The sequence below is a fragment of the Achroia grisella genome, unplaced genomic scaffold (genome assembly GCF_030625045.1).
Source record: "Achroia grisella isolate CSIRO2021 unplaced genomic scaffold, CSIRO_AGI_Agris_v1 utg1062, whole genome shotgun sequence".
NCBI classification, from domain to species: Eukaryota; Metazoa; Arthropoda; class Insecta; order Lepidoptera; family Pyralidae; genus Achroia; species Achroia grisella.
In genome coordinates this window covers 61117-189783 of record NW_026712566.1, presented here as the reverse complement: position 1 = coordinate 189783, position 128667 = coordinate 61117, and the positions used below count along the sequence as shown (strand labels likewise).

General features: G+C 30.6%; 9 protein-coding genes across 9 annotated transcripts; 6 read left to right on the top strand and 3 right to left on the bottom strand.

The window, feature by feature from the left end:
• The first annotated feature begins 4233 nt into the window (after nucleotides 1-4233).
• Nucleotides 4234-8992, top strand: LOC131855048 (zinc finger protein 883-like). Its single transcript, XM_059206264.1, has 5 exons — nucleotides 4234-4492; nucleotides 4570-5611; nucleotides 6176-6329; nucleotides 6534-6680; nucleotides 8113-8992. Exons 1-5 carry the CDS (start codon nucleotides 4349-4351, stop codon nucleotides 8357-8359), a joined length of 1734 nt encoding a protein of 577 aa, XP_059062247.1. The 5' UTR covers nucleotides 4234-4348; the 3' UTR covers nucleotides 8360-8992.
• Nucleotides 8993-42718: 33726 nt separating this feature from the next.
• Nucleotides 42719-46250, top strand: LOC131854816 (2-hydroxyacylsphingosine 1-beta-galactosyltransferase). The gene is made up of 5 exons (XM_059205986.1): nucleotides 42719-42804; nucleotides 43311-43494; nucleotides 44265-44762; nucleotides 45108-45336; nucleotides 45670-46250. The coding sequence occupies exons 1-5, from the start codon at nucleotides 42734-42736 to the stop codon at nucleotides 46248-46250; spliced, it is 1563 nt and encodes a 520-aa protein (XP_059061969.1). The 5' UTR covers nucleotides 42719-42733.
• A 1571-nt stretch (nucleotides 46251-47821) lies between these two features.
• Nucleotides 47822-74804, bottom strand: LOC131855138 (uncharacterized). Its single transcript, XM_059206386.1, is given in 25 exon segments — nucleotides 47822-47946; nucleotides 48504-48645; nucleotides 49336-49461; nucleotides 49841-50126; nucleotides 50398-50609; nucleotides 51102-51359; nucleotides 51910-52060; nucleotides 54136-54293; nucleotides 55684-55859; nucleotides 63606-63677; nucleotides 64491-64601; nucleotides 65039-65231; nucleotides 65509-66275; nucleotides 66348-66543; nucleotides 66957-67140; nucleotides 67260-67762; nucleotides 67996-68283; nucleotides 68968-69258; nucleotides 69791-69918; nucleotides 70133-70235; nucleotides 70552-70775; nucleotides 72284-72687; nucleotides 73222-73382; nucleotides 74111-74271; nucleotides 74762-74804. Coding segments are annotated over 25 exon segments (5463 nt in total).
• A 9406-nt stretch (nucleotides 74805-84210) lies between these two features.
• Nucleotides 84211-87248, top strand: LOC131855619 (phospholipase A1 VesT1.02-like). The gene is made up of 5 exons (XM_059206912.1): nucleotides 84211-84289; nucleotides 84764-85138; nucleotides 85562-85804; nucleotides 86400-86522; nucleotides 87088-87248. Exons 1-5 carry the CDS (start codon nucleotides 84226-84228, stop codon nucleotides 87246-87248), a joined length of 966 nt encoding a protein of 321 aa, XP_059062895.1. The 5' UTR covers nucleotides 84211-84225.
• A 1729-nt stretch (nucleotides 87249-88977) lies between these two features.
• Nucleotides 88978-96687, bottom strand: LOC131854449 (uncharacterized). The gene is made up of 7 exons (XM_059205568.1): nucleotides 96545-96687; nucleotides 94319-94468; nucleotides 92256-92356; nucleotides 91417-91622; nucleotides 90121-90262; nucleotides 89674-89785; nucleotides 88978-89203 (listed from the first exon to the last, which is right to left on the bottom strand). The coding sequence occupies exons 1-7, from the start codon at nucleotides 96685-96687 to the stop codon at nucleotides 88978-88980; spliced, it is 1080 nt and encodes a 359-aa protein (XP_059061551.1).
• Nucleotides 96688-97578: 891 nt separating this feature from the next.
• LOC131855528 (uncharacterized) lies at nucleotides 97579-100490 on the top strand. Its single transcript, XM_059206806.1, has 4 exons — nucleotides 97579-97718; nucleotides 98336-98509; nucleotides 99304-99457; nucleotides 100041-100490. Exons 1-4 carry the CDS (start codon nucleotides 97632-97634, stop codon nucleotides 100130-100132), a joined length of 507 nt encoding a protein of 168 aa, XP_059062789.1. The 5' UTR covers nucleotides 97579-97631; the 3' UTR covers nucleotides 100133-100490.
• A 36-nt stretch (nucleotides 100491-100526) lies between these two features.
• LOC131855520 (uncharacterized) lies at nucleotides 100527-102950 on the bottom strand. The gene is made up of 4 exons (XM_059206796.1): nucleotides 102861-102950; nucleotides 102658-102780; nucleotides 102057-102210; nucleotides 100527-100603 (listed from the first exon to the last, which is right to left on the bottom strand). Exons 1-4 carry the CDS (start codon nucleotides 102948-102950, stop codon nucleotides 100527-100529), a joined length of 444 nt encoding a protein of 147 aa, XP_059062779.1.
• A 5197-nt stretch (nucleotides 102951-108147) lies between these two features.
• Nucleotides 108148-109200, top strand: LOC131854440 (uncharacterized). Its single transcript, XM_059205556.1, has one exon. The coding sequence runs from the start codon at nucleotides 108148-108150 to the stop codon at nucleotides 109198-109200; it is 1053 nt and encodes a 350-aa protein (XP_059061539.1).
• Nucleotides 109201-118700: 9500 nt separating this feature from the next.
• Nucleotides 118701-126060, top strand: LOC131855326 (parapinopsin-like). The gene is made up of 7 exons (XM_059206583.1): nucleotides 118701-118877; nucleotides 120603-120762; nucleotides 122431-122626; nucleotides 122867-122999; nucleotides 124272-124412; nucleotides 124773-124862; nucleotides 125042-126060. The coding sequence occupies exons 1-7, from the start codon at nucleotides 118701-118703 to the stop codon at nucleotides 125873-125875; spliced, it is 1731 nt and encodes a 576-aa protein (XP_059062566.1). The 3' UTR covers nucleotides 125876-126060.
• Nucleotides 126061-128667: the final 2607 nt, after the last annotated feature.

The window sequence follows — 128667 nt, the reverse complement described above, 5'->3', positions numbered from 1 at the left end:
AAAATCGTATGTAATGTACAATATACAAGGTGGACTATATATTATGATATTGCTCAAACTGTGATATTAAATTATTATTATTATATAATGGATACATTTAATATGTTCAGCCAGTAGATTGGACTGTGCGTTGATCTGTCAGTTACTCCTTTTATATTTAAAGATTATGAATGGACAAAGCAGTGCCAAGAACGTATGATATAAAGTAGCTAATAATAGTAAAACTAAGAATGGCGCACGTGATACGAATCTTTCCGATTTGAATGAAGTCTGACAGCGAACGAAGGTTAACAAACTAATGTAATCAATTAGGTAAGGGAAATCATGCTTCAAGTTGCTCAGCGAGTCATCGAGAGGGCTATGCTCACTTTCACCATAAAGAATTACATGTAATATTTATACTACACTATGAGTCCGTAAACGTTGTTTTGCCATATTAATGAAAATCGCTATTTAAAAAAAAGGATTCATGCTAGAAGGGTTAAAATTTAGGGTTGTATGTATTTTTCAATGCTAAATGATATAATAAAATACAAATAAAATATTATGTCAAAAAAATATTTACGGGTTGACAACTCTTATCACTTAGGGGTATAAAAAATAGATATTAGCCGACTCCCAGACCTACTAAATGCATATTCGTATAAAATCGGTCAAGCCGTTTCGGAGGAGTATGGTAACTAACAATGTGACACAGGAATTTTATATATAAGATATATACAGAGTAGAAGCTTACAGGTAATGCTCATTCCAGAATTGCAATCATTACATATTAACACAACTCTGAACAATACTGATGGTATCACCATATTCAGTTCAATACGCTACCTCACTTATCATGGCCGCGATTTCGATACCCGCACAATTAAAAAATTGTGTTTATGACTATTCCTTCGTCGTATTGTTTTTCTATCTATATAATGTAATATATCATTTAAAAAAATATGTACATAAAATTGTCTCTCAGTAGTTTAGTAACCGGAGTTAAAGAGCAATATTTTTTTGGGAGTAAATTACACTGTGATTATAAATAAATAATCCTGGATATACCATCTAGAATTATTTATTTATTTATCCTGTAATTTTAATCTTAAATTGATGGGACCGTAACTATTACTTACACAACAATTCAACAAGGATTTTAATTATAGGAATATAGGATACCTTATTATCCTTACCATTCATTTATTCCCCAATATAGAAACTAAGGGCTCCCATGAAAACAACTTAAGGAAAATAAATTAGAGATTGCACTCGATAGTTTCTTTTCAAATCTTCTCAACTGAGTAGCTAGCCGAACTGAACAGAATGAGTAGTGATAAAAAAAGATTACAAACAGAAGCAACAAAAATAGGATATTTGAATACATTATTATAATCAAAATACATTAAAGTGTTAAAAATGTCATATAAAGTGGGATATATGTGCCAAAATAAAAACTCTGTTCATTAGATAGTGATAATGCACCTTATTATTCATTACCAGCTCATTTATTCACTGCATCAACTATAATACACAGCACAAAGAATCATATATTATTTATAATGAAATAATACATATCACAACTGATATATTGTACCCTTAAGGTATGAGTAACTACACCAGCTATGAGAGAAACTTGGAAACCTTGATCTACTTAATATACATTGCACAACATTGTAATTAATAAACACATCTAAATAATAAATATGTACTTATTTATCCACACATACAAACTAGGGAAGAAGCATTATTCAATAATAATAAGTATCTATTCCACATAGAGAACATAAACATAGTGTATGTTAGAAAGTGGATCACAAATTGTTGTTGCAACTACTGTTAATGGTACATTCTCATATTGTATAAGTAGATATATTATAGTAGTATGTGTAGGGTGTAACCTATCACTTGTAGAGTACCTTAGAACTAACTGTAATTATGTAACACCATAATTACATAATATTGTTAACAATTTTCATTTGAAACAGATTAAAATATACACTTAGATCATTTGTATGTATATAACTTGAAATTACAACTAACAAATTGTTAATATAAAATAAAAAACGAATAAAAAGTAATTTGTTGCAATCGAGAATTTTAATCAAATGTATGTATGTATGTATGTGTATGTCTGATGTCTTTTCCAAAATCATAATGACATCTTTCTGTGCCATGATTAACCTGTCCTTACTTATTAAGCATGAGGTTTTCATATGAATTACCAGTTGTAAATCTTGCATACTTTATTGCTTTAATTAAAATAAAGAAAATATTACAAAGATATTATTAAATTGTATTTTTATACAATTTAAACTCTTTGTAATATTACACAATATATTTAATAAGCAGGAAATATGATGACTATATAGAGTATATATAATTATTATATGTACCTTCTTATTAAATATATTGTTTGACAAAATTGTATATTATTTAATACAAAAACAGGAGTAGGTACTGACTATACTTTACTTTGCTTTCTGACCAAATTCAAAACTGATTAAATTTTGGTCTATTGATGATTTAGACTGTAATGCTATTTTGTATTTGTTAGTGTAGTTTTTTTTACCAGGAATTATTAATTAGATAAAACGTAATTTTGAGACTTTGAATAAAATAATTAATATCTACTTCAATAATGGCATATTAAAAAAATTACAGAAGGTGTAACATTTATTTCATTATATTAATTCACTTAAATACTGACTATTTAGAAATATAACTACTCACTGTAATATTAAAAAAAATTTTTTTGTTAAAATTTAATTTCAATGTGAGACTGAAAGTCATTGAATGAAATTAAATACACGTCTGAAAAAGAAAAAATAAGATCTACTTAAGACTACAATACAGAAAATACTCTTTTTAACAGTTTAGTTTTTTATTACAGTTTATTAAAGTAAAATTTATACCTACAGAAATTTAAAATTAATTTCGTACAAATGTAATAGCTTACCGGCTACACCAGCTTCTACAGGATTTTCAAAAAACAATATAAAATATATATTTGAAAGAAAATACTTGTAGTCTAAGATGTGGTTGGTTGTTTTGAATATGATTGATTGATTACACAATTTATACAAGAAATGTTTCTGACTTTGATTTGAGTTTTGACTTTTTGAGTAGAGACCATTTTCGTTTTATTTAATCATGTTGCTGAAAAATCTGAATTGAAACAATTTTTTTTTATTACTTTAATACATAGTTTAGTACTTGTAATAAATAGAAATAAAGATTGTATAAGGTGTAATTTTATTGCAGGTACATGCTTGGTTTTCGAATTTCATTTACTATTCTAAGCGTAAACGTTTTGTTAGTCATTAAACAAAACGTAACATCAGGATCAGGTGTCAGATGTCTCACACATATGTATGTCAGTCATTATCAGTTGAGCTTATCACCGTCCGTCAGTATTGCATATCTGTTTTGATACTATTTCTGAAGCAATGTTTTACAATACGCGCCATCTATGTTTAGACACCGAAATTTGTAAGAGTAAAAAACCATACAGATTTCATTTTGGTCTCTATCATATAAAGATGGTGCCAATAATTAAAAACCTTATTGTTCTGTTATAGAAACAAAGAAAACTTATAACTACAGCTATTTACATAATAGCTGTAGCTGTAGTTATAAGTTTTCGTCGTGTAATCTGGGTTATAAATTTTGCTGCTTCCAGGAAGTAATGTCCTACAGATCTGAATTTATCTGACAAAACCATGTGAGGACAGTGTATATTTATTTCTTAGATACGTTTGTTAGAATATACAAAAATGTAGGTAACTATGTTGATAGTTTCATAATATAATTTGAACCATTGAATATTATACAAAATAAATCAGATCCGTTGTATGGACTGAATAAGATTTGAATAATATGTTGTAGCATTTACGTTTGTATTTATTTAAAATGTTGTCAAGAATTACTCGTAAATTAATATTGATACAAGGGTTTTACTATTCGGAAAAATATTTAATAGGATGCAATAACAATTCAGTTCCAAGTAAACCAGTGTTACTGTGTTTGTATTTATTTTTCTTTGGCAAGTGTTGCCTATTATGCCATTAGAAACAGGAAACGAGACGTGTATTTGTAATTGAGAATGCATATTTAGTTTGAGGGTTCTAAATTCAGAGGCCGCTCTATCTATTTTCTTTATACCTATTCCAATAAGTTAAGGTTAATTGACTGATGATTGCTGTCAGTCTGTCATCAATCGACCTGTTTACTATGTGTATATAATATTACATTTTTATACAATTATTACTTCATTTCAACGTAAAATATATATATTTTTATTTATTAGCTTATATTGTAATTAATATTACTGTATAATTTTACAAATACTTTATAACAAACGGTCATGGATACATTGTATATTGGAGATTTAGAAAATCGTTGTCGAACTTGTTTAAACAATACAACGAATAAAATGCACGATATTTTCGCTGAAAAAAGTGATGCTACTAATGCTGCTGAAATGTTGACGTCATGCACATCAATAATGGTAATTTGTACAGCTGTTATATTTCAATATGTATTTAATATACATGTATTATTTGATTATATTGAGTATAATTTTAGGTGAACCAGGACGATCCTTTACCAAAGAGGCTGTGTGGGAGTTGTTATAACTGTCTCGTAAGCTTCTATGACTTTAGAAAACTAGCTGAAAAGGTAGACACACAACTGAGGCAACAATTGAGTAGTATTACATCTCTGGGCGGTGAGGATGCAATGTTAGACATTAAAGTTGAAAATGATCTCGCTGACACGAGCGCCGATTACGATTTGCTGGATGACGATGATACTGGACTAGTGAAACAGGAGTTTGAAAATCATAATTCAGATGAAATGTCTAAACCGTTTTTGTGTGATATATGTTATCAATCTTTTGATAGCTCCATTCTATTGGAGACACACAGTCAGACACATATAAACGATACGAAACTAAAGTGTGACATATGCAACATGAGTTTCGTCAAACAATCTAAGTTAGAACAACACAGACTTAAGCATAACAAAAGCAAGTTGTACACTTGTAATTTCTGCTCCGAAACATTTAAGCATCACTATAAGTATGTAAAACATTTGATCACTCATGGTGAAGATGTGAAAAGTAGATCGTTTATGACAGAAATTAACCAGAATGCAAACCAAAGTTTCCAATGTGGTGTATGTTCCACTAGCTTTAAGTCAACACATTCCCTCGCAGCACACATGCGAAAGCACACAAAAAAAGATAGGGTGTTGTCTTGTTCTATATGTAGTAAAGTGTTTAAAAAAACTAGTCATTTGAAGAGACATGAACTATCACATGAAAATAATAGACCGTTCAAATGTACTCAATGTTCCAAATCATTTATATCAGATAGCCATCTGGCCGAACATATGAATAAACACAATGGTGTGAAGCCACATGCCTGTCCAATCTGCAGGAAATCTTTTTCCCATTTGTCAACATTGACTTCACATATAAAAATACACACAAGGGAGAAACCACATTTATGTCCAACATGTGGGAAAAGATTTGATTCTACCACAAACCTAAATCAGCATATAAAGAGGCATATTGGACTTAAGACATTTGCTTGTAACTTGTGTCCTAGGACATTTGTAAGTAAAGGTAAATAAAAGTTATTTGAAGTTTTTGTTTATTTTAAAATAATTGTAAACAACAACATACTATCATGAGTATCCCTAGGTTAGTCAGAGGTTGTTGGCTATTGATGATGCCAATAGCCAACAACCTCTGACTAACCTTATTAGGGCACACATCACTTATCATGCTTATGACAATTATCAACTGGTAGACCTGAAGACAAATGCAGTAATAGTTATAAAAGCTAAACATCAGGTAGAAACTTAATAAAGTTAAATCTCTTTCAACAAGAAAGTGGATTTCTGTTACCATACTAAAATACCCATTTTGCACTAAAAACCAACTGTAATAACTAATAATAACTATTTTTATCCCCCTCAAAATTTTTATGCAACTAGGATCACACTTAATTGAGTTGTTTTGGTCAGTCAATTAGACTCTAGACACTTAATTTTGGATCAAAAATTGACATGTAGGGATAGGCCACTAAATCAGTCAATCATATCTGTCAGATATCAGTATCTACTACTCTATATACTGAACAATATTTAATGAACAAATTTAAAATGTACTCTATTAACTTTGCAGGAGAGCTGAAGTCTCATGGGATAACACATACTGGGATACGTTCCTACACATGTGACCAGTGTGGTTCATCATTCACTAAAAGCAGTTCACTTTGCAAACACAAGTTGAACCATTTGGGTGTAAAACCATATCAGTGTGATGTTTGTCCTATGAAGTAAGTTTATCTATACAAATAAATAAAATTGAAGTGTCTCTTTGTAATTTCACTATATGCATTTATACACAGTACTTCAATAAAAAAAAAATAAAGAAAATGTTTGTCTGTCTGTTTGCTAATCTCTGAAGCGGCTGGATCTATTTCCACGGACTTGCTAATAGGTAAATTTGCTAATTTAAAATTTATAAAAACTATTTACAGGTTCGTTGGTAAAGAGCATCTGAAACGGCACTATCGTATACACACCGGCGAGAAACCATACGGATGTGATATGTGCGACCGTGCATTTACACAGAGCAATGATTTAGTCAAACATCGCCGGGCACATTTAGGTGACAAATTGTATAGGTAAGTTTATATTCCGTTTATACGGGGCTTCGGTGGTGCAGCGGTTTAAGACCATGCCTTCCGATGGTCACGAGTTTGATCATAGAGAACAAATATTTGTATTCATAAGTTATGATTTTCTAGGTGTTTGTATGCCTATGTGTTTATTTAAGGAAACCTGTATTCAAGTATTTTTATTAGTTGTTTAGTACCAACAACGGTCGTAGCATTAATTATTCTTTATTAAAAATAAAAATTTGTAGTAGGCCGCTGCTGGAGATTTTAATTTACATAAATATAAAAAACAATTTACTGACTCAAAACGTTTTTTAATTAATGTTAATTATAATCTGGATATAAAGTGTACTGAGTTACATCACTATGTATCGATTATGTATATCTGTATATCAATATTCTACTTCCGTTTTCATCGATACATATTAATGTAACAGTAATTTTTAATAAAGCCGATATTTATACATAGACTAATTAAAAATATATTATACATAAATATACCATCATATCTTTTATCAGAATGGTGGTCCATGACATTATCGAATATCGATGTCAATGTCATGGTGAAAGCAACACGGAAGTATAAATTGGCATTTCAATATTTTTTGGTGTCGGCCCGATCCGAATTCATGACATGGGTTTTGCTAAGACAAAAGTAGTATCCATACGTAAAATTAGAATAATCACGCTTTATTTATTATTAATTATTAAGCTCAAAAGCAGCGAGTAAAGGATAAATACAATTATGGGCAGACATATTCAATCTACCTTCACACGTCTTCGTTTCTTGCTACTATTGAAATGTTCTTTAACATCTACCCGCTGTTCTTCGGGTTACCCGTGATCATAGTGGTTGTAAAACTGCCGAATTATCGGAAGCCCAACAATAATATACAAAACGTGGGAAGATCCCGTCTTCGTTTGTTGCTACTATTGAAATTTTTTTTATCACGCTGCTCTTTAGTTTATGCGTAATCATGGCGGTTGTAACATTGTCGAAATATCAACTGTCGAGAACTCAGAATACTGAGTTATTAATAAATAAATATGAGGTGGTTATATACAATGATTTTCTTAATCGTCGTATCTGTCTGGTTGGAGTTTATCTTCAGCCGCTCTACAAGTCATTCCGCGGGTTTGGAGTGCCTTCTGCACTGCCTCCATATTTCGGTAAAGATGTAAAGGCCAACTGCAGCCAACAACGTATAACAACAGCAATTCGAAGAGCTTTTGGTTGTAAACCGGTATTAATAATCCATTGGTCCACGACGCTCTCAATGTATCATATCTTCTAGATTATCTGTAAGAAATTGCTTATAGCGATAAGACCTCCTTTTGTTATTACTTTTCTATTGACTGTTTTTTCTTATTATGTTTCTTCTGTGTACACAATAAAGAGTTTATTATTATTATTAAATAATATATTTTTCGTTTACAGATGTGCAGAATGTTCAGAATCTTTTCGTCTCAAAAGCGAGTTGCGACAACACGTATCTGAACATTTCATCTCTCGCCGGCTACAAGCATTAAATGTGAAGTCATCCGAAGTTAGCGATGCGTCTACTAATAACGAAACAGAACTTAATAGTACAAACATAGCTATTGGTGATGATGTGACCACTGAAAGTGAGAACATGGCGATTATACAGAACGGAGCACTATTAGCCGATAGAAATGAGAAGTAATTTGAATATGGAAATCTATTTTATTTACAAATTTAATTTAAGTATCACAATATTATATGTAATGTATTTTATATAATTTTAATGTAAATATCCAATTTGTTTTGTATAAATGGTTAGTAATTTATATTGTTTGGTCAAATATAACTTATGGCTATGGTATTTTGTTCATTTTATTATTTGATCTATTCTGGTCTACTTTGGAAACTAGTTCTGATCCAGTGATATTGGCTTTTCATCCTTCTATACTGTTATTATTATAACGTATCCATCTTCTTGAATAATTATTGCAACGTAATAACACTATAATCCTTATTTTGGGAAGGAACTGACTCCTGATATCCAGCTCACGCTAGTTTGGGAGTCAGGACTCCATCAAAATAAATAAAAAAAAAAATTCCATATATTGAGTAATGAAAAAACGAATTAACATTGTTATCGGATTTTTAAGTTTAATCTTTATTGCGTTTCTGTGTAACAATACATAACTGTATTAGATTGAAGACACTTCAGTTAGAGTCCAGAGTAGATGTGCTGATAGAATTACTTTTAATACAATAAAAAAAGTAATTATATAATGAACTCCTAATAGTTAATTAAGAACACAATTTTGATCAAATGTTTGTCTCCAATATTGTGAACATTGAATTATTCTATTTTTAAATTGTTAAATAAATAAATGTGTAAAGTTTAAGAGTTTTATTATATAATGTGACACAGGGCTGTCTCGTATATGATGCCAACCCTCCCACATTAGGGTTGGCATCATATCTCATGGCAAGGTATAATCAATGGTTTAGGAAGAATAATCAGTCTCCACTTATATTTCATACTAGTTGTACCCGCAGTTTCACCCGCGTTATATGTTTTATCAAAGTTCAATAGTTTTTGCATGAAATCCATGATCACAAACTTTCGTGTTTATAATAATAACATTAAAATTTACAATAGGTTGAAAACCAGATTGTAGTACGTATTTTTGTGACTAACCATTTAAATGATGCATTGACTATATCAAAGAAAAATTAGATATACACTGATATAAATATCAGAAGGACATTACTCATTGGCAAGCCGTGAAGACCACTTTCGTAGAAACGAACAACAATAGGTGCATGACTGTACTTATGTGTATTTACGTGTGGTTTGCGGTAGTAATCGGTAATCTTTCCATATAATAAAATCGTAGAATCATGACAAAGCTTCTACTGTCTGTATGTCTGTGTCGAATTAAATATTGACAGGATATGTTGTTAAATAGGGATCAACACAGAGAAAGCTTATGAAATACCCCCTAAATAAAAATATCCTACTTAATTTTATGAATATTTGAAGATCGTCTACCATTTTTAATAAAATAATGAAAATCTTAATAAACTAGCTGTGCCCTTGGTTTAACCCGCGTGAAGTTTATAGCCTATGTGTTATTCTGATGTATAAGCTACATTACTGTAAAGTTTCATCAGAATCCGTTTAGTAGTTTTTGCTTCAAATTAACAAACATCCATCTATACATCCATACTCACAAACTTTCAAGTAATAACATTAGTAAGAAATTAAATGGCGCCATATTGGTTTTTTAATGTGAATGTTTAATTATAATAAATAGATGGGATTTAAAAATGTACACGAATTCGCGTGACAACTAGTTTTGAATAATTCTAACTCACAAGTGGTATTGACGACCTTAGTCTGAGGCGAGTCTGCTTGTTTTGTGCGTTCTATAACTATACAATATATTGTGTTTCGAGGAATTTTTCATACATTGATGTCTGAAACTGATACACTTTTTTTAAATACATAGGTACCTAGTATAATGCTTTGAAAATAGCCAGATCAAATCAAACTATTTTTCTCATAAATACAAATGTTTGCAGAATCGAATCCGCAACCAGATGATGTGAGTTGGTCTACTATATCACTATAACACCGAGGTCGTCAATAATATTATGCTCTCGCCCACAGATCAAAGATACTTCTTTTTCTGTGCTTTCGTCTAATATTTATTTGTGAAGTGCGTACCTACTGTGTACGTCTCGAAATATTTTTCTTCACGAATTGGTTGCTCAGCTAAGGACAGTATATTTGTATGGATAAAGCATAAAGTATTTAGTACAAGACAAAGGTGGGTAATAAATAATAAATGTAAAGGCACATGCAGGCAGTGGGTGTTTGGTCACGTTTGAAAGGGAAACTTCATGCCATAGAGGTTAATCAAATTTCTATGGAAATGTGCTACGTGTTCACTTAGTACCACTGCCATTCATATTCACACTACTTAGATACATATCATTTCACTTTATCCGAGCTTCATTTAAGTATTTAGATTAAATAAAAATTTAATACTAAACACTAATTGGTAGGTAGGTATAGGTACTTAAAAATGGTACATTTCCTTATTTAGTCTTGGTCTTTATTTTCAAATAGACTATATATTTTTTTTTAAGGATGATAATGGAATGGTACACTCGCCTGCGCTAACGGTTTACGCTGGCGTGGCACCAGTGGAGGATGATAGGATGAACATGAAGTCAGATCAGTTAGCCCAACGTGACAAATTCGCCGGGAATGTATCACGATGGTTTCCAGGGGAACCGCGTGGAGGTCGATCTGACATGGTACATTGCTAGCAATGGGATCATTAGTCCACATTACTAACAATCCCCTTCCCCCAATAGACAATATTATATAGTCTATATTGTAGGAAAGAAACTGTTTAAGGATTTACAGTTATGTATTGTTACATTGTGTGTTGCTTACGTGAATGACAAAAATTAAATTACGTATGGGTCACATGTGATTTAAATTTCGTCCTTCAGATTGCTTTATTGTTACGTGCTGTTGCTATATTTTTTTGTGTGAATTAATATGGTCCACTCTGATGCGCTAACGTTTTAGTTGGCGCAACACTAGTGGAAGATAATAGGATGCATATAGCTGAAATAGTGACGATATTACCAGGAAATAGGCTACGGTAACCGTACCATTAGATGCGCTGTAAGCTTGTTTGCCACCTTCGTAGTGTAAGAAAAATAGGTAGGTAGGTACCATAATGGTTTCCATAGACAATCAGTCTTTATGCCTTATTTGTTGAAATTATTGAATAGTCTGCAGTAATACTCCAAAGTTGGTGGTATGTATAAATATGTAAGTATTTTGTGTTTATTTAAATATGTACTTGTAGGTATTAGTCTATTATTGTGAAAACTTATGTTTTAGAAGAAAAAGTTTGTACATAGCCACTTTCACTATTCTAGCGTGCAATTGTATTCGATTTTCGTGTTCTTTGCATTCAAACGGACCTAATTATCTATTTTTTTATGTTCATGCCTTCTTTTTAATGAGTTACGTAAACAGAAACTGTGATACCTGGTATATTATGTTATCTGTGGTAATAGTATGTTCACAGCACACTCCACATAACTTAAAAAGGTTAATTTTATTTTAATTGGTCTGGCATGCCAGACATTTTTTGTTTTTTCTGTTTTAGATAATCTTTGAATACCTGTCGGATGCGGATGTTAATAAATTTATTAGTAGGTAACACAGGCAGGTAACTCAGAATGCGATTTCCTTCTATCCTGATATACTTTCTACAGTCGGCAACGTTTTACAGGCATATAGCTTGCGCAGGGTGGATACTACGACTTATATGACACGTGGTGTGTTCGTTCATGCTATTCGCGACAATTATCTCTATCCATTAGGTGAACTGTCAGCTTGTTTGCCATTCTAATCGACTAATCATGATGGAGATCATGATAGGAGTTTGCCATGAAAGTTTGTCATTTGGCATGGTGGGCAGCATATTAAGTATACTTAATATGCTGCCTCCATGACAAATCACCCTCTAATCAACCGTTTTAAATAGTGAAGATGGCACGCCTAATTACCATGCCCATAACTTAAAAAATCATACTTATGTATGTATAATATAATAATTACAATCATATTAGTTTGCATTTCAAATTATGGTATAAGTACCAGAATATGTTGATCTATAAATAAATAATGCCCACAAGGCATTGAGGTGACACATCTTATTATATAAGAAGTGTTAAGTTAAACTATGAGATGACAAAAAACCGGTTTCATAGCTTTCAAAATATAGGCAGCCGGAATAAAAGCGTATGTTTATTAATTGCATATTGTTGACAAACCTAATTACCTGATTCCGAGTGACTATGATAGGCTCGTCTGCTACACGTTGCTTTTCAATAATGATATGCTTGATGAAATGTAGGAGCATGTCGAGTTACTTTCACTATGGTATAACAATAGCATAATGCCTTTTTAGTGAACGGAGCACTGGACTTGATGATACACCAGTGCATACTGCAAAGTAGTAAGGTGCTTAGACCATATTTAAAATAGCAAGACGCAAGTTTCTTGCTAGTTCCTCTGCGATCCGAATGAATGGTAGAATAAAAAAATATGACTATTTAAAAGTGCTTATATTATTTTTATTTTATAAATTTAAAATTCTATTCTATATAGGTATGAATATATAGTAAATTATAAGTAATTACGTCATTAGCAAGGTTGTATTCTACACGAGCAGTAACTCAAGTAGAGCTAGAGCTATATTTCAATTCTTACGATGTTGTGTTTTTTATTATGAAAAGAGCATTTTTCGACATTATTGGCTATCTTTTCAAATAAATTTGCATTGCTAAGATGGCAATATGGTTATAAAGCAATGCCAGAGAAATGAATTGCTTATATTCGGTATATTTAAATAAAGGCTATATCTATTATATAATAATACTATAACTTTTTAGTTAAGAATTTCCGAAACAACAACCACATGACCTGAGGCATGAGTATTTTGGAAGTTATATAATTGAAGTAACAAATGTAAGCAGATAGGTAAGTATGTATAGGTACCTACGAGTATATGTGAATAGAGGTCTTACGCACTTGGTTCTTGCCGCCTACGCGTTAAAATAAACATATTTAGAGTTTCTAAAAACACATTTAGTAATTTCTTGTCATAGATTGATATGCTCGATTGGATCTCTGGACCACATCTCACTTATCCTATTGTTATTCTTTGTCAATGAAGGTAGATAGATGCCACTTTCTCCAGTGAGTATAATATTACTTTTCAAGGCAATAAATGTATTTTGTTATTTAAAAAAATGCTGTTAGTTTATTTAAATACCGATTTATTATTATGAGAAAAATGTTTGATTAATGACCATGAAGATCACGAAGATCAAGAACTCTAAATACAAGTAGAATTTAATGTGATAGAATATTAAAAAAATTCAAAATACTAAAATCATTAATTAATGTAGAACTTTTAGCCGCTTATGTACGTATTATTTTTATAGTATATTTTTTTCCCTACCGTCCAGTTCAGTATACAGATTCAATTTAGAATAACTGGCAAGAAACTCAATTAATTTTTTTTTAAGCCAGTTTATTTGCAATGTATTTTTATATAAGTCTTGTCTATGTATAACATTAAATAAAAATCCTGTGCATTAATAACTATTGCCATGCCACATAAATATTCTTTTGAACGTAACGTAATCACTATTACAAATGATAACTCATGATGACTGAGGTCTTAATTATTAAGTCAAGGTGCGACAATATTTTTTTTATAAAAAATGATTAATAAATAAATGTGAGTTTTCTTCAAGCATGTGCACCAAAGTAAAATTTGGCAACCTAGATCTTATCATAAGAGTGATAAGTACCAGTATGTTACCTCATAGTTGGTGGAATGCTGCAGTGCTGTGGTGAGAGAAGGAAGTGGTAGGGTCACTGTTTGCTGCGGCTTTGCGCGTACAACGCACGCGTACGGATTTCCTTTGCGTTCATTCGGATTTCTAGCTGTAGATTTTAAGCGACCGTATTTTGGAAACCGGGGATTTTACTATACAAAAAGAATACAATTAAAAAAAAAAGTGTTCAATGAAGTTCATATTTGAATGGCGTAATCGAGGTTTGTATATGAATCTTTTATAAATTTCTTCTACATTACTATGTTGAACTATTACTTAGTAGTTATCTAACTTGACAGTTTGCGTACTTTGTGCGAATTTTAAAGTAAATAGAAACCTTTATGGGCTTACCTCAATCACATTATATGTTATCTTATTAATCATATAATTGTAATTAATTTTTATCATAAAATGCACGTGGAAATTTGACGAATGTAATAGTTTAAAATAATTTTATCGACAGAATTAATAATTCTAAACTCGACTTATATAAGATATTTAGAAATCGCTGACAGTAATAATTAAACTGATATATTTAAATTAGTGTATTTAAATTAATTCTAAATATTTCTGAATGGTAACACGCAGAAATATTTATAATTAGCAAAAATCGGAATTTTTAACCGACATTAAAATAAAGTTCTCAATTGGATTTTTATGTTAATTTTATATATGTTGTTACTTCAGAATTGTTTTCTATGTGAACTGATTTCGATAATTATTTATTTTATTAGCATCATGACTTGTCTCCCGTATAAATATAACTAAAATTGACTTGAGTTATTCTTAATATTGCGATTGAAGCCAGTTTTATTACAAACCTGGACCAGGTATTATGGTACTTTGTCATCTTTATACAATGTATAATCTGTCCCCAATTATTATTATTTAACTTACCTAATACACAAGTACCAAGCGAATCGAAAGGCATTGGCTTGTGAAATAGTGATAACCATAAAACTGTGGTATTTTAAGTAGAAATGAAGTAATAACCAGTATCCATAAGGTGTTATTAAAGCCTTAAATATGAGTAACGGAAGTACATAAATATTGTACGGGTTTAATAAAAATAAATAATAATCATTGCTAATCGCTAAATAGTTAATCCATTATATTGTTATTCCTTTGAATTCACAAGGAACCTTGTCATTATTTATTAAAATTTATTTCAATTTTATAACATTTATGACAATTTGAAATATACGCAGCGATATGGGCATGTCAAGTGTTGCGTTCGGCACAACACCGACGTCTGACTGTCTCATTTGGGATAGTAGTCGTGATCATATGTTTTATTGCAATTGTTGATTTCAAGTCAGTGTAAAGAAGGAGGTATGCTTATTAAATATACTTCAATTAATTGACATATATTATTTATAGTGTTCACAAAAGTACATAAATAAGTAATATTATACCTATATTATCATATTCTACTACTAACAATCTCGACAACCACAGAGATTTCGTTTTAGCTTCTTAGATTAAAACAATAAAAACAGTTAATAAAATTTCCATAAAAAATGTGTCAGTGAAACTGTATCCAGGTCACGGAAACTTGAAATTGTATAACGGAATAAAATACGTACAGTGTAAAAATCATAAATATGTAATAGCCATAACACTCGATTTTCGAATATTGTAATCGACTCAGGGTCAATATGCATGTTAATATTATAGCCCAGCTGTCTAATTCTCGATTAGAAACTCTCTACGTCGCTTTCAAATTATCGCAAGACAAGAATACTACCGTAGGAATTGTTCGTGGCGTGGAATGTACACTATTATGTTTAATAGATACCTACTCACTATATATTTATTCGTGCATACATTCGTGAAAACATTAATATAATTCAAGTATATAGAATTTAATTACGCATATATATTCATTATATATGTTATCGCGTTATTTTGCTCCTTCCTTTCCGTTTCCAAATGCCTTCCCTTAATAAAAACATCTTAAATGGCCGGCAACTCACCTGCGATTTCTATAGTGCTCATGATCGGCCCTAAAAATTTACTATCAGGTAAATAAATCAAACTCCCTATGCTATAAAAACAATATACGTATATAACTAAAAATATAATAATTATAACTTTAATAAATTTTAATAAACAATATCTAAGTAGTATAAAGCAAAGTCGCTGTTTTCCTATGTCCTTTGTTTATTTCTTTTGAACAACTCAACTGTACGTAATGTACTTTTCAATTCAATTCAATCTTTCAGAGAATGTCTTCAGGGAGTTTATTTCTGTACATAAAATATCATTTTTTTATTCAAATGAACTTACATTCAAACACTTTTAGATAGTCATTAGATACTTATTTTTCTAATCTACCGCTAATTTGGATGTACCATCCAAGAAGAACGAGTAAGAAACTTACGTGTTGCTCTTTTAAATAATTGCTGTAATTATAACTTTACCTTATTAAATTGAAATGTATTAATACAAACTACCAACTAGCACTAATTCAATAGAGTCAAAAGACACAATCTTAGGTGAGTAACTAAGTAAGATTAAATCAGTTAATAAGACTAAAGTAGGATCCGTCAGGCGGGAGTCGGTCTTCAGCCGCTCCATGGGTCTATCTGCGGGTTGTAGTGTCTTATCTTGTGTCTTGCGGGTTGTAGTGAGTTATCTGCCCTCGCCCCCTATAGTCCGGTGAAGCTGTAAAGACCAACAGCATTAGAATAGTTTGAAAAAAAAAGGCCGAAGGGTGAGATAAGGTAGCAAAATTATAGGATATGAACCATGACATCTCATTGCTCCGTAACGGCATGGGCATTATGTATACTTACTAATTGTCAATAGGTACTTGCTAATTTTAAAAACAAACATATATCAATTTTATAAAAAAATACTTGGATAAAACCTGTGGATATATAAACAAACACATTTCGACATTAAGTACAATTTATAATATGTATATAACCACTCATTATACACTGTAAATGAGCAATCATTGGAAATGTCAACAGTTCATAACCATTGGCTTTTAGTATGAAATATGTCAAAATAATATGTTGTTTGGTTACTTACGTGTTCTAGTTTACATACATTTTTGATGACAAGCAATAGTAATAATACTATCTGTGGTAATAGTATGCTAGCTAGGTAAAACGGTACTACCTACTCAGGTATTCAGACAGAAAGTGTATAACTGTATGTTCGTATAAATATGTTTTCTATTCAGATACATCGATATTATCACATTTTGTGTACATTTGTTTCAAAAAAATTGTTCCTAGGACATATAATCTATACAAATAAATAAAATTTAAGTGTCCGTTTATAATATCAAATTCACAACATTTCATTAAATGCATAGGAAAACATATATAAAACATTCTTTTAAATATTTTTGTATTAGTCTGTTTGTTCTTGCTAACCTCTGAAACGGCTAGACCGATTTTGATGAAACTTTCACTCGCAGATTGCTATTGTTTTAATAAAATGAACTTCATATTCAGAATGGCAAACGCATAGGGGTACTACTATGATATTACATATTATACTATGACATCCGCGCTCTTCATACCTATATAATTACCTATTGTTGCCAATCATCACCAAGTGGCCCATCAATTTGATTGCCATTCCAATTACATAAAAAATACAGCTTTTAATATGTAGTCTTTAACGACTTATAAGTTATAACATAAAACATAATATTCTTACTCGTAATAAATCCATTACCTACTTACGTATTTACCTAACCTCTCAGATATTTCATAAACAAACTTAATCCAGATGACTATGATTTTGCAATCTACAGTCTAGAAAACATTTAGCTAATAGGAAATTACACTTTTCCACGTTAATTAAGTTTATTAGTATGTTATTACGCAAATATTTTTATTAATTAACTTATTTCATTATACATATTAATTGCGTAACATTGCGTATACATCAAGTAAACGTTATGTATTATCCAAAACAAAGATTAACTCTAGACTAGAGCTAACCTTAGTTTAATCTAGGTTTTGACCTGTGTCAATCCTAATTTATATCCAAAAAGTTGTATGTAATTTGTACAGCAAACGAGCTAATGACCTACTTGATGGTAAGTGGTATCTATCATCCATCGTATCGTCTATATGAACAGCCCCATGAATCACATTATCATGTGACGCCTTAGATAGCGCTCATGCGTTTACTATTTTGATTAAGCTGTTGCTGCTATATGCTACCCTGCAATCAAAACACAGCTTACACAGCTACTTAAGCTAAAGTTGAAATAGGTGAGATTGAGAATGACTTTTTACAACATGTACTTCAGTGGTTTTTAACCTGTTCTTGGTGTAGATATTGTTCAAAGATATCAAAATATACCAATAATTTAAAACATAAAGATAAAATTTTCGTTATTTTTACAGAAAAGTAATTTCAGATAAATATATGTCTAACGGCAATGCTATATATTTTTTTGCTAGTTAATTGGTTTCTTGCCGAGAAGACATAATAAATATTATCTACATATTAAGTAAGTATATAAGACAAGTAATACTCATGCTTGCAATCTTTACAACTCTTCGGCGCGTTGCCTAAGCTGTATTTTTAGTTTTAAATAAATATTGACACATTATAAGTAAGAACTTACATAGTTCGTTAGATTCCCCGTTTATATTCTTAACTATGATTGTATCGGTCTACTTATATATATTATGTATTTCCAAAAAAATTAACATGGCATGATACTACTCAGAACTTTCAGAAGAATGATCAATAAATTTGTGTGCCGGCCTGTCTCTACAAGTGGCAAACCAGTCAGCCTATTAAACTTAACAATACAGATGCTAACGATACGAGGCTCCTTATAAATACGAGATTTTTGGCCTTTCTACGAGAATATTTTCATCCCTATATATATACAAGTTTGTAATAGATATGTTCGAAAATTGGTCAAAATACCTGATGTACGGAGGTTGGAGAGCCAAAATGTGGTAATTTAGAAGATATACTCACATTTTTGATTTCTTTGTATGATGCTATATGTTTTATTATGTTCTATTATGTTTTTAGTTTGGCAACCCTGCTTTATAGTGTGAAGTAAAGACGACTAGCCGGTTTTAGTGTTTTTCACGGCTCTGCTCTGTTAAGTATACGCATGCTCGTTAACCTCTTATATCGCTTGGAAAAGCATGAAAGTCATCACCTGATGTCAAAATAATTCTCTGCAGCAATTTCCACAGAATATAATGTCCTGTTTGTAATCATCGCATTTAATTTCAATGCTACCGTAGCTAAAAAGAAAAAAAATGGAAATAATTTTGTCGTATTTGTCTTTGTCCCGCTTGGTCTCATCTGTTGTTATGTTTCAAGTGAAATAATAAAAATATGGTATACTAGCTTATTGTTCGACTTCGTCTGTACAAATTTTAATTGCCTTTTACACTCCTTCGTGATTGTTATTTATTATAAAATAAATTATATACGTTTTTGAGATGAAATCTATCTTCATGTCAAATTTCATTTAGTTCCTTTCAGATGTTTTATTGTAAAAATGTAACAAATAAACAGACACCAACAAATAGATATCTCATTTATAATATTAGTATGGATAAAAGAATCACCAGAGAAACACGAATTCCAACATTTTGACCGTACTTGACCGAATTGATTAATTAATTTATTATCGCCAGTATACCTTGAAAGTTTGCTAAGATGTAAATATCTAATATAATATATAAAAATATATTATCATTACCTATGCAAATTTCTTATAATAAAATATTTATTAGAACGAATTTGCAAATTTATTTATCCGATAATAACTCCAAAATTTCGTAAGCATTGGGAAATTGTTCGTTTTTAATTATTACGACTATGATTATGTATTTAATAAAACATGATAAAGTCAAGGTGTACTGAAGATTAAGAATAGAATAAATAAATAAATAGAAATGAATGTAAGTTTTAAATTTTATGAAATGTTATAATCTACCGGAAAGTACATAGACAAAACGCTGATACAACTCTACCATTAATTCCTCCCCAGCAGAAAGTGGGATTACGATCGGCATAGCTATTAAAAGACATAGCTACGCAAAAGTCAATGTGAATATAATTTTGAAGCATTGCTAATGAATTAAAAGAAAAAAGTAAGTAAGTCAGAACTTGCTTAAATATAATCTAAAGTAGTTAAATGAAAAGTAAAATTTATTTATACTATATATATATACTAGCTGTACCGGCGATTTTAACCGCATGAAATTTATAGCATTATTTTATATATTATTTTGATGTATAAGCTATATTACTGTAAACTTTCATCAAAATCCATTCCGTAGTTTTGACGAAATTCCGCGTTCCGCGTGAAAGACTAACAACAAACATATGGATGTTTATTACTCCCTGTTACTCCGTACTTAGAAACTTTCGCGTTTATAATATTAATAAGTTAATAAGATATAATTGTTTCCTTAAGTGTTCTGTTCTAATTTCTGCTCGCAAAATCATATCCGCCGAGTAGAACGCTATTTGGCATTTCTGATGGTGATTGATTATTGTGAAATTTTATGATACAAGAATTGGGCGGAGTGACATGTCGGTTTCACTTTGAGATCATATTGTCCTGTACAACGGTTCTTGAGCAATGTTTGGCAAATATTTATGATTATGTTGAAAAACACCATTATCCTCACGTGACCTGAGAAGATATTATTGCAAAATATTATTATTATGAAAAAGATTAGAAAACGGTATGTTTTATTATCTCATATTAGTATGTTTAAATATGGAAACTTTTGTTATATTTATTAAATATGTGAACATTTAATAAATTGACATACATGCTTAATCAAATATTAAATCATTATATGTATAATTGAAGTAATAAAAATAAAATAAGAAAATAATTGGCTGTCTCCTTTCTCTATAGAAGATATAAAAGGTATTCATAACGTTAATAAACTTAAAAATTCAATATACCTTTTGAAAACACAAATTCAATTAAACAAGTAGGTGGCCACTTTCGTCTTGGTACCCATGGCTAGGAAAATGGAATTATTAAATATAATAATCATCAATACTTACTAAATATTATAGGGAACTTATTTACATTTAAAACGAAGACTCTAAATTATGTGCAAATTATTCGTTTCATAAAAAAATATTCAATGAAATCAGCAAATAACTTCCAGTTACGCAATTCTAAAGATTGAATATTATTGTTGATGGTCCTGTTTGGCTACACTTAATGGTATAAAATTAACTAACAAAATTAATATTTAGCGTTGATATGTCTATGGTAATTTAAAGTAATTAGAAAATATTAGATGAAAAAAAATTTAATTATATAGTACACTAAATTCTCTATCTATTGCGAAAAATGGTTATTATTGATAAATATTATATCAGAAGGGACTTATCACACCTTTCGGATCAAACATATAGTCTGTTAATGTTAGTCAGCTGCCATAAAAATAATCTTAAGCAATCCGCTAGGAGTGGGAATAGAAATACTACTATTATTACTACAACGCGCTTGAGACTCATTAGACTTTAGAAGTTCTCACTATACTATAAACATACCAAGCAGTGGTCATCAGATCGCTTATCATTTTCAAAACAGATACATGTAGGTACTGACAAAATTATTATTTTTTTCTATTAACCGCGTCGCCTGAAATAAGAGCCATTTTAATAGTTTTAATAGGTAAAGAATGTAGCTATAATAATGTGTATATAATAATATAATAATAATTATCCATAAATTGTATATATTAAAACATTAAAAAATCTTCAATTAAAGTATTATATTGTTTAAGTACATTAATCATTAAAAAATAATAATTGCTTTTCATTCATTGGTAATTTCTGCTTGAAATAATCAACGAACTGTGACATTGATAATTTACCAACCGCCAACAAGAGACTATTGAATAATGTTGCCGAAATCATCTCATAAAATAACGACAGCCACATTCACTTTCACTAAGTTTTTTATTTTTTTTACAGCAGCTTCGTGAGGCAAAGGAAGTGACGATTTGGCGGATTCAAAACGGCCACAGTGCTCTGTGAATAAAAGTGTTCTTTGTGATTGTTTAGTTCAGTGTAAAGTGATATATTATTTACATCAAGAAACTAATTTCACAAAATGGTAAGTTATAAAGTGTTCGAAAATTATAAGATATAGAATTAGCATAAATTCTTTTAAGGTTAAATTTTAAACTCTTCAGATGAATTACTTGAATTAAGAAAATACTAAAGTATATTGTCAAAAAATATTCACAGGGTAATTTTAGAGTATCACTTCTTTAAAGTTGCAGTTAAATTGAAATATTAATTTTTATTTCATTTAGATTTTTTATTTTATTGCTATCGGTATCAGTTTATCTAATACTTGTTCATATTCATGTCAAGAAATATTTATAGATATGTACACTTATTACTATTATATGAATATTACAGTCACTTTAAAATGCGTACACACGTACGCAAAACTTTTTTCACGTTTGAGATTTTCGCAAGATAATTGTTTATTTTAATTATTTACAACTCCAAGTTATTCTCTGTTGGAAGTTACTGAACATTGACCTCTTTTGGCTCAAATTATGTACAAACTTACTTATTTTTTTGTTTTGTAAACTCACACTTTTATGTGTTAATCAGTCGTTCCTAGGTACTGGCCATCTTTCTTATTTGTTGCTATAAGTAGTAAGTATTAGTCCTGAATTACAAATACAAACAACAGTTTGCCAGTTCTTTGTTATATTTATTTGTTTTTTTTTTGTACGGCATTAGCAGTGAAAATCTGTATTCATCTGATTGTCGAAAGGTTTACTGAAGCGTTTTGGTATAAACTCGACTCGATGCCAACTTTTGGAGCAATTTTTTATGGAATTGATTGAAGTGGGTTCAAGTAAATGACGGTTTACGGCATTATAAAAAAAATATTTCTTAAGTAGATATGTGTGTTATTGTATATGTGTGATTAGATTACTTTTGCGTAATATTTGAGTGTTAAGACACTGTTTTTTTAGATAACATATATATTTTAAATAGAATTCGAATACATCAATTAAAAAATATAAACCTTAATCATGAGACAGTTAGCAAGAGACGAGACCAGAAATATTAGACGAATATTTCCTGATTAGTATATAGCATACTATTTATTAATACTATGCGATTATTAAATATAAAGATCTTGTCAATCTTAGTTAGTAGTTATATTTGTTAGGAATAGACAGAGCTTTATTTAGATTTTACTGACTTTACATTATTTAAATGTTTTAATTTCTCTCCTTTACTCAGAGTGCAAACAATTTCAAAGTATTTATTTGTATTATTAGATGTTTGTATACAAATAGTATACAATCGTTTGAATTAACATGTCCCTGTAAAGGTTGTGTCCAAAACAATATTAAATATAATGGGTCGTTCTTATTAATATTAATTTAGCTAATAATAAACGTAATAATTGGCCGTTGTTTCATCAATACAATAGGTGCTTATATATTTACCTATATGGCCACCGTAGACATTTTCTTGTAACGGAAGATAACAAGGAAAAGTGCGTTTTATTGTGTAATTAAGAGTAATTAGGAGTAGAAACATGTGAAATATTGTAGATATACTGTAAGTTCAACTGTAAATTTATAAATAAAGGTACAATATCGACACCTATCAAGAGTCTATCTAATGACACGACTTACAGAAGTTCAAACAAATTGACGTGAAAGACGAAACATAGTAAGCTCATTAAAGTTATGTCTATAGTTATTAAAATATTAGTGATGGTTACACACAGCTTATTTAATATTATTAGTAGTTATAAATGTTACGTCGATTTTATTTATTTTATAATTTAGCAAAATAATGCCTTTAATATCTACCGATATAAAATAATTTTCTACTGGTATAACAACTGATAGTGATTATCGTTTTTAATAAATGTAAATAATTACTAGTCATGAACGAGTTTCGGTTACGGTCAATTTATTACTGAAACCGAAACAAAGCGAATCTCTCAATTTTATGCCGAAATTGATCCATATCGACAATGAAAGTTACATCGTCCGTCGTTACGTTTTCGAAATATTTTCCTGTAGGTACATTGCGTAATTAAAACAGTTTAGTAAAGTAATTTAATTTTAATTATGTATCAGCCCTTGACATGATTTGTTGAGTTCATTTAGAGAGACGTTACAATAGTGCTGACGCACGTTCAAAGTAAGTAATATATATGCAAATATTAAGAAAACGCAATCGTGAATGAGAAAATAATAGGTTTATTTTGTTAGTATATGACATTGAAATTATTTATTTATTTATATCAGAATATCAAGGCTAAATACATATATTTAAATACTATATTTAATACGTTAGTATGGGAATAGGCACTAAAATAACCAGAGGTTTTCGTATGTATAACATATAATTTAATAAAAATTGATACATTATATATCTGAATGATACACATTATACAAGAACGGATCTAGTTTAAAGTTAGTTTTATTATCTAAATACCATTAGGGTATGACATAAAACTGGCTCAATATGGTTTTATTTGCCATTTTCCGTTATATTACATACTATAACTTATTGGTCGGCGCAGACTGCATGGCTATCAGAGAACGGTCTTGAACCATCTCCATTTATCTAATAGACTTTCTGGCTTCCTGCCTCTATGTTACTTTAAGTTTCCTACACTGAGTGTAACGGTGCAATACCGGACATTATGTTGCTTAGTTAAATTCTCTCTTAGTAGTGCAATAGTTACTAGGTATATTTTACATATGAATTTCTTTGTCGTTCTCGTATATCATCTAGGGAATCAATTACAGTTACCTGCAGTTACAATCTAATTATATCCATATTAGCTTCAGCCCGCAACTTCGCCCGTGTGACTGGAATCGACTATTTTTCCTATGTCATTTTATTTGATTGTATTTTTCACGATTATTCAAGATGAAGTCTGCGATTATCGTCATTACTAACCCACATTTGAGTGACGGTTTGACGATTTGATTGTCACATTCTATTGACGGTCTCGGTGGTTCAGGGGTTTAGCACACCTTTTTACTTCCGATGGTCGCGGTTTCGATTTCACGCACCCAAATATCCCGTTATATAAAATGCTGGTATTATTGTAAATGTATAAGTGTATAGTCAGTTAAATCAGTGACGAGAATCTAGTCTAGTCGATAGCGAGATATACCTAGTTTAATATATTTATTAAACAACATTGCAAACTCAGTATTACATAATACGCATAAGAGTATAATGTAGAGTACGAGATTGAAGACATCTGTTGTCGAGTGCAATCCGAGCGATTATAATCTCTATATTGGAAGTGTTAAAGTAGGGATTACGTTACATGTTTTGTTCGGAAGTTACGCGAGCAGCGAAAGTGTTTGCCTGCCACACATTTTTACTCTCACTCTTGACGGTCACGGTCGTTGTTCAGCGTTAGTACGCAATAGCCTTATTCCTGAAAACGTTTAATAAATCTATTTTCGCTTTTGTATTGTTATATCTTTTTTTTCGGGTGATAATTAATTTGAATGTAACAGACAAAATATTGTAATAGTTGAAATAAGAATCATGTTAGTCCCAAACTAAGGAGAACTTGTGCTGCCCAAACTAAGCAAGTAGTTAACAATACTTCAATCTTTTTTGTAAATAAATATATAATCTACATAGAAAACCCAACATAATCTAAATTTGAATTAAAACAAATTTAGAATTCTAGATTTAAATTTAGAAAATTAGTGTAACATTTTCGATAGGTTCGCCCTATCGAAAATGTTTCATACGAATATTAATAGGTTGCTTCTAATGATATATATAAAAGGAGAGTAAGCTCAGATGACGGCTGATAGGTATCTATGGAAGGGAATCAGATACTGCGCCGATCTTAAATAATGGGATAAAAGCAAGGCTATGATAATGAATGATAGATTGCCTTTGTAATCATTATTATTCATTGAGCGGGCTGCTATATGGATGTAACCACATCAAGCACTTAGATAACGTTTTGAAAGGGTAAAAAGTAATAATCGAAATTTGTAACCAACGAAAACACAAGAATTGAATAGCTTGATGAATGTACAGTAAGTAAAAGAATATGAATCAGAGCATTTGACGTTCTATTGTCTCTGTCCATCCCAATGGGAGACGATATTCATCTTAGTTTTAATTTAACAATCTAGCTCTATTGTTGCAATGCTATTTTTTTTTGTGTAATTATAATCATATTTTATTAGTCTACAGTTCTATACTACTTGGGTACTATAGTTAAATTAAGGGGGAAAATAATATTTGGATTTTTTGTGTTTAAATATAAGTTTATTTGAATAAATTATTTCTAATACCTATAATTCTTTCATTGATACCTGTATAGGTTCTATTTCAAGCAGGAAACGCTGTAGAATATATGTAGCTAGTCACCAATAGTCAAATTAAGCAGTAATGTTCTTGAGTAACCAGTTGTGAGTAAACTGTGGCGTTTCAATCAGACCGAGACATAATGTTGCAGTTTGCAGTCTATAAATATTTCATATTGCATTATAGATTTCTTAGAATAAATGAATGCAATGAATGAGAGTGTGTTTATAGGATATCCTAATTTGATTTAATAATTACAAAATAATGAATTATTTTGTACATATGTTTGTATACCTTATATACCTAAATAATTGCATGCTTCTGACTGCCATAGCAATACACGGATCTCGTATAGATAAACTTTTTCTAATAATTTGATTAATTAATGGTATAAATAATCAAGCACCCACTCTCACTCACGAATACATATTTTCAAAAACTATTGTAAACTGTTCGACCTTCATTCTAATATTATTTTGTACATTATTCTTTATAATATTGTATATTTAGCAGTGGCCTAGTCAGCCTAGTGTGCGGACTAGGCCACTACTAAAACCTGTGTATTAATATTACCCAAATTGTTTTGGCTTTGCACATTTATATGCAAATAAATAAATTTATTATTATTATTACTTGTTTGTAATGGATAACTATGAAATGCTACAACAGCGGGTAAACAACTGATTTCTGTCGTTAGATAGAACCATTCTAATTACTCTAAATACCACTGAATCTCTTTTATATACGTTAACATTTATAAAACTAAGAGATTGAATTGAACTACGAGATTACTTTTTAATGTATATATTTTAAAATAAAAATTATTTTCTATTAGTTTATTAATGACGGAGGAGAACATTTTTACAATAATCTTACGTTTGTGAGACAAAAGCCGATCTCTATTTTGACATTAGATATGATTTCGATTCGATCGCTTTCAAAAGTCACCCTACCGACCTGCTAATAAATACACAAAATGGCGGTAAAATCGGAAGCAACACAGTCTCATAGTTATTTCACGTAACACTTCCAGGCAATTTCGTATCTAATGGGTATAATTATAAAACGTGAAGTTGTAAAATGGAGCACGTGACGTAATCAACGCCATTATTACAAGTTCCGCGTGTCGTGGTTAGTTTTGTGTACTCGGAGAAATGTTTTATTGAGGTGGGTCTTTGAACTTTTTGTGGGCAGTTTTTAAATATATGAATGGTGCCTGACTGTACTAGCGGTATACGCTGACGGGGAGCCAGTGGAGGATGAGAGACTGATCATGATGTCAAGTTAGTTTATTATGACGAATTTATCAGGGAATAACCGTAATGGTTTCCAGATGGACAATGTGAAGGTCAGACTATCATAGCAATGGAGTCACTAGTTCTCATTACTAATAGTCCCCTCGCCTCATATGTCTTGGTTAGGTTTGTAATGGCGAAGCCGATATATAAAATTAAATAACAAGTAGGTATATGTAGGATTAGGTACATTTTTTGGAGCGTTTATTATAATACATTTTAGTTACAAGGTTACATTTAAGTTATGAAAATCAATTTCCTTTGTATAGTTAGTATTAGTTTCTAAACAATATAGGCACCTATCTATTTCGATTCATATAGTATGTTTAGAATACACGTATAAATATTTTTTTAAGTGATTGGCTAACAAATTGACGGATCGCCTGATGATAAGTGATAACTATTACTTATTCTTTATTGTACACACACAGGAAAAAATAACAGTAATAAGGTACAAGGTATAAGAGCAAGCTTATCTCTAAAAAGAGATTTCTTCCAGTAAACCATATGAATAATAACATGAATAGCACCATCGATACCATATAATGCTTCTGTAACCTAATATTGCACTGCCTTTCAACAGTAGTGCTGAAACACATCTTACAAAGTAGGCTGCTTGGCAGTCTAACGTATTTATTACAGGTTCCCACGCAGATGATATTTCACTAAGCCTACCTCGGTAATAAACATACCTTGGTAATCATATTAAATCGACTTCAAAAAGTTTCCAATTGCACTTTATTTTTTACTGAATTAATTTAAAATAATGTAAATTCATAAAACACAGTATTAGGAAACTTTTAGCAAGGACAACCTCTTAACCATTGCTGATGCTACTGGGAGAAAGTGTTGAAGTGTTTGCATATTATTGTGCATATCGTCAAGACCTACGACCTACGACTCGAAGACCTGTCTTGTCGTTGCATTATTTTAAATTTAAATAAGTAATTGAATATTGTCTGCCACAAAAAAGAAATTATATTTTAACAAAAAATGTTTAGGATATTTCTGAATTAAAAAATCCTTTCATTTTTGTTGAAACTAAACAAAACAAAGCCTTTTGTTATACATATAATAAATCTATTCAATCTCTTACAGCTTGATATCGACTTTTATACAATTTGTAATGCATAAAAAACACGATTTGTTTGTGATTGTTTGCAAAAAGTTTTTCTACCGATATATTTATCCAAAACATTATACCCATAAGTTTTGTGACATTGGTACATTATTTACAAGCTCACATAAGAGAAGCCCTATTTGAAGCGGAGGATCGATTTACTAAATGTGTTTTTGGGAGTAGTTTTGAAGGTTTCAAAGGGAAAAAACGGAGATAATTAAAAAAAACACTTAAATACGCTAGAAAAAGGAATGTTTAAAAAATACAATTAAAAATTAACTTAAAAATGACACAAGAAATTTTGTTCTGTTATTGCAACATTTTAATTGTTTTGAGCTAGTTGACATAAAGACCATAGACGTTAATAGACACCCATCCATATGTATAAATAAATAAATATCCAACACTAAAAAAATTGCAAAAAGTAGTTCACGAGATAGCGAGTTTCATTTAAAAAAGAAACAAATTCCTCAGCTTTATAATATTAATATAGATTCAGGAAGGTTTTCTTTTATTTCTGAAACGGAAAGGCTTTGATGTGTAAGTCTCAAAGAGTAGTAGTTACTTAGTATATTATCTGTGGTATAATATTACAAAAGAGTATTTCAGATAATTTCCACTTTGATTTCGTTGTAATGCAGTCATTACGCAGGATAATTTGTCTAAATCAATTCTATATTTCCATGCAGCAATTCCTTGTAATAACCAATGTAATGGTTCTTAGTAATTTGCAATATTGATCCATGAAGCTTATTAACCCTTCACTTTTCATTTCTCATTCGTTATAATCTCTTAACTGGTTGTTAAAAGAACGGTTACAATTTTACCACATTTTTTTTTATGTTTTGTGGTTGGCGTCTATTGTAATCGATAGATATATATTGCAATCAATAGGGTATATCTTTAGGCTATGATACAGTACATCAATATAGTTTTAACGCCTCAAATAAAGTTTCGACCAAAACAGTAACAGTTTTTTATGTTGGAAGTCGTGATTACAAATTTGTTAATTGTTGTTGTCTATCAGTTTTGGTGAAATTGGTGAATGTACGCTTATTGTTCTAATCCAAAATTAGAAATTTTCAAATTTGTTTGATATCAAATAGTTAAGTTACTGTAGAAATAACTAACTTAGTATTGAAAATTATAATGTGAAATTCTGGCAATTTTACTAATAATTATTTCCTTCTTACTTGTAAGGGCAACCCTTGACCTCTTCATCCAGTAAAAAAGCCGTTAATTTGCAAAAAGTATAATACGATGCACTCAATGTGTTCCATATTTGGAAATTCTATAAATGACAGATGAAATTAAGGGTCACTTAACATTCGAGGTAAAAACTTCTTATAGGAAATATTACTTTCCCGTACGCAGTTTTTTCGTCGAATTTAATTGGTCCTCATGACCTTTATTCTTGCTGATTAATAATTATTATACTTAATTGCCATTAAAATTTTTATACAGGAGAAGGTAATCGTGATTATCTTCAACGTTCAGTAATAATAAAGGTAATTGTATATTTTATTGTCTTTTGTTAATAAATTATGCGATTCTGTAACTTTGTGCCGATTTAAAAACATTTACAATCGATAAGGACTTCTCCCGTAATTTTGACACATTTGGTGTCAGTTTATTTTTGGTAACGAAACGACGAAGGATATAAAAACCTACATACAATTATACCAACAGGATTTTAATTGCATATACGTATTATATATTTTCACATTCTGACCTTGCTTCAGTCACCTCACTTGTCATACAACGAATGTTCATCTTCCTTCATACCATGATCTACCATTTATGGGGCTTCCTCTGCCCTTGTTACTATACCTTATTATAATATTTGTATGCCAATACTAGTGAAATCCGCAACTATTTTTGGGTGTGTGAATATAGTGTAATATAGGCTTGTTGTTGGCAGAATAGGGCTGCTATCAATTAGAAATCTGTTTATATTTAGGGGACATCGGGTTCAATTGTCGACGTCTAACAAAAACCACAAATCCAGAAAATGTAATATATTTGGTTATTCCCAGCTTGAAATCGATATTTTATATTAAAATATTGATCGCAGTTCTTACTATTGAATTACCCTTAGACAACCTTGCCTTTCATATATACATACCTATCGTAGAGTAATTCTTTTTGGTAAATTTATTTAATATACAGTATAGAACTTTAATGTTATATTCAACAATTATTTGTAAATATAATTGTTGAATATAACATTAAATTTCTATGTTCCTATGTAAACCCTATGACATGTCTTGAACGATATTCTAAATTCAAACATTTTTTTGGTAACCACTTTTAAAAATCGGAAAATTTGGAATACGTCAGACTGTAATGTTTTTAAAAGGCCACTCTAATATAGTTTTGATTTTAAAATGTACATTTTAGGAAGTATATTTCCACGCGCTTCCAACGAAAGTTCTTCTTATACCTTATTCAAGATACGATATGGATGAACCAAATACCAACCAAATACCGATCGAACGTTCCACATTCTCCATAGCTCGGTGGTGTCTGGTGTCAACTGGTGTGTCGCAACGACTCGCTTCGTTGGATTTCACGTAACGAATGTTGGTAGGAAGGGCCCCGGCCGGTTCCGTATGTACCATGTTTATTAGATAAACTGCACAGTGTAGGATTAAGGATGACTAGGCTCATATGTACCGTTTCAACCAACTGGAAATTAGAAGGTCCATCTTCGTGGTTATGTTATCATAGGTCGAGTTGTAATTAAAAAAATAATAAATCAATTCCAGTGTTCAAGCAATTTTTTTACACATTTGTAACAAATGTTTATTTATTATAGAATAGGTACCCTAAGAATTATGGACGAATTGAATGAGACACTATGTTTTCTTTGCATTAACTTTTGACGTATTTGACAGTTTGTAACCAGTGTCCAAACATCCTATTTGTCGAGATAACTATGAGAATAAATAAATCATTTTTAGCGTACAGTCAACGAGTTCTCTGGTATTATTGGTAATACCTATTGTTCATATATTGCACAGTATACACAGACAATAGACTATTAACTACAATCAATTGGCTGCTTTCCAACTCAAAGGTGCAGATTTAATACTCATTATTGCGGTCTCTTTGTAACGAGGAATAGTGAACAAAATTTTCAATTTATCTTCACCAATATGGGGGTCGTATTGTTGTACATTGAAAATTTCTTTCAGTAAGGGGAAGAAATTTTCAAGATTATACTGAAAATTTCAATTTTTCTTGGATGGACGAAACAACAATTACTAATGTTTTTTAATATAATAAACACTACTGTTTTTTTATAAAACTTTAATGGCAAATAGACGGCTCGATAGTCAGCGATAACTGTCGGATATATACATGAAAACTGCCACAGACATCACATTATCATATGTCTCCCGTTGTACTCCTAGAGGATTAAGATGACATGGTTCCTGAAATTCAACACTTGAGATACATCTGGTAGTGATAGGTACATGAAAAAACAAATTAGACTAATCAAGTGCAGCTCGACTTAACACGAGCTTTAAATTGTTTAATTGTAAAAGACATAGAAATCTGTGGTTCTCTGAGTGCATTCATAAAAATTACATTGTATGTTATTAGTTGATAAATTTTTCATCCAAATAGTAACCCCTATTCAAAATATTTACATGAAAGATTATTTGTAATCTTGATTGTTAAAATATTTGATTATATTAAAATTACAGTATTGTATTTGGTTAAGACCTCTTAAAATAGTTGCAAAAGTAGAGCTAAGTACATAAATAAATAAATCTTACAAAGCATCCTGATTGACGGACACGACGATTTTATATTAAGCTTATTTCGTTAAAGTGATTATTATTTATAGACAGGTGAAACATAAGTTAATCCACCGATTTAATTTTTATTTATCCGTCTGGTTTGGCCTGCTTAGGGTCTTAAAATACACTCCCATTTCCCATAAACGGAGGATATTAACTTGCTTAACATAGTTACATGAATGTTTTATTTATAAAATAGCTATTACAAAACTTTGTAACATAAAAAAGTGATCATAATGATCAAGTCAAGTAGATAAATAACACTTCCTAATTGCTATTTATAGAGCAAAATTTGTGCATAACTTAACTTCAAACGAATTACTTCCTTAATGTACGTGATAAAAATAACATTAGTTCAAACTTGTAATACAATTTATTACTTGTAGATGGTTGATATATATATATAAGTTTTATGCAATAAGCCGGCCGACTCGTAACGTTTTTTGGACGATCCAAATGCTAATAACATTATGAGTTTTGTATATCTATATATCATAACTGCCTTCTTTTATTCCGTTATAAGTTTCCGTTCCATAAGTTGACGATTTGGAGGACTAATGTGCATTTTATAATTTTACTTATTTCAACCTTCAACCAAAACATATCTTATAAAGCAAGTTGATTGCTGTTTGCGTAGTAAGGTAGTAAATCCACGCAGACGACAAAAGTCCACATATCTCAGTAAACTTACCAGTCAGCGTGTGTCATTATTATCATAAAAAATATAACGTATTTGTGAATCTCATCTCTAGATTGTTATTAAAGTTACGTATAAGTAACCTTTCTTTTATGGAAAGAGTTTCGTCCTTGCAGTTAGCAGTTGGAATGTTAAGTTCCCAGGGTTGTTATGGTACGTCGAATATAACAGACTACGCAAAAAACCCTGTAACGGAAGGTATAGAGGAAATTACTGGCTATTAATTAAGGCATACATATGAGTACACTTGAAGGTTGAAACCGTGATTATATAATTATAATACTACATTACTTTCGACAAACAGCCTTTTTAGTCTAAGGCAAACTCGTATTATGCTACTATAACAAAATTTTCAAGGTATTATAGTGATATATTAGAAAATCTGACAAGTGCAACGGATTATTTGCGTTTTAACATTATTCATAGTTTATTAAACAAAACCTAAGTAAAATTAAAGTATGATATAAGTTATGTAATAAATCCATACTTGTTTACATACATTTACTGTATGTTTTTTATGGCTACAAACTTATTCAAATTGGTCACTGTCTATATGAAGTTTTTTAATCATGGATATCACGAGTATATTGTAAGATACTGGCATACCACAGTATCACAATTTACTGGCAGCGCCATTCTTGAAGAGTTTATATGATATCTCCGTAGGTATAGGATATATATATATATATATATATATATATATATAGGTATAGGTAACTGTAACTCTGCTTAATTTAAGAAAATATGGATTTCAATACAAACATTTATCATTTTTTCTTATAGACTTCAAGTTAAAATATCAAGGAAAAAAAAGTAACTTCAACCTACAAAGAAGGAGGACAAGAATATAGGTTAATTAGTAGTTAAAAAATACTACAAAACAACCTTTATTCTTTTATTGTGTACTAGTATAGCCTAATAAAAATTAGGTTTAGGCTAAAAGTGTGACAAACAGAAATACTTTCGCATTTATAAATGTGATACAGATAATTATGTCATTCTGGTCTTTCGGCCTAGATATGTATATATATGCACGATATAATATAATTAATATATGTATACATAGAAATCATTACAAAAGAGGTAAATTGTTTACATTCGCATTTCTCTATATTAGTCTTCAAGTAGTTCTCCGAGGTTTTCCCAATGAATGAGGGCTTTTACCTCGTAAAAGATGTTCATAACAAGTATTATAGACCAGTTGGTCGAGAAGGCTCTTACGTAAAATAGCACTTCGTAGTAGATAATATCACTGTGACGTATCTGAGATGTCATAAGAAAGAGTGACCTTGTTTGTGAGTCAGATTCAGTCAGATTATAACGTGTTCCTGCATATTACCATATACGGTAAGTTTATGCAATATTTTCGGATTTAATCAAATATTTAATGCACTCAACAGAAATAGTGTGATTTAAACTCATTTAATGAACATTTTACAATGTTTTTAATATTTACTTATGAATTTACAAAAATAAGTAGTTTATTTTTGTACATTCATACGTAACAATGCTACAAAAAGATACAAAGGAATTAACATGTAAAACTAATAGCACTCATCTTTTTGCATCGGAGGTTAAAAATACTCTTAGCGAATTAATATTCACACCTATATTTACATATAATTATATAAGTTTAAGATGAGTAACCCAGAGGGTGATCAATAGCATTGGGCCGAATATAAATAATACGCTCAGCGTAGTAAACCCCCTCCGATCGATCTCCCGTCTATTTCAAACGGTGATCGAAATTACGATGGCCTGAGCCAAGGTTTGAAGCGGTCCCCTCAGACTAAAGTCGTATACGTCAGCTGGGAGTTGGCCTTCAGCCGCTCCATAAGTCCTTCCGCGGATTTGGAGTGCCATCTGCATTCGCCCTTTATCGTCCAGTGAAGCTGTAAAGGCCAGCCGAGGCCAACAGCATTAGAGTAGTCCGAAAAAATTCCTATATACATACAATTCTTTTTAATTTGAAAATAGAACAAGTGTAATTATTTAGAAACTTTGCAATAGAGTATGAATTCTTATTTACATTTTTTAAAGGTTAGCGAGTAGTTTTTTAACGATTGAATTATATGAATAGTTGGCGGTCAATATTCGGCATTAGTTTAACTTTGTGCCATTAATGAAATGTTGTTTATATATTGCGGAAATTATTGTGATAATTCGTCACCGACCTCGGTACTTATGACCTTCGTATGACATTATAATAACACATGCACTTGGTCGACCCAGTGGGCACAATTCACTTAATGGGCCAACCTTGTATGGTATCGATTGCAGACGATAACATACCGGCTATTTCTGATTTACATCAATTATATAACTTGCACTTTTTTCTTGAGAAAGTCTAGCTCGTTGATCGTTTTATATTTTAAGTGCAAATTTGGACCGCGCCAAAATTACTGGCTATTAAAAACACCGATAATATTAATCAGCATTGGTAAAGGTAAAGGTAAAAGCATTGTCAACTGTCGTAGTGGTGAAAGCAACACTTGATATGCCTACTTTTCACTGAATATACATTTGTATGACAGGAGACAAGCTTACCACCGTCTTTCGGATTAATTTGGTGTGTTGTCAGTACATGGATATCGTGAAAGTAGTAGACATTTGTGGGTGCAGGGAGACATTTCAAAACAGTACTAAATAATGGCACTTCGGAAACAATATTCGACCGGATAAAATAAAGGACAAAACTTTATATTAAACCAAACACTTCTCACTTCTTCACACTCTGGTAAGCTATACTAGTAGTTCTACATATGGTAGGAGATAAGCTTGAAGTAAAAAATTGACTATTCAGAATAGGTACTACTAATTCGAATTCTCAGGGATCAACTAGTAATTTATAATGTTTATAAATTATAGTAAGACATTGAATGTGTCCAATTCAGCTGTCTAGCTATGTACGGTTTTTCGAAAAGTACCTAATCTATATTAAACTGAATGAATTGATAACATAAATAACATATAACACAAGCTCTGCTTAGCTTGGGACTAGATGGTGCTGTATGAATTATCTAGAGTTATTATTATTAATTAAATGATGCGAAATGGTGCAATCCAATGTCATAGGATTGAATTACTTTCGAAATTGGAATTACTGATCACGTATGATCTCAAGTTAGTCTACAATTTTGTGGCTTTTACTGTCTTCACACATTGACTTAGCAAATATTTTACATGTCGATGACACCCAAAATTAGTTGTACTCAACAGTTAAAGTGGATACTCATAACGTAAATAATATACCTTTAAGAGTTTATTTCGACTTATAATATTTTGCTATCCACGCGTTTTAGAATATTAAATAGTACGAATTAATTATTATAGTTTAAAAAATCTTTATTACACACCTGTTTATATTATACTAACGACCCGACCCAGCTTCAATACCTTTTTTTCTTTTATAAAGTCGATGTTACTTTTAATGTAGTTTTATATAGGTAAAAAAAAATAAAAATCGATTTTTAGAGGTTTAAGTTTATGCATTGTAAATATTAAATCTAATATATCCTCTATATAACATTAGTAAAGCAATGAGGTATAATTAAATATGTATATACTATACATATTAAATTATGCCTTTATATTGTTTAAATTCAGTAATTACAATAGTTCCGTCAATTAATTATTGTATTTCTGTAATAATTAGTTTTATATCTAATGAGTTTAAATCATGTGCATTTAATTTATTCCTCAATTTATTATGTAGATAGGAAAATATTCTGCTTAACCTTTTGATAAACTAGCTAAGTCCGCAATTTCTATTCGTATAACGTTTTTAGTTATAAATGGATTGGAATGAAGCAAACACTAAATTTTAACTTTAGCTTATCACAAGATTAGTAGAAAACCGTACTTAAAATCGTTTAACCCGTTTCTAAGGGGCTAACCTTAGAAACAGCTTAAAGGATATGTACAACACAATCAGTACATTGATAAATCCAATTTTTCAATGCACTGAAAGCTAAGGAAAAAGTTTTCTCATATATACACATATTATATTTTAATTATATGTATAAATGTATCGATGACTAGCGCGTTGTATTGAATTTGACTCTTATCATTTATGTATGATAGTCACTGCTCGTCGACTGCAATTTTCATATAAATAGCTGACAATGTTTACCCATATATAACCGATGATCCTATTCTGTTTGTAAACAAATTAATTACTAGCATTATCGTACGGCGATGGGTACAAAAGGGAACTATTAGCGTTGCCTAAGTATGGTACAGACCACCATCAAGTTGTGGTTCGTATAGTGTATGATCAGAATACGTAATTTCATTTATTTACATGACTTATCATTACTATGTGGTGGCATGCGTGTGTTAAATAAATCATTAATGTTTTTAATTAATGAATCCGTGAAATCGGTGCCTGTATCGGAGGTCACTGACATTATACTATTAGTATTAGAGACGTACAATGTATTTCCTTTAACAATCTACTGTCTAAAGGAGGAGATTATCAATTCGACTGTTTTTTTTTATATGCACGCAATATCTTTAGCAAAAATGAACAGATATAAGATTTATGCCTTACAATAGTTTTTCGTAAGTTAGTATACAATTATTATAACGTCACGCGATGTGCTTGACGTTAAATGAATTATGTAACTTTGTAAATTTATTTAATTAATTTACTTTGACAAAATAATATATTATATTTATTTATTGTTTTTATTTAATTTAAAATTATATAATGCGAAATATACAATATAAATAAATAGGAAATCATAAAGTATAATTTAATTTAGAGAGAAAATATGCATATTACTTGTAAGTACTACTACTTTGTCAGCTTCTGATTTTCTTTATAATAAAAAATGTTAGATAGATGCTAATATTTTCTTTTTTAACGAATCTATTATTAAAATTATGTAATAATAAATTGGACTTTGGATTAGAGTTCGCTAACCTTTGTCTGTACATATAATGTACCCATTAAATATTTGTACAGGAGTCGTAATAAGTGTTGATTTACAACGAGCTGAGGTAACTATGTGTGGTTCGTGTATGATTACGATTATAAATGTACCTTATTGTAATTATTATATTTACATAAACATATTATATCGTGGTAGACTTGTACAAAGTTTTTCTCTATCTCACTATTTCTGAAGAGAAGAAATTTAGTTGAAGTAGAGTAGATAACGTGCACGATGCACTTTTTATGTATATGATTGTTGTCTATTATTTTGTATAAAACATTGCATATTGTCATTTTTATTTGATCTGATTTTCTTTCGATACATAATAAATGTACTAATTCTTCCAAAAAACCATCCTTCTATAATTATATTCAGTAGCAGAATAATACTACAGTCCCTTCGCTCACATATATGATGTTTATTTAAATTATCATTTGCTTCTTCTTTATTCCATTAATTTGGGGTCGGCGTAATAGATTTTTTTTCTTCCATTCATCCCTGTTCGCAGTCATCTCGATATGTACTTCCTTCCACCATATCGTCTTTCACACAGTCCATCGATCTCTTTTTTGGCCTTCCTCATTTGGCTCTTATAACCATTCATATATACCATTCATATATATTCATATATAATCATTCATATGTAACACCTTCCTTAAAATATTATCTTCATGTGATGTGAAGTTACAGTGCATATTGATTTATATAGTGCGGTATAACATTCTCTCTCATTCTTTTGGTATGACAACATAAGAGGGGCTACCTACAATAAATGGGCTTCAAAACTTGTTATGATTTCCGTGGTGGTATTCATATACATATATCATATATGTATATAAATTATAAGCTATATATATAGCTATTCCAGTAATATCAAAAAAGTAACGGAAATAATGCACATATAAGTATTTATCTTTATTACTTTCCGGTTGCTTTTATCGTAATTTCACCGCAATTTCTCACCCTACAAGCCAGAGCTCAGATTACAAACCAAGCTGTTTGTGAACAGAAGTACTTATGCAGGCGAGTTTGCATCCCCCATCAGTGTCAAGTACACTCGTTGCTCTCTGGTAACTTTTATTTTCTTTTTCAACAAACATACATATTTTATAATGTTACTGCTAGCTGACCCGCGCATCTTTCTCTGCATCACATTTACTCAAGTTTAATTCTATCTTTTTAAATTATAGTCTATGTGTAATTCTGATGATTCTATAAGTTATATTACTGTAGAGTTTATCAAAATTCGTTCAGTAGTTTTTGCGTGAAAGAGTAAATAAACATCCATCCATACTCACAAACATTCGCGTTTATAAATTAAGATGATGATATAAAGCTAGTTTTAGCTAAACAATTCTGTGGTCAATTAACACAGCATTGTCTAGTCCCAAGCTAAACAGAGCTTGTGTTGTGGAAATTCTGTAATACATTTTTTTTTAGAAATACAAACACATTATATGTACATAAAAATATTATGAACGATGCATACAATCATAAATATATATCCAACCCGCGATCATTGAAATTAAAGCGGTGTGCTAAACCGAGATCACCGAGCAGTCAGAATGTGTTTTAACAATATTTTTATAATGTATGCATTATACGTTAAAAATATATTGTTAAAAGGAATGATACATCCACCTGCGCTAACGATATTGGCGGCGTACCGTATACGCTGACGGGGCACCAGTGGAGGATGATAAAATGAGCATGAGGTCAGGTCAGTTAGCCAATCGTGACAAATTTTACCACCATATTATCATGTATGGTTTCCAGGGGCTACCGCGTGGAAGTCAATCTAATATGGTACATTGCAAGCATTGGAGTTAACAATCCACATTACTAACAATCCCGTTCCCGCTTTTTAACAGTATTACAGAGAGCCACAAAGTTATTTAAGACTTGTAAATAATATTATAATATAAAACCAATTTCAATTGTTGATAATTAGTTTAACAGAATTAATAAACTTATTATTTGCATTGTTGTTTGTTTTCTGTTTCTGAATTGTCATAATCAAGACTGTATTGTCAACCGACTGTACAGTGTAAATAAAGAACGTTATCATTTTAGGAATACTAAGTGATATTGTTGTAGTTTGACAGTTATTTTACAATAATAATCACAGAGCAATTCACACAGCGCCATATAGACCCAAGGTAAGTACTAGATGACTGATAGAAATACATACATATTTTTTTCGTAAATACATACATAGAAAACACTCAGAGCGATACAAACAATCATACTCATGTACCTCGCGAGAAACGAACCCGCGACCATCGGAAGTAAGGCGGTGTGCTAAACTGCTAGACCACCGAGGCCGTCTAATCACTTTTTTTATAGAAAACAATATATCCTTCTATGTAGAAACATATATAGGAAAGGAGTTAACATATTAAAACGGTAAAAATAAAACCCATGGAAATGAAATGACCATAAAATCACGTGCCGAGCTGTGTTATCTTGTATAAAGTGGCCATTATGTTTCATCGATTCCGGTAATACAGATTTCATTGCGCCATCACATCGCCTTAACGTGTACGATATGCAAATACTCACTTATATAATAGTTAAATATTGTTACGTGTAGATTACTCGCGTGGCAGAGCCACGGAGAAGGTTATGTTCCTGTATATTATTTACTAATGGATGATAATGAAATGCTGCACACTCCTGCGTTAACGGTTTTCGTTGATGGGGACCCAGTTGACGAGTTAGCTTATTGAAATCATGATAAATCTGATATGGCACTAGTAATGACAGGAACCTCGGTGGTCGAGCGGTTTTATCACACCGCCTTGTCTGATTGTTTGTATTGGTAAGGCGTTTGCTATATATATTAGGTAAGAATTTATAAAAATAATATCTATATTTAGTTGTCTAGTCCCATAACACAAACTCTAGCTATGTTGGGACTAGATGGCGCTTTGTGAATTGTACTGAGATATTATAATGGAGTCTAAGTGCGAAGTACTAACTATCCTCTCATTTTTGTACTTTACTTTATTCAAAAATTAGTTTTTAAATACTGCGTTTTGTTGAGAATAATTAAATATGAAAAATAATTTGTATAATGTTCTTATAAATATAATAAAATTTAATATAAAATAGAATAAAATTTATTACAGCACCACAATAATAATGATATTTTTTTTATTATCTAACAATAAAAATAAAATATTACGAATGGGAAAATGGAACCTGACTGGACTGAAGTCGGAATTTAATCCTTACTTCCTTACTAATATTATAAATGCGTAGTAGCTCTGCCTGCCTGTCTCTCTTTCACGCCAAAACTACTGAACCTATTAAAATGAATTTTGGTATACGCATAGTCTAGAGTCTAGACTACCATGTGCATACTAGTGCATTTATAAATATATAAGTGATATGATAAAGGGCATAGGTAACTGTTTAATACTAAAAAAGGGTTGATGGGGTTTGCACGTCGAGAGCATATCTGGTTGTAACTATAATCGTTCGGATATGGTTGATTTTATAATAAAAATTCTAAGAAAATAGATATAGATTTGTTAAGAATATTTCCAGCACAAATTATCAAAGGGTATTGATGGAAATTGCCAGGGTTAGTCAACGATAACCAACTGTGGCTTTTCGTACTTGTAGGCACTATTTATGTCGTGGGAATTGAGAATATAATTATTGTGGCTTATTCAAGAGTGAATAGATGCGGTATCTCGTCCTCGACCCTCTTGTTTGATTATTCTGTGGTATTGAACTTGCTCATTGTGTATTTTTTACAAGAGTCTGTAAACAGTTTTAATGTTTACTTATAAATGTATAAATAAAGGTAATGCACTTTTACCTAAGCAGATTTTGTGTTTTTTTTTACTTAAGCATACATTGCTCGTAAATTTTACTCACCTTTTATTTTCTTGTCTAAAAACGTATCCACGACTAATGGATGATTTTTTTATGTATATTATTTGGTCTCAGATTATTAGCTGAAGGTATTTCACAGCTTTAGTAACGTAGGTATAACATAATTGTCTTCGTAATATCTATCATACCTGATTTTGAGATATGATCATATGTTTATCAAATCTTATTCAAATCGGGTCAGTCTTCGCCCAGTAACCATTACAAGTACTAAATTTTAAACATTAGAATCTGAGCATACTAACTTCTTTACGAATAATGTTACCCATAAATTTATAGGAATTAGCACTACAGTTAGTGATAGAAAAGGTTTCACGATATTAACAAATAATTTTCTAACAAGTATGTACATTTAACTAAAAACAAATCTTCAGAAGAGAAAATTAAAAAAACGTAAAAAAACGTTTTATTTTTATTTATCACAGTCATGTTGCCTATTATTTTACTATATGTAAATTTTATTTTGTTTTTAGATTGGGTCGAGGTGGCCCATATTCTGCTTGCCCATACTCCTGGCGGCGTCGGCATGTGGAAGCGATATCCTGATGATCACAATGGGTGGCACCAAGTCCCATAAAATGCCGTTTTGGGAACTTGCAAGAGGACTTATTAGAAGGTAAGAAGTACATAACAATACAGGCGTTTAACAGCCTTGGTGGTCGAGCGGTTGTAGCACTACTTACTTTCAATTACTGATAATATTACATACTTTCAATAGATCTATTTACGCAAAGTACAAGCATTTGTATTAATCATTATAATTGTTTGTATTAATATGGATGTTTTATACATGATCTGTGTATATTATTATAATAATCTATGTATATTAGGTATTTAAGTTATTTATATTAGCTCCTTAATACCCATAGTACAAACTCGCTTCGTTTAGTACTAGTATGTAATATTATGTTATCTGTGGTACTAGATAAAGCTGTGTGAATTCTGATTTATTACTATTATACAATGAAGAAAATATTAATTTGATAAATTAATTGGTAACGAAATAATATAATAGAAAAATAAATAGTTATGTTAAAATAAATAGAATAATCTTCTACCTACGCAAATGTCTATGACAAAGAAGTTATTCGACATTAAAGATACTTTAAATTTTTATTTCAGAGGCCACAACATTACGTTCATAAGTGCATTTCCACCTGACTTCCACATTGATGGTCTAGAGGAGATAGCACCTGAGCGTTTAGTGTCCTATGTCAAAGGCTACATGACCTTTGATCTGGTGGGCGCTAGGATGAAGGGCGAGGAGCCGCTACCACTGATGGATATCATCAGATTTGGATATGAGGTATAAAAGGTTATCATATGTTAGATAGTAAAATTATAAATATACTAACTGACTCGAACTTCGTCTGCATCATACTTACTTAACATTTATCATTATATTTCGCCGAATTTATCTAATATCTTTTTAAGTTATAGCCTATGTCTTATTCTGAAGTATACACACTATATTACTGTAAAATTAAGATAAAATTAATTAAGATGAAATATATTAATCAGATCGACCTCCACACGGAGCTCACTAGAGTTTGTAATAAAATGCAAAGAGTCGTATCGATTCCAATAATTCATTTCTGTATGTTATGTTGTGGAATATGCTCGCCAAGTGTTAAATAATTCTGACAGTTCTTTTTTATCAACTCAAGTTTTTTATGATTTGGTTTATGTAGATTCTTATTTTGAACCAAAACTTAACCGGAGTAGAAGTGTCCGAAGAATAAGATTATTCGTTGCTTTAAAGTGCCTATATTATTATACAGGCAAATAGAATTATGAGAAGTATTGCTACACTGGAAGCTGTTTTAATACTTATAAGTTGTAATTTTTTATGAACTACTACATACCTAGGTGTTCTTAGATGATACCTATTATTATTCACATGTAACATCATGTTATTAGATGGTACTAAAAAAATTCCGAGGGATTGGTTCAGATGTCTGGTGTTAGATATCACAATACGACTACTGTTAGGTTCGTTTTTTTTATAAAAGATCTCTTCTCCTAAGCAATTATTATTATTAGTATTATGTGATGTATTTAATTTCCATATTTCAGGCATGCGACGCCTTCTTCAGTGACTACGAGACAAAATCTTTCCTCAGATCTGGAAGGAGCTTCGATCTCGTCATACTTGATGGCACTTACCCGGAATGTGCTTTAGGCGTAGTTCACAAATTCAATGTTCCCTTTATGTACATCAACACTGTTGGTTTCTATGCTATGCCATTTAGCATCTCTGGCAGTCCAACCCCATACTCAGTTACTCCATTCTTCGGGAGAGCGTTTACTGACAACATGGGTTTCATAGATAGAACTTTAAACACTGCTTGGCAGGTTGCTACGGTTACACTACATAGTTTAAGTATTATGGTACTGAATGGTGTTCTAAAGAGGCATCTTGGACCCCAAACACCTCAGTCCTACGACATGGCAAAGAACGTCAGCTTTATTCTTCAGAATGGACATTACTCAGTTTCTTATCCAAGGCCGTATTTACCGAATGTTGCTGAAGTGGCATGCATTCATTGTAAAGAAGCTAAAAGACTAAGCCCTGTAAGTATTCATTGCGCTTTTTAAGTGTTTATGTTGTTATTTCTATTAGACAAATCTGTGAAGAAAACTATGTAATGCTTCTCTTTCAATGGATCTAGAAAAAATATCTGTTTAAATAATGTGTTCTAAGGAATTTTATGGATTTTAATAAATATTTGAAAGATATACAATAAATAATTTCTGGTTTTAATACATACCAAAAAATTGGCTACGAATTGCATACTATTGGTGACTCCAGATTAGCATGACGTAGGTTCAGATTATCCCTTGCCATTGATAATACCACAATAGTCTGCAAGAGATATTATAAAGGATCCATATTTGATTAAATAACTATTGTTTCAGGACATTGAAGAATGGATCTCCGGTGCAGGGGAAGCTGGTTTCGTCTATGTATCTATGGGTTCTTCTGTTAGAACTAATAAAATGCCACTAGCTGCTCATCGTATGATCGTCAATGCTTTAGGAAGACTACCACACAGGGTACTTTGGAAGCAAGATGGTGAACAAAACCTGACAGACATTCCTTCCAATGTGAGACTTTATAAATGGCTTCCACAGCAAGATTTGCTTGGTGAGTTATTAGATATAATTTTAGTCTGACCTTTCGGAGATTATATTAGATACTATTTTAAGCATAAAGCGTTCTCTAGGTATAAGAGGTTTGTTTATGATTTAATGGGACCATACTCAATTTTGATTTAAAAATACACATTTTAACACTTGTACAGTAAAATTTGTGACTGTATCTACATGTATATAAATAAAGTAGTGCAAGATAACATATAATCAGGAATATTTTGGGAGAAAATATTTTATAAGATCCACTTGAAAGTAAGCAGATTTTTAGAATCCGTGTAAGAGATATTAAAATAATATTTATTCAATCATGTCAATTATTTTCCAGGACATCCCAAAATTAAAGCTTTCATCACTCACGGTGGTCTTTTGAGTATGTTTGAGACAGTCTATCATGGAGTACCTATTGTTACGATACCAGTATTCTGTGATCACGATGGAAATGCAGCTAAAGCTGAAATCGACGGTTATGCCAAAAAACTAGATCTCCAACATTTAACCGCTGATGAGCTATATAAGGCTATCAAAGAAGTGGTATACGAACCCAAATATAAAAGGGAAGTAAAAAAGAGACAGTTTCTGTTAAGGGACCAGAAAGAAACACCCCTAGAACGAGCTATATACTGGACCGAGTATGTAATAAGACACAAAGGCGCTTACCACTTACAATCTCCAGCGAAGGATTTGAATTTCATACAATATTACTTATTGGATGTGGCCCTAGTATTTATACTTACTCTTATCACAATTTCAGCTCTTGTTACCTATGCGATAAGGTTTGGTTTTAATAAGTTAGTCACTTATGTACAAAGTTGGCGAGTGAATGCATTGATGGATAAGTCAAATAACTTGTTGCAACGTTCCAAGATTTTAATAGATACAACTACAATATCAAAGAAAAAACTATAATGACTGACATTGTAAAAGACTTTTGCTCATTAATGTATTAAAACAGAGTTACCATAACGACCAGGGAAAATTTTTTACAAATAGAAATTATTGCGACTGTAAATATTTAGGTTAGATTTAGTACTTAAGGATATAAACAAATTATTATTAATTATTTGAAAGTGATATATATTATAAGAAATAAACATGACATTTGTATAACATATTTTTTACTTCATTGTTGTAAATATACATAACAATAATGGTGAACATTTTATGTAGCCTCAGACCTTGCCTATACTTAAAGTCGGTAGCAACTTATTATTTTGGGGAACAAGTAAATTGCGACATGTTGATTCGGAACTAAAGTTAAGTGAAGTTAAATTAAACGAATACAGATATACGGAGTAGTAACTAAAGTCTTACAAGTAATATGATCATTTGTTTTACGAGTTACAGTTAATTACCTATATTTAAGTGATATTTTTATAGTGCTCAGAATAAAAGATAAGAAATAAAACACTTTTGTACTGATAGGATATTTTTATTGTGCAACAACTACAGTGGTACAAAAATATGAGAATTGCGACTTGTGAATTAATTAGAGAGAAAGAAAAAAAAATTTGGTACTTATTCATTGAATTTTTTTAGATATTATAGAATCCGAAATATGATCTTCTGTATATAGTAAAAGAATGTTCTTAATTTAATTGGTTATTAAGTGTAATTAATTGCAATAAATTTTTAATGGTATGTGACTTTTTACTTTATTATTTTTTCGATTACAGAAAAGAATATTTTTTTTCATACTACTAAAGCTTAATGAAAATTACACTCATATTACCAATGTGTATTAATAGGTACGTGTTCATGCCAGTCTAGATACGATCGTAGTGTCAAATTTAAAAATTATGATTTACTTTTCAATACATTTCATTCATATATAATACTACTAATTAGAAAATATTTTTTAATATATTATAAAAATATTTTACTGATTATTCTGTTTTTTTGTTAATATCCAACATGTAATCAGCAGCGATGTAATATTATGCCTAGGCATGCCGTCCCAGTGTCAGGGTGTCTTTATTATGATTATTCTGGGTTGTACTTATATAGCAGACATACTCGTATATGGGATAGTATAAGTATGTTTCTGTGGTCTATTTTTTAGATGTTTTATTAGGGATTGTACTAATTCATTAGGTTTACTTATTTTTTTATTGCATGTAGTGATATAACGAGAGATTTCCTGCTATATCTTAGAGTTTGATGTTATTTGTGTATTTGCTCTAATCTTCTGCTTACATCCTAATCATCCTACAACATACTGTTCTGGTATCTTCTAAAGATGGAGGATATAAGATTCTTTTCAAATTATATACCTACACTAAATTTAGGCATTGATAGCCCATTGTATTTATCCATCACTTCACTTTATAAGTACGTACTATCAATGCTAAACCCCGATTCAGTAAATTAAAGGTAGATAAAAAAGATTTCTTTTTTCTCAATAGGCCAGGAGATGCACTTCTTTACTTATTCGCATCTCAAATTTAGACTCCTTATTAAAAATACCAACGAAATATGGATTACATCTCAATTTTGACCGGATCCAGCGTTTGATTAGTTATATTATTGTTCTTCATTTCCTCTTCGGGGTTGATTTTCGTTGGGATAGTCGTCCCCGTTGTAACGGCAAACTTCATTATGTTTCCTAGAACATTTAAAAAATACTTACGACCTAGATAACTTCATCAGAATAAAATAGTATACGTCTTTTACCAAATGAAATGCGACATATTTCGTTACAATTGGCTGAGAAACATCCAGACATAATAATGAAATTCACATTAACATTTATAATATTATTAAGGGCTCTGCATTTCGCTTGCAGTGCAAGGCATTAAGTTTTGCAATTAATTTTTAATGATCACTTGCAATGTACCTATTATGCTGCCTCGGGAGCTTAATATACGTTAAAATTTTGATCTGCTTCTTTTGCAGCGGTATATTCGGTCTTTCTCCTAATGGACTCTTCTGATGGGAATAACATATTATTATTACCACATTCTATAGAATTTTGTGATCTCTAAAATATATTATTATTATTATAGTATAAAACAAAGTTGCTGTTTTTGTTTGTTTATTTCTTCGCTTACTTTTTCTAAACTATGCAACGAATTTTGGTACATTTTTCACATACACGGAAAACCATATGAAGCAAGATCGGTACTAGTTAGTAATAAAGAGAAAAAAAATAGAATCCAATACCTCTAAAGTGGAAGATAATGCTGCCAACAGTACCCATACTGGCAAACACCAAAAGGATCCATTTAAGCACATTGACTATACGCACGGGCAAGAATAACTGGTTTTTTAACATGCTCACAAACGTTTTGTTTAAGGCTAGACCCTATAAAGAAAGGATGAATTAAAGAAAATAATAAGAGCTGTATTGTAAACCAATATTTAGTTAGATGGAGCGATAGCCACAATCTTGTTGGAAATTAATGGATGACGAGACTTAAGAATATTCCTTATATGTACTTCTGACTTATAGAGCCTAAGTATACTATACTTGTCTAGAAGGATCTACATTTACAAAGACTACCAATAGACTGCCATCTATTGAGAAGATCAGTTGATTCTGGATGGTTAAATCATGATGATGTATGTACAAAGCATGCAAATAGTTTAATTAGCGGAAATACAATAACGAAATTTCCGAAACCCCTGGAATGATGTAACTGTAAATAGGATTAAAAGTATCCTAGTTATTGATTTTATTATTCAGGATATGATCAAACACAAAATTAGACAGTTTAAGAAGTCTAGCCGCTTAGCACACTGGCTTAGTCTAGGCTCGATTACTCGAACGATAGACTTATAATCGTAGTATAATTTATGCTTACTCTAACACTACATGGCACTGTGAGAATTGTTGCAGTATATTATTATTATTATTATATAGTAATAAAATGCTGTCCAGCGGTTTAAGTTCAATTGATTAATGTCATTATCCCAATCAAACAAGTGGTGATTTTGATCAATCTTTCTTTAGGCGAATAGATCAATAAATTAGGTACGAAAGTTATAGTTTTACCTCTTCAAGCCAAAATAGTGGAGCTATTGTATCGGGAAGGTTTTTACACAACTCTATTTTTTCATTTTTCATTAACTGAATGTTGAACTGAATCCGCTGTTTTGCAACCAACGGTGTTCCAGATACCTGAATATTAACAATATTCATATTAGTTGAGAAAGAAATGCTTAATATTTATATAAATTATAACATACTCGTAATTTCATTTTATTTACATTACTATAATTGACACAAAAATGTACCTTTTGTATACATAAGTAAAATGGTAAGTAAAATACCTACAAATTCAAATAATTTAAATTGAAATATATCAATAAACAATGAGAAATTGTAATTTTATTCATTCGTTATTTATTGAAATATTACCCTAAGAGAGTTTTGGAATTGCACATTATTTGAAATTAATAAAATATTAGTATAGTAAATTTAAATGCAAAATATTTTTACAGAATACGTTAAAAATTATCAGTTACCATTACAACATCAGTATAATATAGGTACTCACCGTTTCAAAATCAATAGCAATAGCATGTGCTTCCGGGTCCGGGTTAAGACCCACTACATTTTTTAATAATTGGGGGTCACTGTCAAGGAAATGCGGCATTGAAGCATACATTGGGGCTCCTATACACTTTGTTAGGTCCATAAGTCCTTTTAGAGGACATTTGTCTGGTGCCTCGCACATGCAATTTAATTCTGGATCATTTGCAAAGTCCCCAATGTTGGCGGTGTAGTGATTTGTCGGGATTGATTTGTATGATGTCTTCTTTACAAACCAGGGTCTGAATGGCCTAAAAAATATAGTATCAAAGTATATTAATGTAAATACATGTAATAATACATGTATTTACATTAATATATACATAAATGTACTCAGTTAAAACCTGCTAAAAAGTATGTTCGACAGTCTAGCTAGAACTTACGTTTAAGATGCGGATGTGCCTTGTTGTCGAGTAAGATTTTATTTAAAAATATAACATGGCTGACACCAAAGCCTGCGTAAAAATCTGACTATCTAATCTATTTCACAGAATAAAATAAAAACAAAATGTATGTAGGTACCTGCATAAATCTCCTGAAAAAGTCATCAAGCGATCTTTCTCAGTTAAGAAGGGAGGAAAGATGGTGCCGTCAGTGCCTTCGTATTCATTACAGGAGTCTCTCCAGATATCTAACTGTGGCTTGTCATCAATAGCTGTGACCTTGCCAACATCCATCACATTTCGTATGCCTCTTTTTACAGTCACTACATGCCGATCAACGGTTGCATTGCGCTAAAGAAAAATAGACAATTTAATTTAATATTCATAAACGAGTATCAAATGCATTTAGCTAACGAAATTTTTTTATTGGTTTGGTTTGGTTCTACGCTAATGGTATAAGCTGACCAAGTACTAGTAGATGGTGATGGCCTAAATATGATGACTGCCAGGACAGCTAGTCCATATGAAGAATTACCTAATTACAATTATGTTCAGAGTTGCTAGTAAAATAAATAAATCATAAATGCCGTGATGTCACAATCAGTGACAAGTACGACCACCATAAGTTTTCAGTCATTGTTGCTAGTTTCTATTCTTTTTACGCGGGATATTTGTGGTCCCTTCAGCTGACGTGAGTACAATGAGGTTCTAAATATAATTCTGGATTGTACAGATTTAGGGAATAAGCATTAAGGAAATTAAAAAAATACAGGTTAAGGTTTCCGATTTTAATATAGTGTTAGGATCATTTATTATTACGATTAATATTATTCCAAATATTACCTTTCCAAATATAGAAAATCTAAACTGATTGTTGGGTTCAAAGATTAAACTATCACCGCCTTCTTTCTTTATCACAGTACACACTGCCTTTGGTGCAAATTCTGTTCTTGCACAATTGATTATCGTGCCTCTAAACAAAATATCTAGAACTTTTACCCTCATGAACATATCAGGAGGATTGTCGAAGATACCGTTGATGGCTTTCCCAACCATATTAAGCATGGATGGTTTCTCCCGGGCTGCTATTGTGGCAATTCCCTACAACAAAGATTTAATATAAGTAACTATTATTATGGAGGTCCCCCATCGGAGATTACCGAAGACTGTTATAAACACCTGTATATTTTAGCTTATAACTGTGTTATAATTAATTGTGGTCAAAGAAATATCATATTTAGTTAGGCATTTACATTTAGAGAAGGATATGTCACCACGCAATACGATAGGATAGAGATCAAGAACGAGAGTATCTGTATTCAAATAGTATAAAGTAAAATAGCTCTTTTTCCATTTGTCAGTTTTCCATGAGACGAATGTTTGCTCTATAGCAAATGTTCCTATGAACATCAGAACTCATAAAAAATGCTATCATATACATCAGTAACATGTGGCTTTCGTTTGAAATGAATTGCAACTTCTGAGAACTAAGATGCCATGCCTCGGCGTCTTGTAATTTTATATCTTTATTTATAAGTTCAAACAGTCTAGAAAAATAAATTAACAAATTGTACTATGTACTACAGTCTGAGCGTTGAATGTGTATTTTTCCGTCTTCCTTTTATAGCATTACAGTAATATAAAAACTTGCCAGTGAATATACATGGGGCCACACTAAAATTTCTTCACCAGTCAATCCTGGACCAGAAAGGTCAGGTCGGAAGATAAATTTATCCAACTTCTTGTAAGTGATTGTATCATCTTCTTCATGATCTTCAACTTCTACTTTTTCTTTCCATTCCCTGTGTTATAAGAATGTAAATATTTATTAATGTATATTAAAATAAAATGAATTTTAAAAGAGGACATTTTTTTAAAATTAACATAGGGGACCATAAAAAAAAATTAACAATAAATGTTCTTTGTGTATGTGAACATAATTTGAATAATATTGAAACTCTAAATTCTGTAGCTAATTAAAATATTGTAATTTTAATTAAAATGACAAACAAGGAGACGGCCTGCCTGACAGTATGTGGCAACCATAACCCGTATACGTACAACAACACTACACACTTAATATTAGCTTGTCATCCTATTGATATCCCTCATGCGTTACCATTCAGAAAAACTAGTGCCATGAGTCACTGCGATATCTTAATCTTCAACCGAAATACAGCTTACAAAGCAAGCTGCATATGGCTGAAATAATAATAATAAACCCGGCCAATCCACACAGCGCCAACTAGTCCCAAGCTAAAGAGAGCTTGTGTTATAGGTGCTAGTCGACTGATAAAATACTTTGATTAAATTTTTTTATAAATTCATAAATAATTTACTTAGAAAACATGCAGACCCATACTTATTTTCATTATCCATAATTATACTTATGAATACTAAGTTAGTACCTTGTGAGGAATCAAGCTAGCTAACAAACTGTCGAACTAACAAACAAAAACCATCGAAACCGTCAATTAATAGATGAGGCAGATGTGTCCAAGCACAAATGTATAAGGTTTCAGTAAAATGTGTAGAAGATTTAGCTGGCTCAAGAAGGATTTCATGGTTTGAATACAATAAGAGAATTAAGTAGGGAGCATAGAAAACAATAATTTTACAATGTCCTAGCAAACAGAGTAGGCCGTAAATTATATATTCTATTTTAAAAAGTTACTTTTGCGTGTAGTTTTCTTAGGGTTCAGCCAACAACGTATTATTAAGTATTCTATAGTACAAGTCTTCCGACGTTTTTATTTCTTAGTCTGTATGTTTTTTACACAGGCTAATATGTACCAGTCATGATTTATTATTTATATGACAGATAAATGAGTAGTCGTTTTGCAAAACATGTCGTCGTAAATTACAGGTTTGTATCAAGGTGACACAGTAAAGATGTTCGGCCTATTGTAAAGTATAACAATAGAAAAGAATCTTATTGAGACAGATTTAACGCAAACCTATACCGATATTAAAAAGAATAGCTTTTCCATGTCAAGAATGTCACCTGAAAGATCAAAGTAAAAACACATCGATGCCAGAGAACGCAAATGGAAAATTAAATCCTATACTAAGCTCAGTCGGCTTGCCGTCGTGGATATAATAGGCTTAACCCTTCTCTTTTGCAAAGAGAACTCAGCATAATGACCGTAGCGAGGATCTGTAATGGGCTGTTATGCTAATGATAATGGCAAATTTTGAAGTACATTTTTCTCAGAGATTAAACTCATCAATAAATTAAAGTCAAAGTATATGTGGAGGTACTTAATTTGTAAAATGGTGTTGTGTATGAAGATGGAAATGTCGTATTGTATGAGCTAATGCATGAGGATATAATTATGCCACATAGCCGAGAATTCACCATTCATGTTGACATACAGAGTACAGATTAGGCGTAAAAAATATATCAAATTGAAAACAGTAGAAGACTCATAAATCTGGACCCTTTCGCCAAGAAACATAGTGGAAATCTGAAGAAAAATTTGGTACTTTTTATATTAACCTAATAACGTCGCTGCGCCATTTGTATGAGGAATAAACAAAATATTTTCAACAAACTACAATTTTCCACTTATGGGATCTGTTCAGATTTTTCTATTCTATTACTGACATTCAACTAGGGATAACAATAATAATAATTTTGGATAAACTTACTCAAAATAATAAGGTCCGATTTCTTTAACGATCGGGATGGCTCCATTATGAACTTCCTCAGCGTTAGTATAGTTAAAAACATACACTTTGAAGTCAAGAGCGAAAGGTACTTTTTCCCACATCTTGCGAACATCCGTTCACAACGATTTCTGTTGTATTACAATGAAAACTTCTATTACCGACATTCACCTAGGGATAACAACATAATAATTTTGGATAAACTTACTCAAAATAATAAGGTCCGATTTCTTTAACGATCGGGATGGCTCCATTATGAACTTCCTCAGCGTTAGTATAGTTAAAAACATACACTTTGAAGTCAAGAGCGAAAGGTACTTTTTCCCACATCTTGCGAACATCCGTTTTCTTTGACAACGCCATTTCCTGTTGTATTACAATGAAAACTTTGTTTACTCCTGCTATTGTGAATTTCAATTCCAATATTATTGACAAAAGAAATTTCTCAATTCGGCTATAGTTGATTGTGCGTTGTACAAAGAGACTATCTCTGGACTATGAGACTAGTGGAAACAAATATTATCCATTCACCTTGATGTTACAAGTACATGAAATTATAGACAATTCTGAATCTAATTTATATTCATGTTTAATTTTATTCATTAATATATTTTTATAATATGATTTTTATTCAACAAAAATGTATAAATTTATAAACTAGCGAACAGTTCGGTTTCGCACGGGTGCATTAAATATTTGATAATACATAATCGGTGAAGTGAACTAAAAACTACATTAAAATCCATTGGCTGGTTTAAAAGATTTAAGCATACAGACACAACAGCAACTTTGTTTTATAGTATTTAAAAGTATATTTTGTATATAATTAATTCCATCTATGGATCTTCGACATGTAGTGAAAATGAAATGAAACAAAAATACTAATGCATTTTCATTGGTATCTCTCGTTAAGGGCATAATTTGTAAATATCTTACCGTATCTTCTTAGACTACTGGTATATATTAAAAGTGGGGTTTTAACCCGTTGCGAGTAAGGTAAAACATATATACATACCATATAGATAAAACATTTTCCTAAGTGGCTTGAAATCTCTATAATTATTAACTTTTCTTTGTACATTTATGATAGGTTGTAAAAGAAGCGGCACTGCATGAATAAGTAGTTTTTTTACGTTAACCATATGAAAAGTCTCACGGTAATGAAGTTCATGAAACAATTTAATATTTAAAACGCTACTCGTCTTCGATGAGCTGATTTGTAACTGATTAAATTTATATTAAGGTAAGATATTCCTAAACCATATCACATCGTGTCGAAACTTTGATATTCATCCATAAACCAAAACTACATATATAATAGTCAATATTTTTTATGTTTGTGGCCTCGGATTTTTTTTCTAGGTGATCAGATTTTTAAGGTTCTATTTTTTATTTGAAGGTATTGTCGCTTCTTACTTGGTACCATTTAATTTAATTAATAAACTCATCAGTAGTTCTTGAATTATCCTTAAATGTATTTGAATAAAAAATTCTCGTGACCATTTTTCATTTGCGCTATTTCGATTATATGCGTTATATTTTGCTCTATGAAAATAGTCTATTGGCCAGTAGTAGAAAGAATTATCAGTATCAGCTTTATTAAGTCAAGAATATGAATATAACTTTCAAAATGAATATCGTTTGTTAGTTTAAAGTTTAAATAAATAATCTGTTTGTGTAGTTCCATCATAAAGCTACTACACAAACAGATAACAGGAAGTTGTGGTAGTTTATTATGACATATAAATTTATTTACCTTCTTTAATTGACCTTTTAATAGTGTAGGAAAGAGGAACCATCCAAATATTATAGCGAATATCGCAGTCCCAACCGATCCAATTAATAATTTTAAATGCTTCGGCACGTTCATTTTTAAATATCTGTAAGAAGATTAAAAAAAAATGATATTAAAGAAGAGTAAATGTAGACATACTTATTATTTTTATATGACTGGAATAGTAAATACCCCAAAGTTTTAGTAAAGTATAGTATTGTATTTTTTAATCATTGGAATGGCAAACAATGGCTCACCTGACGGAAACTGTTATAGGCAATACATCAAGTTACGTATGCACACGTGCAACGGCTCAGATGAGAGCCTACATGCGTATAATAAAGTTAATCTTACATTATCACATTATGTAAGTAAATATAATGTATACCACTCCTAAGTACTAATACCTATCTGTTATTCTGCAATTTTATTGCCTAATCTCCCTATTCAACTAAAATAAGTTAAACAACGCAAAAGACTTTTATAAAGTCTATGTTTAGACTAAACCTAAAAATGGCGAAATTATTTATATCCAATCAATATAGTAGTATGTAATATTATATTATCTGTGATAGTAGTAATCATTACAGCTTGTATACGAATTATCATAATTGAGAAGAAATTGATGAAGAGCGAGTAGTAGACTGGAAAAAATAGGTTGAAGTATGTAATATTATGTTATCTGTGGTTGAAGTAAGAAACTTTAAATCTTCAAAATTAAATAACAATTGCATCTAAATATTTGTATATTTTGATACAGTGCAATAGTAGTCTGCATTCCATTTGATTATTTATTATTAAATAAAATACCTAAATTTTATAAATTATGTTTTATGCTATGAATTCAGAACGGTTATAGATTAGAAGTGTTTTATTTGTCTGAATGTTTGTTCATTGTACCTAATGCAATCCAAATATCAAGCAACACCGCTCGACCAACAGAGGACAAAACCGAAGTCCCGAGTAAACCAAAATCTTGTCTAATTCTAATGCGATATATAAACGTACTACGAGTTCTAATTAATAAATTATAAATCGTACATTGGTCATTGATTATAGGAAAGTAGATTATTGCTTAATAAAATATGCAGGAACTTTTTAATTACGTACTAATCGTAAAGGTCAATCATTATTGGTTATCGCTAATTATTAAGTAATAACATATGTCCATAGTACCTTTAATTAACTTAATTACCAGTGGTGATACACTGGGGGAGTGAAGGGGGCAGCCCGCTCTAGATAGTTTTTTTTGTGGGCGGCAAGATTAATATTTAATGAATAATAATGTTATTTTTTAACCTAAGTTATCAGTTTATGTAGGTCAATCATTATTACTTAATATGATGTAATGATTCAATATCCTGGTCTTGATTACATTAATTATGAATGGCGTAGCTTTACGGCATCGGTAAGGGCAGCGCTTTTAAAATATTAAATTATTAAATATTTTAAAATAAAAATTAATTAATTTTTGATTGATATTAGACAATCTAGATAAATATTCGGCATTTATTCATCTTTATTCTCAAAAAGCTACTCGCTCCGGCTTCGCACAGGTGTACATGTATTATATATAGAAACAGCGCTTTGTTTTACGCTTATGTAATTATTGCTAAGTTAAGAGCCCAATAGAATAGATATATTTTGTGGGCGGCAAAAATGACTGAATTTATATTATTCATTACTTGAATTGGCACCTGTTTCAATTAATGAATTATAAAATTCCTAAATTTTGTTACTAGTAACTATTTTATTTTCTATCATAAAGTTGATAGTAAAAAAAAGTTGATGGTGAATTAGTCGTTACAACTCTGCAATTTAAATTATTACAATATATATGCTTCCAAATTTCTTCGACGATTATTCATTAACAGTTTGTTGGAATGGTATTGTTATAAAATGAATTAAAGGATTCTGTATTCTGTGCTCTGTATAGATCAGAGCATTTTGGATTTATACAACTGACTCATTAGTCAGTTCTATAAATCTAAAATACTTTGATCTATTTTGTATTTTATCAATTTCTCTGGTGGTTCAAACCTACGGTACGTGCCTACTGGAGATTATGTCTTTAAATATTTATAATATTGTGAATCCATTCAATGGAATCAATACATTCAAAGAAGAGTGTGGCTGTTCACACGATTGCAAAATGCAAATGCAAAGGGTTGGTAGCCATGACCGAGCACTGGTTCACTAACTACCCAGTACGAGTATAATTAATAGAGTTATTACTTTGATGGAAATATTCAATAATAGTCCTATTATGGATAACAATGACAGCTTTATTTCTGTTCTAACCTTTTGTTTGTAATTACACTCTATTGCAATTCTTCATAGAGTTGATTTTTAGAATTTATGAAGCCAATTTAATTTATTCATTTGCCCAATTGAGATATATGCAATTTCATCTATGATTAATTAACATGAACATATATTTCACTACTACTCAACGGATCTTACAGATAAGTTATTATGAAGATAAATGGGACGCTAAAGTGGATGATTAAAAATCATTTTTAAAAAATAATTATATTTAAAAACTATATTTAAAAGTTAAACTAAAAAACTAATTACAATTAAAGGGCGATATTTTTTTAATCTCTTCAGTTTATATAATTATTAGATGAGTTATATAAGTAGATGGTCTTTAATGTTATAATTATATTCCGAATTTGAGCTAGTAGCGATATTTCCATTTAGATCATAAATCGTTTCCGATATATTGAAAGAGGCTGTTGGTGTAAAAATGGTCTCTGTATGGTTACAAGGCAATGTATTCAGACGGAGTGTGTACTAGGTAATCCGTCCAAATTGTCGAACGCACTGCAAGGGTATTCTAGATACATACAATAATAAAATTGTGCAAACATTTTTGTTTAATAATAATGTATGAAACGTCCCGTTAATTTTAACTTTTTTAATTCAATATAAATTTGCTCGCTATGAAATTTTTAACGGAATGGTTTTGTTTTTAATTAAATATTTCATTTAATATTGATATGCTTTTCTCAATACAAAAGCAATATACATAGCTGAGTATCTATTTTGTAATTACATTAATTTTAGAAATAAGACCTTTGAGATTACTTTGTAAATTTTACCTTGTTTTGCAAACTGTTATAGTTCTAAAGGATGGAATAATAATGGGATTATTGCGTACAAAAGTACATAATTAGGAAAGTGACTTGCATAAAAAACCAATTCTTAATAGGTTGTTTTACAATCAAAGCAAGATCAACTAAAAAAAGGGATTTTTATAAAGAGTAAGTAATCGATATTTAAAGCTAATGATTTATAACTATGTATTTACCTACGGGAATTTAATTAATTTAATGTTTTCGTCGTCCGGGACAATCGTTTCGACTTCATTAGGGTTAGCTAGTTGTGTACATAACTTGTAGTCCTGAACTAATCTGGTGAATAAAAACAAGGAGAGATTGAGAGAGGAGAGAGAGATAATATCAGAAAATGATAAAATTCAGATATAAGTGACCTATTAAACAATGGTAAAGTAGATAATAGTTTCCCTGTTTTAATTGTTTCTCTAGATTGCTATAACATTATTTTTTATAACTTTATAATTTAAAATTAATAGGTAATATTCGATTAGATCGATCATTATTAAAATGATATTTTTTTATAATAATAATTATAACAACACCTAGGATAACAGATACATCACCATCTGATCCAAAGTGAAGTAAAGCTTGTGTTATGGTACTAAATGATAGATATATTTAATTATTATTATTTTTAATAAATAAAATCTGACCGATATAAACAACTCATGAATGTAAATGTGCCAGATATCGAACCTGTTACTATCAAAATTAAAGCGGTGTGCTATATCATTATACCACCTAACCGTCGGTAAACCTAACTATATCGCTATTTAGCATTTCTTTAATAATTAACGAATACAAAAAAATAAATTGGTAGTTTCCGAATTATCAGTTATATTATTCCTTTAATCAAGAATGAAATTTTTGTAAATTATTAATATTGTTTCATAATATTTAAGATATAGTACGATTCTAGAAAGTCAATACATACGTGTCTGCGGTAGTGTTTCGTTAACGAAGACGGTTAGTAGAATAGTTGTCTACTATTGCAATGCCTTAATCTATGGGCGGAGTAAGTACAGGCGGAAGCAGAAGCAATTCATTATTGTACTCGAGTATTTTTATTTTTATCAGTATTATTTTTTATTATTTTTTATTGTTATATACAGCTTTATAAATATTATAAAATCATTTAAATTATTTATAATAATATAATTTTATCTTTATTAATGTTGCTCTATTAGCGACTATTTTATTTATTATTTATGCTTCTTTGTAGCAGTCGGGAGATGGAAGGTAATGAGCTAGTTGTAGCTATTTACATATGTATAATATATTTTTTTAATTATTAATGTATGAGAGATCTTTATATAAGAAGTGTATTTAGAAAAGGGGATGCGATCCAGAGAGATATCTTTCCACTAAAATCTTTAATTATTAAAAACAACAATATTGCTAACATTAATACTAGGTTTAAATAAAAACTTGCTATTCCTAAGTATCGCCTAGAAAAAGTCAATGGATCTTTTTTGAGAATGGGTATAAAAAATTACTTGGTTGGAAGAAGCATTCCTGGTGGTCACGACTTGTCCAGCCTTGAGGAATCGATAAAGAAGAAAGATAAAAATTTACAATAATATACCAAAGGATATACTGTAATAACCTATAAATAAATTCAAAACATCTGTTAAATCATATTTTCTGAGTAAAGCTTATTCCTAGTCTGTATTCAATAAACGATTACTTGAATGAAGAGCGGCTATAGCAATAGTTGTTTATGCACTGGATTTTCATTTAGTGTTAGACATAGCCAACTGTATAAGTAAACAAGTAAAACAATCGCTTATTTTTAAACAAACAAATAATTTAGGTGAGTTTCTTGCCAGTTCTACTGAAATTGAATCTGTATACCGAATTGGACTGTAGGGGAAAAATTATACTACAAAAATATTTATGTTCATAAGCGGCTAAAATCTTCTATTTGAATAACTGATTTTTGATTTGATAAGGTTGTTATTTTTAAAGAACAAATGCCGGTGTAAGTTACTCTGTATTATAGCCACTTATGTAAATCAAATACTACGTCTAAATCAAATAGAAAAAAAATTAAGGAAGTAATAGTGTTCTATTCTTATAATTTTACTTTAAATAAACTATAGATATATATGAAATGCAATGTATACTTTACCCACATAGCTTGCCATTATTCAGTAGCTAATAAAAAACTTAAACATGTGAAATTAGTCTAAATGAAAAGGAAACTTGTTATTCTATTGAAATGTATGACTGTACCAGACCCGCCTTACTCTATGATCATACCACGTATATACCACTCATACGTCATAGTGATCGGAAAGGGAATTAATATAGACCGTTTCTTGTAATAATGATTTTTTTAATAAGCAATAATAACACACTGATTCTCAATAGTAAACTTCTTTAATATAGGTAAATATTAATTTGCGATAACCTTGCAGCTTTTCTAATCAGACGACGTCAAAGAAAAATATCTTTAGTCTCAATTTAACTTCGTTTTAAATAAGTTTTATATAAAACTAGCTGTGCCCGCGACTTCGTCAGTGAGTTATGGTGATCAAATAAAAAAATTATAATAATCTAACCCAAAGAAAAAAGTTTCATCGTTCCAGCTTTGACGAATTTTCATGCAAATTTTGATCCGCTTTTTTATTTTACCCCTTAAGGGTAACATTTCTACAAACTTTGAATGTCATCTTAATTTGTATTAAATCAATAGGCTAAAAATAAGTTTCAAGCTTCGAGCTTTAAAAATTACGATATTTCCATACAAAGTTTCACCTCCCCTTCTAACCTTTTCTTCGCATTAAAAAGTAGCGTATACCTTTCCCTCCCTCTCTCAGGGTCTAGACTATCTGTGTACATCTGTGTAAATTTAATTTTAATTGATTTAGTAGTTTTTGCGTGAAAGGGAAACAGACAGACAAAGTAACTTTCGTATTTATAATATTAGTAAGGACTGGTAAGGATAAGGATTATACAAAAAAAATTGGCGGCCTATCTGATGGAAAGGAAGAGATGACTGTACATCTCCTATACACAGAGTAATAGAGATAGAGTAATGTGTTACTTTTTTCTGAGGAATAAATTATTATACCCGAGTATGTCATCATATCATCCTAAACAACGCAACATAGCTTGTGAAGAAAGCTGTTTAGCAGCTTAGGATTGAAATAAGTGGAAAAGATCTGTTACTTATGGCTTTACCACACTTTTTTATAATCGATTCAGTATTCTTTGAGTTTTCAAAAAAAAAATCTAACTAATTGCCTACATAATAATAAGAAATTATTTACCAAATGATATTGACATGATTTATTTCGACACCCCCTAATAATCAGTCATGAATACTAAATCTTTCAGCTTTCAAACTACATACATTACTTCTAGTAAATTAAAGGGGTTGTTTATGAAAGTTACTTTTAGAGGTTATTTAGCTGATGTGTCTATTCTAAAAGATATATCTATTTGTTAAATTCCTTTAATAATATACCTAACTTAAAGCAATTTGTAGTAGGTACATTACTTATATTATATCTACATTCCCTCTGACTTATTACTAATCAACCATTGGCTGTCTCTGAGTAGGATATTTTTAAAATCTGCAGTAAGAAATTACTTAAGTAACCTTTAGCCGTTTCTGTGTGCGGCACTCAGAATTTGGTTTCTGTTTCTTGTTAATATTTTCAAAGTAATATTTTAATGATGTACAAGGAAATAAACGACTACGATTAACAAGAAACGAGACGAGCCACTTGATATGGACGACAACTTGATTAAATTGGCGACTTAATAGTAGCCAATTTAATAAAAAATAAACATTATTACCAACCTCAAGTTATCATTTGACACCTATAATACCAGTCATACTTTGCCATACCTGACTTCCAGAGGACTAAAATGTCATGATTCTTATCCTGTAATTTCACTGCTTTGTCTCTCCCTTCAACTGAAAAACATTTTTGTTAAACAACCAAAACTTGTGAACAACCAAGTTGGTGGCTGAAACAGGTACCCATGCAAAGACAATGGACAAAGTTTATTTCCGTTGTTATTGTATTTAATACTTACTAAATACTGGACTAAGGTTGAGTATTATTTTATTTATTTCAGGCTCCTAATGGCCCCATATTACAAATACCTTATAGACTAACATACATTTGAAACAATAATATTAAAATTCTGTAACGCCGATATAAAAGCCCCTTGGGGCAGTAGTCCTCCTTCATCAAGGTTGGCAGCACGTTAGTGAGTTCCCACCTAGTAAAACTTTGGAAACGTGGTATCACGGGCATGACATGATAATGTAATGTTCATGGAGCTGGTTGCGTAGATTGACGATGGTTGGCACTTAGCATCACTTGCCATCATCATATTTATATAAAAAAATCCGTGACAGATATGAATAAATTTGAAAGGCGAGTTTGGTTTTTAACATTTGATATTTTATTGTAGCAGAACACAAAATATAGACATAGCAAAAAATAATTACACAAAAGTAGGCTATATTCGAACAGAGATAGGGGTTCAAAATATTTACTTCTTTAGACATATATGATATTTTTATGGTAATTAAGACAAATAAGTAATATAAAATATAATACTATTACTACAGGTTCTATTACTCATACTACTAATAAGAATTATTCTCTACACATTTATAATTAAATTGTTATAATATAAAGTAAATAGTAGACATTAAATTAATTGTAACAGATGGTCATTAAAAAGTAAATTACACCACTAATTTAAATTTCTATAATTAATACAATTAATAAAATATATATTTCCCTCATTTATGACCTCATTTCAATGTAAAGTGATTTATCTTGTGATCTACAGCCATGAATATATTCTCCACTGAACAAGGCGTTTCTGAAAATAAAAAAGTTACGCTAAAAATAAGAAAGTATTTTGTAATCGTACAATAATAATAGATTATTACTATTATTATTCGTTCTGGGTAATTTACACAACGCTATCTATTCCCTAGCAAAGCAGAACTTGTATTATGGGCTCTAGACAACTGATAGGTATAGTTAAAAATATATATATTTTGTAAATACATAATTAATATACATATAAAACACCCAGACCTGCAAAGACCAGAATCTGCAAACATCAGCAGTAAAGCGTAGTATAATATTTACCTACTAGTATTTTTACGTGCAAATAATATATATAATTTTGTTTGAATAACGAAAGTGACACAGGATTATTTGTTACAGAATTCGGGACATTATATTTTCTGTGTTAAATTTTAGCTGTCACTTTGTATAATATTACAAATATATTGTCTTGTATAAAACACAATTTTTATCACGTGCAAATAATTAAAAAGATATCTATTCATTTCTATCTTTTTTATTAAATAAGATAGAATAAATAGAAAGATTTTAAGGCGCCAAGACGTAACATACAAATAAACTAAGAATCACAATTTTAATGCTAATAAACGAGTATGTTTAATTGTCACGTTTAAACGGCTGAACGGGTATTAATGTAATTTGGTGTGTAGATAGTATTTATTCCAAAAGTATAGACAATCTTTTATGTAAAACAAATCATTGGAAACAGCTAGCAGATTCTTGTAATATAGGCAAGAAAACAAATTGAATTAAGTAGTAACAGTAATTATGGTTTAATATTATATATTTCAGATATTAATACTCATCTGTAGAGCCTTACCTATATCCACCCATTGATCGTCATAGCCAGCTTCCAGCCGAGCTTCTCTAACGGCCTCTCGAAATGCGTGAACTATAACGACTGCTAAACAGAATGACGGTTCACCGGTAGCTGAAATTAATAATAAAAAATGGTACTTAAATACATTTAATTTTGCAAGTACATATGTATAATATGTATATACATAAAACATCCAGGGTAATCAACGATAAATAATCGAAGTTCTGAAAACAAATATATGAATCGTGCAAGGAATTGAACCAGCGACCATCGCAAGTAAGACCGACTACTAAGCCGTTAGGCTACCAAGTCGTCAATTGCCAAAATTGTCGCCATTCATACTAATATTATAAAAGTGAAAGCATGTCTGTTTGATCCCTTTTCATGAATAAATACTGAATTAATATTGCCTAGTTTAAAAGAGATGCTTCTATGTTATCGATATAAATCATAACCAACCTATGAGTAATAGCCCAGAGGCTTACAAAATATATCCTGCCAAGGTAATACAAGCTCGACGTACCAATTTCATAGACTTTATTTATTACCTTTTGACTGTAATACGCCAAATTCGTTTTTAGCATTTCTTCTAAAATAAACTCTGAAGTCAGCAGGTATATCTTTAATTCCAGGAGGTTTGTATGTCCATGTCCGATCAGTTAATATTCTCCCAGTATTGGGGTCGGTAACAATTTTCTCAGATGTCCAGTACCCAAGTCCCATAATAAATGCTCCTTCAATCTGTAATTTAATAAAACAAGATAAAGAAAGCTTGGCTGGCTACTTTAGTAGTATCGGCTTTGCATAGAAGACGATCTAAATTAGAGCTAAATTTGGAGAAACTTAGCAAAGATTTATCCTAACGTACGAGTGCCTACATATTAATAAATAACGTTTAAGATTATTACTGTTAACATAAAGACATTTTTATTAATTAATTAAAACAAGATATTTAAATATTATATTTAATTTATGCAGTAAATATAAATGACCAAATGTGTTTTATTATAATAATTACCTGACCAACATCGATTTGAGGACTTAAACTTCTTCCAGTATCTTCGAGTAAGTCAGCCCTTAGAACATCGTGGTTTCCAGTTAATATATCAACTTCTACCTCTAAGGCAATCACGCCATATATATCGTATGGTTTTACACCACTAGAAGTTGTATACAAATAAGATGCTTGTAAATCAACATCAGAATTGTGTGCTTCTCTAATAAGCTCTTCCCACGTATACTTTCCTAATTTCTGTTTGATCGGCTCTAGCCTTTGTAATAATATTTCACACGCTTTCATTGTTGCATAAGCTACGCATTCGCTACCAATGCTAGCCCCAGTTGATGTACAATTTGGAGATGTAACGCTGGACGATGGCTTCACACTAATTTTCTCTAAAGCTGCTCCAAGTACATAAGCACAAACTTGAGCTACTTTTGTGTTTATACCTTGACCTATTTCTGTGCCTCCATGAGTTATTACAATCGAACCATCTGCATGATATATTGATATCAAAGAATTAAACGGTCCAAGGTAGAACAAATCATAAGTCATTGGGATTAACTTCATAGCACGTTTTCTCCATCTATTATTATCGTTGAATTCTTTTATTTCTTTCAATCTGTTATCGTAATCCGCATCTTTCTTTAATTGTTCTATTAATCCTGGTATGGGGTTGTCTTCTTGCGCCATATTTAACATTCTAACTTCCAGTGGGTCTTTTTTAAGGTTAAAAGCTATTCTTTCCATTATATATTCTATCATTGCAACTCCTTCAGTAGATGCTATATATAACAAAAGATTTTATTAATTAAGTATAATTATTAGGTATTTATATATATATAGAGTATATATACCTGGTGCCCTACACCATGTATTTGATGGTGTGTCTGTAGCGACACTATTAGCTTCAATGTACCATCGACGAGTATCATAGCAATTCAGAAAGTGATTCAAGGTTACAGAAGCTGTGGTCTCATTGGAAGAACAACCATTGTTTTGGTAAAATGTGTTCTTAAGATATTGTATTACACCTTCTTTATTTACTCCAACCTAAAAACATTATACATGTATCCAATGAAAATACTAGTTAAATATGGTAGACATGCCAATAGTATCTTAGATGTTATTTCCATTTAAAGTTAAAAAATAAATATAGTTTATGTATTGTTATCTGTTTTGATTTATTTATAAATTATATTTAGAATAAAGCTACTATAACAAACACTAAAAGCTATAAAGCTGTGTTGTGAACGATTAAAATATAAATTTATCCAACTGCTTTAATAAAAAGGAAAGTACAATTTATATTTTAAAATAAATAAAAATCATTCAACTTTAATACTAAAGTTATTTGTATTTAGTAAATACGACTATTGAAAATTAAAGATAGCGTCAGCAAAGTAATAAGCATAATCAAATATATGATAGCATACAATATTAACAGTTAATGATTGTAAAGTTACCTCAAAGTTATTGCTGGTTGGTAATCGTTTACCACATATCTTTACATTTAATTCCAAGGGCAAGATAAATCGGCAAGTTTTGCCTTGTAGATGAGATGCTAAAGCTGCAGCGCAAGCAATTTGACTTGCGCGAGATATCTTGGCACCATAACCTCCACCAACGCGACGTACAATAACATTAATGCTGTAATTAAATTTTGTTTAATTAATAAATATCGTAAAAAACGGACTAAATAAAAAAAATGGCGACAACAATTATAAGTACTATATATAAGGTACTTAGGAAAAATGACAAAATATTACCTATTTGCATTAACTTTCAAACATCGAGCTATTGCAACATTGACAATGTCAAGCCATTGTGTCGACGAGTACACCTCCATGCCGTCTTCTGTTGGTTTTGCAACACAAGTCTGTGGTTCCATAGTATAATGGAACTGACTTCCTAACATCAAATTTCCGTAAATTACACATTTTACATCATTTCCATTATCCGTTGGTTCCACAGTTCTATTATTTTTTACTCTCATATCTTTTTGTGGCGAATTCAAAACATCTTCTATTGTTAGTAATGGTTTGTCTTTGCTTATATTTTCATACTTAATTTTTACAAGTAGCGCAGCTTTGTTAGCTGTTTTATCTCTATCAGCTACTATAATGCCAGCAGGTTGTCCATAAAATTTGACTTCTTTGGCACAAAGAATCTCTTCATCTTCAATTATCAGTGGAGGATATAAGGGAGGACTAAAACTGTTCTCCCCTGGAATGTCTTTAGCTGTGTAGAATGCTATTACACCAGGCATTTTCTGTGTAGAAATTATATAAAACTTGTAAAGTTATCGTTAAATCTATGTTCAATATAAAAATATAATATATATGATAAATATACATAATATATATATATATTATAAAAGGGAATTATTAGTAACATTGAATCAAAATTGATTGGTAATTACATAATTTATATACTGTTGCACTGCGGGTATACAATTTGCCACTACTTATTTATTTATTAATTATTATACTGTAAAATACTTACTAATGCTTCTGTCGCATCAAATCCTTTAATAACAGTTCCAGGTTTAACATCAGCAGTAACAAAGGCAGCAAACACTTCATCAGTTTCTGTCGGTAGATCATTAGCAAAGGTTGCTTCTCCTGAGCATTGTGCCATTGATTCTAACTTAGGCACAGGTTGATTTAATGGCCATACAGATTTATCTGTATCAAAAATCTCTACTCCTTTTGAAGTGTTGCGTTTGATGGCTTCACCCCCAGAACGATATTTGGGGTTCAGTTTATTATCGGGACATGTACTTAAGATTCCCTAAAAGTAATTTATGCTTATACAATAAAAAATTTAAAAAATAAATAAGATCCTTAAACATACGTATACATACTGTAATAATATACTAAAACAAGTGACTAATTACTTTGTCACTGTAATTAGTCGCTTGCATGTTGCCATCTAATGTGAATGGATTAGAAATGTGAAATGGTCTTCTTGGATTTCAATAATTAAAACTCAAATTCCGAAATAATAATTAATAATAAATTTTAATTAATTAATAATAATAAATTAATTTAAAATATATAAGTATATGCGCGATAAGCTTTTAAAACCACCACAAAAGCGAAACAGTATTTAATAATTGTGCTTGTTATTTGTAGAGATTTCCTTTATATAATGATTGACACATTAAAAGCAAAAAATTAACAGCATAACATAACCTACATTAAAACTATTATGCAATGGATATTTAATATCAATTAAAATACCTAGTTAATGATGGTGTAATCTTATATTAGTATGTAAAGTCATATAATATATCAACATTTTGAGTCACAATTTTTGTTACAGAACTACACCGAAACGGCTTTCCTGATTTTTATGAAAATTTGTTAGGTCTAAAAATAGGTTGTAGCTAATTTTTTATACCCCTAGGTGGTAAATGTGGTATTAACCAGAAATAATTTATATTTTAAAATCTCTGCCGGTGTGATTATTTACCTTATAATATAAAGCCAAAGCTAACATTTTTCTGTACGCAGCCGATGGCTCAGGGGGTGCTTCTTCAGGATGTATCTCTTCGCTTAATGATTTGAGTACCAGTTGTAGTGTTTCATCCGTATATGGATCTTTGTTTGTTAATAGGTTTTCTGTTTTGGTTGCGTGTATAAATTTTTCTGAAATGCTACCATAGACAATTGTGGCTTTGTCCAGAATAGTTGAACCTTTTTTAAATTTGAATAAAAACCCAGCATTGACTACAGCATGTGCATTTTGGGATCGAGGCATTATCTGAAATATTAAAATATTATCACAATACCCTATAAGAACTTTGTATAAACTCAAACATATGAAAGCGCATTAGCACATGATCACAAAATTAATTAGTAAGTTATGAAAATATAAGTGTTGTAATTAAGTAAGGGATAAGGGATTCTATAAGGTTTTTTTTTATAATATCCTACGAGTAAATTAAGCTTCAAGTTCGTTTTTAATATACTTTGTTAAAACGAGACATACGTCATCACGAAAACAGCTCTGAGGACATTACATATATGACGACGCTAATGCATTTCACTTTTTTCCTAGAAAGAATTAATTTAATAAAAGGCGCCGGCCAATGCTCGGCGGGCTAGTTACTAATCCATAATATAATATAATATACCCTAAAGAAATATGTAACATATACGAGTGGATATCAAATACTTGTTACTGCATGCGATTTATCGGCTTGGATTATACGAGTATGTATTTGTAGGTAAAAATAATACAAAATGGAATTAATACTGTATTGTTATTAAAAGTATATTGAACAATTCTGTACCTTATAAGTTTTAACTTTACAATAACTGGATAATGGCGGCAGTTCTATATTTACAATGATATGTCTCTTCATGTTTATTTTCAGGAAATCAGGAAAAGTAATTTTTTTAGAGTTATTAACGTTGTCAGCTGAAATATAAGAAACAATATACAAATAACATGACGTAGTCCCAAACTAAACAGAGCTTGTACTAGAGTCGTAAACGACTGATTAACCTACTTGAATCTATGTATTTTATGCGAACACATAAATAACTGCAATAAACTTACGATACGTAATAAACTTAGATAAGTATTTATAAAAACCAAAATACCAATTGAATTAAACAAGTATACAACTTACCGACTGTTATTATTCCCCCAACTGTTTCAAAAAGCAAAAACAAATCCGATTGAAAATCATTATTTTCATATTTCATATATAAATTCCCTCCAATTGTACCTATCTACAATTAAGAAGAAAATATTATAAAATTAGACATACTTCGAATATAATCTTAAAACAAATTATAATAATATCAATCAAAATATGTTTTATTTTATTGTTTACGTTTAATATTGATGAAAATTCTATTTCGTTTTATAATAATAATTTTCAGAGGAGCAACTTTCCTGCCCTCTCTGGACACTATCAGGATCTCGGAATTGTAAAGCGACAATGTAAAGTTTCAGGTTTGTATAAATGCGGCGATTTCCATCCAATGGATCAGCGTCTTTGCCATTTTAGTTAGGTATACGTCACACAATAATAAAAGTTCTTACATTTCTAACAGGAATATGTGCAACCAGATCCATATGTTCATGAAACTGTTTTAAATATGCAAAATCTTCATTTTCGGCGGATATTTTAAGAAAGAGTTCCATCATTTCCGACAAAGGTACTCCGGCGCCTATTATCAAGTTTTGATCAATCGTATAGCCCTTCAATTCGGCTACGTTGAATATGTCTATGACATTGCGAGGATATTCAGTAACGTGGAAAACTCCTGTAAATATATAAAACTTACATAATATGATAAAAAAAATTAAGACTCGTGTATTAACTTTGTCAGTATGAATATTAAAAGAGGATATTACAAAGGCATGATATGATAGTCATCAGGACGATAGTAAATACGAAGAAAGACGATAACCGTGATCATAAGAATAAAATCGTAAAATAAAATATAGATTCGCGGATTCTGAATAATAAACTAATTTTTCTTACAAACACCTACTTTAAAAATAACATATGTCCGTTCTCGTTGTACAATCTATATGATAGATTGTACAACGTTCTTCTTCTTCTAGGCTTACTTGAACTTACTACCGCTTACGTGAAACTATTACATTTTATATAGTAAGTTAACAACCATCTGCATTCCGAATGAGTGGTAGAATCAAAATATGACTATTCAAAAGTGCTTGTAATGAGTTTATTTGAATAAAGATTATTTCTATTTCTATTTCTATTTCTATAAAACTCGATTTAAAAAATATTCCCCCCAGTTGGTATAAAAATAATATGGCTGGGCAGAAATGTTACAAGACTGTTTAAAATGATGTCTATTATATAAAATAATAATAAAAAAATACGTATAATTAATGATTGTGTTTATTTATCTACCGTAACATCGTTATGATGTAACAACTATACAGCCCCAATTGGGGGGTAAGATGTTACAATCGACTTGTTTAGTTAAATTTCCCATCGTGAAAAAATTACATACATTTTAATAATTTTTCAGTCATATTTTAATAGCTAAATAGACATACTAACTTTGCAAGTAATCCAATGTATAATTTGTTTCATAGCTTTTGTCATATTAACATTTATCTAAAAATTGTAACAATGTGCATCCCCTACATACTTATATGTCGTTATATAATATTGCTGAAATAATATGTTGATACCTAAATTTTTACACTAATCACTTTCTTTTGAAACAAGTATAAAAACCAGTACCGTATTTATTTAAGGAAGTTAGTACCTATATTAATTTACTGATAAGCATTTTAACTAATTAATTAGACATGAAAATTTGTAAAGACTTGTTAGTTAATTATTCGTACACAGTACAAAGGATTACAACGGAATTTCTGTATTGTATCGTAAATTAATTGAGCGGAGCACGAAGCGCCGAGTGATCTTTGAGATGTGATTTGCACTCTTTGTGACGATACGCCTCCAAAACGGCTTGACAGATCGATAACAAAATTTCATCGAATATTGAACTTCGGACCACCATCGTTTACACTAAAAAAAATCCGATTGGTCAAGGTCGTGATTTTAATTTTTATAATTTTTATCGCACTCCGCTCAACATTTGTCAATCCGTCTTAATTTGATTGGATTTTATTTAATTTGGTTAAAAAAAATCAATTCAACGTATGACAACGTTTTTTAATATGTATTTTATTTTCTGAATTAGCCAATTATGTGCATTGATTTTGACTTGACGCGCTTACATAAATTCGGAAATTGATTAGATATTCGATTACCACATGTACTAACCTTGTCCTGTATTTCCAGCTATTAATTTATAATCATCTAATGACATAACTTTGAATACATCCTGCAAGTTATATGTTTTGTACCATTTGTGTGTCCCGCAATCGACAACAATCATTTTAGTGCTACCTTTTTCAAGAATACACCATTCGTCATCTTTATTTGAGGAGAAAGAATGTCCTTTATTTTTATGTGGACACTGTTGTTTGCAATGAACGCCACATGACTTCAAATTTGACAAATCTTCTAAATCAATAATTTTAGCCTTAAGACTTTCGTCGACGTCTGTCGCGAAACTTTTGAAAGCATCAGCTATAGGCCTGTATCCTGTACATCTACACATGTTACTTGCGAATGAGTTCTCAATTTCTGTCATATTTAGTTTCTTATTTTTGCTCTCGTAGACGCTGTGAATAAAAATGACTTTAAATGCATAGGCAGTACCGATTTTTATTTTCGCCTACCCTCTAATGGATTGAAGCTGAAAATCAATGTTTTGTTCTATGAACTATTTTGGGCACACATACACTGGGCCATTTTGTAGTACCTACTGCTGATTACACATAATGACACAAACTTGTCTAGTATGTTCATGTTATGGCGCACTATATATTGCCCATATTTATAAAAGTGTAATTGTGCGTAGTAGTGTAAATTATTTAGTAGTCAATTAGAACTAAAATTATAACTAACTTATCGAGGTAAACTTTGTCCCAAGGCGTCAAGAATACCTTTCTCTCGTCCATTTCTGCTACGAATCAAAGCTTTGTAAGCTGTTTCTTTTAAAAACAAGTTATATAGACAATTACCTTAGTTCACAGGAAGGGTCTAAGGTACTACACGTTCTATGGGCAACGATTACCTGCTATTTTCCACAAGTAGGCAGTCAGTTTATTTGCATTTCTAATGACATAAATAAATATAAAACTTATCTTTATTACCTATACATATTCATAACCCATCCAGGAGTACAATATCCGCATTGGGTTCCATGAAAATTAGCCAACCTACTTTGTATTTCATGGTATCCTATAGTCCGATTCCCGATCCCTTCAACTGTAATCACATCCCAACCATGGCATGACAGTACTGACACTAAACACTGAAATGAGTTAATAACAATAATTTTATTAATTATAATTATTGCTGAACACTTTGTTTTTACTATTTTTTAACATTTTATTTACACACTCATATTGAAAATATTAATATTTTAGAAATTACTGTTATGGCAAAGTACTTTATTTATTGTTCACGTATTTATTAGACGTAAACACCAATAGAAATATATCCGGATATTTTGTTAAAAAAAATGGATTATTAGGAATTTTTTAGTAAATAACAGTTTACTTTCAGCTTAAAATAATAACTACTATCTATATGTCGTTCAAAAATCAAGGAATGAACTATATTCACTAGTAACTAGGTCCAGGTACAGACAAGTGATTGTAATTTTATAAATCCATTCTCCCTCCTTATAATATTAATGTAGAAGTGTATTTGTTATAATAAGCATACATATTGCTTGACGCCCTAGGTGGCGTTGCGGTTTAGCACACCGTTGCTTCCGATGGTCGCGGGTTCGTTTCCTCGCGCGGTGCAGACATTTTTATTCATGAATATCATTGTATGTATCGGTCTGAGTGTATTTTATATATATTATGTGTGTATTTACAAAAAAAAACTAAGTATTTATATCAGTTGTCTAGTAAGTACCCTTAACACAAGCTCTGTTTACCTTGCGATTAAATGGCGCTGTGTTAATTGTCCGGGGTTACTATTATTAGTTAAATTGTTCATATTAAATTATATTTTACTTACAGAATTGACAGAGAAGAGTTTCAATTCGTTGGTTGGTGGTAACGAAGCACATACAGCGACCACGCAAGCGCCGCAACCACCCTCATGACACATTGCCTTGGTGCCTTTCAGATCAGCCACATTTCTTATATACTCGTTCAGTGACACATCTGGACCATACTTGCCATCAACTATAGAAAAAAAATCATAAATTTTAACAGTCTTTTATTTATTAAAACATTAAAAATAAAACTAGCTTAAGTTAGCTCTTAAATATTAGCTACCTGTGAGTGAAAGTCGTAATTGGTTTATCCATTTTATCGTTAGTTACATCGTTTCAGAGTTTAACAAAAATAAAGAGATAAACTAAAATAAAAATATATTTTTGTCGTATTTGTACCCTTATAGGTACTTTCATGCATTTAGTAAAAATCTATTATTGTTAATTTAAATTACAAATAGACACTTATATTTTATTTATTGCATACATTTGTGCTCACTGTTTCAAAAGTCCTTCCATATCCAGTGAAATAACAGGCTATGGAGACATAACAATTTCAGTCTCAGGAATAGCAACGTAGAACATCTGTCCTCAACCGTAGCCGTCAGTTACTCTAGCCGCATAAGATATCCATGTCTCATAAAAACTGAAAAAAATCTTAAGAGATAAAGAAATCTGACCTTCGTATCGTTTCCCATTAATTTTGAAGATTATCTTCGCCATTTTATTATCGCAGTATTCCCTGAAAAGTGACAAAAAATATTTTTTTAAAGATTTCTAACTTAACGTGCACAACTCCCCATTCGCGGGCTGCTGATATATCGTCTTTTTTGCACGGGTCACTGTTCATAAGCCGCCATCTTATGCTTCACTACTATTAACAGGTAAGTTATATAGGTATATTATATATTTTACTAGCTGTACCCGCGACTTCGTCCGAGTGGAATTTAACTTTATTTTTCTAAAATAAAAGTAGCCTAAGTTACTCCTTATTACATCAGCTACCTGCCAATAAAAGTCCCGTCAAAATCGGTCCAGACATTATTATAGATTATTAGACATAATTATAGGTTATTATAGTTTGGTCCCGCAAACTGACAGACAGACAGACAAAAATTGTAAAAAATGTTATTTTGGTGTATGAATCGTATTTATACTCATATTCATGTAGTAAAAAACGGTTATTTCAATATTACAGACATTTCAATTTGTTTCATATTTAATATGTATCATAAGGATTATAATCTGAGATGATGCACTCAGAGGCGTTATAAATCTTGATGTTGTGGTAAGCATATTCACTAGCATATTTGAATCCAAAAATGCAAAAGAACTAGTCTGTTACCCTCTTCAGAATTAATCTGGTCTGTTAACGATATTTTTCAAAATTAGATTCACCGGTGATTCGAAAATTAAAATTTTCCTAGAAACAACAATTTTTTGAAGTCAAGCAGATTTGATCTCGTCATATTTGAAGTCGGGATAGTTTTTCACAAGGGCGTGACGTTAAATATTCCGAGAAATTTTCATGGTAGACTAATATTTATATCTAAATAAGTTGAAATTTTATCACTTTATACCGGATTTATTTATAGTCTATAAGTAAAAATAAATATCACTAATGTTAATAAATTTATTAATTACTTACATTTTGCCTACACTTTTTTATTTAATCTAGTGCAACATATTGCTTATTGAATTTTGGATAGCCAAAAAATGGCCAGTACTTAACTCGAATTTCTACATTTATATTGCCGTACAAACGGTACTAACTGATAAAACTGTAATTTACTTAATTGTACTAAAATAATAACCCTAGAGTCACAATGAGCGTAGCGTAACTAAAAGGCCAATTGCCTAAAATATAATGACGAGGAAATTGGGTGCTTTGTTAATGTGTCGAAATATTGTCAGCAAATATTGAATAACGACTCGTCATTGAAATTACCATTATAAGCAAGGAAAGAATGGTATTTTTATCATTTTCTATTAGAACATTTACAGTTAACCACATACAGCAAAAAAACCAAATACGCACTAAATATAATATTATACAAAATATATTCATTCATATGATTTTTAATAATACTTATTACTTATACGTCAATAATATTTTTTTTCTGTTTTATTTGCATTGCCCCATATTGCATTATATTATTTTACATTCCAATCTTCTGACAGTTTTGCAAAAAGTTCATTATTATGGAGTCATACATAGAGAAAGAAATATTGAATATAATTTCTTTCTAGTCTATTTTTAATGTTACAATATATTTTAAAACTTTAGAATTATATTAATAATTCTCATACTACATAAATAATGTATCAACTTTTCATCTCATGTACGTTATATTCCAGTTCAATGTATGTTAGTAGATTATAATGTCAATATTCCATAAAATGAAATCCAGAATAAGTAATATTTATTTAGTATGCAGATTACAGAAGTAAAAAATACATGAGCCTTCTTACTAGAAAGACTCCAGTTTTGACAAATTTAATATCTAATCAAGGATAGGTACATACCGTTCCGATAATATATGAAATAAAACTCAAAATGGGTACTGAAATTATGGAGATTCTACATAACATAATTAATTATGCCTAAATTAATTCGATGATGAAATAAGATTCAATATTGAAACCTCCTCCTTTTGAAGTAGGTAAAAATTTTAATAATATTTACTCACATGATAAAAAAATCCAAGGAAGTACACAATTTACTTCACGATTTTTTTACACATCTTCACAACAGAATGAGCGATGATATAATGCAACACAAGAAATATTTCATGCCGTGTTATAGGCTTATAGCGTTCTCGAGTACTCTACAACGGAGTCGCTCGACATATTACGAAGATATTTGAAGATTTTTCTACAGTAGGTATAACCTAAAATTATAAAGGAAAAAGATTATTACTATGTGATGAATTAAAAAATGACGATTTCAAAAATAATCTATTAATGGAATGTTATATTATTAGCCAGTATCGAGCCATTGAGCGTACGAGTAGAGCCGCGGGAGAGAGCTAGTAATATGTAAATATGTATGCTCAAAAAAACTAAGTCTGAAAGATATTCAAATATTGTTAGACTCTGTGTTGAGGAACACAGAGTCTAACAATATTTGAATATCATAGTCATAGTTCTTCTTAAGACCTGAAAATCTTTGAAGAATTGGATTAATGAAAATAATACCTTAATTTTCTTCTACAAATCAGCATATGCCAAATAAAAAAATAACACTGAACGCATCACATATTTATTATGTGTTTCTAAACGAAGCATAGCTGATTCAATATCAATTGAATACTAAGTAATAGAAATACATCCAATTAAAATAAATAATAAATATAAATTAATGAAAAGTAATTAGTTTAATATTATTTAGGTAAAAGATGATATTATTATGCTGACTATAACGCGGCCAGTAGAAGAATACTTAATTACCTACTAGTACCTGGTAATGATTAAAGAAATTATTTAAATAAGAGAGACCAATTACTTATTAATTATTATTGTAAGTATTGTTATTATTATAAAATATATATTCATAGATTGGCAAATACAAACAGATCAATTATAAATGTGAAGGCCAGTTGTTTGCTTGAATTTAGGAGGTACCGAACCATTTAACTAATTCAAAGAATATTCTCCATTCATTAATATTGGTATAGATTCAAAAGGCTTTCTCTGCAGTTAGGAAAAATACAAGCCGTCCAATTAACGTCAGCTCAAGTGCTCAACATAAAAATACACGTATAAAAATATATTACTAGAATATTATCGTGTATTTTGAGAATTTTACCATAATAATTTATAAGCTTCATGGTGAAGTTCTGATGAGTATGATTCAAACTCATTGTCGGACACATAATTATGGACTTTCGTAGTTGGCAAACAATATTATAATTATGTATTTAACAATAAAACAACATTGAGATTTTGGTTGCATAGAAATGATTTAGATATTCAGGGTTACTGGTTAAGTCGACCTATTTCCGTTAAAGGCGTATAGTTTACATTATTTCTGACAGTTTTTATTTGTTTTAACTTGCTATTGTTAGTCTGATAAGTAAGTAGAATAATAATAAGTTAATACAAAACGTATTATTTCTCATTCACACATGCATAAATTGTAAGGTGTCTCGCTCGCACGCATTTCTTTGACTCTAATGAACAATTAGCTTGGGAAATTTAAATTTAGGACCTAAGACTCGCAACTAAGTTTTTGTTACAAATTTTTAATAAAACCCTAGATTGTTATACCTCATCGGATAGCTGATGAAACGTATATATTTTAAGCACATCAGCGGAACAGGCACCATAATATTTTTTTCAGATATCCGTATAAGTTAGGAGTCCCTTCATTAGGTACCCCTGGGCCGCGAGGTCGACAAACACCTGCCTGTCTGTAAATGGAAGCTAGATATACGAGAAAAATTATTGGGGGACTTTATCAACGTAAGAGCATCCCTGACCATGATTCTTAGAATTGTATCTGTTCATCAGTGTGTTTACAAGCGTTAATCTCGGAAACAACCTAATCGATTTGGAAGCAGTTTTCACTATTGTATTATGGCAAGTTTTACTTAATATTTAGTTTGTTTTATTCCTGTCGGTGACCAACTAAAAAAGTTATGTACGAAGTCGCGGCCTCAACTAGTATTTATGAATGGTTATGTTGATAATAATAAATGGTTGTTACATCATTTTCACGGTTGAACAATTTAGAAATATAATATAGTAGTACATCATTATATAACCATTAGTCTTTTTTGTCATTCATAAGTTTCATAACGTAGGAAGCCTTGCTTCGTTCCCATAGAAACCTTGAAATTATTCATAATTATTTTGCAGTAGAATTGTATAAAATAATGAATGAAGAAGCTTATAGAAAAGTTTTTTTGATAAAATATTATTTCCATTTGACCATCTTACTTTCAATGATCGCTGATTCCTGGTACGAAGGAAATATTAATATCAAACCAAAAATAATCCAGTAGACTCATCCCCCGCCATGTTGGATTATCTAGGGAAATGGGGCCATCAAGTTAAGTTTTGTGTTCAATACAACATTGACAGTTGACAATGTTTCTGACTATTCCATCTGGAATAACAGTCATAATCTTATGTTGGTTTTTGTTTACGAAATTTTATGAAATAACTATATACACTTATCTAGTTCTTGGCCCACATATGCCCCGATGCAGCATATAGGTGTGTATACCTGAAGGCACTTGGATATCTTAGCTTTTAGAAGAATGTCAATATCAACATACATATATTGAACCTCTAAGTTTGAAGACATTTTATCTGACTTTTTAGACTTTATATAACAGACTTCATTTTACAGTTGATATGATAGATTTGTTGTTAGTAAAAAAGGTCATTAGTACTTTCATAGTAAGTTTAAAAGATATGAATGCACGAATGAGTTAGTGAGTTGTTGTAGTGTATAAAAGACTTTATGTATTATATCAAAATGTATTTCCATATCATGCATAAACTTCCTCCTGCGTATGTTCAGTTAGTAGAATAAACTTCGTGTCGAAGTTTTTCCTAGAATCTGCAACATGTTTATAACAATAGGTCTTAAGTTTCTGTTATAAGTTATATATGTACCATATATTTGACATTATTGCCACCCTCGCTGGTGCAGCGGTTAGGACACCACCTTCCGATGGTCGCGGGTTCGATTCCTCACACGGTGCAAACATTTGTGTTTATGAGTGTGATAGATAGCTTTAAGTGTGATTAAGAGATAGCTGCGATCATTCTTGTTTGGAGTAGTAAACTATATAGTGCACAACCCCGATGTTAGCTTGTCGTGTACTTAATATCCCTAAATATGATTCTTTTTATTGGTTTGGGAGTTTTATATGTATTTTATGTATCTATTCAAATGCATCTATGTATTTATATCAGTTGTCTTTCCAAAACACAAACTTTGTTTAGCTTGGGTCTAAATAACACTGTGTGAATTGTCCTGATATATTATTATTATTATTGTTACTTTCTATTAGTTACATCACTGGATACATCCTTTCTAAATGGGTTTAGTAAATTTTAGGGCCAGCCAGGTGGCTGGGCATGTCGTTTCATTTGAATTCTTCTATTTTTCTTGCTTACTGTTTTTTGTCATATATCGATTCGTTACATGCTATTATGTTTGTTTGTCTTACCATTCCGAGCATGAAAAGGAGTAGTGACATATTGTAATCTTGCCTTTACTCTTACCATATGAATAATACAGTTTTCATAATTAATTAATCCTTGAAAATGCAGTAAAATGCATCATGCAAATATAAAAATGTGACAAACGTAATAAGCTACATACACTATAATTTATATACATCAATCTGTCATTTTGTCATAAATTAAGTTATCATAAAACGGATATAGTAGGTACATCTGTTATTATGCCATGTAATATAGTATCATTATTAGATACGTAGCCGTCAGTGTAAACACGCTATAAACCTTAAATACGCCTTATTTAAACAAACTTAATACAAATGAGCACTTTTTAACTAAATTTAAAAATAGACAAAAAAACAGAAACATTTTATTGAATGTCTATTATTATTTTTGAAATATTTAAGGCTTATCTTCATATTAGTCTGTAGTACAAAATATACTGGTAGGTCAATAAGTATATCTATATATTTTATTAATTTTCCTGAAATAAAATAAATTTCAGTTAATATATATATATATATATATATATATATATATATATATATATATATATATATATATATTTGAATAAGAAAGTCAACATGCTGTAAGTTTGTTATTTTTTACAAAAGACGTTTTTACAATCTATACTTTAGAAATTTTACATATTCATCGGTGGATATATACTCGCACATACTGCAGTGGTAAACGATCATTGTAACTTATGAAAACTTAAAAAGGATGTACGATATACTTTGAAAATCCCCATGCTGTAGCCTTCAGAGAAAAGTTCAGTGGGTTTATCCACAAACTGAGTGTGCAGAGGAAAATTCCTTTGAAAACGCATTCTACTAGACCCTCTTTACATAATTATTATATTGCCATAATGATCTAATCTTACAGTAGGTACTCATAATATCTAATAAAAGACCACAAACAACAGAAAAGTAACAACATAAATATAAAGGCCTACTAAAGTGATACTATGGTATGGACTATAAAAAAGAAACTGCTTACATCACATCCTACTGCCTACAAAATTGACTCATCACTGATTTATCATCATGACAAGGCAACATATTTGGTTTGTAACTATGCCGAAAATAAGAATCAGGTACCGTGCGTGTGATCAAGTAACAAAAAACAAAAATAGTACCAGAAATGTTTAGTATGTTAGAAGAGATATATATATTATGTTAGCAGGAAGACAAGTTACTAAGGCCGTAGTGACAATTTCTGAATCATAATAGGTTCTAGAGAGAACATCTTTCATGCTTGACCTAACGACACATCCCTATTACTAATAATCAGGCGTTCATAAGGCTACGGCAACCATTACCATCAGATGTGCCGTATCCCAATTTGCCATCGACGTAGTATAAAAAAAATTTCCTCGTCTCGGCGTCCTTGCAACAGATTTTGACGGATTTCGATTTGCGGATTTAATTTGTTTTGAGTTGAATAGTCTTGGTGACGATTAAAAAAAATGTGGTAAAAAAATATGATATTTTGCCCATTCAAGTCCACACAATACTTCACAAAAACAATCTTGTTTAATTACTGACGAATTCGTTACGAAAGACTAAATCAAATCAAACCAAATAAAATCTTATCAAAAATGATTTATTCTAGCCACTTATGAATTTCAAATTTTACCCCTATCGTCCAGTTCAATATACAGATATAATTCAGAAAAACTGGCAAAATACACAACAGTTTTTTTTAATAGCCAGTTTTTTTACATTGTGTACTTATATAGGTGTCTATATCTAACATTAAGCGAAAATCCCATGCATGCATATCATTGCCATCCAAGTAATCGTTAACTGGCCTGAGTTCATCCCCATCCTATCGTCTAGTATTGGTGACTTGCCAGCGTATACCGTTATCGCAGGCGGCATTATTCCATATACATCCGATATAAAACAATGCAATGGGTTAAGGAGATACTATATAGTGTAGTAGTGCCTATGTAGCAATTGTAGTTAGGTATATTATGACAGATATACATGCAATAAAATAACGTTTTAGATCCCCATAGTAGGTACTTATTTATACAATTAAAATCATTCAATTGGTATTCAACTTTGTTACATACACATAATGTGTAGCGGAAAAAATTGTTCAGTATTATAAATAGATAAGAATCTCAATGCTTCGTAACTATAATAGCTTCGAACTTACATTATTAAACTCTTTACATTATTTTCAGAATATTTCAATAGTTTTAAGTTATTTAAGCTATTAATTTTATAATTCAGGGGTTCATAAAGAGAGCGCCGCCGCAGGTCGCGCCGCCCTGGTGTGATGATGTGTCGATTGCAATTAATTACTTCATTTTTATGGTTTTTATGGTTGGTATATATTATAGCCAACTTAATATTACAGAACAAGTAATAATAATAACAAAATTTGTATTTACAGTGGTCAGAATATGACGTCTACCTAAAATATGAACCATTGTAAATGCTACATTTATTGCCAATAAGCAAATTTAGTTAATAAACGTAATCAAGTATTAACAAAACCTAAAATACATATAAATGTAACTTAGATTACATTAATGTCTAGAAATATGTAATTACACGTACATTGCACTTTGATTATTTCAATTAAGTACAAGTGACTTTCCCACTTAATTCTTCTTTAGGAACTTCCTTACAATATTCCAAATGCGAAAGTGTGACTGACTGTCTGTTTGTTTCATATAGACAGATTGAGTCACGAGATCTGATAAGGATAATATACAGGAAGTAAATAGGCAATAACAATGTAGTAATACAATAACAGTACAAACAGAATACAAAATGCAATTTCATTGTGTATTTAATAATCCTTGAATATCAGATGAACATCAGTTCAGTAATTAAGTTAATTACCTGTCATATAAAAGAGGTAAAATTTGTCTCATATTAGGTTACTTAAATTATGATTTTGTTACCTAACGCAGTGTCAAAAAATAAGCTACGACTAAAAAAACGACGTCAATTCATAATATTTCGTCCCACTATTAAAACGTCTCCTCTAATAAGACTAAAATTAGGTTAAGTTTATTATATAAGTAGCTTGCGATATTTTGTTTTTTATTTTGAAATTTGTTTGAATTGCATCTACTTATATAGTTGTTTTGTGTGTTGTCTCATCTATACATAGATGATGATCGAATGGTGGACCAGTCTTCACTAATGGTATACGCTGACGACACTAGTGAATGAAGATGAATTTCATCGCGGCTAGTTTTCTACAAATTAATCAGGGTCAAACTATGAAAGCAGCTATTGGTTGACCAAGATATGAAGTAGATACATCCCAGATTTATACAGTCGTATCCGTAAGGCAATTTGCCTTCAGATACTCTATAACTCGAGTTTATAGTTTTCTTTACATTTAGCTCTATTTCAGACCAGGGAAGTATTAAAGATCAGATGGAGTACAGCATTACAGCAGTTCGAAGTAAAAACAAAGTAAACAATTCAGGAGTAGGTCAAATTTCCGTTTGACTACTTAAAGTATGGGCTATATATTTTAGTCCATTAAAAAAATATTTCTAACATTTCGATTCGATTTTGTTTAGTATAAAATGTTAGATAGGCACTTAAAAACATTGGCATTGTCTGTATATTACGTGGTCGTTCGATGAATGATACATAGAATGTAATATCATCAATGATAGCATGCCTCTACTGACTGTTGTTGCTATGTCTAACCTGTTGACATTTATACAGTGAAATGTGTGTTGGTAAGTTAAACTTAATATTACATTAAGTGTACATAACCTTTGACAAATCTTATTTGGTATGTACAGAAATCAACACAGGTCAGACTCGACTGAAACTGTTTTTATATTATTTCAGTCAAGTATTTCATACAACTGGATTTATTTTACAAATTATTATTATCAACAAGTTTACTTGCAACAACCGTGTACAGTCAAAATAATGTTAAATTCAGTATTAATTCTTTAATGGAGGCCGCTTTCCCCTCTTGGGACAAAATGTATCCTAAGTTCAACAGAGGATCCAACCGATGTGAGTAATTCAAGTGTTTTAAATAGTTTTTTTATGATTACGTATATATAGATAGGTAGATAATTAATTAATTCTGATGACGCTTGCTTAGTGAATTGTTATCCGGAGTGAAGGGTGGGAATTAGGAAGAGTACGAAGTAATGTCCGCCCTTAGTGCACGGAAAAAGATGGAAACGAAAAAAACTGTATGGTTTTGTACCCTTGCCTTTACACTTTTCGGTAAAATATGGTACCTACTGCTATAATAATGTATCCTGGATGGATCATTTCACGATTATCATCTCGTTTGATAAACTGTCATATAGGCTTATCTATTTTAGTATACGACGTACGGAAATATGAACTGTACCTAATTATAATATAGATACTATTGTTCTCGTTTGAAAAAAGAACAAAATTAATTTAAAATTATAATATATTTATATTATTAGGATTTGGCAAATTGTTATTTTATTAGTCATTTTTTAATTACAGGTGAAACGTTCAAAACCATTTTCGGGATCACTTATGAGCAAATGCAAGAGAAAAATATAACGAGTTTTTACGAATCACTCAGTATAGATTTAATCACTAAGAATGGAAATATAAAATACAATATGACTGCTTCCAACCACTTGACTAAGTTATTAGCAAACGCAAATGAAATAATGGTTCTTATACACGGATTTCTGGAAAGTTCCGAGGGAGTGATGGTTCAAGGAATAGCTCCGGAGCTTCTTAAGAAAACGGGATATACAATTTTAGCGCTCGATGGAAGAAAAGTAATTAATCTAGAATATTTTCGATCTTCGACTTACGCTAGATTTATGGGTGAAAAACTTGGAAACTTTTTGGGAGACATTATAAAAGGTACCTCACACTAATTCTAACTTAAAATTTAGTAGTGTCAGTACGCACAGTTTTTAAGTCTTTAGTTTTATGCTTTCTGACTTAATTCTATGGTCAAAAACAATTATCAAATGAATATTTATCTACGTGATATGCCACTGCCATTATATCAAAAAGTAATATTTTCTCTCAATCTAGTCCTATAAACAATAGTCTCATATAAAATAAATACCAAATTACATATCAGCTAGTTAATTCTGAAGCAAGGTTACATCTACGTAAAAGTTTCCGGTTCTATTCTAATAGTACCTAAACATTAATAAATGTTATGTATTTATCTAAGAATATCTAATGTATCTATTTACTCCCGCTTAACTATGTATTTAATATAACGAATCATTCACTATACCTACTATAAACTATAGCATTTGAGATTTCTTACAGGTGGTCAAGATCCATCAAAAATCACCTTAATTGGTCACAGTTTAGGTGCCCACATCGCTGGTATTGCAGGGCAAAAGGTACAAGAGGTCACAAAAAAATCGATAGCCCGTATTGTAGCGCTAGACCCCGCTGGTCCTTGTTTTGGAAACGTGAGTGCAACGAACAGATTGGACAAATCCGATGCAGAATATGTGGATGTACTTCATACCAATGCTGGAATTCTGGGTCTATTAGAGCCAGTAGGTAAACTTATTTTTAATAATTTCTCTAGATATTTCGTGTGAATCTGTAATTTCTATTTCTATAAATTGTTTGGTATTCATTTCTTATTACCATTACGGTTATTATAAAGGATAAAGGATCCCTGTGCAAAATTTCATGTTTGTAATTCTTGAAGTTTTAGCGGATTATTAAGCAGGTTAATCATTTTGATAATCTTATCTTTCAACTCAGTTTTTGGTAACAGAATATTTTTTTATTATATCAATTAGGATATATGATTAGCAATGATCTAATTATTGCTAATCAATCATATTACTCCTAATTGATATAGAATATCAAGCATCAACTTTAATGCAAACATAAATAAATTGTATTGGTTTTCATATTTTTATTAATAAGAATATTAATATTATAAAAGCAAAATTTTATCACTGTGGACGGATAGATGATGATGATGATGTTTGTTATTCTTTCACGCAAAAACTAATAAATAGATTTTGATAAAACTTTACTGTAATATAACTTATACATTAGAATAACACATAGGCTACAAATTTCATGCGGGTGAAACCGCGAGTACATTTTTATCATCATAATTTTCATATATCGATTCCAGGTCATAAAGATTTTTACGCCAATGGTGGAAGATCACAACCAGGGTGTCTGCTATCTACTTGTGACCATACTCGAGCGTGGCAGCTTTTTGCTGAATCTCTCACTATGCCTGATAATTTTCCAGGTAAATTTAATTTCTTAAAATGTATCTTATATCGCTATTGGTATCATGTTTATATTATATTTATATAAACATAAATAATAATTCGAAACTTACTGTACTGAAGCAAAACGTATGGGTCTTGTTATCGCGGTAGCAATATATATGTATAAAAAAGTACGTATAAAAAAGTACAAAATTTATTTTCAATATTGGAGTACGATTGTGATTTTACTATCTACTTATACTAAACAGAGTTCCACGAGTATTGCCACTGGGTTTTTCACGTACTGTGTCCTTAATAGGGCTTGGGCTAATCATATTATAATACATATGAAAATTGACTCATTTTCATTGCCTATCCTATATTCCATTGTTTGGTGTCGGCGCAGTATAACATCCACTTCCATCAGTCCCTATCAAACACCACTCTACTTTTATGCATATCATCTTTTATGTGAAAATTTACTTATGTGTACGAAAAAATATATAGTTATATAAAGCGATGCAATTTTAAGTCATTTTTATCGAGACAACAAACTGAAGAACAAAACTTTAATTAACTACATATTTCTGTGTTCCTTTTCAGCTCGTAAGTGTGAAAACTGGACAAAATTCAAAGATGGATTATGTGCCAAAAACGAGGTCGCATTTACGGGGATTAATTCTAAACCTGGGAAGCCAGGACTTTATTTCTTTAATACAAAATCCTCGTCACCTTACGGATTAGGTTCAGCTGGCAGCGGATAAATAAAATATATTTTACATATACGTTACATTTTATTTAATGAAAAATAAAACATTATATTTCTATTATGGGCATCCGGATATGAAGTCGTCATTATATAGTCCCGTTTTTAGCAATGTTTTAACCCCAGGCTGCCTAAATGGGGTCATTTATACACCCCATACTCAAAATTCTTTGTATTTTTTGACACATGTGCATTAACATTAAGTAGCCTATTGCCACTTATTGTTATATATAGTTATTAAATTACGTATGGGTTACTTATACAATGCTTAATTTGATACGGAATAACATATTGGTGCTATAATTTTTTAAGCGTATGAATTTTAAATAACCTGACTGGTGCGCTACCGTCGTCTATGTACATAAACAGAACAACAAACATCATATTACTTAATAATAATAATAATACTTTTCTTTATTGTGCATATAAAACTAACAAAAGGCGGCCTTATCGCTCAAAGCAATCTCTTACATGCTTAATGGATTTTTATTTTGTTTAATCCCGCTACTGCGTGCGGAAATCTGACTTCCTCTACAGGAAGCGACTTTCCTCACTAGTGATTCCAATAACGCCGACCGTTATTGGATCTGCATCCATATTGCGACACGTATTTCATAGTAGTAGCATAATATATTAGTTTGGAAGCCTAGTGTTGATTGTTGCGCGACAAGACTTCTACCAAAATCACGTTATCAGGTGACATTGCAATTCCGAACGACTAAGATTTCATCTCTCCGACCGTATAATTTCACTGTGTAAAACAAGTCTAACGAAGCATCTTGTTTAGTTATATTTTATCGAATTGGGTGTTATCTCGCGTAAGTCCCTTTCGTTACTTAATGCATTTTTAATATGCTGTTTAATTCCGCTACCATTAGCATGAACAGATCTCGGATACAGCTTTGGACGCAGTTTGGAACAGAATTTGATCACTAATGGAGAAGGTCGTAATGCTTCCGGTAGCGTTTGTAGGGTATCTGCACTGTGGTATCACACATGCTAATGGTAACGGGTTTAATAAAAATGGTATAAATCCATTACGTAACCTGTTTGGCGACTGAAATTGGTGAGACAGAGATATCGCAGACTTTGTGTAGTTGTACTTCTGAATTTCAATGTACTAAGGAATATATTTTTATCTTATGTCACGAAATATTTTTTAAGTTTGAAACCTACTGTAATGAAATTCATCACAATGGGATAACTGATGCGCTTTAATGTGACGTCTCAAGGACTTCAATATTTTCATTCATGTCAAAGGAAAGCTAGCAAGGGCGTTTATAAGGGGCTTTTGTTTCCAGTACTCCATAACTCCTCATTCTTTAGACTGGAACACATCCATCTATTATAGGATAGAATCATTATACACAGATATTTTTAAAAATGTTTGTTATTAAAAAAGGTTAAAACCTGTAATAAGTTTCGGGAAATATTAAGTTTTAGCGGTTGTTATTATTTAAAGATACCTACTACAGAAAAGTGTGAAAGTAATGTCTCATGAGTAATTTGATAATTATATAATATAATAACTAATATATGCATACCAAGTTAAATATTACCAATTTAAAATAATAATAAATTATTGATAATATTCGAGATTAATAGTGAAAGACAAATTGAACATATTCGTTTATTTTAGAAATAATATTACATTACAGTTTCAACGTTTCAGCGATTCAATAGGTTAATGTCATTTAACATTGGTTTGTAATCTAACTATGCATACTTTAATTTAGATACGGCCATAGTCTGTTTCGGTTGAAATAACATCTTTCTCCTAGCATTATTATAATTGACAAAACATAAGAGAATCCTAAGAGGAAATACGGACTGGATACGTGTGTGAAATCGAGGCTGATGGGTGTTGTGCCTAGACAATCTGACAACGTGTTCTGAAGTGTCTGACGCAATGTAAATCGATTGATTAGACCCAATTCATGAAGTCGTGATATACTGAAAGAAAAAATAATTAATGTAGTTTTTTATGGATGATAATGGAAAGGTACACGCGCCTGTGCTTTATGCTGGCCGGTCAGCAATGGAGGTGGATAAGATGAACATAAACTCAGGTCAGTTAGCCCATCGCAACAAATTTACCAGGACTTTATCTTGTCAATCTGACATTGTACATTGCTAGTAATGGTGTCAACAGTCCACATAACTAATAACTCCTCCCGTATGTACAATTTAAAGTATCACATACTAGTTATTATGCGTGATTATGACTGTTTCTTTATGATACAATCTATCTTCACGACAAACATTCAGAGGTCCATTCAAACGTGAAAAAATAATAAATAGATACACAGCCACTTTATCTTATTTATGCTATTAGTATAAATTATAAATTAACACAAGGATTTTATTACTTAAATTTTCATGTGGTTAATAGGTATATAGCTAATATATAGTAAAAAACGTACCCGACTTTGAAAAGTTCTTTATATCTAAAATTCTTAGAAGATACGATATATTTCTTTAGATTCGATAAAACATCTACTTCTATGAGTTCGCATATTTCCTTGTTATTGAATTCTGAAAAGGAGGCAAATTGTTTGAACATTTCATCATACCAGAAAATTGTATATGGTTTCATTTCGATTGTTATCATTGTACTAGAGAAATGATATGAAAACTTATAAAAATACATTATTTTTGTAAATACGAGTACTTACTACTACACTACATACATCAAAACAAACATACAACAGACCAAATAAATTCTAGAAAATGTTTGTACTGTGCTAGAAATCGAATCCACGATCGGCGAGTAAAACGGTCTAAACCGCTGAAGCACCGTATATATGTATATATCACATAAATATTGTAAATATTACATAATATTATATTAACTTATCTATTTAACTTACTTTTATGGATTTCGCTATAAACCGTCGTGAAGTCAGAAAGTAGAGCGGTTTTGTTAGACCTCACTGCTTCTAATCCGACGGATACATTTATCCGCTCTAACGTCCCAAAATCGAGAGAGAGGGCAGTTTCGCAATCTGTCGTCTAAATTGATAAAATAAATATATTTCAATACTTGGGTACAATCAAACTTTTGGAATTAATACATATTACTAGTATCCATTTATAGTTCTCCAGGTATATGTAAGTAAGTTAATACGGAATTAAAAATAAAAATATCTTCACGAGATTTATCTCAGATGAGACAATCAGAGGCATTGTCAACTGTGGACGTCATGGTGAACGTAAACTTGATATGCCCACATTTCGCTCGGTATACTCGTAATAAGAGACGAGTTTACCACCGGGTCACAAATGGTTTGTTATCGGTTTTCCATCACTAGAGATTTAGTCAGAATCTAATAAATTGACTCATAAATCTTTTTGACAGGTTTGAACTTTATTGTTATGACATTTTGGACGAAGTTGTTGAGTCGACCACTAGTCAAATGATATACAGGATAAAAGGCATAACATGTTAGTGCCATGGAATGGTAACGCATCAGATTGTTTACCTTTTCAATTATATAAAAATAAATGTTACTCGTAATTGTGATGTTAAAAATATATTCGCATTTTTCAGTAGGTACTATTAATGAAAACGATCTCTCTGATTGAATATGGGTTTGAATTCTAATTGAAATTATTGAACTCCCGGATTGGTACTCAAACTATTAGACCAAGAGTAGACAGTACTAGATCACAGATAATAATGTAAAGTATTACACTAAGTGACTTTGTCTGTCTGTCCATAGTATTGTGTACATTCATCTACACTTACTGAGGGTGCTTGTTCACAGTATTAATAATAATAATCAATTACTTTACTATTGGACAGAAATAAAAAGTATGGATAGGTATAATATTCTAAGCAATAATTTCCTAACTTAAACATTTATATAAGCAAAGCCTCATTTTTGTTATGCGAATTTTTCTCCCTAGTAAATGTTATATTACTCTGAAATTGAGTTATAAATTAAATAAAAAAAAAACAATAATTCAACTATTACAATGTATACAAAAGGCATATATTAGTGCGTTTGACTTATTAATATTATATTTCCATAAATTAAACGTCTATTTAACCAATAGTACTGTACGTGTTTAGCACGGGAATAAATCGCAATAATCGATAATACAGATATGTAAAATTAATCTATTTAATTGTGCAAAGTATCTAAGGGACCACAATTACTTACATTTCCATGTCCTCGTACAATATTTTCCAACAAAACACACTTATAATCGCTTTCCCCCAAAGTTTCTAGATCCATATCGTAGTCCTCGTCTATCACAAGGCGTGAGAGCAGGTTGGATGTATAATACGAGTACACGATGAAGGAGAACAGAAGGAAAGTAAAGTATCCTATACGGCGAGATCTGAACACTGTTTCCACTGGAAATGCTTGAAGAAAACGTAAGCAATATTTGATTAATTTATAGTTTGAAGCGGGTAACATGAGAACTACTGCTCTGCTAATGATGCACAGAGAAAGATGTCGAATTAGAACATAGAAATATACAGTATAATGCATGTTCTTTTCTAAATGAATTCATTTTAACTTTGTTTTATTAAGTAATTTATATATATAGTAATAATAAATAAGTAGATTATATAGTAATAATGTCTTTCGCAACTAAAACAAACAAGCTTTTTAGTTTTATATATGCGAAAAAATGTACATGTGTATTTAGTGTATATAATATATTTATTAAAATTTAGTTATATAAGACATATAACTGAACTCTAGTACAATCCCTAACTAGTTTGTGACTAGCGGCAGGTATGTGTTGCTGTACAAATTTTTTATTTTTAATAATATTCTCATATAGATTCATAGATCTGAAATGGATCTGAATTAGATTATAGTAAACCTAAAACCGATAATAATAGATATCCAAATTGAATACTCACAGTGTTGACAACAACTCCCAATTGTTAATAAAACTTCTAGGAAGAAGCTACATTCAACATGTCTTCCAATGAATCGTCTTTCATAACATACCAATATGTAAAACACTAGCGTACACACAATACACATTATAAACAAGGAAAACCATAGAAGTGACGAGAATGGTTGCCAATAGAAATCACTCAATACCTGTATTTCGTATTGTCGCCGCAGAAGAAATCCAATCCTGTGGATTACAAATAAACACTATAATTCATTTACCATAGGGTTCAAATGAGCTTGCGGCACACTGGATGATATGTACGCAACTCCGGGCTGTGGGGAAAGTATTGTTACTAATGTGGACTGATGTCTCCATCGCTAGCAATATAGCACGTCAGGTTGGCCTTTGCACGGTTTTCCCTGGAAAACATCAAGATAAATTCCTAGTGAACTTGCCATGTGCTAACTGACCTGACATGATGCTCATCTTATCATCCCTGTTGGTGCCTTGCGGCTGCACCATTTCATTATCAAACATTAAAAAATCTCCATGGGATTGCAGTTGAGTTTTTACAGACGATTTTTTACTTTGTCTGCGTGAATACCTACCAGGTGAAATAGGTTTGTCACGTAACGTGATGTGCGTAATGCTAATAAATTTTAGAGGAGATAACTACCGCTTGCCATCACAAGAGCTGTAAACTTGTTTACCATTCTGTTTATATAAAAAAAAAACTTTGAGGCCTTTTAGGCAACTGCTCTTTTCAATATCATTTTATAAGGGGGAATGGAGGTTGCCAGTAATGGGAAACAGTAACACTCAATGTAAGTTCAACATTGCCAACTGACTATCTTTTTTTTTGTTTAGAATATTTAAAATAGATTTTTTTATGATTGTGCTACTTAAAAAATGCAGAATTAGTATAGAAAACTACCTTAAAAAAATATTTAAATTCTTTAACTTTACATAGAATAAAATAAAGTCGCTTTTTGTCTGTTCTCTTAAATCTGTTAAACTATGCAACGGATTTTAATGCAGTTTTTAACAATAGACAGTGATTCAAGAGGAAGGTTTATATGTATATTACAAGTACACCCGTACCAGCCGGGGCTGGTAGTTAGTAATATATAAATACAAACATTACTGGTTCTTTAAGCAAATACATATTATATATACAGCTTTATATTATTAATATTTTGTGCATATAAAAACTATATTTCATTAACAATTAAAACAATGGTACAATGAGAGCTATTCAAAACACTAGTGTGTAATGGCCTGGGCTAGATATTTTGAGTATGTTATTTAATTATGTTTTGTATATAAGTACGTACCTATGTTCGTACTTCCAATCTATAAGATGAATCTTGACGCCTCTTGAATAGGAACAAAAAATAATATCCGTGTTGTGTTTGCTATGACCTTAAGCAGCACATTAGTTATTTTTACTTAAGTACATCGATAATAACTAAATGTAACTTTTTATAGACATTTGTATTATTTATTGATTAAGTGAAAATAACATTCCAGTTCAAATTATTGACTGAATGCACATTTACTTAAAGCTGTAGTGTTAACAACAATAATCGGTAATAGATTGGATTCGCAGTAAAAACATCGATCGAACTGATTTTGGATTTCATATATTTTTACACACGTGATGGTACAGTTTAATATAATTACTTATTACCTAACTTCAACTGTCAAATTTGAACAACAAGAATTGTTCAAATTTGACAGTTGAAATTTTCTGATTAAATCCAAAATCTCCGCTGAAATGATATTAATAAAATAATATCATATACGTTATTATAATAAAACTAGCTACTCACCCCCGCTTCGCACGGGTATACATGTATTTATTATAACTACATATAAACCTTCCTCTTGAATTACTCCATCTATTGCGAAAAATGGTTGCGTCTTTTGAGATCTAAGTGAACAGACATCCGAAGCGACTTCATTCTATACTATGTAAAGATAGAAGCAATTATTAAAATATAATAATCGCAGCAGTTTTACAGCAGCAAATTCTGATATAAAAGCTTATTTTTGTTCTTTTAATTATATACTCTATTATGCACTTTTAAATACATTAATAATGTTAATTAGAAAAAATATTACCAAAGGACTTATCTCTAAAAGAATTCTAAGATCGGTAGGTGCAGAAAGTATAAAAATAAAATAAATGTTTGGATTACGTACCGCCATGAGAAAATAGCTTGTAATGGAAATACATTATCCAAAATCTCTCCTCTAATACTTATCGGTCTTGTGTAGATATCTACAGAGTCATTACGTAAAAGTAATAATGCATATGACTCCATATTTGGTTTAATAGGTACATATGAAATGCTGTAAAAAATATACTATTCAATTATGTATATATTATATATACATAGCTATTGTAAGGAAATGTTTTCTTTAATCTATTTACATTTCATGAACCTCTTGTCTATGAATGATATTGAAAACCGACAAATGTAAATTACGGTACAAAGTAAATATATGAAAATTATTGCTCGTATTAATATATTATTGCTCTGCTAAGTAAGTATAGTTTAGATTTCCATAATAGTTATAGTTTCACAATGTTATTTATGCCTATAGAAAACAGATGGTTTCCACCAAGTGGCCCATCAACTTGTTACCATACAAGCATTTTTTTAACTGAACGAACCAGTGTACAAAAAACCTTCAAGGTTACTTGCTACTTAAAGTACAGCAGGCGCTATGAACATTGAAATCTTATATTATTTTGTTTGGTATTGCTGTACACGACGGGCAATCTTGTAAACATATGTAACTGGCTGACACCGCAAACATTGTTTAGCCATATAATATATAAATCGTTATTAAAAATAGGTGTTTATGGTAAAAGGGTGAAAATTTAGGGTTGCGCGTATTTTTAATGGCGAACCATAAAAAATAAGAAATAATGTCAGAAACATTTAGGGGTGGGACACCCTTATCATTAAGGGGTATAAAAAATAGATGTTGGCCTATTCTCAGACCTACCCGATATACAAAAATAGGTATTTCATAAAAATCGGTAAAGCCGTTTCGGAGGAGTTTGGTAACAAACACCGCGACACGAGAAATTTATATATTAAATCTAAAATCATTAACAAGTTGCAATCGAATTAAGTAAGTAAAGATTAAGAGATGAAGATAAATTATTATTTTAAGGAAGCAAAGTTACTGCCAGTCCGGATTTAATAGTATCATTTGCGTGGATAGGACCTTTTTTATTACTTGGAGAAAATCCCTCATGGAGACCTGCCCGCACCGGGGGAGGCAAGCGGGTACTGTGAGACTATAGAACCTATTTCTACCGCCAAGCAGCTTACTTTGTAAGCTTTGTTTCAATTAGAGAGTGAGATATGGTAGTTACATTACAACATCTTATTCCTCCGGAATAGCAACGCGTGAGGGTACATTGCATATACAACAGGTATATGCAATGTGCGTGTACCTATAAGTATTATATTATTATTATACATAAGTAGATATAGAGGTGGCTGCGTCCGCCTAACTAACAAGTTAATAAATCAGTGCGTAACAGACCGTCTCTGTGTTTACTTGTCTGCCCTGTATACAACAGTACCACTGGCTTCACATCATGACTTGATGGCTATGGTGATATTCTTGTTCTACATATACATAAAATATATCTAGATTAAATAATTCACGAGCTAACAGTTTGTTCAGCAGGATTTGAACCCGCATCAGGTCTTGTCAATTTCTGTGCCAGCTCACTTGTTACCCCGACTAAACCAATGAGCTTTTGTATATCAATTTGTCAAGATCCAACAGATCGGATTAAGAGATCAGGTGCTATATTGTGTAGTGCCACACATCAGAAACATAGGCCACGTGATTTGAAATTCAAACATTGTACTATTCCCAAGGCTTTTCCATTGTACATCGAAAATAATATCTTACACTGTATATAAGGCAATATTAATTGAAGTATAAATTAAAAAAAATTTAATTAATAAAAAAGTTAAGGACATAGCAATATGGCAGATTTATATATACCTACATATTTACATTTACCTACATATAGCCATTTTAATACTAATATTATAAATCTGAAAGTATGTAAAGCCTGAACGGATTAATTTTATTAATTTCATTTTGACATCAAAGTATCAAGGATTATATAGAGCCCAGGGTCATAGATCAGGTGAACTATGTATATGTATAATAGCTATATATAATATACATAGCAAACAAAATTTACTTCACGTAAAATATCATTAAGATCCGTCCAGATAGATATAGATACTTCAGAATTAATAACATTAGTATGGGTGTATATAGTTAATTCATTGTATTTAAATTTTATGATTCTATTAATGACTTGTATTTTAATTTAAAATCAAGAACAATGAAGAATTCTATTATAATGTTAAGACGTAGACTTACTTAAACTTGAACATATCACGTAGTACTTCAATGGTCATGCAGCCGTATAGACTGTGTCGCCACGTGGGATCGAATCTGATTGCATCACGATCGGAGTTATCATCACAATCGTGTAATGTGGCCACTTTGATGACGTCATTCATATCGATGGAGAATCTAAATATATCTAATAATACAGGATCCATAATTTTAATAACATTTTCTTAAATATAAAGTTAGGAGAAAAATTTATAAAAGAAATATTATTTTTATCCAATTTATTCAGAAAAGCACAAATTAACTGATTGTGTTCAAATGTTATTTGATAAAAAAAAGCAATTAAACACTCTAATAGTTAAGATGAGTTAGGTTTTAGAGAGAACAGCTAGTTGCAATATTTATTATATAGGTACTTATATATATAATTATATTCCTGCATTCATAATTATACATATATGAGCCATTAATTAACAAAGCACGTTCATTATAATTTAATTTTAAAGCTGTGCTTACTTGTGCTATATTTTACTTCCATGTAAATAATAAACACGAAGACGTGCGACACAGAAAACGTTCCAGAAAGTTCTGTGAATATATGTAGTATCAGTTTTGATACTCCAAATCTTTTAATATGTTTACAATGTTGTTTAACATTGTATGTATATAAAATTAGTAAATAATGTTACTATATTGAAAACACAGCCAAGCAAGCCAGTATAATGATATAATAATATTTACATCGGAACCAAAGTCCTTAATTTGTTTGTTACTTAATTTCTTCGTCAGAAAGTTTACCTGTGCTCAATGGTACATTTATTGATTTTTAACTAGTTTCAATTGTCAGAAGTTCTACATTCATTGCATTTTTTATGTTAAGGAATATTATTATTATTAGTAAAACCACGTCGATGACTCTGTCAACGGATGCACTAAAAAGTTAAAATTATATATTTATACAAGTTGTTTATTGCCTCAGAACATACAATATAAAATTAATAAAAATAAATATCAAATATCTTTGGTATATATAATATTTTTCAAATGTATGAATTTACATCTAGTTGGTTACTTAAAAATTGAGATGACATATTTAACTAAATAATACATAATGGCGTTGAAATTTCTTATTCCTAAAAAATTCTTGTGTCGGTATTCACTTCGCACTGGTGCCACAGTATTTGGGATACTTATGAGTGTAAGTTGATAATAAGAAAGAATTGGTACTTCTTCAGTATTGTATATGTATGTAGCTGACCCGCGTAACTAGGTCAGCAGCATACTTACTTGATTTATATAATATCTTTTTAAATTATAGCTTATGTGTTATTCTGATGTATAAGCTATATGACTGTAAAGTTGTCAAAATACGTACAGCAGTTTTTGCGCGAAAGAGTAACATCCATCCATCTGTACAAACTTTCGCGTTTATTACATTAGTAAGATTACATTTAAAAATTATTTGTATAAATATCGATGTACATATAACAAAAAAACGTGGAAAATAGCAATGTTCAATTTTTCTCCACCGACAATATAATATACTACTACGAGCGCGTTTTAATCACAGAAAAAAGAAGTCTTAAATTATGAATGAATATTAATTTATATTCATATTCTTCTATATTTCATGATTAAGGTTTATTATAAAGCAATTTCAAATTGATGTCAAAATAAACTTTGAACATCAAAGAAAATTGCAATTGAAAACTGTTGCATTGAAGTACTTACTTTGCAAATTGACATAAAATACAAATATTACTGTTTTATATCTTCTACAAATGAAATATTAACATCTATATAATTATTTTGCAGTGTTTAATGGTAGTGTGCTCTGTAGGAACATTAATTCAGGTTTTGTCCATGGACAGTTGTTTGACCTGCGACCGGTTTCCCTGGAGAAATGCTTATAGTTTCAGTATAACCGCTGTTCTGTATTCTCTAATTATGCTCGCTGTTAACCTTTGGTTCATTTGGGGAGTTACGAAGGTAAATAATACTTAGATAAATTAAAACAGATATCTTATGACGACTCCTTTTCATTTATGTTGAAAGTTACTCTATTATTTTATAAATTAAATTGACTGCGCGGTTAGTATTGAATATTCAATTTGTACCTACTACATATTCCAAAGATGAAAGACAGTTATTGTATAACATTGATATTTTAGTATATGAATTATATTATATCTAGTTTATAAAAACTCAAAGTAAAAGTTATTTAATTTAAAGTGAATGGCTAAAACTGGGTTAGTACAAATAATTTATTTCTACTTTTATTTTATTTAGAAGTTTTATCTATATATTATGTGAATAAATTTTCTAAAAGTGTAGGTAATAAATGTTTCATACTCATACTACACCTATTTACAAATCTAGAATTCGTTGTAATTAATACAAAGAATTCTACAATTGTAAATAGATTCTATGTTATAATGAAATAAATAAAGTAAAAGTACAAATAAATTATTTGTACAAATTCTGTTTTTGCGTAGGTGTAGCATAAGTTTGTAAAAAACAGAGTTTCTAAACTTACACAACTTTAAACCTAGTATTATTAAAACAGTCAATAAAAACTAGTATTATTTTATTATTTTCTTTATATGTTGGTATTTAAGGTATTTATAATATGGGCCAATGTTGTTATATAATTGATATTAAGTTACCTGTAAATAATAAATAAAGAATAAAATAATATTATGTTCTTCTGTTTACCTTTCTTTCAATAGTATTATATCACTTTCACTTTTTAAGATGATATTCTTCATATAATTATGTTTCAGGAAAAAGCGTCTGTGGTGCTAAGCTGGATTGTAATTACAGCGACTTGGATGGTCCAATCATTATGTTTGGTAACCATACTGCTATGCATGTATAGCAAGGAAGCAAATTTTTTTTCGTGGTTATTTAGTACTATTTTTACTATGATTGGCTTTGGTGAGTAGGTAACCTTAGATATAGGTATATTTATATATTTATAATGATGACTTTAGATATCATTGCTAATATAAATCCAATTATCTGTATCTACGGATTTTAATATAATTTGACATGGTAACGGAAACCAAATATATATATATATATATATATTTTTAAGTATAAAAAGCACATGTAAGTACTTGTTTATAAGCCAAGAAATCTGGTATCTCCGTAATTCTATTCAGGTATATAGACAAGACAACAATAATTATTTTCCATCAGGTACCCACCTGCCCAGCTTTCAATTTCATATAAAAATATTTAATATCCATCGCTTATCGCCAAAGCCCGTAATAACTGTGAGGTTGTTACTGTATATTATTATTTGAAATAGGATAGACATAATGCTACTTCCTTCTCCATCACATATACCTACTATGTCAAATATCATACGTACCTATATATAAGTATATACTTATTAAGTAAATAAATTTAACTATAAGTGGTAAGTGTAATGTATGAAATAAAAAATTAAAATGATTTTTGTTAATAGAAATCATTCATATGAATCTGTAATATTATATTGTTTGTGTTCTTTCAGGGATACTTTTGTACGGTTTTCTGATCGGTTACGGATATTGGTTAGAGTTAAAGCGCAAACGGAGGATATCCGGACCGGATATTCGTGAATAAATATTACTTTTCATTGAAATATTGTATTTATCCCAGTATTCTCTCTTAGTTTGGGCTCTGTTTTCGTATATTTCACTTATATCAAATACATCTACATTAAATAGGAAACATCTAGATCAATACAATCGCACGACCAGAAAAATAAATGTTTGCAGTGTACTGAAATTAAATAAGCTGTTAGATAAATGATATAAATTATTATCGGTGCCGTTAAATTTTCTTTCTTAATTTTACTGTAAGTCATTATCTACCATTTTCGTAAACCTAAACACTTTTGATTCTTAAATTAGATCTCACTTTGATCCCAAGAATAGTAAGAATGATTGTGTACACAAATAACAGAAAATTATTCATAAATTATATATTTTCGTATTTAATTTAAGGAATACATAATTCATTTATATAGATTTTTATTACTTATTCCAATACTCTTGCGATAGCTGTTCACGATCAAAATAAAGTATATTGTCACTGAAAAGTAATAAAGACCACTGATGTAAGGCTGTAAAAGTATTTATTATTATTTATTGTTATGCATTTTATCTCAATCTTTATATAAATACTTCTAGGAAAAGCAATACTACAAAAATATTTAGTTAATTCGAGACTGAACTATAATTCATTAATAACGAGTTCAATAATAATAACGAGTAGGTATATACATGCAAAAGAACTTTCCTTACAACTGCATTCCTAAGTTCATTCTGTAATACCGTTGAGACATGCTTTAATTAAAACTAAGCATTAAACGCTAGATGAAATCCTTAGATTTTCAGAAGTTAAATTTATAATTTCTGAACTACTGGAGACATAAGATTTATAATAATAGTTAATACACGTTTATGGCGTAGTCGGATGCATTGACATATCGGATGGGTTAAATTGTTTTGTATCGGTGTTTCCATCACCGGGAAATCAATCAGAAATATTAAATAAAATAATTTACAACACACGAACATTTATTTGGTATCAGAAAGACTTGAACTTTATGACCTTTGGCTAAATAACTACACTCCAAACAGAAATAAAATAGAAAATAATAAATATCAATATGTCCATGAATAAAATTAATGGCACGGTGCCATCTGCACAGAAACTAAGCAGAATGCAGCATGGCCTCGGTGGTCAGCAGTTTAGCACACCGCTTTACTTCTGATGGCCGCTGGTTCGATTCATCAAACGGTGTAAACATTTGTATTTATGCGAATGATTATTTGTATTAGTCTGAGTGTTTTCTATGTATATTTTGTATTAGATGACAAAAAACATACATTTAAGTATTTGTTGTTTATCAGTTGTTCTATAACATAATTTCTGCTTAGCTTGGGAATAGATAGCACTATGTGGATTGTCCAGGGTTATTGCAAGCATTATTACTTGTACTATTACATATATAATGAATTCATTATGTAGAATATTGTTTTGTACGCACATAATATATATATAATACCCAAACAATGACAAAACGCCTACTAAATCTGGACAGGCACAACATAAAAATAATGATAGGGACAATGACGGGCCACTGTCCCTTAAACAAACATATGTACACAATAGGTGCTACAGACAGTCCCCTGTGCCGGGGCTGCTTTGTAGCCGAGGAAACGGCTGCTCACGTAATCCTGGAGTGCTTGCAGTGACCACACAACGTAATCAAATCCTCGGAAGGGTAAGGTCGCTCCGTGAAGCCTGCGAAGACACTTGGAGCTTTAGTAGCCTGGCTCTACACGCACAACGGCCCAAATGAGAGGCCAATATATATAACCTACATTCAATTACATTACAATACCCAAACAAATACAATCACACTCAAAATCTTTATATTATATGAGCGTGAGTCGAAAAAGCAACCATCGTAAAATAAGGCAGTATGTTAAACATATACCACCAATATTATAAAAAAAAAACTCGTACAACGACTTACATAGATACCAAAGTATGCCAATTATTGCGATAACCACCCTGTTTCTTTGTTTCCTCGATGTAAATACTAGAGCAAGGAGAATCATCATCATTAACATCACCACCACAAAAATCATTGTGTACCAGACCCAGATACAGCATAGCAGAGCATCATCCTAGAACCAGAATCGTAAAACTGTACCATAAATTGAATGTAGTAAAACAGAAGGAATCTTGTTTTCATAAAGTTATTACCTCATAACTTTATAAAGGGAGAAAAATGCAAAACAAACATGACTGTAATGAAATTTATTATTAACTTGTGTTGTGTATTTATTATAATAAGATATTTTAAAAAGCGCTTTAATATTTTTCTATTATACTGAAGTGCATGTCTATATTAATGATAATGGAATGGAGTAATCCCTTGAGGATACTAGCGTCCTTCCAGTCGAGGATCATAAGATAAGTATGAGGTCAAGTCAGCCAAATAAATTCAACAGGAATTAAAAGTGATAATTTCTAGGGGGGATCACATAGTCAATCAAATACGGTACATTGGTACTGTATTACTACAGTCAATACAGTCCCCTTCCCTCTCAAAAAATACAAGATTATCTTACCTTAAGAACGCCACAGAATAATAAGATACTGGCAGCAAAAAATAAAGCGACCAGTATCCAAATAGTGACGAGAAGATAACTGATAGACATAAATAATGAACAACCATATGCCATTGGATGCACCTGGAGAGTGGATAAATTAATATTATATTTGTACTAGATTTAAAGTATAAATTCCTCTAGAAATGGTTATAACTACGTACAATACAAACAGATGCAATTATCAATGAACCGGACTTCAAATCTGTACCAAAGAAAGAGTTTAAAACGGGTAAATTGTCTAGTTCTGTCATAATTGGACAATCTATTAAGACCTAAAAGTAATTCTAAAAATTATAATTATTGCAGTTCATTAGAATCCCCTTGTGAATAATTATAATTTTCCTGTAAACATTTGTTGTTTATGTTTGTTGATATTTTTCAATTTGACATATAGTATGCAAAGGTTTATAAATCATACAGCCTTAATCTTTAGGTTTTTTTTATATATCTATCACTTAATATTCATCCATAATATTTCTGTGGATCGTAAACGGAAAAGTAGCCAAAATAGCTTTGATAATGTTTTATTATATGACAATAAAAATGCATACTGTTATCATTTTTTTTTAGTCAGATTATATTATATTCAATTAACAATTCATAATAACTTATATATATGTAACTTAGTATAAAATATAGACGCTATAATAAGTAAACAATAACGCTTTTTCTCGTACACTTTGCAGTTTCAAAATAAATTATAGTTTACTCTAGTTTCTTACTTCAGTTATAAAATATGCTCTTTAAAAGAATAAATTTACTGGTCCGAGGATGTTTTACCAGCTCCCGCATTCTGTTTAGATTATGCAAAACAAAATGCGCCGTAATAAAATTAAGATATATACCCTATATACAGGAATTGTCAAAATATATATAAATTTTCCTTTGCCCGTGTTATTTAATAAAGAAATTCTCAAGTAAATATTTAATATGGCATCCAACGTATTTAATAGAAGTATGTAACATTAAACATTCCCTTTATAAAGATAAAGCAATTTAAAGTTTGTAGCTACCGGAGTGCATTACTGCAGCGAAGAGTTGGAGCACTACTTATAAATTAGAAGTTCGTTTTTTTATTTTCTTATTTGAAAGAGAGATACTGCAGAAATTCTAGATGTATAAAGTTTAAGTGTTCCTGTCCTGACTGTGTGTACTATCGTGCTAGTAGCGTAACTGTTACATCTGGTCGTAACCAGTTCATTGCAAGGGTCACCGCCTTTATCTTTGTATATATGCTTTACGTTATATAATAGTTTTTTAAATTGAACCCACAGTTTAAATTATGCAATAAATATTAGCTTGTGCACTTACGGGTCCTCGAATTACAGGCCCTATCGTGGCGAGACCCGTAATATTTTGCTCGGTCTGCCACTCTGTTGTGATAATACTCAATCGTGGAGTATCTTGACATATAAACTGCTTATATATATATATATGAAGAAACACTACGAATATCTCTCTGACGTGTATGTAATATACTGTAGATACTACTGTTGCATTGGCATTTATCAGGATCCAGGTATCGTGACTTCAAACCAGTAATTTCACTGCTATATCTTATATACACTTACATATGTATGTGTGTATATAATATACGTACATATAATGTATAGTTTGTTTTACTACATTTTGTCGCTAACATGCATAAGAAATATTTTGATTACAATATATACCTACTATATATTGATACTAAAGAAATCGCCTGCACATAGTCTGTTCCAAGATACATATGTTACCGGTGTTCGTAATATGAAATTCTTGAGTCACGATGCCCATAAATTTCCCTTTACAACTGAAATACGCCTAACAAGCATAACTGGTTGGATAAGATAATAAAGTTTAATATAAGCACTTTTGAATAGCCATGTTTTTGTTTATTCTACCACGTCCACTTTCTTCTATTCTATCACGCAAGTTTGCGTACCACGAAACTTGCGTGTTCTCGTTTAAACAAATATTGTTCAGTATTACATTTTAAAATTTTGTGTGAATATCTACAAACATGTCTGATTCCGTTTTTTAATCTATTTTATTAAATCGTCTTTTTATTAGGTTTTATCGTGTGGTGTGTTGGTGTGGTGTGTGTTGAGTACCTATACCATTTATGCAAGCTGGTGCAACATTCCATTATTATTAAAAATATAACATTATTTTTTGTTACAATTAAAAACCCCGCATGTCAGTTTTTTTAATGAGTAATGGGGCTGGCTGGAAACCAGTGCTGTATAGGTGCACCTCATTGTGGTTGTACTTATATCAGCAACGGCTGAGGCAGCTCCTATTACCAAATATCTATGTTACTTTTTATTTTGTGTAATATTTGTAAATTGTATTATTTGTGTTATGTTGGCAATAAATTAATTAATTAATAAATCAATTGTACGTTAAAGGAACAATTTAATAAAAAATATAATGTATATATATACTGTAATATACATAATTTTTTATATGACCCTTAGAAACAAATAATAACCTGGCATGTTACTAATCCAACAGTAGAACTTGATTGATAATCCTTTTGTTTCCAGATATAATCCCTTTGGCGTCATGGTAAACAAATGATGAAAGAAAAATTAATCCGCTGTTCACAGTATATTTTAATCTAGAATAATCCAATTAACCTTAGTTGGGAGAGTTCTGGGTCACAAAAAAGATTTTGTCAGAAATATTGTTCTTTTGACAAAGCTGAGCCAGCTTAACAGGAATAACAGCTTAACGTCCTCTGCAAAAACGAACTGGTCACATTTTTAAATACTTTAATTTTTAATTATTGAAATGATGTAATATATTGTAGTACCTAAACTTTCAGCAGTATTAAAACTTAGAAATTATACACGTGAATGTAACACGAGTTGTAAAACATACAAACATTCGCTAACAACAAACTTATTTTAACACGGCGAAGTCTTATAATGTTTGAAAAGTAATGAAATTTTTTAGCTGTTTTTGATTAATAATGACTGTTTATTTTTATATGTGCTCCAAATGCAACATATTTTAAGAAATAAGCTATTTGCAAATAATGTAACGGAGGCGCAGAAAATAACTATCTTTGTTTGTAACTAGCGAAAGTAGTTGCAAAGTTATGACTGCTTTAGTTATTTACACTAGAACTATTGGCAAAAGTATTGGATATTGAAGCCGTTAACTGAAATGTAGTGATTATTTGCTAAGTGGATTTAATAATAAATAATAATTTCTAATACAATTTCATACTATTTAGGTATGGTTATTTATTAGTGGTCTGTTAAATAATGAAGATATTTGTGCATTATTATACCCATGTTACTCCTATTAATGAAGGTAAGCAGATGACTTAGTATAAAGTAAATAGAGACGACTAGAGATAGTATCATCACGGAGCTATTAACAGTTCTTTTAATTTGATTGTGTTAATAATAATCTTACAAAAATACAACTAAATATGAATCTATGTAATACTGTAACAACAGTCTCTAATGGTTCTATAGAGGTACCTAGATAAAGAGTATCCACAATATTGTACTAAACTAGTTTTGTTTTTTTTGGCTCGGGCTTTTATAATTCTGCTATATGCTATTTTTAAACATTTCGCCATCTTCTATTAGTCCACCATTAGGCACCATGTGATACGGTTGAGGTTTATGAAACATATTTTCAGTTATATTCAACAAAAATATATGCATAATTTAATTTTTTTCTCCCCAAATTATTGGTCCTTCTTGTCACTATGACCACAATTATGTTTCTATTCTATTCATAATCGGATTACATTTAATTTCATCCGAAGCCTCTTGTGAGACAGATACCAAATTGAAAATAAATCTTGGAAATGACATTGCTCTGCATTGAAAAGCAAACAATACTCATTCGAAACGAGTCGCAAATGGTTGTTCCGATTGTTCCTTTAAAAGAAAGATGTTTATGCAGAACAACTATTAACGGGGATAACTTTACGTGGGTATATATAGAGTAAATTCTAAAGAAATAGACTATAATTTACTTTATTAAAAGTTTACTAACATAATAAAAATAAATACATGCCATATCTTTATGAATACCTTATATTTATATTATATTATACACGTAAAGCACCAACACCAAAACAAACAATCATACACAACAGATCTTTGTACCGTACAAGGAACGAACAAGTGACTATCGAAAGTAAGGCAGTTTTACCATCGAGGAACGCCAAATTTCATAGTTCTCAACATTGTTTTCATCTTCATTTTATCGTTTTCCCCTGATGGAAAATTAAAAAATTCTCAAAACAATCTATCACTCCAATCGATAAATAAAAAAAATAATCTATTATCAAAGACTGTATCTGTATGTATTTTTAATCATTATTATATAAACATATACTCAGCTTTTTTTATTCTCCATGTAAATTTTAATTGTCCCTTCATATTTCTATGACCATGTTATTTTCCTACCCCCATTTACGTCGAAACAGCGTAGAGCAGAAAAAAATTACGCTAAATAATTATACATAAATAATAGTAGTAATAAAAAAATATTTCAGGCAACTTGATATATCAACAAGTATAGTTTATATGATAAAATATTATATTATAACCCATATTATAAACATTTTAAGAACTAACAAATAACCCTATAAAATAGTGGCAGTTGACAATATTTGTAATTACATAAATCGCATCGTCACGTGATCCGACCCTCATGTCATTTTGACATATTTATGCATGGCATAAATTATGCAACTCGGAAAGTTACGTAGCCTTTTTTTCATATTCAAAATGCCTATCTTAAAAATAACTTACTATAAATAATTTACTTTAACGATAAGGTGGAAAGTGAGATTGTTTAATTAATATATGTATACAACCTCTTTTGTCATTGTTATGTGCCAGTATATTAAGAAAAAAAAAAAAAAAAAGTTATTTATTTAATCTGTCAAATATTAATTAATGTGTGACTTGTGTAGAATGAAAATGATAGCTAGTCCAGTGTGTAATTATTGTTCAAGCGGAGAAGTACAGACTCTGGATCATCTACTCTTCGATTGTCAACAATTCAATATACAACGTTTAGCTCTAATTGACAAATTAATGTCCATTTACAAGGATCTGAATATCCCGCGCACTATTCAGACTTTACTTAAAAATCAAGAAACATACAAACCAATTTATGAATATATTGTCTCCACAGTAGAAGATATCTGAAGAAAGAAAAAAGAAATTAAAATACAGAAATTATACCAAAGACAACGGCTGTATGGGCTTAGACTCTTTGCCTTTCCATTACGGATAAATAAAACAAAACAAAAAATTAATTAATGTGTGAATTTGAACAATACACCTAGATAAAACAAGATCAAGATTTTTCATTTAAAACAATTTATTTTTAAACATTTTATGGTCCTTCTTACGCCGATATTAACTTTCACTTCAGTGATACAATATATTTTCATACAATTTGGACTTTTGTTGTTTGCATATTACAATGGCTGATATTAAACCACATATTACTTTGTTGTTGCACAATTCAAACAAAATAGTGAAATTACTTACAAATACGAAGAAATGTGCTCGAGCTAAAATTACAAGAGGATATTTGGAGGCGCGTGTGGAGATGCTATGTGAGTACTGGTCGTCTTACAAAAAACAATATGACTACATTACAACTACGTATACTGAATCAGAGTTTAGAACACATAATTTTGAACCACAAGACAATTATGATTCTAGCGAAGAGGCTTATTTAGATCTCAAAACATGGATAAAAGATTGGTTGTATGAACATGAGACAAACAGTACAAAAATTTATGATAATAACACCACCAACTCTTCACACTCGAGACCTAAACTTGCACCCATACCACTACCTGTATTCTCAGGAGATTATAATAACTGGATTAGCTTCAGAGATTTATATGTTTCATTGATTCACAACGATAACAGCTTGTCAAAAATTGAAAAATTTCACTATCTTAAATGTAGTTTGACTGGCGATGCAGCGATTTTAATAAAGAATTTTACACTTACCGAAGCGAATTATCTAGATGCTTGGAAGAAACTGGAAGAGAGGTATGATAACAAAAGAGTTATTGTTAACAATATATTGAATCGTTTGCTCAGTCAGAAAAAGTTAACTATAGAATCAGCAAAAGGCCTTAAAGAATTATTGGATACTACTAGCCAATGTCTTGACTCACTAAAGAATCTCAGTATACTGGTTTCTAATTGGGATGCAATCTTAGTTTATATTATTGTTGGGAAGTTAGACACCGAATCACACAAACTTTGGGAGCAGTCTCTTGGTAACTCTACTGAGATTCCTACTTATGTCAATTTAGCTTCATTCTTGGAGAACAGATTCAGAACACTAGAGATGATTAGCTCCACACAAGTAAAAGATATCTCTAAGAATCCATATGCATCACAAAAAGTTACATCTGTCAAATCTTATGCTACTGAAGTAAATAGTACTTGCACATATTGCTCACAGAACCACTACATATGTCATTGTAAAAATTTTGCTACGCTATATATCTGAACGTCAAAAGTTTGTAAAAACAAATAACATCTGCTTCAACTGTCTAGTTAAGGGTCATTCTGTGAACCAGTGTCGGCAAAGCACAACTTGTAAGAAATGTAGACGACGTCATCACACTTTGCTGCACATGTATACAAACCTTAACGAGTCAGATATATATAGTCTACAGAGAATCCTTCCACGTCTTGTCACACAATTAGCACGAAGACTGAAACAAATGATAAACAAATCCTTTTAGCGACAGCTCGAATTAAAGTAATCGCTAAAAATGGTTCTACTCACATTCTCAGGGCACTCATAGACCAGGGCTCTCAAGCTTCATTTATGACAGAGGCAGCTACACAATTGTTAAATCTTGATCGCACACCTGTAAATGGTAAAATCACTGGAATATCCAACTCACATGCAGTTACTAAGTCCATGGTAACTCTCACAATTCACAGTACAAAATCATCACACTCACAATTTGAAGTCAATGCCTATGTACTTCGAAAACTGACTTCTTTGCAACCGTCTCGAGAATTCCCACAAGATACTTGGCCTTCTTCAATGCAGCTAGATCTAGCCGATCCTGACTTCCACAAGCCAAGTTCTATAGATGTTATATTAGGTGCTGATGTGCACGCTCACATAATTCTCGATGGAATACACAAACACAAGTCTCTCGTTGCTCTTAATTCTTGCCTTGGCTTTGTTGTCTGGCAGCGTGTCACATACTGATGCACCAATACACAATAGTATTGTCACTCACACAAATTTGAGGTGGATCAGTTACCTAGGCAGTTTTGGGAGATCGAAGATGTACCTCAAAAAAAACACATGTCAACTTTAAAAATAAAATGAGAAATTAGTACACGCAATGATGATGGTCGATGCATCGTTAACTTACCTTTTAAAGCCTCCCACAAGTCTTGGTGATTTGAAAATCTTGGCTGTCAATATCTTAAAACAAATGAAGAAGCGATTTTTATACAAACCTGAATTTAAATGTCACTACAGTGATTTTATAGATGAATACTTATCACACAAATACATGAAGATGATACCTGAAAAAGAATTTAACACTAATAATAAAAAACATATATACTACTTACCTGACCATGCTGTCCTCAGGCCGACGAGCTTGAGTACGAAGTTGTATGTAGTCCTCGATCGTAGTGCTGCACCTGTGAACAGAAAATCATTAAATAATGAATTATTGATTAATCCAACTGTATTAGACATTCGATACTTTATAAGGAGATGGAAATTACATAAATTCTGTTTACTCGCAGATATACTGAAAATGTATGTACAAATACCTGTAGCTATGAAAGACAGGCTACTTACTGTTACTTTTGATACGTTTTGTACATCTTTATTGCACCAACTGACAGACGATGAATGCAGTGAATTTCTCAAGGAATCTGAAATACTGAAAGAAGACTTTTGTATGGATAATTTATTAACTCGTATACCAAGAAAGGAAAATGCCATATTTTTTCAAAATCGGTTAACGGAATTATTAGGTCGAGGTGGCTTTCCTTTACACAAATGGTCGTCTAATAGTAAATTGTTATTGTATCAAATTTTGAACCAAATAAAATATTATTTTATTACAATCACTATTAAGGTAGAAAACACAATTAAAACTTTAGATATTGTATGGTATTTACGAATTGATAATATTGAACTATTTTTAAGTTTAGAATTTAAATCTCACAATGTTACAAAACGAAATGTAATCTCTACGATAACTGAAACTTTCGATTCTTTTGGTTGGTTAGCAATTTATATTATTGTACACTTTATATGTTGTTATATTTTTGTACTTAAAATATGTATCCAGAAACTTTGGCTAGCTGACTTGGACTGGGATGTGGAGCCACTATCAGAATTAAAAACCGAATGGTTCGCTTACCTTAGTAATTTATCACACATAAAATTCATTCCCTTTCCAAGGTGGTTCAGTGTTACAAATATCACTACTAGGATAGATTCATATTGTTTTGGTGATGCACTTTGCGATGTTTACGCTGGTGTTATATACAGCCTTGTTAATAAATTACTTGATCATTGTGTATTCGCACGAATTAATTCTACTATAGTTTTCAACTGGTTAAGTAAAACTTCAAGTACTAGGATAACATTTGTTGCTTATCAAACTGCACAAATTTTAATTCTCACTAATTGTAACCATACTCATACTTTTAACAATCCTAGTAATGTAGAGTCACGTGGTTTAAGTCCAAATGATTTGACATGACAGTCAAAACTGTCTTGGAATGGAGTTCAATTTTTAAGTCAAACTCACAGTATTGTAAGTAATTATTCTTATAATCCTATAACAAGTATAAAGAGATAAAAACAAAGATGAATACTTAAATTTGTACAACTGTAAATAATGATGTTAATGATTTCATAAACACGTATTCAAATCTTTTAAAATTTATTCTTGTAACTGCTTTCATGTAAATTCTATATTTTATTCACTGCTGTAAAGGTAATATTAATTTAATCAAAGTTGATTACACTTCTTACTCAACCGCTTCTGAAATAAAAAATACGTTACTTACATGTATTCCTTGGTTACAAGCTATCAATTTCAGTAATGAAATTAAGATCTTAGTTCAAACCTAATGTGTTCATAAAAGCAGTAAGTTATGTACTGTTAATCCATTTCTTGATAGTATACCTAGAACAGACTAGTTAATGCAGAGATATCAAATTATTTAAAATATCCTATTATTTTGAGTAATAAATGTCACTTATCTAAACTAATAGTCTCTGATGCACATGTAAAAACTCTGCTTGATGTTTTGTATCTTACCATTGAATTTTTTCATTTGATAACTGTATACCTTATTCACACAATAATAACTGATACTTTTGTTTTTAAACTTATTGTAAATTTATGTTTTTCACTTTTGTACTGGTTTCACCCTATAGTATCTGTAAAGGACTATAGTAGTCCTTTGGGCGGCGGTATGTTTAATTAATATATGTATACAACCTCTTTTGTCATTGTTATGTGCCAGTACTCGTATTAAGTAAAAAAAAAAAAAATATTTAATCTGTCAAATATTAATTAATGTGTGATTTTGAACAATACACCTAGATAAAACAAGATCAAGATTTTTCATTTAAAACAATTTATTTTTAAACAGAGATGCTCTAAAAATGTTATGTTAAACAAAGCACTTAACATGTCCACACTTCACTGTTTTTTATTTGTTATCGATGTTATTATCACCAAAGACTAGTTAATGACTAATAATTTAATACACGATATTCTTTGGATCTAAGTTGTGGTTTAAACCAGTGTTACAAATCTCTGAGTAAAATAACTAAATATGTAGGTATTAAAGGAAAGGTATTGTTAGTTGAATGAGGGATAGGGACTAAATAGGGCTAGCTATTTTTTATTTTATTTTAATTTGTTAGGTCACCATCAAACTTTACACCAACACAATTAGGTACATTGCATATAACATATTACAATATATTTAATATACTAATCGAAACTTAATAATATAACTATAAGGTATATAATATACAATTATATTATTATATTGATATAATATAACTACGACATTTATATGAAAAATTTGCTTGCAATTAATAAAACGTAAGACGTAACAATTTTATGTTAAAGAAAATATATATTTTACAGCACTGATTTAAATAAAACTATTGAGAAATCTGCGGAATTTACAACAACTGTCTCTAAATATGTCCACTGCTGAGTGATTCTTTGAATAATCGTTGTAAGTTCTCATTAGCCAGGTTAAAAATTATTGTACTTTATAAAATATATATCTGAAGTCCATTTCCTCATCTTATCATCTTCCACCAATACCATAAACGGGCTTATTAAAAATATATATATAATTTTTATCAACAAATGTTGTTTTAAAACCAGTTTCAAATGAAATACTGATGCACTAGTTCCAAATGCAATATATAAATATGATGGTCTGGAATATATTTCTATAGTTTTGAATACTTTTTGTTTTGATAAATCTTGTTCTTGTTTTTTTTTTCTACCTGCATAACCTACAAATTCTTTACAATTTTAAACTAACTTCCTTTTTTGTCAGGAACATAATACTAACACAAAATTTGTATAGTAACAATTTACGACAAATTCACCCATAATCTTAAATGTCTATAGTTCTGCTGAATATTTTGCCGTCTCTGTATTTACCTATTATTATTTTTTCATTTAGGCTATATGAACATATATACTTCATTATACATAACTGTAACTTGGTAGTATATTAATTATTATAGAAAAGTATTACTATAGATAAAATACCGCTAAGGACTGCTTTGTTATAAATTAATATAAAATGTCCTTGCCGAGTTAATCTTTAAAGAATGGAATGTTTGCAAAACGATGGTGAATCTTGAGTATGGAAAATTCATTAAGAAACTCTATTAGTAAAGAATATTGCTCGTTCAGAAATATATGCTTTTCGGATTATAAAAATAGGGCTATTATCTATGAAAAATTTAATCTGCTTAACTACTTATACATTATAGAATATACTATTATATAGAAAATAAAAATTATATCTTAAAATCTACCACCTAATATAACCGTATATTGTGTATGGGACCAAAAATTTGTAATAAAAATCTTTTCTTAAATGCACAAAAGACGTACCAAATAATATATTTAAGCATAAAGTAAAGAAATTATTCAATCTAAAATTAATTATAATTTTCTTCTAAGTATTATTGTGTGTTCCTATTGTTACTTTTATATTATCGTCATCGTTCTTTTTTTTTCATTTTACAACAATTATATGTAAATTTTATGAAATATTTACGTACTTCGAATGATAAATCTATACCTAGTATATGTTTATATAATCAAGCATGTTTTTTATATATATATAAATCTATTGATCTAACTCCGATTTTGAAATCATTAATGAAATATGTACAATAATAAATTTTAAAAACATACGAGTTATGTTTCTTGAGTAACTTACTGTTTTTACTATGAAGAATATGATAAAAGACGTTATAGAATATGTTGTTCTTAATTTATTTATTAAGTTTTTGGAATGCCTTCATATGACTTTTTTTTATTTTATGTATTGAGCCACAAGCCTAAAAAGCTACGGAAACATTTCAAATGACTATTCCAATATAATTTATTGATGTATATAGTATCTGATGCTATTTCGTTTGATGTTGAAGAGCGTTGAGTATGGCAATACACTTCTCTAATGCCTACTCAGTAGTCACTAAAGTCAGGTCAATGAGATCTTAAAAATGAGTTCGTTCCATTTATTATAAAATAAAACAGGATAAAAATATAATTATAATTGTCAACAAAGGTATAAATCTTAACTTCGATAAGTACAATATATAATACTTAATATATAAGTCTTAACTTCGATCTTTTGTATTTTTTTGTCTATTTATCGGTATATCTATCGATTGAATTTAATCCTCAATCAGTCCTTAAGTAATAGTTGGCGATTGAAATTGGAGATTTTCGTAAAAAAATATATTTGTTCATCTAAAAATTGCGAAGCAACAAGTGGTTGTATGTTACATGTATATGCCGTTATTATAAATAAGGGAGTGCAATTAGTTGTTCAATTAAACATAACATTCGCAATTTCGCGAACGGTGCCCATGAAAATTTCGCGTATGTTGTTACGTATATATATATATTAAAATAAATGAATGTAATATAAATATTGTACACTATTGTTGATTTTGTGTTTTTCAAACATATTAATAAAAAGTTAATTTATCTCTTAAATATGATGGACTGTGTATACTTATTGTTTGTAATGATATGTTACTGGACAAAATGCAAAGTATATTAAATCATCGAATCGACATTATTTAGCAATCAGGCGTCAGAATAGATCTTTCGCATAATTATCATAATTGAAAATTAATTAATAAAATTGTCTTGTCTATGTCTATTGAGATTCTAATAAGATTCGTTGTTATTTAACTAATAGTATTTCAAGGATATGTTGATAAACTTGTCATATGTTACTCTCTCTGCATGGGATAAGTTAGTACGCGTTTACAACAGCATTAATAGTTGTAATTAAGTTTAAACCTCCATAGCCTATAATAATAAACGTTACATTATAAGGTTCTATTTATACTAAAAACTAGGAGTATTCACACGCTGCAGGCCTTTGTTACTCGCTAACAATGTACATTCATATTTTTATTATCATTATTTATTCAGATCTTTTAAAATTACATTATTTTAAAAACAAACATAATCTTTAAAAACTTAAATAAGTAAACAAAATATTGTAGTATTTGAATCTTTTTTCATTTCTGCAGAACTGTTTACTAATGGGCAAAGACTTACAAAATTTTACATTCTCCTCTTTCTTGAGCCACTCTGTTCTACATTACTCCTGCCCCTGCTATTACTGACATCATCATCTCATCTCATGTGTGGGGTCTGCCTCTTTATTTTCTTGGGATACCATCTTGTCACGTTCTTATTCCAACTTCATGTACATTCACTTATTTAGTTGAAATGGTCTTTTAAATCCGTGAAATTAATTTTTACGTTTCTTCATTACGAATATCGAATCTTTCCTTTTTATAATATTAGTATTTATAAATTTTCTATAGAAGTTAGAGCGAGATTTAAAATGTTTGAACGTATGTGTATGTATATGTAAAGCTGCATTTTGTCCAGTAACAAGTAACATTTATTTTTATGGTAATTTGTAATACTTTATCGTACTATACATTCTGTATAAAAGGATGAAATAAACTTATTAAATAAATGCGTACAATGGCGGCTTGAAAGAGGGATTACGTTCAGTAAATCTTTGAATGACTGAGAGGATTTGTGGAATGGTAGAAACAGGTACAAGAAATAATACGTGTTATAAGCATCGCAGTGTGGTAGGTACTTTTATTAGTGGACAATAATGGATTTTATTAGTATTTATATAGTAGTAGTGCATAGTATAGGTATCTTAGCGGTTTATAACCACAAGATTTCTGTTCATCTGCGGTATATATCCAAGGACATTGTGATATATTTATATATTTGACGGCCTCGATGGTGTAATGGATTAGCACACTACTTTACTTCCGATGGTCGCGGGTTCGATTCCTCGCATAGTGCAAACATTTGTATTCATTAGTATGGTTATTTGTATCGATCTGGGTCTTTTACTCTTTTCTATGTAGGTATATTACGTATGTATTTACAAAAAAAATATCTAAGTATTTATTTCAGTGGTCTGGTCTAGTACCCATAACACAAACTCTGCTTACCGTGGGTCTAGATGGCAATGTGTACAATTAGTCCCTGGTTATTTATTTATTTATATATTATATATGTGTAACGTAATACAGGAAGTCCTGTTTGACAAAAGCGAGTGTGTGTAATAGCTGGAATTCGTGGAAACAATTTGAAACCGAACAAAAAGGATCAATCAATATTCTGATGAATGCTATGACAATATAAATAATTTAACTCGGAAATATGCAAAATTATATATACATTTTTTTTATTACATTATAATGTAATAAAAAAAATGTAATTCATGTATGTATTATACAAGTAGATATATTTTTACATTACATTGCTCCTATTAATGACATCTATCAAGTCATTTCCTCATCCAATATACCACAAAGATAAAAGTCTAAATAGTATAATGATGCGACTAAAATACCAATAAGTAGAGATAGCGATTGTACCGGTCATATAGCTCATGTTCATTCATACCCCTATGCGGAAGACGGAAGAAAGTTTCTCGAATGGCGATCTTGTATGGGCAATCGTAGTTGCCGACGACCCCCGATTGATTGATTGAAATCTCGAAATAATTAATAATAACCCTGGCAATTCACACAGCACCATCTTATTCCAAGTAAATCAGAGCTTGTGTTATGAGTACTAGACGACTAATATAAATACTTTAAAAAAATTCTAAGTACGTACATAATATACGGAGAAAACATTCAGACCAATAAAAATAAACATACTCATGAATACATGTTTTCATCGTGCGAGAAATCGAACCCGCGACCATCGGAATTAAAACAGTGTGCTAAACAGCTGCCATCAATAAATTTACGATAAGATGAGAATGTCATGGTAATGATGATATACCCACAATAAAATAGAAGGCGGAAAACTGGGCATGCAATTACATATGGTAAAAGCGAGATTGAAGAGTCGAGTCAAAAGCCGGCAAGGAATGAGAGCCTTAAGAAAAAATATAGGTACAGTTACTTTGTACCATGGCTCTGTATGTAGTTTATTTACTAACTTTTTTTTATAAATTCATGTAGTTTTTTTTTAATTGTAAGTCTATACACTATACATATAATACTTCTGACTACCTGGGACAACAGTTGTAACTATATAGCCAATATTTGAACTTAGTAAGTCAAATAGCATACCGCTTTTCGACCGGTCGCGGGTTCGATTCTTGGCGCGGTGCAAATATTTGTATTCATGATTTGCCTGAAAGAGTAACAAACATCTATCGATTCATCCACACTCACAAACTCTCGCGTTTCTAATATTATTATGTAATACGTCTCTATATATAACAGTTTCAAGCAGTTAAAATTCTTATACAAAGCCCATTTACAGAGAAAGTGTTCCTCTAGAATAATTAGATTCTCCAGAAGAATCACATACTAAAAGAAACAGCTGGGAGTCCTGATTGCTTGAGTTAAAAAGTTTTATTATCTCCAATTAATATCCGGCGCAACTAGCAAATTGAAACAAACAAAACTTTTCTCTTCACTACTGTTGTAGTCGGAGAAAATGTTAATGTTTTACACAAATATTCATCATTTATTTGTAAAGTGATTTATGGAATTATTTTCATTTTTAATTTGTCTTAAGTTTTCGAATGCAAATAGCCATTATTTTTCTTAAATATAAAATTATCACTTTGAAAATGGAACATAGAACATAGAGATAGCGGTCTTGTTTTGTTTCTTTTTATAAAATTATACCCATTCTTCTAGTGCATTCCAGGTCTTCACCAATAAAATGTATAGTGTAACGAGTTGTAATTTTATTTTATTTTTATTATATCATTACATGGAATATTCCTCCACCAAACAACTTGTACTCGCTTTTTTTTAGTTCTCACTATAATTTACTTTGTAAACCAGGGAAAATTTTTCATAACATTGTGACATTGTTACTTTAAAAATACTGTTCTAAACTACTTGGAGAAACGATTAATAGGCATATTATTAAAGTAGCTCCTATTTTTCATAATCAGAATGAACACTTGGTAAAAAAGTAGGTACCTAATATTACCACGGCGGGTGAAGCGGTAGGTTGTGAGGGAAGAAGGTAGCCGCCATTTTTTTAAACATAAACCATCGAGTGAAACCATACATCATTGCTAGTATATTCTAGAACGCAATAGAAAAGTAGTTAACGTTTCTATTTTTTTTTCAGATTATCATTGTGGTAAAATTTGTTAAATAAAATGTAGATCTTGGTAATCTTAAGTGTAAACGCAACCAAGATGACTTCGTTTAGTAACAATATAAATTATACAATTATAAAGGGATATGAAGAAGATTTCCCACTGTTAATGCCAAAGTGGGGCTATGTTGCGTCTGCCTTTGTATTATTTCTAATAGGTTTCTTTGGATTCTTCCTAAACTTGATGGTGATACTGCTGATGTTCAAGGATAGACAGGTAATAATACCAAATATTTATTATCATGGAAAGAGTTATGCTTGGAGATTTTCTGAGGGATCAAATCCGAAACGAAGTAATTCGCCAGAGAACTAGGGTCACCGACATAGCTCTTCGTATTTGTAAGTTGAAGTGGCAGGGGACTTATGTGAACATTGTGGTGTTTTTCATGTATATAGGTGATGGTTACCATTTACCATCCATTCATCATTCATTACTATTTATATTTGTATACTTCTTATAAATTTAGCATGTAAATAATGTACTACATAATATACGGCCAATTTATACATATAGTAATATATTAACGCTGTACTGCTATGCGAACAAAGGCATAACGCTGTACTGCAATGCCTGTGTGCGATAACGCTGTACTGTTTTTTAGCAGTGATATAATTTTAATTACAAATATTCTTTTCAATAATAAAAACAATAATAATGAATAATACCACTCTAATACCATTCTAGTTACCTTAAAAAATATATCACACATTATAACATTGTTTCATATAAACTGGAGGTAAATGATATTGCAGTATTATAGAATACAGTTAATCCATAATAAATCTCATTGATGTGATTCTGTACAGTCATTAATATTAAATAAGGGAAAAAGTTTAACAGTTATGAATAATGTAGGTATTAATTAGTAGATGGATCAGGATTGACTTACAGCTACATAATGCTCCACTAATAATTGTAATACAATCCATCCATATTCTATACTAATATTATAAATTTGAGTATCTATATGTTGGTTACCATTTCACGACTAAACGGCTGAACTGTATAGTAATTAAATTTGGCATCAAAATAGTACTATCACGTGGAAAAACAATATTTTTAACTCAAAATTAAGACCTAAGTCTCGTGTTAAATTTGTACAAAGTTACATATTTACGTGGGTAGACAACTTTCAATAATTACACGTGAGTGGTGTTCAGGCGACCAAAAAACCGTCATCAGTTGTCAATATCGACAGGCAATAATTGCCAGATTGAAATAGGCAGGTACCTAAACAACTTAATCAGCTTTCCAGCTGGAATGTTTTCCAATATTATGTATAACATATCTATAATATTGGAAAACATCCCTCAATTACTCCGAACTCATTTTATCAGATCCTGATTTTGTATTAATGTTTAAACTAACAAACATATTATTACATTAATAAATATTACATGCAATAGAAAAAAAATCCTTGTAACGCAATATTTATAGCAAGTAATAGCCATATAACTAAAAAACAATTTCTGTGATTACATAAAATTACACCATCCCAACATTGTTAATATTACTTACGCGAAACACCTATCAAGTTTAAAAGATTATCAAAACCAATATATATTCAAACAAGGATCGATGTCACGACGGCTTGAGCAGAAGTTCGAACCCCTAGTGTGCCATCAGACTGAAGTAGTATCAGTCAGGCCGGTCTTCAGCTGCACCATAACTCCTTTCACGGGTGGAGCATTAAAATAGCTTGAAAATAACTATTTACTGTTTCCTTTCACAGGTGGAGAATTAAAATAGCTTGAAAATAACTATTTACTGTTTCCTTTCACAGGTGGAGAATTAAAATAGCTTGAAAATAACTATTTACTGTTTCCTTTCACAGGTGGAGAATTAAAATAGCTTGAAAATAACTATTTACTGTTTCCTTTCACAGGTGGAGCATTAAAATAGCTTGAAAATAACTATTTACTGTTTTTTTATTGTTCTCAGCTATGGACACCTTTGAACATCATATTATTCAACCTAGTGTGCTCCGATTTTTCCGTCTCAGTATTGGGGAATCCGTTCACACTCATCTCCGCACTGTTCCATCGATGGGTGTTTGGCCACACCATGTGTGTTCTCTATGGTTTCTTTATGGCTTTATTAGGTAAGGAATGATATTCGAAATAACACAGAATGTAGGCAAAGTGCGTAATCGGATAGTGAAGATAACGAATGAGCAATATTATTTTAGAATATCGAATATATCTAGTCATTTTTTATAAAAAAAATACAGATGAAGATAGACAGATTTACTTTATCTATCTGTATGACATACGCGCAGCTTTTTTACTATTTGTAATTTGTTTAATGTTGCTATTTTTTGCGCACTTTTAATATACATTTTAATAACGTAATATATTTTTTATAATGGATATACGTTTGAAAAGACCTTATTCAGACTCAACAAGAAAATGAAAAACTTGACATTTTAATAAATAAGCATCCAACCGATACTTCAATTCCGGTAATATTAAAAGTTCTCCAGTCTATAAACACACATAAATTGACAAAGAATGAAATCCTTTATAACTTTAGAATTGAAATTAAAAATAAACCACTAAACGCTTATATAACTTGTATATTCCAGAACTCATTTAATGACCAAGTATTATAGCGCTTCAAACAAATAGATATTGAAGTAATTTCTATAAATTAACACTAGTGAGTAAACATTAAAAAATATTGAAAATCGTTAATTTTTTAACATTTATAAATAAAACAAAAGATAAGATAAGAACAACAATAAATAGACAGAAACACAAAGAGAAACACGTATGTGAATAAGTAAATCCACGTTCTTGTGTCGCAGTATTCACTGACTAGATTTATGCTCGGCATATTACTGTAGCATTTGTGGCATTCAGCACAGTTTTTCAGCACAAAAGCTCTAGTGTAAAAGAGTCTAGTGTTTAAACTTAAGTTCGTAGAGAGAAATCTTATCCATAATATTTATTTGAATAAATCTATACAAATCAGGTACTTACTACATCAATTAAGGCGGTAAATGTAACATCTTAATGGGTAATACTTCGAAAAGTACAAGTATTGGAAGCTTAGTTTCAAGCACTTGTGTTTGAAGGGAGTTACCACCTTAAACTCTTAAAAAACCTCATGTCTAATATATAGTTGATAAAAAGAACCCTATCAATCACAGGTATTACTTCAATCACGACGTTAACTGTAATACTAATACTAGATAATAAGTACATGTTGGTACATGTTGGTTGGTACATAGTTGCTAACTAAATAATAAGTACATGTTGGTAACGTGATCGCTCCGTTTCATGCGCTCGTTTTTTATTACTACCTTAAACTGTTATCTAAAAAAACCTTATATCACGACGTTAACTGTAATACTAATACTAGATAATAAGTACATGTTGGTACATGTTGGTTGGTACATAGTTGCTAACTAAATAATAAGTACATGTGTAACGTGATCGCTTTTCATGCGCTGTTTTTGAAGGGAGTTACTACCTTAAACTGTTATCTAAAAAAACCTCATGTCTAATATATAGTTGATAAAAACAATCCTATCAATCACAGGTATTACTTCAATCACGACGTTAACTGTAATACTAATACTAGATAATAAGTACATGTTGGTACATGTTGGTTGGTACATAGTTGCTAACTAAATAATAAGTACATGTTGGTAACGTGATCGCTCCGTTTCATGCGCTCGTTTTTGAAGGGAGTTACTACCTTAAACTGTTATCTAAAAAAACCTCATGTCTAATATATAGTTGATTAAAACAATCCTATCATTCAGGTATTACTTCAATCACCACGCTAACTGTTATATCCTTCGAGAGGTACATACTGGTGACTCGACCGCTCAGTTCTAGACATTTGAGTTCAAGAGGAGCCATCTTATCCATAATATTTATTTGGACCTACTCACTAGCGCTCACTACCCCGCCTCTAATGGGTTGGGGAAACTATGTCAATGAAGCTGCTAACATCAGGTAAATATATCAAGATCTTAAATTAAGATTTTATTTTAGTTTAGAACTTTATTTTATCATCCACTATCTTATTGTTATGAATATGAATTCTTTTTAGAAATGTACGATAATGCTGCTTAAGGTAAGCTATAACCAATATGGGTATAACATTATTTATGTATAAAAATAATTATAGCAGTTTGTTGTCGTATACAAATACTAATTTTCTCTTCACAACTGTATGAATCTATTTATTTGCAGCTGTTCGGTGAACTGGCATGAACAATCTATGAATACACTCACGTATATTATGTTCCTGTTCGCATTAGGACAAATAGTTCCACTTGCTGTCATCACTTACAGCTATGTCAACATCATCAGAACGCTGAAAAAGGTAACATGATGCTATAAGCCACTTTAGAATAATGAACATTGACATACCTGACCTAGTGAAGTTTATATAGTATTAGAAAAAATAAAACAGAAAAATCTAGAAGAGAAGGCTCTGGGGGTTTAGCAGTTTAGCACACCGCCTTGTTTCCAATAATCGCGACTTCAATTTTTCGCAAGATACAAACCCTTCATAAAGTAGTAAAGGTCAATTATGGCCATTGGCCATATGGACAATTACCGCTTTAAAACAGTCCAAAAAAAAACGATACAAACATTTGTATTCATTACTATGATTTCTTGTACTGGTCTTTGTGTTTTCCATTTATATTAGGAATGTGGAATGAAGGAAAGTATTTAATATTATATCGCTGTTTAATTATATATATACCTGTATAGTTTTTTAACTAGAAACTTGCTTATAGCACCTTTAAATATTGTTCAACTGTACATTTTTAAGATTTTGTATAAATAGGTAGGTACAAACTGCCAAATAGCAAAAATCACAAAAATTTAAAATAGTTATATATAATATTTTAACGTGTGGTGGCTGAATACGACGCTACCTATTTGAATATTTGAGTGAATATTATAATTAACTAATATATTATATACATATATACTATGTAAATATTGTGCTATTCACACAGTACACATTAATAATGAGGTATGAATCAACATAAACACCGCCACGCACTAGTATTTTGTGCAATGAAATATTAATTAATTATTATTTACCATTGTCATTTTAAACACTATATAATAAGTTGTTTAATAAGTGTAAATAAAATCACACATTATTGTAAACGTCTAACGTTACTCGATATGTTCAACAAATAAATTTATCGTGTTAGGATGTTAAAATTGCTCGATTTTTATTATATGAAGTAGGTTATTTAATAGATGATATTAGTAATACCTAATCCCCTTCTAATATAAAACCGCACAGTAGGTAGGCACTTAAAATTCCTATAATTATTTGTTTTTAAATAAAAATAAAATTCAAAACTGAATATTAATTAATCTATATAAAATATTAAACATCGAGTTAACGCCTGTGGTAACGCTCATGCATTGCCATTCTGAATGACGGCGTCACTATTCCGTGCCCTGTAATTTTACTCCCATATCTTATTCTTCGAACGGAACACAGCATGCAAATATATAATGTAAGCTGTTTTGGCGCCAGAGATAAGTACCTAACAGAAATATCCACGTAGTCGACTTTGTGCAAAGTCTAATTATGTAAAATATTAACTTAGTATGAACATTATAGAATTCGCAACGACTGGGACGAGTAAGCCGAGCGGAAACAAGGGCTACAGCCATGGTCTTCATCATGATTATATCCTTCACTGTGGCATGGACACCATATTCCTTGTTTGCTTTAATGGAGCAGTTCGCTACTGAAGGAATTGTAAGTATAATAAAATCAATCATACTACATCAAGCGTACAAGCATTGATCTGAAAGTTCATATATAATTTCCTGTCGATGTTGTTGGTTGTTACTAATATCTAATTATAAACACGTATATCTAACAATATTTTCCTTATAAAGTTTATTTTATTATTACTTACACAAGCGCAAGTGCAGTCATGCTAAGATTACCTGGAAACAATTGCTGTAACGTAAAGATTGTCCGTTAATCTTTGTCTTGTTCATTGTAATAATATTTTTCTGTATCTATATTTTCTGTGGGAGTAACATTAAATAGCTTAAATAATATAATTATTTTCATTTCTGATTAATCTTTTTGATCGTTATTTTGTCACAGATATCTCCAGGAGCCGGAGTTATTCCAGCACTGGTGGCAAAAAGCTCAATTTGCTATGATCCCCTCATATATGTTGGCATGAATACCCAAGTGAGTATATTTAATGTTATTATGTTAAAAAATATATGTTACTATTAGATAATATTTTAAATTTTATATTTCAAATGTTATATATGTATATATAATTAAAAAATCTTTACATGAACCACTTTCTGCTGTCATATTATTATTATCATATTATTTTATTTGTCTAATATTATTTGCTCTAGTTTCGTCAATCAATAAAACGCATATTTGGAATGCATGATAACAAAAATCAATCGAAATCTGAGAAAGGTCACAACAATACAACATTGTCGCCGACACAGAAGAGGTCTGGTACGAACGAAGGAACTACGCGATATAACTCAACTGAGACTGTGGTATCTATATCTTCGAAAAAGCATAACAAGGATAAAAAGATAATCTTCAATGATGATTTATCAGAAAGTATCAAAACAGAGAACCGATCTTACCAAAAAGATGTCGAACTTTGTACAATACAAGAAAATCGGTCCGCATCAGATGTAGAAAAATCAGGCAATACTATATATGAAGAAGATAGTTGTAACAACACTAAAAAGTTCCCGCTCTTCGGGCCATCGTGTAAGTTATTCCAGAAACGTTCACCTGGTGTTACAATTATAGATAAAGAACATTTGATTTTTAGTAAAAATTATAGCAATCGAGATTATGACAGTAATGACTCAGATGACAATACGAATGCTTACGGCAATAAAGGTTACGTAGAGCATGTTACTGATGCGTTAAAAGAAGATATGTATCGCACCGAAAATATTAATGCAGAAACCAACGAATACAAGAATATAAATTTACAGAAAGAAATAAAACCAAGTTTCTCTCTGGATTTAAATATTGTTTCATACGAAAATAGAAAGAGAAAAATGTCAGTCGAGAGTAAATTTGAAACGATTATACAACCAAAAGGGTTCTTCAAAGATAGTGTAATAGGTAAATTATTTGATAACAACACGAATCAGTTTAAAACGTATCTGTGTAACGTTGAAAATCAAAATAATGATAGCACCGATGATGATAATTAGTTACGTAATTGAATAATAATAATTAATTGGGAATCATTGTCACTGAAAATAATTGGGATCAATGCATCAATTAAATAAAACATTCTTTCATTTTGTCTTAGATATTGTAATAATAAAATAAAAATATTTATGCACTATTCAAATATTGTAAATTTTATTAGTGAGAGAGCTAGAGCTATTACGAGTATTACAATGTTCGGGAATTGTTATCGAAAAGAGGTGCTGCCTTTTTAATGGAAGTCATAGTAAGGTCTGTGATAAGTAATAATAAATACGAATGCCAAAGTTGAAAAACGATATATATATTTTATGGAATAACTAAATCATGATTATGTATTTTCGTTAGATTTATAAAATGAACCGATGTATGTAGTTTAGAAATCTATGATTCGTATATTTATTGACTAATTGTTTAATATAAGTAGAAATAAGATACCTACGTGTCGTAATTAATGTTATATTTTCAATCATAGTTGTCTTTAATAAATAAATGATAATTAATATTGTGTAGTAATTAATTTCATGACCTCATGTTAGTGGCGAATTTCTATAAATAGATTGAATATATAAATATGTTGGAGAAACATAGATAAGGTATTTTTTTTCAAAATAAATCTGACGGTTAATCTAATAGCTGCTAATGAATGAATATAACAGTATTTCATAAACCAGTCAACCTAATTAAAAAAATAAGAACATAAGTCCGTGTTAAATTTCAATAAAAACTGTAGTTTAGCTATATGTTATTTTATGTGTAAGACATATATTATTGTAAAGTTTCGTCAAAATATCTGTAATGTTTATAATGTTATTATTAAGATTCTTTACCTATAAATATCTAATGTATAAAATATTATTAGAATAAAATTTCCAATTCACAACACTAAAATCAGAGGCTATATCGAAATAGAGGTGGTGCGCTCTGGATCGCTTCTTAGATCGCCTGAAATCTATAATAAGCCTAGTAATTTTTTTTAACAACCTGCATTAACAATTTTGTTAAGATTTGTAAAATTTTATTTCATAAACGTTCTTTAATACTAATTTAAATGTCAAATCAAATGAGCAAAAGTATTTTAGGTTCATAACAATATTTTTTTCATATATTACCACAGATAACATAATATTACCTTAACAGCTGTTCATGTATTCATAGTAAACCCTCATAAATTAAAATTTCTTCATATTCTAATAATAAATTATACCCAAATATTCTGTGAATTACAATATCCTGGGATGTAATTGTATGTTATAACATAAAAATCTTCATTGTTATCGTAGGTCGTAATATAAATAAGGTACACACACATATTAATATTAATAAAAAATGTTGGGTTTCAAATGCCTACAACAATAATATATAAAATGTATTAGAATCTTAGTAATTTTGTTACACGATTCTTTTACGTAAAATGATATTAAATTACTAAAGGAATGTCTCGGCAATTCCTATTACCAAAATATCTAATTAGATTATACTCTACTCTATTTTTTCTTCTAATATATAAAAATCTCTTCACAGCGTTTGTCAGTTGTTATATAACTCCTCCAAAACAACTTGACCAATTTTTGTAAATGAAGAAAGAAAACGTAGAAGTATTTTTATACATCTAGGTGTCAATTACGCCTTATTAATTAATTTATGCGGCCAAAGAATTTTTATGTGGGTTAGCTATTATTACTATATAAACATTAGGTACACAACAAATTAATGTCATTTAGTGAATTACTAGAAAAAATATTCTGTCGTACTGTCTGCCAATTTGCGCTGGGTTGTATAGTCAACTTAACAAGCTTGAAAGTTTACACTCTTTCCCGAGATAGCAGCTACTATATTTCACTATCTATTTTCGCCGTCCATTATGCAAGACTTCACCTAATTATCTCAAATCGTATAATCAACAGTACTAAATAATATATATACGAAGTTCATTATAGGAAAATTCATTAAAATAGTAACACAAACCATTTAGTGTGATAGATTTTCTTGAATAAATAATATGTAAGGTTGCTTTCGAGACTTTTTTGAAGAAGTAATTTTTTTTATGGAAGATAATGGAATGGTGCACCCGCCTGGGCTAAGGGTTTACGCAGTGAAGGATGATAAGGTAAACAAGAGGTCAAGTCAGTTAACCTATCGTGACAAAATCACTAGGAATTTATTATGAGTTTCCAGGAGGAACCGCGTGAAGGTCAACCTGATATATGTATATAGGTACATTGCGAGCAATCGGGTCAATAGTCCACATTACGAACAATAGCCGCCCCCGAAGTAGTAGGTAATATTCAAGGTAGGTTCCAAGTCTAAAATATAAAACTATGTAAAAAGAAGTCGGCGTGGCATCATTGTATCACCTATTTTGAGCCTAAACCGTTTCGCTTTGTAGGTACGGTACGTTTAGTGAAATTAGGCATAAGAGCTAGGACACTAGAATAGCAACTTATGTCACATGACACACACAGGCAACGGTGACCACTTACTATCGGGTGGTCATCAGCTTCAGTCGGTGTCATCTAGGAGATGTTAGAACTTGTGTTAGGCCTTCTAGACATTATTTGTAATTTGTGTTGTTTTATAAGTACATTATTTGTTTTGTAAATAAATACTAAATATACAAAGAAAATACCCAGGCTATACAAATGATCATTGCCATAAATACAAATGTTTTCAACTTGCGAAGAACCAAACCCGGAAGTAGGCGGGGCCTACAGCTAGACCACCTAGGCCATGGATGCCTAGACCACAGGATGGGGACTTCGAAACTGTCAGTGTGGTCATCGATCCAACTTTG

Excerpts from the sequence above, each read along its gene's own strand:
- LOC131855048 (XM_059206264.1), top strand. The coding sequence starts at position 4,349 with ATGGATACATTGTATATTGGAGATTTAGAAAATCGTTGTCGAACTTGT. Across the intron at positions 5,612-6,175 it reads TAGGACATTTGTAAGTAAAG|GAGAGCTGAAGTCTCATGGG; the intron begins GTAAATAAAAGT and ends TTAACTTTGCAG. Across the intron at positions 6,681-8,112 it reads TTAGGTGACAAATTGTATAG|ATGTGCAGAATGTTCAGAAT; the intron begins GTAAGTTTATAT and ends TTTCGTTTACAG.
- LOC131854816 (XM_059205986.1), top strand. The coding sequence starts at position 42,734 with ATGATCACAATGGGTGGCACCAAGTCCCATAAAATGCCGTTTTGGGAA. Across the intron at positions 42,805-43,310 it reads GCAAGAGGACTTATTAGAAG|AGGCCACAACATTACGTTCA; the intron begins GTAAGAAGTACA and ends TTTTTATTTCAG. Across the intron at positions 43,495-44,264 it reads TCATCAGATTTGGATATGAG|GCATGCGACGCCTTCTTCAG; the intron begins GTATAAAAGGTT and ends TCCATATTTCAG.
- LOC131855619 (XM_059206912.1), top strand. The coding sequence starts at position 84,226 with ATGGAGGCCGCTTTCCCCTCTTGGGACAAAATGTATCCTAAGTTCAAC. Across the intron at positions 85,139-85,561 it reads TTTGGGAGACATTATAAAAG|GTGGTCAAGATCCATCAAAA; the intron begins GTACCTCACACT and ends GATTTCTTACAG. Across the intron at positions 85,805-86,399 it reads GGGTCTATTAGAGCCAGTAG|GTCATAAAGATTTTTACGCC; the intron begins GTAAACTTATTT and ends TATCGATTCCAG.
- LOC131854449 (XM_059205568.1), bottom strand. The coding sequence starts at position 96,687 with ATGAATGACGTCATCAAAGTGGCCACATTACACGATTGTGATGATAAC. Across the intron at positions 92,357-94,318 it reads CAAGCTATTTTCTCATGGCG|GATTGGATTTCTTCTGCGGC; the intron begins GTACGTAATCCA and ends TGTAATCCACAG. Across the intron at positions 91,623-92,255 it reads GTTTTCCTTGTTTATAATGT|CATTTCCAGTGGAAACAGTG; the intron begins GTATTGTGTGTA and ends GTTTTCTTCAAG.
- LOC131855528 (XM_059206806.1), top strand. The coding sequence starts at position 97,632 with ATGGCGTTGAAATTTCTTATTCCTAAAAAATTCTTGTGTCGGTATTCA. Across the intron at positions 98,510-99,303 it reads TCATTTGGGGAGTTACGAAG|GAAAAAGCGTCTGTGGTGCT; the intron begins GTAAATAATACT and ends ATTATGTTTCAG. Across the intron at positions 99,458-100,040 it reads TTTTACTATGATTGGCTTTG|GGATACTTTTGTACGGTTTT; the intron begins GTGAGTAGGTAA and ends GTGTTCTTTCAG.
- LOC131855520 (XM_059206796.1), bottom strand. The coding sequence starts at position 102,950 with ATGACAGAACTAGACAATTTACCCGTTTTAAACTCTTTCTTTGGTACA. Across the intron at positions 102,781-102,860 it reads TAATTGCATCTGTTTGTATT|GTGCATCCAATGGCATATGG; the intron begins GTACGTAGTTAT and ends TCCACTCTCCAG. Across the intron at positions 102,211-102,657 it reads TATTCTGTGGCGTTCTTAAG|GATGATGCTCTGCTATGCTG; the intron begins GTAAGATAATCT and ends TTCTGGTTCTAG.
- LOC131854440 (XM_059205556.1), top strand. The coding sequence starts at position 108,148 with ATGGCTGATATTAAACCACATATTACTTTGTTGTTGCACAATTCAAAC.
- LOC131855326 (XM_059206583.1), top strand. The coding sequence starts at position 118,701 with ATGACTTCGTTTAGTAACAATATAAATTATACAATTATAAAGGGATAT. Across the intron at positions 118,878-120,602 it reads TGATGTTCAAGGATAGACAG|CTATGGACACCTTTGAACAT; the intron begins GTAATAATACCA and ends TATTGTTCTCAG. Across the intron at positions 123,000-124,271 it reads TCATCAGAACGCTGAAAAAG|AATTCGCAACGACTGGGACG; the intron begins GTAACATGATGC and ends TGAACATTATAG.